At 39.6% G+C, this 144,179-nt stretch overlaps 4 protein-coding genes across 7 annotated transcripts in view; 2 read left to right on the plus strand and 2 right to left on the minus strand.

Moving 5' to 3' along the window:
* Nucleotides 1-3,921: 3,921 nt before the first annotated feature.
* LOC133576709 (E3 ubiquitin-protein ligase RNF38-like) lies at nucleotides 3,922-69,034 on the minus strand. Of its 2 annotated transcripts, none has more exons than XM_061930030.2 (12): nucleotides 66,665-69,034; nucleotides 29,662-29,714; nucleotides 29,373-29,554; nucleotides 17,746-18,154; nucleotides 17,542-17,682; nucleotides 17,270-17,458; nucleotides 9,835-9,996; nucleotides 9,658-9,761; nucleotides 9,501-9,582; nucleotides 7,085-7,206; nucleotides 6,912-7,011; nucleotides 3,922-4,568 (listed from the first exon to the last, which is right to left on the minus strand). In XM_061930030.2, exons 1-12 carry the CDS (start codon nucleotides 66,936-66,938, stop codon nucleotides 4,506-4,508), a joined length of 1,881 nt encoding a protein of 626 aa, XP_061786014.2. In that variant the 5' UTR covers nucleotides 66,939-69,034; the 3' UTR covers nucleotides 3,922-4,505. The 2 variants fall into 2 exon arrangements, with proteins under 2 accessions (XP_061786014.2, XP_061786015.2); XM_061930031.2 differs by having other exon boundaries at nucleotides 17,752-18,154; nucleotides 66,665-69,032.
* Nucleotides 69,035-76,250: 7,216 nt separating this feature from the next.
* On the plus strand, nucleotides 76,251-92,040 carry LOC133576710 (signal-transducing adaptor protein 1-like). Its single transcript, XM_061930032.2, has 9 exons — nucleotides 76,251-76,425; nucleotides 76,489-76,560; nucleotides 81,535-81,651; nucleotides 81,719-81,775; nucleotides 85,406-85,593; nucleotides 85,659-85,790; nucleotides 88,369-88,438; nucleotides 89,006-89,108; nucleotides 91,616-92,040. The coding sequence occupies exons 1-9, from the start codon at nucleotides 76,324-76,326 to the stop codon at nucleotides 91,786-91,788; spliced, it is 1,014 nt and encodes a 337-aa protein (XP_061786016.2). The 5' UTR covers nucleotides 76,251-76,323; the 3' UTR covers nucleotides 91,789-92,040.
* Nucleotides 92,041-95,148: 3,108 nt separating this feature from the next.
* On the minus strand, nucleotides 95,149-123,574 carry ankrd13d (ankyrin repeat domain 13 family, member D). 3 transcript variants are annotated; one of them, XM_061930029.2, is made up of 16 exons: nucleotides 123,022-123,574; nucleotides 112,181-112,316; nucleotides 111,986-112,110; nucleotides 111,877-111,922; nucleotides 107,710-107,853; nucleotides 107,456-107,645; nucleotides 105,677-105,743; nucleotides 105,517-105,598; nucleotides 101,197-101,258; nucleotides 100,798-100,928; nucleotides 100,573-100,730; nucleotides 98,169-98,282; nucleotides 97,908-98,080; nucleotides 97,443-97,522; nucleotides 96,999-97,220; nucleotides 95,149-95,572 (listed from the first exon to the last, which is right to left on the minus strand). In XM_061930029.2, exons 1-16 carry the CDS (start codon nucleotides 123,106-123,108, stop codon nucleotides 95,509-95,511), a joined length of 1,881 nt encoding a protein of 626 aa, XP_061786013.1. In that variant the 5' UTR covers nucleotides 123,109-123,574; the 3' UTR covers nucleotides 95,149-95,508. The 3 variants fall into 3 exon arrangements, with proteins under 3 accessions (XP_061786013.1, XP_061786012.1, XP_061786011.1); XM_061930028.2 differs by having other exon boundaries at nucleotides 112,181-112,319; XM_061930027.2 differs by having other exon boundaries at nucleotides 112,181-112,322.
* Nucleotides 123,575-136,125: 12,551 nt separating this feature from the next.
* The window catches only part of f9a (coagulation factor IXa), a 17,029-nt gene continuing 8,975 nt past the window's right edge, over nucleotides 136,126-144,179 (plus strand). The window contains exons 1-5 of the mRNA XM_061930503.2: nucleotides 136,126-136,268; nucleotides 136,338-136,513; nucleotides 136,591-136,615; nucleotides 136,691-136,810; nucleotides 144,158-144,179. The exon at nucleotides 144,158-144,179 is cut by the window's right edge and continues 110 nt beyond it. Coding sequence (XP_061786487.2) covers nucleotides 136,211-136,268; nucleotides 136,338-136,513; nucleotides 136,591-136,615; nucleotides 136,691-136,810; nucleotides 144,158-144,179 — 401 coding nt within the window. The 5' untranslated portion in view covers nucleotides 136,126-136,210. The remainder of the gene's footprint in view (nucleotides 136,269-136,337; nucleotides 136,514-136,590; nucleotides 136,616-136,690; nucleotides 136,811-144,157) is intronic.

Below are 144,179 nucleotides of genomic sequence, written 5' to 3' on the forward strand. Positions count from 1 at the left end.
AAATGTTTGTTATGCCCTAGTTATGAAAATATTTTATTCATAATTAATAATTCCTACTTTGCAGAAATTCATTTATAGCTGTCATGTCTTAAAACCAATTAACAGTAGTAAAATATGGATTGTACTGGTTTTCAATTTAAAATTTGGATATTTTTCCACCAGATGGCGCTACTTTCCCCCCCGTTCAAAGACTAAAGCAAAATGTCTGCGTTTTACTTGTATCTGTAGGAGTGCCTTGCAATACTAAATTGATAAGTACCATATCTTCTGGACCATAGGGCGCACTGCTGATGAGCGGCTCTATTTTCATACTTAAGGTGCATTAAAGGCGTAATTTTTCCATTTTTTTCCCCTAATATTTGAGTGGGTCCTTCCATAGTGGAAAGGTTGCACCCCGAGATCAAAAAGGTGAGTAACCCTGGCTTTAGACCACAAATAAGTGTAGTTTAAAATAATCCTAGGTCCCATTTAAAGGAATATTACCCTGGTGATGAATTGATAACAAGTGGGAAGATGCTGATGCTGTATAATCCGTCAACTGTAGAGTTGCTAGTACAGAAAAGCAACACCACCATCTAGTGGTGGCTTTAGGTTAATGCAGCACTTGTCATAATTACAATAGAAAACGTCACACAAATTTTTAAATCCTTTGGAATTCAAAGAATATTATTGGGTATTGGGTATTTAATCATATTTACAGGAAATATTCTTATAAGGGTCACATTCGATAAGTGATGAATAAACACATTTTTCATTATTTTTTTTTCTATGAAAATGATTTATTGGGATAGAGGCCTTACAAGAGTATTGTACTTACAATGTTGTTGACCCGTGACGTCTCTCAATGCTGCTCAAGCACAGTTTGTCAAATGTCCTGCAAAGAAAAAACATTTAGCATAATAGCTAGCTTGAAGCTACTGTATTTTTTGCACACTTGTTAATTACCATCAATTTAAAAGTTTGTCTACATCTATTGCCCCCCCCAATTCATGACGGATAAACGTCTTGTTTTGGTAAATACAAAAAATAGCTTTACTTCATACTTGCCAACCTTGAGAACTCCGATTTCGGGAGGTATATATATATATATATATATATATATATATATATATATATATATATATATATATGTGTGTGTGTGTGAAAAAAAAATCACAAGACTATTTCATCTCTACAGGCCTGTTTCATGAGGGGGGGGTTCCCTCAATCATCAGGAGATTTTAATGGGAGCATTCACATACCATGGTTTATATAGGGCACAGAGTGGGTGGGTACAGGCTGGCGTAGGGGCGTGGTGATTGGCTCATGTGTTACCTAGGAGGTGTTTCCGTCTGTGGCGGCATGCTGTTACAATTTCGCTGCGCTTGTTGAGGGATGACAGGTCTGGACGGTAAATAATAAACAGTTTCTCTTTCAAGCATAGGTTGCATCTTTTATTACCACTATTGTAAGGTGTGCTGGATGCAAGAATTTGCCATGTTATTGAATATTCAACATTATTGTCTTTGAGGTCCCAAATGTGTTTGCTGAGTTCTGTGGTATTCCGCAGGTTTTGGTTCTTGAAAGAAGCCTTGTGATTGTTCCATCTGGTTTTGAACTCTCCTTCGGTTAATCCTACATATGTGTCGGATGTGTTAATGTCCTTGCGTGTTACCTTAGATTGGTAGACAACTGATGTTTGTAAGCACCCCCCGTTGAGAGGGCAATCATTGAATTTGAAGAATTTGCCATGTTATTGAATATAACATGGCAAATTCTTGCATCCAGCACACCTTACAATAGTGGTAATAAAAGATGCAACCTATGCTTGAAAGAGAAACTGTTTATTATTTACCGTCCAGACCTGTCATCCCTCAACAAGCGCAGCGAAATTGTAACAGCATGCCGCCACAGACGGAAACACCTCCTAGGTAACACATGAGCCAATCACCACGCCAGCCTGTACCCACCCACTCTGTGCCCTATATAAACCATGGTATGTGAATGCTCCCATTAAAATCTCCTGATGATTGAGGGAACCCCCCCTCATGAAACAGGCCTGTAGAGATGAAATAGTCTTGTGATTTTTTTTCCCACACACACATATATTGCGCTCTACTACGGTATCGAGCACTATTCTTTGGATAACCTTATTAAGACATATATACATATATATATATATATATATATATATATATATAAATAAGAAATACTTGACTTTCAGTGAATTCTAGCTATATATATATATATATATATATATATATAAATAAAAGAAATACTTGAATTTCAGTGTTCATTTATTTACACATATACACACACATAACACTCATCTACTCATTGTTGAGTTAAGGGTTGAATTGTCCATCCTTGTTCTATTCTCTGTCACTATTTTTCTAACCATGCTGAACACCCTCTCTGATGATGCATTGATGTGTGGCACGCACAAAAGTGCTTTCATCGAATGCATTAGAGTCTGGAATCTTCCATCTCTCCCTAGCATGGCCCAAAACCGGTCAATCTTTGCTTCCCGAGGAAGATCTTCAGTGCCAAGCACTTGGTAGTCCACTACTTCTTCCCGGAGGCTATCCAGGTCCAATCGCAGCTGCGGCTTAGAACTTACAAGCTGTTATATGAGAGTAGCGTATGTGTGTGTGTGGCCCTTTAATAGGTGAGCATGTGAGATGAGTGATGTCAGTGAGTGTGTGGGCGAGAGAAGAGAGGAAGCGGTAGCGTGAGTGCTGGCGGGGACTAGTTTGTTTTGTGTTGGATTGGCTGTGTGCAAGCAATCAATAAAGCAAGATTTGCAACTAATCGCCGGACTCAGGCAGGAAAGGTGCAACAAAGCGTATTTCTTCATCTTACTCGTCGTCGGCGTCGCCACGGCTGTATCTTCCTCGTTCTTCTGCTTCGTCTCCTTGTTGTGTGCGCAGTTGTGCACTGCACTCTCTAAAAGCCGTATATGTTATTGATGTTATAGATGGCAGTATTGTCCTGTTTAAGAGTGTCACAACATTGCTGTTTACGGCAGACGAACTGCTTTACGGTAGACAAAAACATGACTGCTGTTGTTGTGTGTTGTTACCGCGCTGGGAGGACGTTAATGAAACTGCCTAACAATAAACCCACATAAGAAACCAAGGACTCGCCCTCCATCATTCTACAGTTATAACGTGATTGGGCAGGCACGCTGTTTATATCGTGGGAAAGCGGACTCAGGTCCTCATGGAGGGGGCGTGGCCTCCAGCTCCGCCTGAATTTCGGGAGATTTTAGGGAGAAAATTTGTCCCGGGAGTTTTTCGGGAGAGGCGCTGAATTTCGGGAGTCTCCCGGAAAATCCAGGAGGGTTGGCAAGTATGCTTTACTTACCTTAATTTTTTTTTAAAGTTCACCTGTGCGCTCTTCCGTTAATTACCCAAGCATGAACCACGGGCTGGGCTGCAAACACGTGACCTTACAGGCACTTCAGGTTTTTGCCGTGGGCGGGGCAGCCGTAAGACACGCCCACCATGCAGGGGCTCACATTGTTTACCTGTGGACCAGCTTTATTATTCATATTACGGACTGTAAAAAAAAAAATAGAGAAAATGGATGAATGGACAATAATTTTGTTATACTTTCTCTGGTAAATTCTGAACGCCTCCCTGGGTATGTGTTTCGGGCACGTCCGACCGGTAGGAGGCCACGGGGAAGACCCAGGACACGTTGGGAAGACTGGGTCTCCCGGCTGGCCTGGGAACGCCTCGGGATCCCCCCCGGGAGGAGCTGGACGAAGTGGCTGGGGAGAGGGAAGTCTGGGCTTCCCTGCTTAGGCTGCTGCCCCCGCGACCCCACCTCGGATAAGCGGAAGAAGATGGATGGATGGATGGAAAATTCTGTTCATTTTTTTAGACCTCAAAAGTATGACTGCGCTAAGGGGAATACAAAAAGTAAAAGTTTAAAAAGTTCATATCAAGCTTTTTATTTGGTATACAGATTCATACATTTATACAGTATATATATATATAGATATATTTATATATCATGTGCCACTGCAAAGTCACAAACTAAGAAAATAAAAGGGACCCAAATATATATATATATATGTGCTTAGTTTTGAATGAGTGCTGTGAAGTGCTAGTAACAAGTTAAGACAGGAATGAGGTAAATGCCAGGCAGGACTATCACACTCGCGGTATAAAAAGGAAAAAAGTTGCCCATTCATTATCAGCTTTATAGACAGAAACACACTGATTAGATAGGTTAACTGAGAAGAATAGTGGGGGGAGTGGACCCTTCATGTCAACGTAGAGGAAGAGGAGTTAATTTCATAACACACACTGAATACTGTATGTACATAAAGACAAATAGTGCATGAAAGAAGAATAGAATCACTCACTCATGAGAAGTTGTATGTGACACACACACACACACGCACAATGAGGAGGAGTATGCTCAGGAAGTGATGTGTGTCTGCAATGATGCTCATGTCAAAAGAGATGAGCCAGGCAGTGCTGAACATGTCTAAGACATTCTATATCGGAGTGTGATCATTCAGAGTCTCTCTGAACCTCTGAGGCGTCGGCTCGGCAGATGGGACACGTCCGATTGGCCTGTGGAAAGAGGAGGCGGGGCTTCAGTTCACGTCGCCAGGTTGGCAGCCCGCTAAATGCACAAGCAGCCGGTAGAGCGTCGACTGTGTTTTCTGGACCATAGGGCGCACCGGATTATAAGGCGTACTGCCGGATTATAAGGCGCATTAAAGGAGTCATATTATGATTTTTGGTCTACATAACATGTTATGGTGGTTCTTTGGTCAAAATGTTGCATAGATGTTTTACTAGGGGTGTAACGGTATTTGTATTGAACCGTTTCGGTACGGGGGTTTCGGTTCGGTTCGGAGGTGGCACAACACACGGCATGTTAGCAGCTAATGGGCGAGGATAGACTGACCATACGTCCTCTTTTCACCAGACATGTCCTCTTTTGCGGAGTTGTCAGGGCGGAGTTTCTTAAATGCCTCAAATGTCCGGCATTTTGAGTTAGGGTTAGGTGTATTTTCAATGTACGTTTAGGGTTAAGAAGGGGTTAAAAACAAAAATTGAGTGCTCAGCAGCATTGGTGAGGGAGGGGCAGAGACAGAGAGAGAGAGAGAGTTATGATAAACGCGCATGTGTCGCCAGGCTCTGCTTTTTATCCATAGATTTATCAGATTAAATTTTTTTATTATCTATAGCAGGGGTGTCAAAAGTGTGCCCCGGAGGCCATTTGCGGCCCACAGCTAATGTTTTAAAGGCCCACGGCACATTCTAAAAATACTATTAAAATAAACAAAAACATAACAAAGGTGAAATAAAAAAGCTTAAATATAATTTAGAAAAAGTTGCAATGTTGACTAATAAAACAAAGCTGTTTTTTTTTTTTTCTTTCAAACTGTCATTGCTCAAAACATAATATTGAATCAAAATCAATGTTATTATGAATTATTGACCTATCCAAGGTTCCCATTACTTCACACCAAATATTCCACTAAGAAAAATATTTTTGGTGGAAGATTTTGCAAATTTGGTAAATAAATAACCCAAAAATTTATATTTTGTTGTTTTCTTACTGTACCGAAAATGAACCGAACCGTGACCTCTAAACCGAAATTTTTGTGTACCGTTACACCCCTATGTTTTACAAATCATCTTCAAGTTGCTTTCTGACAGTCGCTTTTGTGGGCGGTCTTATTTACGTGTCTCCATTTCGACGTGAAAGAAGTGTCAAAAGATGACGCTAACTGTTTTAATGACATTCAGACTTTACTTCAATCAATAAAGGGAGCAGCATCTTCTCATCCGTGGCTCACTAGTGCAACAACAACAACAACGCCCGAAATGTGTCCCGTGAAAAACCGTCTCTCTAATAACTAAAGTTCCTTGGGTGAATAATGTAAACTCACTACACCGGTATGTTTTAGTGCTTTCATGGCGAGTTTACTGACAGATATAAGTAAGAACTTTACACTACTTTATATTAGAAATGGCAACAGCGGAGGATGAATGTCCCATAACAAGAAGATAGAGGAAAAAGAAGAAGCTTATCAACTACAGTGGGGGAAGTGCGCACATTTTCAGGACTTATGCAGATCCCAAATACACATCAGCAGGTACCAGAAGGTAAGAAAAGTTGGTTTTGCATAATATTGTGAAACAAAACACCAGATAATATGTCTGCTAATGGGTGCCATTTTGCGATCCTTATACACACCATAGTAATACTCGTATCTCTGACTAAGGTAGACGTAATGGGTCGACAATCCATCAAGCGGCCTTTTCTTTGAACTGTTTTGTAACCAAAGGCGATGGCTGTTTACGACCCCCCCTCCCTTAGAAACAGCTGTTGCCATGTAATCAGGGAAAGTCCAGGGAGGCGTACAATCTTTCGTCAGAGCGTGGTGGGAGACTGCGCTAGAGTACAGCCCAGACGTTTCTCCTCAATTGAGCCAAATTTCATTCTGTCTCTGTTCAATTCCTTGCTTCTTTGTCTGTTTAATAGATGTCATCAGTATTTGAACCTGACAGTCATACTAAAACAGTTTGACAAATTTTGGAGCGCCGTGTGTAATGTTCTTTATTTTCAATGGAACATTCAAAATGTTGGTGTTGTTTACTTGAGTTATATTGCAGTCTACATGTATCTCTTATGTATGACTGCCATCTACTGGTCACACTTATTACACCATGTACCAAATACAATACCTTCGAGGTCAGTAAGCACAACCAGAATTATTCCGTACCTTAGGCGCACCGGGTTATAAAGCACACTGTCGATTTTTGAGGATATGAAAGGATTTTAAGTGCGCCTTATAGTCCGAAAAATACGGTAAATTTCAAAATGTAATGCAACATGCAGGACTAAATTGCCTGCCAGTTAGGATTGGGATGGTGTATGTTGTATCACCCAGCACTTACCCTCAGCCACTTGTCCACACACTTGCCGTGGAACTCGTGGCTGCAGGGGAGAACTCGCAGCAGTTGTCGAGACTCAAAGTCACTCATACACACCACGCAGCTGGAAGACAAGCGGACACTTTCAAAAGAGCGTCTACTTATGGACATGTTACACGTGTGCCACGGTCACTTACAGTGTTTGTTCCGACTGGTGGTTATTTGGGTTGAAGCGATAAGATGGAAGCTGCTCGATGTCTCCCTTGGTCAGACCTCGCAGTTTGGCCTCACCGAGACGCTCAGCGAGATTGAGGAGAGCCTGCGGCAGAAGATGGATGGCATCCAGGTACAATTCAGTTCACTTAGGGACTAGGGATGGAGGACAACCTCAAATCTGTTGTGAGATATACAGTAACTTTTTTCCAGGAAAAGATTCATTTAATTAGTCACTGTTCCCATCGTTGCAACGCCGTTGGAAGAATGTGAAGAATGTGAAGAGGCTCGTTACTACCAGGCATGTGATTTGAACTTAATGAAGAAGACTGAAAATAAGCCAGGTGTCTGGGGGGCAAGGACAAGGGGGGACTACCCCCATCACTTAAAGTCCTGGTTTTTCAGCAATTGAACATGCAAAAACTAGCAAAGAAAAGCACATATTAAAGATGTTTTAGTCTTTAAAGAATTGAAAAATGATCAACAGAGTTGACAGATTCATCCAAATGAAACACTGTGTTTCAATAACTGTTATTTAGTCACTACACTAATTATGTTCCCATCCACAGGAACCACATGGGTTAGCCTACTCTATACAGTATTTACAACCTTACTAGTGTTCACACACTATTATGTTAGATCCACTATGGACTGGACTCTCACACTATTATGTTAGATCCACTATGGACTGGACTCTCACAATATTATGTTAGATCCACTATGGACTGGACTCTCTCACTATTATGTTAGATCCACTATGGACTGGACTCTCTCACTATTATGTTAGATCCACTATGGACTGGACTCTCACTATTATGTTAGATCCACTATGGACTGGACTCTCTCACTATTATGTTAGATCCACTATGGACTGGACTCTCACTATTATGTTAGATCCACTATGGACTGGACTCTCACTATTATGTTAGATCCACTATGGACTGGACTCTCACACTATTATGTTAGATCCACTATGGACTGGACTCTCACACTATTATGTTAGATCCACTATGGACTGGACTCTCACACTATTATGTTAGATCCACTATGGACTGGACTCTCACACTATTATGTTAGATCCACTATGGACTGGACTCTCACACTATTATGTTAGATCCACTATGGACTGGACACTCACACTATTATGTTAGATCCACTATGGACTGGACTCTCACACTATTATGTTAGATCCACTATGGACTGGACTCTCACACTATTATGTTAGATCCACTATGGACTGGACTCTCACACTATTATGTTAGATCCACTATGGACTGGACTCTCACACTATTATGTTAGATCCACTATGGACTGGACTCTAAAACATTACGTTAGATCCACTATGCACTGGACTCTCACAATATTATGTTAGACCCACTATGGACTGGACTCTAAAATATTTAATATGCTAGATCCACTATGGACTGGACTCTCACACTATTATGTTAGATTCACTATGGACTGGACTCTCACACTATTATGTTAGATCCACTATGGACTAGACTCTCACTATTATGTTAGATCCACTATGGACTGGACACTCACATTCTTATGTTAGATCCACTATGGACTGGACTCTCACACTATTATGTTAGATCCACTATGGACTGGACTCTCACTATTATGTTAGATCCACTATGGACTGGACTCTCACACTACTATGTTAGATCCACTATGGACTGGACTCTCACAATATTATGTTAGATCCACTATGGACTGGACTCTCACTATTATGTTAGATCCACTATGGACTGGACTCTCACACTATTATGTTAGATCCACTATGGACTGGACTCTCACACTATTATGTTCGATCCACTATGGACTGGACTCACACTATTATGTTAGATCCACTATGGACTGGACTCTCACTATTATGTTAGATCCACTATGGGCTGGGCTCTCACACTATTATGTTAGATCCACTATGGACTGGACTCTCTCACTATTATGTTAGATCCACTATGGACTGGACTCTCACAATTATGTTAGATCCACTATGGACTGGACTCTCACTATTATGTTAGATCCACTATGGACTGGACTCTTACACTATTATGTTAGATCCACTATGGACTGGACTCTCACACTATTATGTTAGATCCACTATGGACTGGACTCTCACACTATTACGTTGTGGCTTGTGCAGCCCTTTGAGACACTTGTGATTTAGGGCTATATAAATAAACATTGATTGATTGATATGTTTATTATCAGAATGTCATCCAGGAACATTTTTAAAAGGTTTACTTGAATGCATGTCATGTATTTGCCCAAAACTTAACACGTTTTTTTCAAGCTGTATTTTGGTAGACAGAGCATTGCACTACTTAAATGTTCCCTTGTGTCTTTTTACCCAAGTTTTGTACTTTCAATATTTAAGGTTTAACAAGCACTGACCTCATAATTTTCAACCTCTCCATCGTCCACATCCAACTCCAGGCTGATTGCAGGACCAGTGGGCTGGACTGGCAGCATGGATCTACCAAGAGAAAGGCACAAGGTTCTATGTCTAGATATGTTTCAATCAGACTGATCTTTCTGGTGATCCACTCACAGGAAGTAAGGCAGGAGGCTGGGGTGGTAAGGCGAAGGGGGTAGTGGCTGCTGCGAGCGGTACCGTCGCCCGGCCAGACGGCGAGAGATGAAGTTCGGGTAGGACTAGAAGACGCACAAGAGTTTGTTGACATTAGCTGGCTTTGAGCCGAGGTAAACAACTTGTTGTGGAACTCACCACTCCAAAGAACTCCTGAGGCAGGGGCTCATGGGAGAGGAAGTGGAGCTGAGTGGAGTGTGGGGTGAGGGCCGGGTGGGTGGCAGGGGGGTAGTGGAGCCCCGCGCCCAAAGACAGGTGTTCTCCCAGCAGCTCCACGTCGTTCTCTATCCTCTGTAATGGCTACAGGAGGCAAAGAATACATTGAACATCCATTCATGGAATCTAACACAATAGTGAGAGTCCAGTTTATAGTCGATCTAACATAATAGTGAGAGTCCAGTCCATAGTGGATCTAACATTATAGTGTGAGAGTCCTGTCCATAGTGGATCTAACATAATAGTGAGAGTCCAGTCCATAGTGGATCTAACATAATAGTGTGAGAGTCCAGTCCATAGTGGATCTGACATAATAGTGAGAGTCCAGTCCATAGTGGATCTAACATAATAGTGAGAGTCCAGTCCATAGTGGATCTAACATAATAGTGAGAGAGTCCAGTTTATAGTGGATCTAACATAATAGTGAGAGAGTCCTGTCCATAGTGGATCTAACATAATAGTGAGAGTCCAGTCCATAGTGGATCTAACATAATAGTGTGAGAGTCCAGTCCATAGTGGATCTGACATAATAGTGAGAGTCCAGTCCATAGTGGATCTAACATAATAGTGAGAGTCCAGTCCATAGTGGATCTAACATAATAGTGAGAGAGTCCAGTTTATAGTGGATCTAACATAATAGTGAGAGTCCAGTCCATAGTGGATCTAACATAATAGTGTGAGAGTCCAGTCCATAGTGGATCTGACATAATAGTGAGAGTCCAGTCCATAGTGGATCTAACATAATAGTGAGAGTCCAGTCCATAGTGGATCTAACATAATAGTGAGAGAGTCCAGTTTATAGTGGATCTAACATAATAGTGAGAGTCCAGTCCATAGTGGATCTAACATAATAGTGAGAGTCCAGTCCATAGTGGATCTAACATAATAGTGAGAGTCCAGTCCATAGTGGATCTAACATAATAGTGAGAGTCCAGTCCATAGTGGATCTAACATAATAGTGAGAGTCCAGTCCATAGTGGATCTAACATAATAGTGAGAGTCCAGTCCATAGTGGATCTAACATAATAGTGAGAGTCCAGTCCATAGTGGATCTAACATAATAGTGAGAGAGTCCAGTTTATAGTGGATCTAACATAATAGTGAGAGTCCAGTCCATAGTGGATCTAACATAATAGTGAGAGTCCAGTCCATAGTGGATCTAACATAATAGTGAGAGTCCAGTCCATAGTGGATCTAGCATAATAGTGTGAGAGTCCAGTCCATAGTGGATCTAACATAATAGTGAGAGTCCAGTCCATAGTGGATCTAGCATAAAATTGTGAGAGTCCAGTCCATAGTGGATCTAACATAATAGTGAGAGAATCCAGTTTATAGTGGATCTAACATAATAGTGAGAGTCCAGTCCATAGTGGATCTAACATAATAGTGAGAGTCCAGTCCATAGTGGATCTAACATAATAGTGAGAGTCCAGTCCATAGTGGATCTAACATAATAGTGAGAGTCCAGTCCATAGTGGATCTAACATAATAGTGAGAGTCCAGTCCATAGTGGATCTAACATAATAGTGAGAGTCCAGTCCATAGTGGATCTAACATACCGTAATAGTGAGAGAGTCCAGTCCATAGTGGATCTAACATAATAGTGAGAGAGTCCAGTCCATAGTGGATCTAACATAATAGTGAGAGTCCAGTGCATAGTGGATCTAACATAATAGTGAGAGTCCAGTCCATAGTGGATCTAACATAATAGTGAGAGTCCAGTCCATAGTGGGGCCAGCAGGAGATCATCTTGAGTGGAGACAGGTCTCAAGTGTGCTGATATGACAATGAAGTTCCTTGAATCCCAAGTGAAACTAGGTTTACATCTGAAATGTATTGTTCCTTATAAAAAAATATACAGGAATACATCGTCTCATACTTCATTTCAGACATATTTAGTCTCGTATATAAGTCCATTTGGTGGACAAATGGTGGTTTAGGCTTTTGTCACACAGTATGCTGTTTGTTGGAACATTAATGACAGTAAGAGTGCTTTAAAGTGCATAACAAGCCCAAAAGCACACTTGTTCTCACCACAGTTATATTTTGCTGCAATGTGGCTGTCTGGGAACATGTTGGCTGTAAAAAGACGGCTCGTGTCCTCAGATGACTTAAATAATAGCATGAATTCACACATTTCCGTGCCTGCAGTATCTCGGCTTTGAGGACTTTATTCTTGGCAGAGAAGTACAAAGTTGTCTGTTTCGTTGCTGTGGAAACCAAAGCAGTGCTGCTGGCATTTATGAACTCACCGAGTATTGCGCTGCGATCAACTGTGGCTACAGTTTCCTGCTTTTTTTCCCCCTTCAAGTGGCTACCGAGCTTTGCCTCAGCCATATTACGAATGTTTTACAGCACAGTTTGCATGTAGCACGACTTGGAGCAGTGTCTTTTGCCTGCCAAAATGTATATTTATCCTCAAAAAGCCATGTTTTATTGAAGCTGACCTTCGCTGGCATTTTTTCACCATCGTCACTTTGCAACTAGCGAGTGGGCGTTCCTGCAGATCCTTGCACTTGCACGTCACATGCTCACACGGACTAGACCCAATACATTTTTCACACCACCTCATCGTGACGGTCCGTAGCAAGTTACGTTTCCTGACAACACATCAACTTTGTTTAGATTAAGGAGACTCAAGACATAGAATGGAACCTCGATTTACAAACTTAATTGGTTCTTCAACATAGGTCGCCAACCAAAACGTTTGTATAATAAAGCTGAGTTCCCCGTACATAAACAATGTAAACATAATTGGTTCTAGCCTTGACAAAAGGCTCCATTTTAGTAAAAAACTGCATGCTTTGAAGACACTTAAGTGTTATATATATATATTTTTTTTTTTTTTCTTTTCCCCAGACCAACATAATGGGGTAATGGCTCAACAATCTACTTTCTTATCCAAACACAACAACATTATAGCAAGCTTACCGTATTTTTCGGACTATAAGTCGCAGTTTTTTTCATAGTTTGGCCGGGGGTGCGATTTATGTGTGAAATGATTAACACATTAGCGTAAAATATCAAATAATATTATTTATCTCATTCACGTAAGCGACTAGACCAGGGGTCGGCAACCCAAAATGTTGAAAGAGCCATATTGGACCAAAAGTACAAAAACAAATCTGTCTGGAGCCTCAAAAAATTAAAAGCCATATTACATACAGATAGTGTGTCATGAGATATACATTGAATTAAGATGACTTAAAGGAAACTAAATGAGCTCAAATATACCTACAAATGAGGCATAATGATGCAATATGTACATATAGCTAGCTTAACTAGCATGTTAGCATCGATTAGCTTGCAGTCTTGCAGTGACCAAATATGCCTGATTAGCACTCCACACAAGTCGATAACATCAACAAAACTCACCTTTGTGCATTCATGCACAACGTTAAAAGTTTGGTGGACAAAATGAGACAGAAAAAGAAGTGGCATAAAACACGTCCTAGAAAGTCGGAGAAAGTTATACATGTAAACAAACTACGGCGAGTTCAAGGACCGCCAAAATTAGTAGGACAAAACGGCGCTCGCCAAATACTGGAATCAGTGAAGCATGTTTAATATAAACAGTGTGCTTTATAACAATTAGGGATGTTTGTGTCATGTTTGTCCTCCTACAGAAACCATATTAACACAAAAAATATATTTTTTCCCCCTCATCTTTTTCCATTTTTCATACATTTTTGAAAAAGCTCCAAAGAGCCACTAGGGCGGCGCTAAAGCCGCGGGTTGCCGACCCCCGGACTAGACGTATAAGATTTCATGGGATTGAGCGATTAGGAGTGACAGATTGTTTGGTAAACGTATAGCATGTTCTATATGTTATAGTTATTTGAATGACTCTTACCATAATATGTTACGTTAACATAACAGTTGGTTATTTATGCCTCATATAACGTACACTTATTCAGCCTGTTGTTCACTATTCTTCATTTATTTTAAATTGCCTTTCAAATGTCTATTCTTGCTGTTGGATTTTATCAAATACACTTCCCCAAAAAATGCGATTTATATTCTAGTGCAGGGGTGCTCATTACGTCGATCGCGAGCTACCGGTCGATCATGGAGGGTGTGTCAGTCGATCACCAGCCAGGCATTAAAAAAATAGTCCTAAAAATGAGCGATCATAAATCTTCACTATGACGTCACTTTCGTCACTTGATTGACATTCACGACACCCGAGGGTCTTCTGAGATGAGCTTGTGCACAAGCTAGCAAGCTACGGAGTTTGCCGACAATGTATTTCTTGTAAAGTGTATACAAAGGAGTACGGAAGCTGGACAAATAAGATGCCAAAAACCAACCACTTTCATGTGGTATTGGACAGAAAGGAGGACTTTTTTTCTCCTGCATTAGAAAATGTGGACGTTATCCGCACCACTGTCTGATTCCAATCAATGCAAGTCATCAGAATCAGGTAATACACCAACTTATATTCTTGTCTTCATGAAAGAAAGGAATCTATATGTGTTAAACATGCTTGTATTATCTTTAAACACTTTTAACTTATTAACAATATTAATTATATGTGTTAAACATGCTTGTATTATCTTTAAACACCTTTAACTTATTAACAATATTAACTATATGTGTTAAACATGCTTGTATTATCATTAAACACCTTTGACTTGTTAACAATATTAACTATATGTGTTAAACATGATTGTATTATCTTTAAACACCTTTAACTTGTTAACAATATTAACTATGTGTTAAACATGCTTGTATTATCTTTAACCACCTTTAAGTTGTTATCAATATTAACTATATGTGTTAAACATTCTTGTATTATCATTAAACCCCTTTAATTTATTAACAATATTAACTATATGTGTTAAACATGCTTGCATTATCTTTAAACACCTTTAACTTGTTAACAATATTAACTGTGTTAAACATGCTTGCATTATCATTAAACACCTTTAACTTATTAACAATATTAACTATATGTGTTAAACATGCTTGCATTATCATTAAACACCTTTAACTTGTTAACAAAAACATATACCTCATAAATAATTAAATATAAATTATATATATGAATGAGGTAGATCCCCACGACTTGATCAATTGAAAAGTAGCTCGCCTGCAGAAAAAGTGTGAGCACCCCTGCTCTAGTGCGACTTATATATGTTTTTTTCCTTCTTTATTATGCATTTTCGGCCGGTGCGACTTATAGTCCGAAAAATACGGTATTTGTATTGAACCGTTTCGGTACGGGGGTTCCGGTTTGGTGGTGTACCGAACTAGTTTCCACACGGACATATCAAGTAGCGTAACGCACGTTGTGTAAACAATGCACACCGAGGCGCAACACACGGCATGCTAGCAGCTAACGGGCTACGATAGACTGACCATACGTCCTCTTTTGCGTAGCTGTCAGGGCGGAGTTTCTTAAATGCCTCAAATGTCCGGCATTTTGAGTTATTTATTTAATAAAACTACCTTAACATTTGACAACCAAACAATTACACAAGGCGAATCAGTAAAGAATCTGGGTATTATCTTCCACCCAACTCTCTCGTTTGAGTCACACCTTAATAGTGTTAATAAAACGGCTTTCTTTCATCTCCGTAATATCGCTAAAATTTGTTCTATTTTATCCACTAGCGACGCTGAGATCATTATTCATGCGTTCGTTATGTCTCGTCTCGACTACTGTAACGTATTATTTTCGGGTCTCCCTATATCTAGCATTAAAAGATTACAATTGGTACAAAATGCGGCTGCTAGACTTTTGACAAGAACAAGAAAGTTTGATCATATTACGCCTATACTGGCTCACCTGCACTGGCTTCCTGTGCACTTAAGATGTGACTTTAAGGTTTTACTACTTACGTATAAAATACTACACGGTCTAGCTCCGTCCTATCTTGTCGATTGCATTGTACCATATGTCCCGGCAAGAAATCTGCGTTCAAAGAACTCCGGCTTATTAGTGATTCCCAGAGTCCAAAAAAAGTCTGCGGGCTATAGAGCGTTTTCTATTCGGGCTCCAGTACTATGGAATGCCCTCCCGGTAACAATTAGAGATGCTACCTCAGTAGAAGCATTTAAGTCCCATCTTAAAACTCATTTGTATACTCTAGCCTTTAAATAGCCCCCCTTTTAGACCAGTTGATCTGCCGTTTCTTTTCTTTTCTCCTCTGCTCCCCTCTTCCTTGTGGAGGGGGGGGGGACACAGGTCCGGTGGCCATGGATGAAGTGCTGGCTGTCCAGAGTCGGGACCCGGGGTGGACCGCTCGCCTGTGCATCGGCTGGAAACATCTCTGCGCTGCTGACCCGTCTCCACTCGGGATGGTGTCCTGCTGGCCCCACTATGGACTGGACTCTTACTATTATGTTGGATCCACTATGGACTGGACTCTCACAATATTATGTCAGACCCACTCGACATCCATTGCATTCGGTCTCCCCTAGAGGGGGGCGGTTACCCACATATGCGGTCCTCTCCAAGGTTTCTCATAGTCATTCACATCGACGTCCCACTGGGGTGAGTTTTTCCTTGCCCTTATGTGGGCTCTGTACCGAGGGTGTCGCTGTGGCTTGTGCAGCCCTTTGAGACACTTGTGATTTAGGGCTATATAAATAAACATTGATTGATTGACATTGAGTTAGGGTTACGTGTATTTTCAATGTACGTTCAGGGTTAAGAAGGGGTTAAAAACAAAACAAATTGTGCGAGCAGCAGCATTGGTGAGGGAGGGGCAGAGACAGAGAGAGAGAGAGAGTTATGATAAACGCGCATGCGTCGCCAGGCTCTGCTTTTTATCCATAGATTTATCACATTTAATTTTTTATTATCTATAGCAGGGGTGTTAAAAGTGTGCCCCGGAGGCCATTTGCGGCCCACAGCTAATGTTTTAAAGGCCCACGGCACATTCTACAAATACTATTAAAATAAACAAAAACATAACAAAAGTGAAATAAAAAAGCTTAAAGGTTAAATGTAATTTAGAAAAAGTTTTTTTTTCTTTCAAACTGTTATTGCTCAAAACATAATATTTAATCAAAATCAATGTTATTATGAATTATTGACCTATTCAAGGTTCCCATTACTTCACACCAAATATTACACTAAGAAAAATATTTTTGGTGGAAGACTTTGCAAATTTGGTAAATAAATAACCCAAAAATATTTATTTTGTTGTTTTCTTACTGTACCGAAAATGAACCGAATCGTGACCTCTAAACCGAGGTACGTACCGAACCAAAATTTTTGTGTACCGTTACACCCCTAAGATAAAGACATAATAAAATAAGACTAAAAGAAACTTGAATAGGTTTGCTTCTCTAAATTGTGGGTGGTCACGTGGCTTCACACAAGGTGTCAACAATCCAAATCACTCACTGATCGGGCCTGCTGTGTCGTGTAGGGTCCAAACTGGCCAGGTTGCGGCAGGTGAGGTGCATGGTGGGAGAGGTGTGTGGGAGGATGAGGGAGGTGGGGAGGAGGCAGGAGGAAGGTGGGGTCACTGGACAGCAGAGAGGGGAAGGGGTAGGGAATAGGAAGGTGCTGCACGGAGCACGTCTGCAAGACCTAATGGACAGCAAAGAACAATTCAATAGGACATAAACATTGTGTACATTTAGCTGGAATACATTTCTTACACCCAAACTCACAGGAGGAGGGACGCTGCAGACGGGGTAATGCTGTCCACTGAACACTACAGAGCATGCTGGGATTTGTTGCGAGGCTGAACGGGGCGGCAGGCCAGGTGGAGCCCCCGAGAGAGACACGGGGTATGAAACCGGAGCTGAACCCTAATAAAGGAGAGTGAGCTTTGTCGGCCATTTTAAGCAGCTAAACAGGTCACCACGACTCACGTTCACCTGCTCTTGGAGTTCCAGCACCCCGCCGTTCTGCTGCTGCGACGGGTGGGGTTGCTGCGGATGCGCCGCGGGGTGCAGGAGACGTGGCGACAGGTTTGACGAGGGATGAAGAGGCCTGGGGGAGGGGTTCGGGGGATGGTAGCCTTGGCGCTCCTCCATCCCCGGCCCTCTGGGGCTCTGCTGGCCGTAGGGCTGGTAGCCCTGAGGCGGGGCTTGGTGGCGGTAGTTCTCATCCTGGTGGCCTACTGAAGGCAGGCCGCCATGGTGGGCGTGCAGGTGGTGATGGTGCTGGTGATGGTTGTTGTTGCTGTTGTAATGGTGGTGGGGGTGGTGGTGATGGCTGTGTGTGTGGTGGTGGCGCGTCAGGCGCTCTCTTCTGCCACGAGGGCGCCGCATTGGAGGGCTGAGGAAAAGGAGTTTGCACAATGAGCTGCTGTTGCTCTTCATATTGAAAATACTAAAGCTAACAAAATATCTTTTTATTTTATTTTTTTAATTTTTATTATTATTTTTTTTTTGTGTCCTGTCCAGCTTCTCAGGCAAATCATATAGTTGATGTAGATGCCCATGTCGGCTGTTCAGATTTACTTTACAAAAGAGAAGTGTAGGATACTTCTCTTGTTGCCTTATTTGTATTTGACTTTATTAAATGTATTTATATTATCATTTAGTGCAGCCGGGCCGGAGCAGGAGGGGATAGAAAGAGAAAAAAAAGAAGACAGAGGGGGGAATTGTGGGGACAAGAGGGGGATTAGACAGAGAGACAAAAACAACAACAGCAAACAACAACAACAACAACAACAACAACAACAACAATAGAGCAACATCAGCAAATACGACATGTACAAATATGATGGTAAAAGTAATAGCAAATAAGCAGTTAGCGAAAAATAAAAAATAATACAGAAATGACAATGAGCATTATTACACTACAAATGGATCAATACAAATACCAATAGAAATATCGCTATTGATAATGAACAATACCAATAATTTACCTTTATTATCAACAATACAGTTGTTTAAATGCAACAATACATATACGTAATGATAACTTGAGATACGAAAGAATGCAGAAAAATGGAGGGGGAGAAAGAGAAGCAACCTACATTAACCTTGTAGATTGTTATAGTTACAATAGGTTAAGCTTTGTCAGTGTGCTATGTGTTACACCCAGTTTACCCTAGGGCAACAACGTTAATATATGTTTGATGAAACGTGATTATGTGCATGAGTGTAAGTATGCATATGTACTTGTATATGTACAGAATGTGTATATGTGTTTGTACAATGAATGTATATGTACAGAATGTGTATATGTGTTTGTACAGTGAATGTATATGTACAGTATGTGTATGTGTATGTTTGTATATTGAATGTGCGTGTGGATGTACGAACATTAGGTAGGTAAATATGTACTGTATTTGTGTATGTATGTGGGAGCGTAGGTACCTATGTACGTATGTGAGCATATGTGAATTTGCATGTACAATACATTCGACTCCCAGAGTGCGTGGGAGCCAGAGCACGGCCCCATCACCCCCGAGAGCCCAACCCACAAACAGGAGGCGTGGTGCCCAGGGAACCAGGGACCACCGCCCCCACGCAGCCAAGCCGGCCAGCGACAGGAACCCCAGAGCCCGGCCCACCGTACCGCCCACAAGGGCCAGCAGCAGGCCGCAGACAGACGCACCCGGCAGAGGACAGGGCAAGAGAAAAGCAGGGGACAGCCAGACCCCAAGCCAGCGAGAGACCACACCCCACATGGGCAGAAAGGCGAGACGCCCCGCTAACAAAATATCTAACCAGAGAGTCAACTAAATATATTTTGATTGATTCCAAATATGACGATGAAAAACCCCTGACCCCAGGTGTCGCCAACCCGTCGATCGTGATCAACCAGTCGATCTTTGGAACTCTACAGGTCCATCCATCCATTTTCTTCCGCTTATCCGAGGTCAGGTCGCGGGGGAAGCAGCCTAAGCAGAGAAGCCCAGACTTCCCTCTCCCCAGCCACTTCGTCCAGCTCCTCCCGGGGGATCCCGAGGCGTTCCCAGGCCAGTCGGGAGACATAGTCTTCCCAACGTGACCTGGGTCTTCCACGTGGCCTCTTCCCGGTTGGACGTGCCCTAAACACCTCCCTAGGGAGGCGTTCGGGTGGCATCCTGACTAGATGCCAGAACTACCTCATCTGGCTTCTCTCCATGTGGAGGAACAGTGACTTTACTTTGAGTTCCTCCCGGATGACAGAGCTTCTCACCCTATCTCTAAGGGAGAGACCCGCCACCCGGCGGAGGAAACTCATTTCGGCCGCTTGTACCCGTGATCTTGTCCTTTCGGTCATAACCCAAAGCTCATGACCATAGGTGAGGATGGGAACGTAGATGGACCGGTAAATTGAGAGCTTTGCCTTCCGGCTCAGCTCCTTCTTCACCACATCAGATCGATACAGTGTCTGCATTACTGAAGACGCCGCACCGATCCGCCTGTCGATCTCATTATCCACTCTTCCCTCACTCGTGAACAAGACTCCGAGGTACTTGAACTCCTCCACTTGGGGCAGGGTCTCCTCCCCAACTTGGAGATGGCACTCCACCCTTCCCCGGGCGAGAATCATGGACTTGGAGGTGCTGATTCTCATCCCAGTCGCTTCACACTCGGCTGCGAACCGATCCAGTGAGAGCTGAAGATCTTGGCCAGATGAAGCCATCAGGACCAAATCATCTGCAAAAAGCAGAGACCTAATCCTGCAGCCACCAAACCAACGCCTTGACTGCGCCTAGAAATTCTGTCCATAAAAGTTATGAACAGAATCGGTGACAAAGGGCAGCCTTGGCGGAGTCCAACACTCAATGGAAACATAATATATTTGGAGAAAAATAAGGTAATATGACATCAGTGACACCCCACCCAGAGAGTGAATAACAGACCCGCTATTTTAACCCCTGAACACGCCTCTCTCTCTTCAGCCTCACAACCAGCCGCTATCGACACCGTGGCCCCACCCCCTGAGCATGGCGGGACACTTCACCGGATTGTCTCGCCAACGCGCGTTGCATGTTGTATGCAAAAATCATTGAGCTGCAACAATGCATTAAGGCTTCCTGCATGCCAAGACTTGCATTTGGGGGACGCATCATTAGAAAGGCGCCCACACTTTCTGGGTAGCAATTGTTGCGTTTGATGACCATTTGTTCCTCCCAGGGAATTCAAGTCACAAGTCGCTCCCAAGCTCTTTACAACACTTAAAGCTGAGTAGAAAAACCACCAGAGACAGAATAGGTATTTTGCAATATATTAGCAAAATTTTGCATATATACATTGAGACCAGTCCAGCATAGAACATTTAATCGCCCCGCTAAGATGGTCTGCCCCCCCAAAAAACCCTCTCCCCTCTTAAGTCCCTGGCAGTCATGTCTCTCTAGCCAAAACAAAGGCTTATTATCTCTCTCTCTAACATTCCTCACTTCAAGGTTAAGCACACAGTTTTGCAGACAACCAAAAGACCACATTTGGAAGAAAAACACTAGCTGTTTTGTAATAGGAAAATGAAATGAAAAGAAGTAACACTTAAATTCGGATATATGTAAATATCTGCCTCCGACACAATCTACCGGCTTCCACTCTAACAATACGGTGCTCTGCTGGAAGTTCTTGAAGATCACGTCTTTCAAAAACTGTAAAGTTCCGTAAAGGCGAGTCCTGACGTCGGTCACGGAGCCCACCGTCATCGTCATCATCATCATCATCGCTCGCCTGCAACAGGAAGCTAACAAGGCAAATACTAAAGTCTGTGAATATTGCTCCAAAATACTGATTCTGTGTTGATTTATATACCGTACAAAAGTAAACACTGACTTGTGCAAAGGCAATAATATTACTTGCAGATAAGATATTTTTTTCATCATTAAAAAGTTTACCCTAGACCAGACCTGGGCAAATGAAGGCCCGTTGAGCTTTTCAATCTGGCCCGCAGGACATTCCAAAACATTTTTTTAGATGTTTAAGATGTAAAGTGTAGCTGCCATTATGATGTGCAGTCATGTTTTATAATGACCGTAAGTCTTCAACTATACTAAGTCTTTACATGGTTGGAATCTGCACTTTGGGATGATATACTAGTTACTATGGTCATCTAATTAGTTACTATGGTAATCTAAGTAGTTACTATGGTCATCTAATTAGTTACTATGGTCATCTAATTAGTTACTATGGTAATCGACGTCACAGCAGCTCAGACGAGGCACCAAGCAGTGTGGGCGGGGAGCGTTTCCACAGACGCGGAAGGAGATTTTCACAACAAAGTTCTAAAGCTTAGTGATATATCAGATATATCAGATTGTCGGTGGGTTTATTTTGTAACCTTCGCGTTAATATTTCACTGTTTGTTGCGTTTCACTTGATTGTAAAATGTGTCGATCGAAAGGGGGTGTGACGTTCATATTTTGTCAATATTCAGTGTTTTATCGTTCCTAGAAACATTTTAAATTGCATTACGTTTTTAAGGCGCTCTGTCATAACGTTTTTAGCATTCAATCAGACATTGTGAGGTTTTGTATTAGTGTTCCTAAAAATAGATATACCGGCCCCTAGACACATTTTTTTCTCTAAATGTGGCCCCCGAGTCAAAATAATTGCCCACGCCTGCCCTAGACCAGGGGTCGGCAACCCAAAATGTTGGAAGAGCCATATTGGACCAAAAATACAAAAACCAAATCTGTCTCGAGCCGCAAAAAAATTAAAGCCTTCTATAAGTGATATAATGAAGTCAACACATGATATAAGTGTCTTTATTAGCTATATTAGCCTACTATCAAAATTATAGTTTAAGTTAAGGAAATAAATGAGCTCAATAATACCTACAAACGAGGCATAATGATGCAATATGTACATGCAGCTAGCCTAAATAGCATGTTAGCATCGATTAGCTTGCCAAATATGCCTGATTAGCACTCTCAACAAGTCAATAACATCAACAAAGTTCACCTTTGTGCATTAGTGCACAGCATAAAAAGTTTGGTGGACAAAATGAGACAAAGAATGAGTGGCATAAAATATGTCTTTCTGTGACATTGTTATACATGTAAACAAACTACGGTCAGTTCAAGGACGGCCAAAATTAGAAGGACAAAACGGCGCTCACCAAATACTCTCATCAAATAGTCATGTTTAGTATAAACAGTGGGATTTCTAACAAGTAGGGATGTTTGTCCTCCTACAGAAACCATATTAAAACAAAAATATATTTTTTCCCCTATCTTTTTTTATTTTCATACATTTTTGAAAAAGCTCCAGGGAGCCACTAGGGCGGCGCTAAAGAGCCGCAGGTTGCAGACCCCTGCCCTAGACAGATCATTATCACGTTTTTAATACCATGACTGGACAATAAGTTTCTTTAACTGAAATGTTTTATTAAAACACGCTTTTTTTTTTTTAAACAGCTCAACATAAAATGGACATCAACACGCTTTTAATGACAAAAAAATTATGTCTTGCCAGATTTTGTAGTAATACAGAAGTTGTATTCCTGCTGTAGGAGCACTTGCATTCAGTGGAGGAACTACACCGTGTTTATATACAATTTTCACGCATTAATAATGTGAATTGTTATGATCATGGTTTGATTGTCAAAGATTGTTTGGTAATGAATAAATGCTTCTGATATTCTGTACATTATGCATTGTATTTGTTTTGCTGCATGACGTCTTCACCTTCTCTATTGACAATAAAGTAATATACAGCCTATGAAACATTCTGTAATTGAGGACTATCAAACAGAGCATGTTATGAAATAGTAAACAACTTATTTCAATCTGCCATCTTATTTTCTTCAACTGATGTACAAGCATTTATTTAGGTAGAAATACTATAGATTACTTTACAAAACATCTTTGAGAATCAACGCGTGATTGTAAATTAAGACTTTTTTTTTCTTTCTCTACTTCGTGTAGCGCTGTTATTGTGAAGGCGGAAATGTGTGATTGGTTTTGAGAAGAGGTGGTTTGACATTTGACAAGAATAAAGATTAAAGACTTCCTGCCTCCGTCTTTCCTTTCTGCTGAGCCTTACCCCATCTTACTAAAACCAAGTAACAATCTACATCAGGGGTGCTCACACTTTTTCTGCAGGCGAGCTACTTTTCAATTGATCAAGTCGTGGGGATCTACCTCATTCATATATATCATTTATATTTACTTATTTATGAAACATATGTTTTTGTTAAGTTAAAGGTGTTTAATGATAATACAAGCATGTTTAACACATATAGTTAATATTGTTAATAAATGAAAGGTGTTTAATGAAAATACAAGTATGTTTAATACATATAGTTAATATTGTTAACAAGTTAAAGGTGTTTAATGATAATACAAGCATGTTTAACACATATAGTTAATATTGTTAATAAGTTAAAGGTGTTTAAAGATAATGCAAACATGTTTAACACATATAGTTAATATTGTTAACAAGTTAAAGATGTTTAGTGATAATGCAAGCATGTTTAACACATATAGTTAATATTGTTAATAAATTAAAGGTGTTTAATGATAATACAAGAATGTTTAACACAGTTAATATTGTTAACAAGTTAAAGGTGTTTAAAGATAATACAAGCATGTTTAACACATATAGTTAATATTGTTAACAAGTTAAAGGTGTTTAAAGATAATACAAGCATGTTTAACACATAGTTAATATTGTTAACAAGTTAAAGGTGTTTAAAGATAATGCAAGCATGTTTAACACATATAGTTAATATTGTTAACAAGTTAAAGGTGTTTAATGATAATGCAAGCATGTTTAACACATAGAGTTAATATTGTTAATAAGTTAAAGGTGTTTAAAGATAATACAAGCATGTTTAACACATATAGTTAATATTGTTAACAAGTTAAAGGTGTTTAATGATAATACAAGCATGTTTAACACATATAGTTAATATTGTTAATAAGTTAAAAGTGTTTAGAGATAATACAAGCATAATTAACACATATAGATTCCTTTCTTTCATGAAGACAAGAATATAAGTTGGTGTATTACCTGATTCTGATGACTTGCATTGATAGGAATCAGACAGTGGTGCTGATAAGGTCCGCATTTTCGAATGGAGGAGAAAAAAAGTCCTCCTTTCTGTCCAATACCACATGAAAGTGGTTGGTTTTTGGCATCTTATTTATCCAGCTTCCGTACTCCTTTGTATACACTTTACAAGAAATACATTGTTGGCAAACTCCGTAGCTTGCTAGCTTGTGCACGCCAGCTTTCTGAGACTCTTATTTTGGTAGCGCAGGCAGGATGAAGCAGCGCTTTTATTGTGCAACTGTGCAGTCGGTCTTTGGAGTTTTGACGACAGGTACGGCGCCAGAGTCTGTTGAAATAAAGTGTTTCTCGCCTTCCAGTCGGTAATTTTAATGAGCTGGCAGCAGCCAGCGTCATCTCAGAAGACCCTCGGGTGCCGTGAATGTCAATCAAGTGACGAAAGTGACGTCATAGTGAAGATTTATGATCGCTCATTTTTAGGACTATTTTTTTAATGGCTGGCTGGTGATCGACTGACATATCCTCCGAGATCGACCGGTCGCTCGCGATCGACGTAATGAGCACCCCTGATCTACATTTTATATTTTCAAAGCACTCAACTGTAGCTCCTCTTTGCTGCAAACAGCAAAGCGTGTTTCAGAACGCAATGATATAGTCTGGCGGCGAATGAAAATAAAATAGTCTTGTCAGGGTAACGACTTGTAATAGCTTTCTTTGGACATAGGCTTTCCATTATGTACCCTTTTCTTTGTGCATTTCTGCTAGCTATTTTCCCGCTTGTGGCTCAACAGCAAGTGAACGTCATTACATTTTTTCCACTCTGCGGAATGGACCGAGGGTCAAAAAGGACGCGTGCGCATTAATCGCTTGGGAAAAAAACAACATAGGAACTAATAGTTAACGCTAGGGGTGTAACGGTACGTGTATTTGTATTGAACCGTTTCGGTACGGGGGTTCCGGTTCGGTTCGGAGGTGTACCGAACGGGTTTCCACACGAACATATTAAGTAGCCACCTAAGCTAAAGTCTTAAACTGCTCCGCTTCTTCTGCCTCTGTCAGTCCTCTACACACACACCCACCATTGTCCCACCCACACAACCATCTGATTGGTTACACACAGAGCGGTAACAGCCAATCAGCAGTGCGTATTCAAAGCGCATGTAGTCAGTGCTTCTGCAATGGGGTTAGCAAATAGGTGTTTAGCAGGTAAGCATCAGGCAGCGGACTCTCCCCAAATTATAATAGTCAACTACTAGTAACATCACTATGAGCCCGTTGACGTTCTAGAAACAAACGGCAGCTCAGCTCACTCGCAAGCCTGGTTTGAGGTGAAGGATAATTAGCTTTTAGCGTAAACTTAGCTCATTTTACCGTGTGTGTGTTACGGACAGCAAAGCCCTGTCTGTCTGTTATTTCACTTTACCTTTTTCTGTGTTGATTGAGCTGTGTTGAAGCAGCAAAAAAGGACATTATGTTAAATGAAGAGTTTCTGTCTCTGATAGTTGATATAATAATGTAAGTGCATCATTAAGCCTACATGAACTCCATGGTGTTCAGAGATGAATAGTCTCTCCTATTGCTATTGTACTATTTTTTTCAGCTATAGTTTCATTAATCATTAGTAATGGAGCAGCCTAGTTTTGAATGGCAGGGTCCCTGCTATCACATGATAAAAATATAACATTCACATAATAAAAATCAACTACAGGCTTCCCAAATGCTGTAATAAATGAAGCATGATGAGTTGACTTGAAACTGTTTAATGTTGCACTTTTTATAAGTAGAAGAAAAGTTTTGTCATTTTATTTAATCTTAGCGATAATTTGAGGCAGTTTAATGTTGATTAACGTGGGCGGAATTATTAGTGTTCCCAATGTTAAAAGGATAAAGCCATTGTTTACAAATTTGGTAAATAAATAACCAAAAAATGTATATTTTGTTGTTTTCTTACTGTACCGAAAATGAACCGAACCATGACCTCTAAACCGAGGTACGTACCGAACCAAAATTTTTGTGTACCGTTACACCCCTAGTTAACGCGTTAACTTTGACAGCCCTCGCTCTGGATCATCAGCAGTCGACTGCCATGATTTGTAGTAGCCGTCGTTGATAGAAGTAGTGTTCATTGCTTTGCGCTCAGTGAAATCAATGCGGCGGGGAAATCTCCGGTAATGCTTAAAATGACCAATATACTGTAAATATTACATGCTATCATGAATGTGCTTGTTACTACAATATATACATACTCACAGCATGTATATAAATTGTAGTTGGAAGTTTTTGGAGGACTTTATAGGCGAAATAGAACAAATCCCATTACCTGCAGTGTTAGCCGCCTCTTACTAACAGTATTTCATCGTTTAAAACACACAAAAAAAGAGACGTGTTGTTGTCACACATAGGGATGATGTTCGAAACCGGTTGTTCGATAAGAAAAGAAACAATTCCATGGACTCGAATCCCTTTTTGAGAACCGGGTCCCGTTATCGAGGCCACTATAGTAAAGAAAAAGAGTTGGTTCTTTATCCGAATCCCTGGGAACTAATCTTTTTTTTTTACCAGGAAATGCCCTGTGGCACATCCCAGGAAATGACGTAGCTCAGTCATTAGGCGGCAGATACAGAAAGCAGCAACAACAATGGACCGGAAAAAACGCCTTCATTTTACAAAAAAATACGACGAGGAAACAATTATTGCCAGGCTTCGCTCTCATGTAAGGGGGGAAGTAAATAAAGCATGTTGAAACATTCAGGCTGCACATAACCTGAAGGTTAGAGAAAGGTGTCGTGGAGAAGCAGCGACGAAGCACGCCCCTCTTCAACCTGTAGCGCCAATTCCAGTGATAGTGCTGGTGAGTAACTAATGTTAACTGTTGCCGGTTAATTTCCATATCTGCTCACTCGTAGCCTTTAGGCTAAAATAACGTTACCTCGTATGTCAATCCAGAATTGCAGTAATGTTAGCTAAACTAACGTTACCTAAGCATAGTCAGTGGCTAACGGTAACGTTAACCTTTTGTATGTGTCTGATAACGTTAACGTTATCTTGTAGCCTACACCAATGGTCCACAACCCCCGGGCCGCGGAAGGGTTGTTTCTTTCTGTTATTAATATTTCTGGTTGCTACATTATATATCAATATAGATCAATACAGTCTGCAGGGATACAGTCCGTAAGCACACATGATTGTATTTTTTTATGACAAAAAAAAAAAAAAAATACCATACCATGGGTAACAACAGTCAATATTTATTTATTTTATTTTATTTTTTTAGGGGGGTAACAACAGTCAATATTTATTTTATTTTATTTTTTTAGGGGGGTTACAACAGTCAATATTTATTTTTATTTTATTTTATTTTTTTAGGGGGGTAACAACAGTCAATATTTATTTATTTTATTTTATTTTTTTAGGGGGGTAACAACAGTCAATATTTATATTTTTTTTTAATTTTTTTAGGGGGGTAACAACAGTCCATATTTATTTTATTTTTTAGGGTGGTAACAACAGTCAATATTTTTTATTTTTTATTTTTTTAGGGGGGTAACAACAGTCAATATTTATTTTTTATTTTTTTTTTAGGGGGGTAACAGTCAATATTTATTTTATTTTATTTTTTAGGGGGGTAACAGTCAATATTTATTTTATTTTATTTTTCTAGGGGAGTAACAACAGTCAATATTGATTTTTATTTTATTTTATTTTTTTAGGGGGGTAACAACAGTCAATATTTTTTTTATTTTTTTTTTAGGGGGGTAACAACAGTCAATATTTATTTTATTTTTTTATTTTTTTAGGGTGGTAACAACAGTCCATATTTATTTTATTTTTTAGGGGGGTAACAACAGTCAATATTTATTTATTTTATTTTTTTAGGGTGGTAACAACAGTCAATATTTATTTATTTTATTTTATTTTTTTAGGGTGGTAACAACAGTCAATATTTATTTTATTTTATTAGGGGGGTAACAACAGTCAATATTTATTTTATTTTATTTTTTTAGGGTGGTAACAACAGTCAATATTTATTTTATTTTATTTTTTTAGGGGGGTAACAACAGTCAATATTTATTTTTATTTTATTTTATTTTTTTAGGGGGGTAACAACAGTCAATATTTTTTTTTTTTTTTTTTTTTTTTTTAGGGGGGTAACAACAGTCAATATTTATTTTATTTTTTTATTTTTTTAGGGGGGTAACAACAGTCCATATTTATTTTATTTTATTTTTTAGAGGGGTAACAACAGTCAATATTTATTTATTTAATTTTATTTTTTAGGGGGGTAACAAAAGTCAATATTTATTTTATTTTATTTTTTTAGGGGGGTAACAACAGTCAATATTTATTTTTATTTTATTTTGTTTCTTATAAAATAAAAGTGAGCTTTTGTTAAACCAAATATTGTGGTTTTTTTCCATATACAACAACCTATCTGGATTCGATAAGAGAATCGATTCGATAAGAGGCACGAACTTGATAATTTCTTATCAAACATCATCCCTAGTCACACATAAGGACTGAATGATTTATGCAGTTGGAACTTTTGAGGACAAATTATTGGTGAAGTGTGTGCGTACGCTTACCTTCGTCGATTGCGCACAGGCGTGTGACATCTCTCCGGTGCGTAGTGGGTATGTGGTCTGCGACTGGGAGGAAGCTCCCAGGGGCGAATGGGAGAGGACGGGGTGGAAGGAGGGGCAGAGCTTAGCTCTAAAAAGGACTGCTGGGAAAGGCGCTGCCTTTTTGGGCTTGGGCTGTCTTCCATCTGCACAAAGTGGTGAAAAGGGGAAGGGAGGGGAAAGGGAAAATGACAAAATACTTTTCAAAGCAGAAGTAAACCAAGGCAGTGGTCAATCATGTTTCAGTGCCTACTTTGTCTCGATCCTCACTGAACACATTATCTGCATGGAAATGTAGCACTCCTCCTGCAGGCCAGCGAGAGAGAGAGGAAAAATAATCAGATGAAATGTGGCTGAGGAAAAACAACATCACAAGACACAAAGCAGCACACACACAGCAGCTGCTTGACTCAATGTGATTTTCCTGTCCAGAATCACAAAAGGATATGAAACAGTTAGTCCAAATACAAATGGCCGTCCGAAATCAATCAGCGTGGTGCTTCTTTGGTCTTCCAGGCTTTTCCAATAGAGGCTTGAAACAAAGCAGCAGAAGCTCTCTTTGGAAAAACGGGGATTATTCATGGCCTCTGATGTGCCAAGAAGACCATCCATCACTCTCTACCAGCATAAGCTTCTCATTTTTATTCTTCAGAGAGTTCTCGCAACTCATCGCTGGATGTCTGCATGCTCGCTCCGTGATTTGTCTCAGTTATCTTTTCTAAATTGTCAAAAGCAGTGTGACGCAACAAAGCCATGGTAAGTCCTAACTGTTACCAGAAGGCCAACTGAACTATTGGCACCCTGAAAAGACTGCTTGGTTAACTTGAGAAACAAACAAAAACATGTATATCCATGCATCATGGAGGTCCTTAATCGGAAGATTGCTATTTGTGGCCTGCTACAGAAGAGCACAGATTGACACCTAATTTGAATATTAACGTGGATACCAGACCTCCTGTGAATTATGTCAGTAAGATTCATGCATTATGCATAGTTAAATGATCCTGATGGAGCCGACAGACCCAGTTTTAGAGTCAACCACGTCAAAACAAACACCTTCCACCTTGTCCTCCAACAAGGAAGAGAGATGCTTGTTGCAACCTAGGTTAACCTAAGTCAAAAGATTAACACCTTTATCTGGTTTGACAATCAGTTTTTTTTGGAATGTAACAAGGCGCCACAGAAAACACTATTATCAAAAAGACTACAGCGTTACCTAGGGGTGTAACGGTACGTGTATTTGTATCGAACCGTTTCAGTTCGGGGGTTCCGGTCAGAGGTGGGTAGTAACGCGCTACATTTACTCTGTTACATCTACTTGAGTAACTTTTGGGATAAATTGTACTTCTAAGAGTAGTTTTAATGCAACATACTTTTACTTTTACTTGAGTATATTTATAGAGAAGAAACGCTACTTTTACTCCGCTACTTTTATCTACATTCAGCTCGCTACTAATTTTTATCGATCTGTTAATGCACACTTTGTTTGTTTTGGTCTGTCAGACAGACCTTCATAGTGCCTGCGTTTCAACAAATACAGTCACTGGTGACGTTAACTCCGTTCCACCAATCAGATGCAGTCACTGGTGACGTTGGACCAATCAAACAGAGCCAGGCGGTCACATGACCTGACTTAAACAAGTTGAAAAACTTATTGGAGTGTTACCATTTAGTGGTCAATTGTACGGAATATATACTGTACTGTGCAATCTACTAATAAAAGTTTCAATCAATCAATCAAAAGTGTGAAGGAAAAAAGACCCTTTTTTATTTCAACCGTACATCCCGTCAAAAGCCTAAAGACTGACTGCACAGTTCCTGTCTTCACAATAAAAGTGCCGCTCCATCGCGCCTGCGCTTTCAAAACAAGAGTCTCCAAAAGCCAGCGCAAACAAGCTAGCAAGCTACGGAGTTTGCCGCCAATGTATTTCTTGTAAAGTGTATAAAAACGAATATGGAAGCTGGACAAATAAGATGCCGACAACCAACCACTTTCATGTGGTATTAGACAGAAAGGAGGAACTTTTTTTCTCCTCCATTTGAAAACGTGGACGCTATCAGCACTACTGTCTGATTACAATCAATGCAAGTCATCAGAATCAGGTAATACACCAACTTATATTCTTGTCTTCATGAAAGAAAGGAATCTATATGTGTTAAACATGCATGTATATTCATTAAAACACCTTTAACATGTAAACAAAAACAGCAAAATAAATACATATAAATTATATACTGTATATATATATGTGTATATATATATATATAATGTATATATATAAATGTGTGTATATATATATGTGTGTGTATATATATATATATATATATATATATATATATATATATAAGTGTGTGTATATATATATATATATATATATACATATATATATATATATATATATATATATATATATATATATATACATATATGATATGTGTGTGTATGTTACTCATCAGTTACTCAGTACTTGAGTAGTTTTTTCACAACATACTTTTTACTTTTACTCAAGTAAATATTTGGGTGACTACTCCTTACTTTTACTTGAGTAATAAATCTCTAAAGTAACAGTACTCTTACTTGAGTACAATTTCTGGCTACTCTACCCACCTCTGGTTCCGGTTCGGTTCGGAGGTGTACCGAATGAGTTTCCACATGGACATATTAAGTAGCGTAACGCACGTTGTGTAAACAATGCACACCGAGGCACAACACACGGCATGCTAGCAGCTAACGGGCTAGGATAGACTGACCATACGTCCTCTTTTCACCGGACATGTCCTCTTTTGCGGAGCTGCCAGGGTTTCTTAAATGCCTCAAATGTCCGGCATTTTGAGTTAGGGTTGCGTGTATTTTCAATGTACGTTCAGGGTTAAGAAGGGGTTAAAAACAAAACAAACGGCAGCATTGGTGAGGGAGGGGCAGAGACAGAGAGAGAGAGAGAGAGAGAGAGAGAGTTATGATAAACGCGCATGCGTCGCCAGGCTCTGCTTTTTATCCATAGATTTATCACATTTAATTTTTTACCATCTATAGCAGGGGTGTCACAAGTGTGCCCCAGAGGCCATTTGCAGCTAATGTTTTAAAGGCCCACGGCACATTCTAAAAATAAGATTAAAATAAACAAAAAGTGAAATAAAAAAAGCTTAAAAGGTTAAATGTAATTTAGAAAAAGTTGCAATGTTGACTAATAAAACAAAGCTGTTTTTTTTTTCTTTCAAACTGTCATTGCTCAAAACATAATATTGAATCAAAATCAATGTGAATTATTGACCTATCCAAGGTTCCCATTACTTCACATCAAATATTCCACTAAGAAAAATATTTTTGGTGGAAGATTTTGCAAATTTGGTAAATAAATAACCCAAAAATGTATATTTTGTTGTTTTCTTACTGTACCGAAATGAACCGAACCGTGACCTCTAAACCGATGTATGTACCGAACCGAAATTTTTGTGTACCGTTACACCTCTAGCGTTACAGTTTAAGCCAGGCCTGGGCAATTATTTTGACTCGGGAGGCCAAATTTAGAGGGAAAAAATGTGTCTGGGAGCCGGTTTATCTACTTTTAGGAACAGTAATACAAAACCTCAACAAAAACGTTATGACAGACCGCCTTAAAACACTGAATGGAATTTTTATTTTTTTTACTGAATGAGACACCCAGAATGTACATGAAAATAAAGACTGTGAGATTTACAATATTAACTATGAAGGATAAAACACTGAATATTGACAACATATGAACGTCACACCCACTCTCCATCCACATGGGGTGGCATGGCGTGGTGGGTAGAGCAGCCGTGCCAGGAATTTGAGGGTTGCAGGTTCGCTCCCCGCCTCTTGCCATCCAAATCACTGCCGTCGTGCCCTTGGGCAGGACACTTCACCCTTGCCCGCAGGGCCGCTCACACTGGTGAATGAATGATGGGTGGTGGTCGGAGGGGCCGTAGGCGCCAAATGGCAGCTGTGGCTACAATGTAGCTTACCACCACCAAGTGTGAATGTGGAGTGAATGAATGATGGGTTCCCACTTCTCTGTGAAGCGCTTTGAGCGTCTCGAAAAGCGATATATAAATCTAATTCATTATTATTATTATTAGAGATGTCCGATAATATCGGTCGATAAATGCTTTAAAATGTAATATTGGAAATTATCGGTATCGGTTTCAACCTCCCGATATTTCCCGGGAGACTCCCGAATTTCAGTTCCCCTCCCGAAAATCTCCCGAGGCATCAATCCTCCCGATTTCCACCCGGACAACATTATTGGGGGAGTGCCTTAAAGGCACTGCCTTCAGCATCTTCTACAACCTGTCGTCACGTCCGCTTTTCCTCCATACAAACAGCATGCCGGCCCAATCACAAAGTATATGCAGCATTTACACACACATAGGTGAATGCAAAGCATACTTGGTCAACAGCCATACAGGTGGCCGTACAAACAATGTTAACACTGTTACAAATATGCGCCACACTGTGAACCCACACCAAACAAGAATGACAAACACATTTCGGGAAAACATCCGAACCGTAACACAACATAAACACAACAGAACAAATACCCAGAACCCCTTGCAGCACCTACTCTTTCGGGCGACAATATACACCCCCACGAAGGGTGAAAAAAAGAAAACCCCACCTACAATCAGATATATCACTAAGCTTTAGAACTTTTTTGTAAAAATCTCCTTCCGCGTCTGTCCCTGACACCCGCATTACAGGCTGGCCACTCAAGAAACACTCAGTGGAAACGCTCCCCACCCACACTGCTTGGTGCCTCGTCTGAGCTGCCGTGACTTTGATGACCATAGTAACTAATTAGATGACCACAGTAACTAATTAGATGACCATAGTAACTAGTATATCATGCAAAAGCGCAGATTCCAACTACTGAAATACTTTGTATAGTTGAAGACTTACGGTCATTAGAAAACATGACTGCACATCATAATAGCAGCTACACTTTAAATATTAATTAAAAACCTCCCTAAAAGGCTTAGTGGCCACATGTGTGGACAGCACCTTTTAGCTCTTATTTCCAAAATTGTGTACACTACTGAATTGGGGTCTTATGGCCACTTATGTGGACACTTATACTGCCATCTGGTGGTGTCAGAAGAGTATAACATACAATGGAATTTGGAAAAAAAAATAAAGTGTAAAAATAAGAATTAGCATGTCACTAAACATGAAGTACACGCTTGTGTACTTATGGACTAAGTACATCATATCAAAAGATGATTCTTAGTTTTTATTCTAATTAGGGTCCAATAAGCCCAAATAGCAAAGAGAAATAAAAAAAAACATGTAAACAAACAGCTTGGGCCTTAAGAGGTTAAAGATCTAAAACAGGGGTGTCAAACTCGTTTTCATCGAGGGCCACATCGCAGTTATGGTTGCCCTCAGAGGGCCGCCTTTAACAATGAGTAATATATGAATATACATGCATATATATAAAACATTAACAATATATTTTTTTTACATAAGCTGTAAAATTGTTTTTTTATTTTACTTTAAAGGGGAACATTATCACCAGACCTATGTAAGCGTCAATATATACCTTGATGTTGCAGAAAAAAGACTATATTTTTTTAACCGATTTCCGAACTCTAAATGGGTGAATTTTGCCGAATTAAACGCCTTTCTAATATTCGCTCTCGGAGCGATGACGTCACAACGTGGCGTCACATCGGGAAGCAATCCGCCATTTTCTAAAACACCGAGTCAAATCAGCTCTGTTATTTTCCGTTTTTTTCGACTGTTTTCCGTACCTTGGAGACATCATGCCTCGTCGGTGTGTTGTCGGAGGGTGTAACGACACGAACAGGGACGGATTCAAGTTGCACCAGTGGCCCAAAGATGCCAAAGTGGCAAGAAATTGGACGTTTGTTCCGCACACTTTACCGACGAAAGCTATGCTACGACAGAGATGGCAAGAATGTGTGGATATCCTGCGACACTCAAAGCAGATGCATTTCCAACCATAAAGTTAAAGAAATCTGCCGCCAGACCCCCATTGAATCTGCCGGAGTGTGTGAGCAATTCAGGGACAAAGGACCTCGCTAGCACGGCAAGCAATGGCGGCAGTTTGTTCCCGCAGATGAGCGAGCTAAACCCCCTATCGACCCTAGCTTCCCTGGCCTGCTGACATCAACTCCAAAACTGGACAGATCAGCTTTCAGGAAAAGAGCGCGGATGAGGGTATGTCTACAGAATATATTAATTGATGAAAATTGGGCTGTCTGCACTCTCAAAGTGCATGTTGTTGCCAAATGTATTTCATATGCTGTAAACCTAGTTCATAGTTGTTAGTTTCCTTTAATGCCAAACAAACACATACCAATCGTTGGTTAGAAGGCGATCGCCGAATTAGTCCTCGCTTTCTCTCGTGTCGCTGGCTGTCGTGTCGTTTTCGCTTGCATACGGTTCAAACCGATATGGCTCAATAGCTTCAGTTTCTTCTTCAATTTCGTTTTCGCTACCTGCCTCCACACTACAACCATCCGTTTCAATACATTCGTAATCTGTTGAATCGCTTTAAGCCGCTGAAATCCGAGTCTGAATCCGAGCTAATGTCGCTATAGCTTGCTGTTCTTTCCGCCATGTTTGTTTGTATTGGCATCACTATGTGACGTCACAGGAAAATGGACGGGTGGTTAAAATCAGGCACTTTGAAGCTTTTTTTTTTTTTTTAGGGATATTGCGTGATGGGTAAAATTTTGAAAAAAACTTCGAAAAATATAATAAGCCACTGGGAACTGATTTTTAATGGTTTTAACAATTCTGAAATTGTGATAATGTTCCCCTTTAAAAACTGGCAGTTCAGTCACCAGAATTTTACAGTAAAAGCAGTTGTTTTTTACAGCATATAAAAATGGAATAAATAGAATGGAGAAACAATACCACCGTTTTTAGCAGTAAAATTCAAGCAATAGAGTAGCCAGTTTTTTTTTTTTTACCGTAAAATCTTGTTGTTTTAATGTTTTTTTTTGTTAGTTTTTTAATGTTTTAGTGTCTTACTGTATATGGAAAAAAACAGTACCAAAGTTGATTTTACGGTAAAAAAAAAAAAAAACTACGCAAAATCTATTGTCAATTTTGCAGTCTACAATTTGATTGATAATTTGTTTTGAAATCATAAGTCAAGCAGATAATTAAGTACAGTATTTATCTTTATTTAAACAAAAAATATTTTTGGAATACTAGATGTCATATTTTGATAATATTGAATTTGATTGTAGCTGAGATAGGCTCCAGCACCCCCCGCGACCCCGAAGGGAATAAGCGGTAGAAAATGGATGGATGGATGGATGAATTTGAAAAGATATGCAATTGCTTGCAGTACATGATTTTTAATGTCAAAAGGGAAAGAAAACAAATATATTTAGTAGGAAAAGATTAAGCATTTTTTTAACGCATATTATTTCCAGGCTTTCGCGGGCCACATAAAATAATGTGGTGGGCCAGATTTGGCCCCCGGGCCTTGAGTTCGACACCTGTGATCTAAAACAATGATTTGGGAATGTCCGGCAGGTCAGATTGAAAAGCTTCATTTGCCCAGATCTGGTTTAAGATATGATTTTTTTTGGCTGTGCGTTCACATATCTTCCATTTTTACCAAATATTGTTTTCGTAGGAACTCTAACATCCTAAATGCTGCTCAAACAGTCTTTGAATTAGATTGTTTTTGTCAAAATCAGTTGCGTTTTTTTTTTTTTTTTGCTTAATTCTGCAAACCAAACAAATAGTGATGAAACTGGGGAAGAACAATGCTCAAGCAGCTGTTTATCTGACTCCACATGTGCAATCTGGACGCAGCACATGCACACATACTTTCATGCAGCATGAAAAGACGTCCTTCAGCTGACAAGACTTTCCCCTAAGCGGGGCCCAAGAAACCTTTCATCACAAAAAAAAAAAAGAAGAAAAGAAAAAAAATCTCTCCCTCTCCTCCTCACCCCCACACCCCACGTATGCCTCATCCAACAAGCCTACCCAGAAACAACAGATCTCCAGATCTGAAAGCAAACCCCACCCCTTTGTTGTCCTTTGCAGACCACTCCGGGGCCATGTGAAGTCCGCCGATAGTAGCGGCTCAAAGACGCCCCGCTAGCGGCTGTGAAGAACAGAGGGAGAGACGGCTGACACTGGAGGCTGCACACGGCCTGTTGCCTCTTCTTCCCTTTTAAACCCCCACTTGGGGTCATTGGCCTTGTGTGGAGAACCAGGTCTAGATATCCATCTTAGGGGGGCCCAAAGAGGGGACAGAGAGGCAGGCGTTTTTAAAGAATTTACAGTACAGATTAGGGTTGTACGGTATACCGGTACTAGTATAGTACCGCGATACTAATGAATCCTATCTAATTAATCATACTCGGTACTATACCGCCTCTAAAAAGTATCCTTGTCTCCATGGTGACAAATAAAGTAAGTTTCTTACAAGTAATCATCTCTATATATACAGTGGGGCAAAAAAGTATTTAGTCAGCCACCAATTGTGCAAGTTCTCCCACTTAAAATGATGACAGAGGTCTGTAATTTTCATCATAGGTACACTTCAACTGTGAGAGACAGAATGTGAAAAAAAAATCCAGGTATTCACATTGTAGGAATTTTAAAGAATTTATTTGTAAATTATTATGGAAAATAAGTATTTGGTCAATAAAAAAAATTCAACTCAATGCTTTGTATTATAACCTTTGTTGGCAATAACAGAGGTCAAACGATTACTATAGGTCTTTACCAGGTTTGCACACACAGTAGCTGGTATTTTGGCCCATTCCTCCATGCAGATCTTCTCGAGAGCAGTGATGTTTTGGGGCTGTTGCCGAGCAACACGGACTTTCAACTCCCTCCACAGATTTTCTATGGGGTTGAGGTCTGGAGACTCCAGGACTTTCAAATGCTTCTTACGGAGCCACTCCTTCGTTGCACGGGCGGTGTGTTTGGGATCATTGTCATGCTGGAAGACCCAGCCACGTTTCATCTTCAAAGCTCTCACTGATGGAAGGAGGTTTTGGCTCAAAATTTCACGATACATGGCCCCATTCATTCTTTCCTTAACACGGATCAGTCGGCCTGTCCCCTTAGCAGAAAAACAGCCCCAAAGCATGATGTTTCCACCCCCATGCTTCACAGTAGATATGGTGTTCTTGGGATGCAACTCAGTATTCTTCTTCCTCCAAACACGACGAGTTGAGTTTATACCAAAAAGTTCTATTTTGGTTTCATCTGACCACATGACATTCTCCCAATCCTCTGCTGTATCATCCATGTGCTCTCTGGCAAACTTCAGACGGGCCTGGACATGCACTGGCTTAAGCAGGGGGACACGTCTGGCACTGCAGGATTTGATTCCCTGTCGACGTAGTGTGTTACTGATGGTAACCTTTGTTACTTTGGTCCCAGCTCTCTGCAGGTCATTCACCAGGTCTCCCCGCGTGGTTCTGGGATTTTTGCTCACCGTTCTCATAATCATTTTGACCCCACGGGATGAGATCTTGCGTGGAGCCCCAGATCGAGGGAGATTATCAGTGGTCTTGCATGTCTTCCATTTTCTGATAATTGCTCCCACAGTTGATTTTTTCACACCAAGCTTCTTGCCTATTGTAGATTCACTCTTCACAGTCTGGTGCAGGTCTACAATTCTTTTCCTGGTGTCCTTCGACAGCTCTTTGGTCTTGGCCATAGTGGAGTTTGGAGTCTGACTGTTTGAGGCTGTGGACAGGTGTCTTTTATACAGATAACGAGTTCAAACAGGTGCCATTAATACAGGCAACGAGTGGAGGACAGAAGAGCTTCTTAAAGAAGAAGTTTCAGGTCTGTGAGAGCCAGAGATCTTCCTTGTTTGAAGTGACCAAATACTTATTTTCCACCATAATTTACGAATAAATTCTTTAAAATTCCTACAATGTGAATTCCTGGATTTTCTTTCACATTCTGTCTCTCACAGTTGAAGTGTATCTATGATGAAAATTACAGACCTCTGTCATCATTTTAAGTGGGAGAACTTGCACAATCGGTGGCTGACTAAATACTTTTTTGCCCCACTGTAAACATGCTTCACTACACACCGTAGGACAGGAGTCGGCAACCTTTACCAGTCAAAGAACCATTTTGACCCGTTTCCACAAATTAAAGAAAACAATGGGAGCCACAAAACTCTTGAAATTTAAAATGAAATAGCACAAAGAGTGCTATGTATAAACCAGGGGTCTCAGACACGCGGCCCGCACCTTAATATGGAAATGTAATGTTAGTGCGGCCCGCGAGTTTTATATGAATGCCGCTTGACAGCGTCACACTTGCCAACCCTCCTGATTTTTCCGGTAGACTCCCGAATTTCAGGGAAACTATTCTCTCGAATGTATGCTGATTTTCACCCAAACAACAATAATAAGGGCATGCCGTGATGTCACTACCTTTAGCGCCCTCTACGGCTTGAACAAACAGCTTGCCAGCCCAGTTACGTGTTATATGAGGCTTCTGCAGACACACATAAGTGAATGCAATCCATACTTGGTTAACAGCCATACAGATCACACTGAGGGTGGCGATATAAACAACTTTAACACCGTAACACAACAGAACAAATACCCAGAATCCCATGCATCCCTAACTCTTCCGGGCTACTTTATACACCCCCGCTACCACCAAAGCCCGCCACCCCAACCCTGCCCCCTCACACATCAACAACACCCCCCCACCCCCTGTGCGTAGATTGAGGTGGGCGGGGTTTGGTGGTAGACAAATGCCATGGGTGGATCTACACCTGACATCCACTGTAATGATACCAAGTACAGGAGTGTATCCAGTCGATGCTATGATTACATCGATTTTTTTTAGCATCACAAAATCTTTTTTCGTTTTTTTTACTGTATATTATGTTTATAAAATTAAGAAATACGTCCATGGACACATGAGGACCTAAAAAATTATGACCAATGTCCTCTTACATCTCTAGAGGATCTGTATAACACTCTTACTAATATGCGCCACACTGTGAACCCACACCAAACAAGAATGACAAACACATTTCGGGAGAACATCCGCACCGTAACACAACAGAACAAATACCCGGAATCCCATGCATCCCTAACTCTTCCGGGCTACTTTATACACCCCCGCTACCACCAAAGCCCGCTACCCCAACCCTGCCCCCCCACACATCAACAACACCCCCCCCACCCCCTGTGCGTAGATTGAGGTGGGCGGGGTTTGGTGGTAGCAGGGTGTGTAATGTAGCCCGGAAGAGTTAGGGATGCATGGGATTCTGGGTATTTGTTCTGTTGTGTTTATGTTGTGTTACGGTGTGGATGTTCTCCCGAAACGTGTTTGTCATTCTTGTTTTGTGTGGGTTCACAGTGTGGCGCATATTAGTAAGAGTGTTATAGTTGTTTATACGGCCACCGTCAGTGTGATCTGTATGGCTGTTGAACAAGTATGCCTTGCTGTCACTTAGTGTGTGAGCAGACGCCGCATACAAAATGTGACTGGGCCGGCACGCTGTTTCTTAGGTGAAAAAGCGGACGCGACGACAGGTTGTAGAGGACGCAAAATGCAGTGCCGTCACGGCACGCCCTCAATTTTGTTGTCCGGGTGAAAATCTGAGAATGTTTGTCCTGGGAGAGGCAGTGAAATCCGGAAGTCTCCCGGAAAAATCGGGAGGGTTGGCAAGAATGGAGCTGAGCCGCATCACAGTGGTCAAAGAGTCGCATGCGGCTCCGGAGCCGCGGGTTGCCGACCTCTGCCATAGGAGGATACAATAGCTCACCTGCGTCACAATGTAAACAAATGCCATGGGTGGATCTACACCTGACATTCACTGTAATGATACCAAGTACAGGAGCGTATCCAGTCGATGCTATGATTACATCGATTTTTTTTTAGCATCACAAAATCTTTTTTAGTTTTTTTTACTGTATATTATGTTTATAAAATCAGGAAATACATCCATGGACACATGAGGACCTAAATTATGACCAATGTCCTCTTACATCTCTAGAGGATCTGTATAAGAGACACTGCAACAGGAGTGCAAACAGCATCCTCAGGGACTCATCCCACCCAGGTCACCACTGGCTTGAACTCTTGCCCTCAGGGAGGCGCTATAAGACCACCAAAGCAAGGACAAATAGACTGAAAAACAGTTTCTATTGCCCTAAACACCGCACGTACCTGAACACTCACCACTTTATTAACTTGCTTACCTCTGATAGAGATCTACTGTGCAATATGTTTTTAACATTTTATTATGTTTTTTAATTTTTAATTGTTTTATTATTGTTTGTTGTCTTAAGAATATTTTATGTAGGTTGTTATAAAAGCACTGAGTTGGATTGCTGTCCAATTTTGTTGTTTCCATACAATGACAATAAATGTATTGTGATGACCCTGTAACTACTTGGTATCGGACTGATACCCAAATGTGTGGTATTATCCAAAACTAATGTGAAGTATCAAACAAAAGAATAAGTGATTATTACATTTTAACAGATGTGTAGATAGAACATGTTGAAAGAGAAAGTAAGCAGATATTAACAGTAAATGAACAAGTAGATTAATAATTCATTTTCTACCACTTGTCCTTAATAATAGGTGTATAAATGACAATATGTTACTGCATACGTCAGCAGCTAAATTAGGAGCCTTTGTTTGTTTACTTACTAATAAAAGAGAAGTTGTCTCTTATATTCACTATTTTATTTAAGGACAACATTACAATAATAAACATGTTTAATGTACCGTAAGATTTTTTTTGTTAAAATAAAGCCAATAATGCCATTTTTTGCGGTCCCCTTTATTTAGAAAAGTATCAAAATACATTTTGGTCCCGGTACCAAAATATTGGTATCGAGACAACCCTAGTACAGATATAACATACATTTTAATAACTCCAAAAAATGGCAGCTTTACTTCTACTTTTTCTACTCCTTTTCAGAAATGTTGAATTTCGGGTTGTGCGATAGACAAAATAAATTACATAAATATGGTCGAAGATAGAGCTATTAATACTATCGTCATATCATGATAACGCACTTTCTAGCTGTGTCCCAAAAATTAGACCGCAACAAGCGAACGATCGTGACCTCAAAGCAATGTAGCTAGTAGAGATGCGCGGATTGCGGGCACAACCGCGGAGTCCGCGGATTATCCGCGGATCGGGCGGATGAAATTTAAAAAAATTAGATTTTATCCGCGGGTCGGGTCGGGTCGGGCGGTTGAAATAAAAAAAAAATTAGATTTTAAATAGATTCAGGCGGGTGGCAGTTAAACCAATTCGGAAATATATATACATAGTTAAATGTTGTTACCCACATACGAAAAACGAGCAGGCACCTGCTGCATATGCCACAACAGAAGAAAAAAAAAAAAAAAGAGATGGACACTTTTATGGAGCAGAGAAGGGACGCCTCGCCGGGGTCCGGGACCGAGGCCCCTTCCCCTGAGAGGGCCCCACCGGGATCCGTAGCTGAGGCGATCCGCGAGACGGGCCCGACGCACGTCCAGGGTCACCACCGCGCCCACCGCACCGACACCCCGCCTCGTCCGCCTTCGCCGCGGCCGGCGTCACGCGCAGCAGGTAAGCAGCTTACCTGCCCGCCACCCCCGTGGCCGGGGGCTCGTAACAGGGGTCACTCCGCGCGCGCAGCTTACCTGCCCGCCACCCCTGTTGCCGGGGGCGCGTAACAGGGGTCACTCCGCGCGCAGTGCGCTCACGAAAGGGGTGGGGCTCACCCTGGTTGATATAGACAGCAGGACGGTGGCCATGGAAGTCGGAACCCGCTAAGGAGTGTGTAACAACCCACCTGCCGAATCAACTAGCCCTGAAAATGGATGGCGCTGGAGCGTCGGGCCCATACCCGGCCGTCGCCGGCAGCAAGACGCGCTTGGAGGTGCGCTCAGCGCGGCTCCCATATGATTGCGCACTGGTGTGCGTCTGGGTCATGACAGCGTGGCACGCGAATGTCTGTGCTGCATTGGATCAGTCTCCTTTCTTTAACAGGCAAAAGCTTTATAACCTCACTAATGCCTTGCATCTTCTATATTAGATATATAACAACGGGCGGGTGCGGTTCTGATCAAATGTTACATCGGGTGGATGGCGGATGGTTGACGACTTTCTGATGCGGTTGCGGATGAAATAATTGCCTATCCGCGCATCTCTAGTAGCTAGCATCTAATGGCCCTCAACAGTACGAAGCTGCTTCTAAGTCACTAATCCAAATAAAATGTTTCTTATAAGCGACACTACACACTGTAGGACGATACGAATAGCCATGGTGACCACTAAGCTAGAGCTCTTGAATGTAAACAGGCGTGGACACAAATATGGAATGATACCAAGTATAGTAGATGGTCAATAATAAAGTGATTAGATCAATATGCTTTATTATCACAACAGGCTTCTGCAGAATGATTGGATAATATGTCTGAGGAAAAATCAGCGGTCTAGAATTATAAACTACCGTTTTTTTCATAGTTTGGCCGGGGGTGCGACTTATACTAAGGAGCGACGTATGTGTGAAATGATGAACACATTAGCGTAAAATATCAAATAATATTATTGATCTCATTCACGTAAGAGACTAGACGTATAAGATTTCATGGGATTTAGCGAATAGGAGTGACAGATTGTTTGGTAAACGTATAGCATGTTCTATATGTTATAGTTATTTGAATGACTCTTACCATAATATGTTACGTTAACATACCAGTTGGTTATTTATGCCTCATATAACGTACACTTATTCAGCCTGTTGTTCACTATTCTTGATTTATTTTAAATTGCCTTTCAAATGTCTATTCATGGTGTTGGCTTTTATCAAATAAATTTCCCCAAAAATGCGACTTATACTCCAGTGCGACTTATATATGTTTTTTTCCTTCTTTATTATGCAAAATACGGTACTGCCAGAACATTTTTCAACTTTCATTCTGTTCAATGTTGGTAAGGAGAATTTTGAAACCCTGTAAGTGACATTTTCTTTGTCAAAACTAGAATCTTTGTATCTTTTTTCTGTTATTGAAGGATGTACTAATGTTTAGAAAATAGGTCAAAATGGTCTTCACCGACTTGAAAGACCAACAGCCATCACTGGTATACGGCCTGTGAAACATTGTATAATAAATACAGAAATAGAGCAAAACAATATAAGACCAAATAAATGTTGTTAATACCATCCATCCATCCATCTTCTTCCGCTTATCCGAGGTCGGGTCGCGGGGGCAGCAGCTTAAGCAGGGAAGCCCAGACTTCCCTCTCCCCAGCCACTTCGTCCAGCTCTTCCTGTGGGACCCCGAGGCGTTCCCAGGCCAGCCGGGAGACATAGTCTTCCCAGCGTGTCCTGGGTCTTCCCCGTGGCCTCCTACCGGTCGGACGTGCCCGAAACACCTTCCTAGGGAGGCGTTCGGGTGGCATCCTGACCAGATGCCCGAACCACCTCATCTGGCTCCTCTCGATGTGGAGGAGCAGCGGCTTTACTTTGAGCTCCCCCCGAATGACAGAGCTCTTCACCCTATCTCTAAGGGAGAGCCCCGCCACTCGGCGGAGGAAACTCATTTCGGCCGCTTGTACCCGTGATCTTGTCCTTTCGGTCATGACCCAAAGCTCATGATCATAGGTGAGGATGGGAACGTAGATCGACCGGTAAATCGAGAGCTTTGCCTTCCGGCTCAGCTCCTTCTTCACCACAACGGATCGATACAGCGTCCGCATTACTGAAGACGCCGCACCGATCCGCCTGTCGATCTCACCATCCACTCTTCCCCCACTCGTGAACAAGACTCCGAGGTACTTGAACTCCTCCACTTGGGGCAAGATCTCCTCCCCAACCCCGGAGATGGCACTCCACCCTTTTCCGGGAGAGAACCATGGACTCGGACTTGGAGGTGTTGATTCCCATCCCAGTCGCTTCACACTCGGCTGCGAACCGATCCAGTGAGAGCTGAAGATCTTGGCCGGAGGAAGCCATCAGGACCACATCATCTGCAAATAGCAGAGACCTAATCCTGCAGCCACCAAACCAGATCCCCTCAACGCCCTGACTGCGCCTAGAAATTCTGTCCATATAAGTTATGAACAGAATGAACAGAATGGTGACAAAGGGCAGCCTTGGCGGAGTCCAACCCTCACTGGAAACGTGTCCGACTTACTGCCGGCAATGCGGACCAAGCTCTGACACTGATCATACAGGGAGCGGACTGCCACAATAAGACAGTCCGTTACCCCATACTCTCTGAGCACTCCCCACAGGACTTCCCGAGGGACACGGTCGAATGCCTTCTCCAAGTCCACAAAGCACATGTAGACTGGTTGGGCAAACTCCCATGCACCCTCAAGGACCCTGCCGAGAGTATAGAGCTGGTCCACAGTTCCACGACCAGGACGAAAACCACACTGTTCCTCCTGAATCCGAGGTTCGACTATCCGGCGTAGTCTCCTCTCCAGTACACCTGAATAGACCTTACCGGGAAGGCTGAGGAGTGTGATCCCACGATAGTTGGAACACACCCTCCGGTTCCCCTTCTTAAAGAGAGGAACCACCACCCCGGTCTGCCAATCCAGAGGTACCGCCCCCGATGTCCACGCGATGTTGCAGAGTCTTGTCAACCAAGACAGCCCCAATTACTAAAAACATAAATTCTTTTTTTAAATGTACGCACATTTTTTTGGTATTGTTTACAAACTCAGGAAATAAGTCTTAAAGGGCAAAAAACAAAACAATTTAAATTAGAGTATTTTTGCTTATGTTTAGTTAATTTGCACTATTGACATTATTTTGCTCAAAATATAATTAAATGCAGAGAAAGGAATAAGGAAATAATTTGAATATTTAGATGATATTGTTACACCGCCATCCTGTGTTTTTGCCTGATTAGAATTTAAATAAAAAATGTAGTCGTTCAATGATATTAAAAATGTGATACATCAGCATTGGTATGTCTAATACTGCCCCTGTAACTACCGTACATGACATTGGATTGATACCCATATTTGTAGTATTGGCCAAAACTGAAGTATTGTGATACAAAAGAAGAATAAGTGCTTTGTACATTTTAACAGAAGTGTAGCTAGAACAAAGTTACAACAATATGTAACCAGTTATTAACTGATTAACAATAGCTATATGTTAACGCATACATTAGTAACCAAATTAGGAGGCTTTCGAAGGCGCTTTAAAATAGTTCGATAGTCACATACAGTACAGGCCTAAAGTTTGGACACCTTCTCATTCAATGGGTTTTCTATTTACATTGTAGATTGGCACTGAAGGCATCAAAACTATGAATGAAAACATGTTTTATATTCTAGTTTCTTCAAAATAGCCACGCTTTGCTCTGATTACTGCTCTGCACACTCTTGGCATTCTCTCCATGAGCTTCAAGAGGTGGTTTTCACTCCACAGGTGTGCTTGAAGCTAAGTACATAACTCCACATGTGTTCATTCATAGTTTTGATGTGACAATCTACAATGTAAATAGTCATGAAAATAAACATTGAATGAGAAGGTGTGTCCAAACTCTACTGTATATGCCAAAAAATATATAATGATACATATGGTTATCACAGGACGCTGCAATGTACATCACAAAACAGATTTGAGGAAATATCGCTGAGTTGTGAAATTGCAAACATGTAATGCACTACAATGTAACCTTGTATGCATCTTCAAAAAGACACAAACATGTTATGACCAGGGGTTGTGTTTGTGTTCAACAGGTGCAATTACATTTCCTGTGGACGTCTTTACCACCGCACACACTGGAAATAACATCTGTAATGTTCATGTGAAGCGGCTGCTCTATAAAGCTGGAAGCATTCCGGAGCAAAAGTTGCGAATCATTACAACAATAAGCTGAAATTGATGAAAAAAAAATTGAGTGGGGTTGTGAGGGGGGACGATACAACAATATGTGGTTAGCTGACAAGAAAACACCACTCACAGGGAAAAAGGAGTTGGATATGACTGGAAAAAGTTGAATCGAAGCAACTGGATTTGTTCTACTAGAACACAGGTGTCCAACTGTAGGCCCGGGGGCCATTTCTGGCCTGCCACATTGTTTTATGCGGCCCGCAAAAGCCTGGAAGTAAAGTAGAATACCGTATTTTTCGGACTATAAGTTGCTCTGGAGTATAAGTCGCAACCGGTCGAAAATGCATAATAAAGAAGGGAAAAAACATATAAGTCACACTGGAGTATAAGACGCATTTTTTGGGGAAATATATTTGATAAAAGCCAACAGCAACAATAGACATTTGAAAGGCAATTTAAAATAAATAAAGAATAGTCAATCAATCAATGTTTATTTATATAGCCCTAAATCACAAGTGTCAAGTGAACAACAGGCTGAATAAGTGTACGTTATATGAGGCATAAATAACCAACTGAGAACGTGCCTGGTATGTTAACGTAACATATTATAAATAACCAGTGACGTGCAGTCACTAGAGGCAGGTGAGGCCCCGCCTCACCTGCCATCATGGAAAGAAAAAAAATGTAAAAAGAAAAAAAAAAATTAAATTGTTATATGTATCCAGTGATTATACTATAAAGTTATTTTCCATTTAACTTCACCAGTTTTAGATTATTTTTATTCAAAATCGCTGAATTTTCACATTTGCTGTTCAAATACTGAGAAGAGACGGTGCGGTGAACAGCAGCCAGTTGAGGCACGTCACTCAGTGCCTCAACATGGATTGCGCAATGACTCGGCTAACTGCTGGCCTGCTGTGCAGTGAGACTGTATTGCTATATGAACTATATTATACATTTCCATAGTTTAGTTAGCTGAGGTATATAATGTACAGTGTATTTTGTCAACAACTGTATGTGTGTAAAGTATTTCATAAAACGGCTACAAAAGACGCACTGGCTGAGGCTCGCCTCCTGCACCCCCGCCGTAGAATTGTTATATCAACTAAAGCCCACACTTAAACTTTCCACGTGCAAGATTGAATCTATTTTTAAAAATGATTTCATAAGAAGCCAAAAAGTGCAAAAACAATAATGTTGGTGTTGGAGGAGTTGTGAATGACTGCAGGGACACAACATTAGGTACACCTGCAGACTGCAGGTGTATCTAATTCAAAACTCCTCCAACACGAACATTATTGTTTTTGCACTTTTTGGCTTCTTATTAAATAACTTTTGTAACCTATTTTCATGGGCTTTCCTCTTTGTGATGTTAAGTTCCTGTTATGCGCTGTTATACAGTATATGCCTTGAGCTCTTATTTTGAAGGCGCTAAGAGCGGAAGGGATGTCACGTTGCGGAGGTTTTTGAAAGAAGGTAAATAAAGTGGTCCTCGTGTAAACTGGAGCCTCCGTGTTTGTTATTTTGTAGTTTCATACAGTATAGGCGACATTTATAAACCCTCGGTTACACTTTTTTAAATAGATTCAGTCTTGCACGTGGAAAGTTTAAGTGAGGGCTTTAGTTGCGACGCATGGACTTCATTTATAAGTAAAGGTAAGACCATAATAAAGTTTTTTTTATTAAATGTGCTTTTTTGTGTGCTACAGTTTGTATGTGTAAAGTTAAAGTTAAGTTAAAGTAGCAATGATTGTCACACACACACTAGGCGTAATGAAATTTGTCCTCTGCATTTGACCCATCCTCTTGTTCACCCCCTGGTAGGTGAGGGGAGCAGTGGGCAGCAGCGGCGCCACGCCTGGGAATCATTTTTGGTGATTTAACCCCCAATTCCAAGCCTTGATGCTGAGTGCCAAGCAGGGAAGAATGCTGGTATGAGCTTTTAAACATAACCCGTTAACTGCTGCCAATCAAATGGTGAATAAGATACTCTTTAGGGTTCATATGTTTGTAAATCTGACTGTGATGAAGTCAGTGCCTCACCAGCCATCAACCTCACCGCACGTCACTGTAAATAACTATAACATATAGAACATGCTATACAATCTGTCACTCCTAATCGCTAAATCCCATGAAATCTTATACGTCTAGTCTCTTACGTGAATGAGATCAATAATATTATTTGATATTTTACGCTAATGTGTTCATCATTTCACACATAAGTCGCTCCGGAGTACAAGTCGCACTCCCGGCCAAACTATGAAAAGAACTGCGACTTATAGTCCGAAAAATACGGTATTAACGGACCTCATCTTTTCTTACTAAATGTATTCGTTCTTTCAATTTTGACAGAAAAATTGCATGCGATGCATGTCTTCTAAACTTGAGAACTATCTGAACATGCAAACAAATATTGCATAACCACGGGGGTGTCCGAAGGCATATTGTTGGATAAAACAATAATAGTAAAATAGTAGACAAAAAAAAAAGCAAAAATGTGTAATGTAATGTGAAAAACTCTTAAGACTGAATTCAACTCAGGTGTGTCCAAACATCTTCCACTAAGGGTTGCATACTGAAAAGTCAAAGTATGTAGGAGCACTTTAAATGGTTTATTTTGTAAACAAAACACACAAAAAAGGACTCTAATTATACTTTATTAAAAGACTAAATTGTTTTAAGTGATGTTTTAAGTGAAAGTAGATTATTCGTTTATTTTGCCTGTTTGTATCTACCTGTGTAATAATGAATAGTACACATTGTCACCTATAACACAAAGCTGACACTAAGTGTTGTCCTTAAATGTATGTATGCTTAGCAATTTTTTTTTACAAAATCACAATATATCAACATACTTTGACTTTTTATTATGCGGCCATTGTTGGAAAAACTTGCGACGCTTCTGTATTATTAACATATTTTCCTAACATTTTTGCATGCTTGTCTCCCTCACTTATGACTTCAAAAGCAAGTACATTATCCATCAATTTGTATGTAAACATTGGCGATCCATAGGGAATTGTGTAACAACATAATGAGGTGATTTTTTATTTAGTGAAAAAAACACACAAAAAAGGACATTAAAGGGGAACATTATCACAATTTCAGAATGGTTAAAATCATTAAAAATCAGTTCCCAGTGGCTTATTATATTTTTCGAAGTTTTTTTCAAAATTTTACCCATCACGCAATATCCCTAAAAAAAGCTTCAAAGTGCCTGATTTTAACCATCGTTATAAACACCCGTCCATTTTCCTGTGACGTCACATAGTGAAGCCAACACAAACAAACATGGCGCATAGAACAGCAAGCTATAGCGACATTAGCTCGGATTCAGACTCGGATTTCAGCGGCTTAAGCGATTCAACAGATTACGCATGTATTGAAACGGATGGTTGTAGTGTGGAGGCAGGTAGCGAAAACCAAATTGGAGAAGAAACTGAAGCTATTGAGCCATATCGGTTTGAACCGTACGCAAGCGAAACCGACGAAAACGACACGACAGCCAGCGACACGGGAGAAAGCGAGGACGAATTCGGCGATTAACCAACGATTGGTATGTGTTTGTTTGGCATTAAAGGAAACTAACAACTATGAACTAGGTTTACAGCATATGAAATACATTTGGCAACAACATGCACTTTGAGAGTGCAGACAGCCCAATTTTCATCAATTAATATATTCTGTAGACATACCCTCATCCGCTCTCTTTTCCTGAAAGCTGATCTGTCCAGTTCAGTTGGAAACGCATCTGCTTTGAGTGTCGCAGGATATCCACACATTCTTGCCATCTCTGTCGTAGCATAGCTTTCGTCGGTAAAGTGTGAGGAACAAACGTCCAATTTCTTGCCACTTTCGCATCTTTGGGCCACTGGTGCAACTTGAATCCGTCCCTGTTGGTGTTGTTACACCCTCCGACAACACACCGACGAGGCATGATGTATCCAAGGTACGGAAAACAGTCGAAAAAACGGAAAATAACAGAGCTGATTTGACTCGGTGTTTGAGAAAATGGCGGATTGCTTCCCGATGTGACGTCACGTTGTGACGCCATCGCTCCGAGAGCGAATATTAGAAAGGCGTTTAATTCGCCAAAATTCACCCATTTAGAGTTCGGAAACCGGTTAAAAAAATATATGGTCTTTTTTCCTGCAACATCAAGGTATATATTGACGCTTACATAGGTCTGGTGATAATGTTCCCCTTTAATAATAAGATACCATTTAGTGTCAGCTTTGTGTTTTAAGTGAAAGTAGATTATTAGTTATTAGTATCAAAATGTCAGCTTGTTCCCATAACTTTGTCTTTTTGCTCCTATTTATTTTGCCTGTTTGTATTTACCTGTGTAATAATGAATAGTACCGTATTTTCCGCACTATTAGCCGCACCTAAAAACCACAAATTTACTCAAAAGCTGACAGTGCGGCTTATAACCCGGTGCGCTTTATATATGGATTAATATTAGTATTAATTTTCATAAAGTTTAGGTCTCGCAACTACGGTAAACAGCCGCCATCTTTTTTCCCCGTAGAACAGGAAGCGCTTCTTCTTCTACGCAAGCAACCGCCAAGGTAAGCACCCGCCCCCATAGAAGAGGAAGCGCTTCTTCTTCTACTGTAAGCAACCACCCGCCCCCGTAGAAGAAGAAGAAGCGCGCGGATATTACGTTTCATTTCCTTTGTGTGTTTACATCTGTAAAGACCACAAAATGGCTCCTACTAAGCGACAGGTTTCCGGTTCATGAAAAGACGCAATCTCTCCATCCGCACACGGACTACTATTTCACAGCAACTGCCTAAAGACTTTCAAGAAAAGCTGGCTACTTTCCGTGCATATTGTAAAAACAAGATAGCTGAAAAAAAGATCCGGCCAGAGAACATTATCAACATGGACGAGGTTCCACTGACTTTTGATATTCCTGTGAACCGCACTGTGGATACAACGGGAGCACGTACGGTGAATATTCGCACGACAGGGAATGAGAAGTCATCCTTCACTGTGGTTCTAGCTTGCCATGCTAATGGCCAGAAACTTCCACCCATGGTGATATTCAAAAGGAAGACCTTGCCAAAAGAGACCTTTCCAGCCGGCGTCATCATAAAAGCTAACTCGAAGGGATGGATGAATGAAGAAAAGATGAGCGAGTGGTTAAGGGAAGTTTACGCGAAGAGGCCGGGTGGCTTTTTTCACGCAGCTCCGTCCATGTTGATATACGACTCCATGCGCGCCCACATCACGCTGGTTTTTAATATATTATTAAAGTTTGACTGACCTATCTGACTGTTTTTTTGACATTCCCTTTAGCGCAGTTAGATGCGGCTTATAACACGGGGCGGCTTATAGGTGGACAAAGTTTTGAAATATGCCGTTCATTGAAGGCGCGGCTTATAACCCAGGGCGGCTTATGGTGCGGAAAATACGGTACACATTGTCACCTATAACACAAAGCTGACACTAAGTGTTGTCCTTAAATGTATGTATGCTTAGCATTTTTTTTTTTTACAAAATCACAATATATCAACATACTTTGACTTTTTATTATGCAGCCTCTGTATTATTAACATATTTTCCTAACATTTTTGCATGCTTGTCTCCCTCACTTATGACTTCAAAAGCAAGTACGTTATCCATCAATTTGTATGTAAACATTGGAGATCCATAGGGAATTGTGTACTAACATAATGAGGTGATTACATAATATAATTCATACATATTCACTGGAACAAGTGACCCTCTGAGAACTGCAATGTGGCCCTCAGTGAAAACCAGAATGACACTCCTGCCTGTCCTAGAATATAAATCGTAATCGTAATTTTTTTTTAAAGAGAAAAAGACAGTGGCCACTTTACAGGGTATAACATAACATTTACATTTAAAGAAGACAAATATCAGACAATATTAATATGCTAAAAATCTGTCATTGATAAAACAGGTCAGTTGTGAATGAGTGGCTGTGGAGGGTTGCTGGTTTGATTCCCCTAATATACCAAATGTCATCTTAATCTTGAGTGTTATCTGCTTACAACAGCTCTTCCACATCCTATCACTACCTTACCGAGCAGTGTGCCACAAAATAGGAAGAGAGAACAGGACAGAGTTCAGGCTGCAGTGGCAAACGTCTCTGTAATTGGGGACGGCCAGAACGGTGGGCCAGTTTTGAGCGAGACGCCGGCGCCATTAAGTGACATGTCACGTCTGTGACTGTGGAACATTGGCACACTATCTAAAATGACACACTAGGGGGTGAGCATTAGAAGCACTTGGTTTGGGTCAATGGAGCCATCAGACAGCATCATGCTGGTGGGTATTTTTAAGGCCGTATTGTGGTAACTGCTTCACTCACAGAGGCTGGACAAATAAATGACACTATATTATACAGTACAGGCCAAAAGTTAGGACACCTTCTCATTCAATGCATTTTCATTAGAGATGTCCGATATATTATCGGCCAATAAATGCTTTAAAATGTAATATCGGAAATGATCGGTATCAAAATTATTGGTATCGGTTTCAAAAAGTAAAATTTATGACTTTTTAAAACGCCGCTAAACCTTAAAGGCACTGCCTTTGCGTGCCGGCCTAGTCACATAATATCTACGGCTTTTCTCGCACGCACGCACGCACACACAAAGTGAATGCAAGGCATACTTGGTCACCAGCCATACAGGTCACACTGAGGGTGGCCGTATAAACAACTTTAACACTGTTACAAATATGCGCCACACTGTGAACCCACACCAAACAAGAATGACAAACATATTTCGGGAGAACATCCGCACCGTAACACAACAGAACAAATACCCAGAACCCCTTGCAGCACTAACTAACATCGACGTCCCACTGGGGTGAGTTTTTCCTTGCCCTTATGTGGGCTTTGTACCGAGGATGTCGTTGTGGCTTGTGCAGCCCTTGGAGACACTTGTGATTTAGGGCTATATAAATCAATCAATCAATCAATCAATCTTTATTTATATAGCCCTAAATCACAAGTGTCTCAAAGGGCTGCACAAGCCACAACGACATCCTCGGTACAAAGCCCACATAAGGGCAAGGAAAAACTCACCCCAGTGGGACGTCGATGTGAATGACTATGAGAAACATGAAACAACAATAAACATTGATTGATTGATTGATTGATTGACTGATAACTCTTCCGGGACGCTACAATATACACCCCCCCACTACCCCACCCACCTCAACCTCCTCATGCTTTCATGTCCCAAATTCCAAGCTGCTGTTTTGAGGCATGTTAAAAAAAAATAATGCACTTTGTGACTTCAATAATAAATATGGCAGTGCCATGATGGCATTTTTTTCCATAACTTGAGTTGATTTCACAACAAAATTAGGCATAATAATGTGTTAATTCCACGACTGCATGTATCAGTATCGGTTGATATCGGAATCGGTAATTAAGAGTTGGACAATATCGGCAAAAAAGCCATTATCGGACATCTCTATTTTCAACACATTCAAACCATTCCAACATCAACACATTTCACTCACCCTGGACGTTCAAACTAACACTTTCCCAAGTTCCAAACCAAATTCCGGTTTGCCTGGAAATTCAAACTCTTCAGCATTCAAACCATTCCAACATTCAGACTAGGGCTGGGCGATATATGGAATATACTCGACATATCGCGGGTTTGTCTCTGTGCGATATAGAAAATGACTATATGGTGATATTGGAGTATACGTTCTCACGCAGTTGCTTTTAGCTGCGGGCATTACACTACAGGCTTTTCTCACTCTTTCTTGTCTCTCCTTCTCAGAGACGTAAACAAGCGCACCTTCTTACATACGTCACATACTGCAACGTCATACGCCCTCGCCGAGCAGACAGGTAGCGGCATGGGTAACATTAGCTGTGGTGCGAGTGGTAATACGAGAAAGAGAAGGTGCCAATCCGGTGACAAATGAAGGAAAAATTAATTCCCAAGAAAAACAGCAGGGGGTCCATCGTCTGGCGGTGGTTTGGCTTCAAGCGGGAAGATGTCGAACAATTATGCGACAAAAGCGTTGCTACAAAAAGTAGCAGCACTGCTATTTGATTTCCTATTATGCAGCTCATTTTTATTTGACACTTATTGAAATATCTTGTGTGACATCATACACAAAAGTGCACTTTATTTGTTTTAAATTATTGTAGTGGCGTTCTGTACAAAAAGTGCACTTTAATTTAGTGTTGTTTTGATATGTCATCTTAGTGACATCATGCACAAAAGTGCACTAATAGCTTGTTTTAAAATGTCTCTGACAATCTTGCACTTTGTTTTGGAAATAACATGAATATTTGTGCCACTGCTTAATAACTCTTTAATAAATACACTTTTAGATGTGATTTCCCTCTCTGCATGAAAGTTTAAAAGTAGCATATATTAATGCAGTATGAAGAAGAATGTTTTAATGTAGACTAGGGATGTCCCGATCCGATATTTGGATCGGATTGGCTGCCGATATTTGCCAAAAAATGCGTATCGGCAAGGCATGGGAAAATGCCGATCCAGATCCAGCTTAAAAAAAAACTCCGGTCCGTGTTTCCCAACGCACCGATTTAAATAATACATTCCACTTTTCTGCTGCTCCCTAATTTCCGTTCCGCATTTTCCAGCACACCTTCAACACATCCACATGTCTGTGGATTCTCACGCTGTTGCTTTTAGCTGCTGGCATTACACGACAGGCTCTTCTCACTCTTTCCTGTGTCTCCCTCTCACAGACAGCAAGCGCACCTTCTTACACACGTCACATACTGTCACGTCATACGTCACATACTGTCACGTCATACGTCACCTACTGTCACGTCATACGTCACATACTGTCACGTCATACGTCACAAACGTATACGCCCTCCCCGAGCAGAGAGGTAGCAGCATGGCTAACGTTAGCTGTGATGCTAGCGCAGCCGTGCGAGCAACGCTCCCTCTAAGGTGCTCGCCTGTGCAATTGCGCACTGTTTAAGCGTCCTCTGCGCATAGCAAATCTATGCCACGCACAAAATCAAATAAAAAAATAAGCGCATAACACTTTTCGACACACGGACACGACAGATAAAACAGTTTTCGTCATCATTGTTCAAATATTGTGACGTCTGTCGAGACGCTTATCTCCATTCGGTGCCACACGTCCACACCATCAAAATGCAGAGGCAAAAATTTCCACATCAACACCGTATGAAAAAATTAGTGATTTTTTTTAGTTGTGATTTCCTTCTCTGCATGAAAGTTTAAAAGTAGCATATATTAATGCAGTATGAAGAAGAATGTTTTAATGTAGACATGCAAGCCTTGAAAGAAAATTTTGAAAATCAAGACTACATTTCCTGCAAATGGGTGCATTTCTACCCTATATTTTAACTTTAGATTTATTCTCATATCAAACTCTTTTGGCTGTCTTTTTGACACTTACATCCGGCGCCCCCCTCCACACCCTGGATTATAAATAATGTAAATAATTCAATGTGATTATCTTGTGTGATGACTGTATTATGATGATAGTATATATCTGATAGTATATATCTGTATCATGAATCAATTTAAGTGGACCCCGACTTAAACAAGTTGAAAAACTTATTGGGGTGTTACCATTTAGTGGTCAATTGTACGGAATATGTACTTCACTGTGCAACCTACTAATAAAAGTCTCAATCAATCAATCAAAACACATAGAATCATCATACTGCTGTGATTATATGCATCAAGTGTTCATTCAAGGCTAAGGCAAAATATCGAGATATATATTGTGTTGGAATAATTGTAAGTTATCACAAAAGAAACCTTGTATTATGAATGCTGTCTTTCGAGGCCTAACAAGAGGAAGAAGGCTCGTGAAACGCCATTGTGATTTCAACACGGACAGATGGCAGGATCTGCTCAACTTCCAGAGGAACTCTCTTTGAAGTGTTAAACGAACACTCTCTGAAGTATTTCACAAACTCTCTTCCAACTATTTGGTAACCGAGGTCAACGCTATTTACGACCCGCTGCCCTCTTGAAGTTGCTGTGGTCAGGAGACGGGAGGGGTTATCCATTGTCCTCCAACACCTGCCCCAGCTGGATCCAGGAAGAGCCCACGCCCGAGAAATCCTCTTCTTGGACTTCAATGAGACCGAAAACAATGACTGTTTTACATACTTCCCATTCCTGCTGTGACATGTGTTGGTGCGTGAACATTGAACATCTGAATAAATGAGGAGACGAAAACCTTCTTCGTCAGAGCGTGGTGCAGGACTGTACAGAGAGTGCAGTGGCCATGTCTCTCCTCAATATTGAGTCCAAATTGAATTCTGTCTCTGTTTGATTCCTTGCCTTTTGTCTTGTTTAATAGATGTCCTCAGTGTTTGAACGTGACATATTGTGTATCGCAATATGGCCTTAAAATATTGCAATATTAAAAAAAGGCCATATCGCCCAGCCCTAGTTCAATGATGCCATTTCTGTTTGTCATGTATAATTTTGTCTATTTTGTGTTTATCCTTGAATAAACAGGTCAGTTTCTTGTTACCAACCATTGTGTATTATTCAAACTCCCCTAATTCAGCTGGCTAGTTGTTATCAAGAGTACTAAAACCCTTTTCAACATGATTCTGACAACTAAGTACGCTAAATAACTTTAAACTTTAATACATGCTCGGATAGGCCAGTATCGGTATCGATCAGTATCGGTATCGGATCGGAAATGCAAAAACCTGGATTGGGACATCCCTAATGTAGACACATAGAATCATCATACTGCTGTGATTATATGCATCAAGTGTTCATTCAAGGCTAAGGCAAAATATCCACATATATATGGTGTATCGTGACATGGACTAAAAATATCTAGATATTAATAAAAGGCCATATCGCCCAGCCCTAATTCAAACTATTCTTACATTCATACTCCATTCTGTCAGCATTTCACTTCAACATTGGAGCATTCATACGCAATTCCTTCGGGAATTGCATCATCTAGACCAGTGGTTTTCAACCTTTTTTCAGTGATGTACCCCCCCCCCCCGTGAACATTTTTTCAATTCAAGTACCCCCTAATCAGAGCAAAGCATTGTTGGTTGAAAAAAAGAGATAAAGAAGTAAAATACAGCACTATATCATCAGTTCCTGATTTATTAAATTGTATAACAGTGCAAAATATTGCTCATTTGTAGTGGTCTTTCTTGAACTATTTGGAAAAAAAGATATAAAAATAACTAAAAACTTGTTGAAAAATAAACAAGTGATTCAATTATAAATAAAGATTTCTACACATAGAAGTAATCATCAACTTAAAGTGCCCTCTTTGGGGATTGTATTAGAGATCCATCTGGGTTCATGAACTTAATTCTAAACATTTCTTCACAAAAAAAGAAATCTTTAACATCAATATTTATGGAACATGTCCACAAAAAAATCTAGCTGTCAACACTGAATATTGCATTGTTGCATTGTAATGAATGGAATAGCATACTTGATTTGATGTTCAGTTTATGAACTTACATTCATATTTTGTTGAAGTATTATTCAATAAATATATTTATAAAGGATTTTTGAATTGTTGCTATTTTTAGAATATTTTGAAAAAAATCTCACGTACCCCTTGGCATACCTTCAAGTACCCCCAGGGGTACGCGTACCCCCATTTGAGAACCACTGATCTAGTGTGTATATTAATACACACTTTAATTTTTAAAGTTAAAGTTAAAGTAGCAATGATTGTCACACACACACTAGGTGTGGCGAAATTATTCTCTGCATTTGACCCATCACCCTTGATCACCCCCTGGGAGGTGAGGGGAGCGGTGAGCAGCAACGGTGGCTGCGCCCGGGAATCATTTTTGGTGATTTAATCCCCAATTCCAAGCCTTGATGCTGAGTGCCAAGCAGGGAGGTAATGGCTCCCATTTTTATAGTCTTTGGTATGACTCGGCCGGGGTTTGAACTCACAACCTACCCATCTCAGGGCGGACACTCTAACCACTAGGCCACTGAGTAGGTTTACAATAACAATGTTGGAGACTATTAGTAAACAACACCAGGTTGGAAGATTTTCATCTCAAATTAAAACAAACATTTACCTGTATGCCAAACTAACAATATTCCAACATTTAGGGAGGGCAAATCATTTGTGCAAATAAACCAGGACTGTACAAAGTGTTACAATAATCAGCAAAAATTAAAAAATACAGCAAAATGATACAATTAACAAAAAAAAGGTATGTTGATACCATACTTGCCAACCTTGAGACCTTCGATTTCGGGAGGTGGGGGGTTGGGGGCATGGTCGGGGGTGGGGCGGGGCATGGTTGGGGGCGTGGTTAAGAGGGGAGAAGTATATTGACAGCTAGAATTCACCAAGTCAAGTATTTCATACACACACAGACATATATATATATATATATATATACATACACACACATACATATATATATATATATATATATATATATATATATATACACATACATACATACACACACACACACACACACACACACACACACACACACACACACCGGTACATACATACATACATACATACATACATATATATATATATAATATATATATATATATATATATAATATATATATTATATACACATACATATATATATATATATATATATACACACATACATACATACATATACATATACATATATATATACATATATATATATATATATATACACACATACATACATACATATACATATATATATATACACACATATATATATATATATATATATATATATACATATACATATATATATACATATATATATATATATGTATATATATATACATACATACATACATACATACATATACATATATATATATATATATATATATATATATATATATCCTGAAAATATGCAAACAAAACTGTGGATAATTGATACTTCAAACTTGCATAAATAAATATTAAGGAATATAACATAACTTGGCTTCTGAGAGTTTCAAAATGTAATTAATAAAATGCCAAAGTTGTTGATAAACAAGCAATTATTTTAATAATTAAATATGGTCATTTTAAATGAATTATTAAGATAATTTAAAATCAATTATTTCAAATATGTTTATTTTAATGTACAATTCTATGGCTGCATGTAATAAGGAGTCAGGAAAAAATACAAAGAAAAATACAATTAATTTTGATGTTTTTAGCAAAATATAGTAAAAATGTATTTTTTTTTTTTTTAATTAATAAATATATTTTTTTTTTAGGTAAGATAAACATAATAATACAATGTATCTCTAGTCTGGATGATTTAGTTCTTGTCACCCTGTTGTCCTCCAGTCATGAAAAAAGGCTGTCCTCACTCAGGTCCGCATGGAGCTGGAGGGGGCGTGGCTTCCAGCTCCGGCTGAAAATCGGGAGATTTTCGGGAGAATATTTGTCCCGGGAGGTTTTCGGGAGTCTCCCGGAAAATTCGGGAGGGTTGGCAAGTATGGTTGATACTAATGACAGATTTGTCTTTAAATATATGTATACCGTCTTTTTCTGGAAAAAACATTTTAAATGCATGTGTCATAGCCAATTATGCAAATGATATGATATATTAAATGGTGGCCATGCCCCCACAGCCACAAATAAATCGCTAACACGTAGGAAACACCGCATATCTGTAAGGTTGGTTGACAAAACATGAACACCTTCAAGAGGCACGGGTTAGACTTTGCAAATAATTGTCCAAAAGTCCATTTCTTTAGTGATTATATAACTGTGTGAGAAAACGGGTTACAAAGGCTCCAAATATTGTGTCATTTCTGATAGTGGTATTTTGTCAAAAATATGAGGACAAATGGTAGAAAATGGATGGATTATTACTCTACTTGTTCATTTACTGTTAAAATCAGATTATTTTCTGTTGGAACATGTTCTATCTACACTTCTGTTAAAATGTAATAATCACTTATTCTTCTCTTCTTTGATACTTTACATTAGTTTTGGGTGATACTACAAATGTGGGTATCGTTCCATAACAGGGTCATACATTGGTCAAAATTAAAGTTCAAACAATAAATAAATGAAAAAAGTGTTATATGTTATGAATACCGTATTTTCCTGACTATTAGCCGTTCATTTTTTCCTACGCTTCGAACCCTGCAGCTTATAACTAACTAATCTATGGATTTTTTATTCGCTAACGGCCTTTATGTTTTTATTCAACAAAAAGTTTTTATAAAGCACCCACAGAGACACTGAAAAGTTGTTATTGTTTGTGCTATGGTGCCATTTTTTGGATGAGTTTTCTCACTGCGAGTTGAACGTCTACACTACAATATTTCCTTTTGTTTAGTGCCTTGAACCGGAAGTACAAGTGTCGTTCCATCTACGAGTCGTCGTTTCTTCATTTATCACTCTAAGCAACGTTTGCCAGTTTTACAATATAACTAAAACAATTCATACCTGCTAAACAGTCACATGTTTGATAGTAGTGTTTTCATGCATATTTTAACGTGCTATTGTAATGTAATTAAGCTAGTGTTGTTATCATTAATTAATATGATAACACGTTTACAAGTGTCGGTCGTTTCACAACGTATTCAGGACTGTCTCAGAAAATTAGAATATTGTGATAAAGCTCTTTATTTTCTGTAATGCAATTAAAAAAACAAAAATGTCATACATTCTAGATTCATTACACATCAACTGAAATATTGCAAGCCTTTTATTATTTTAATATTGCTGATTATGGCATACAGCTTAAGAAAACTCCAAGTAAAAAAAAAAAGATTTATAACAGCAAAACAAAATCAAACATTTGAAAATGTTAATTAATGCACTCAGTACTTGGTTGGGAATCCTTTTGCACGGATTACTGCATCAATGCGGCATGGCATGGAGGCAATCAGCATTGCTGAGGTGTTATGGATGCCCAGGATGCTTCAATAGCGGCCATTAGCTCATTTGCATTATTGGGTCTGGTGTCTTTCAGCTTCTTCTTCACAATACCCCACAAATTCTCTCTGGGTTTCAGGTCAGGGGAGTTGGCAGGCCAATCGAGGACAGTAATGCCATGGTCAGTACACCAGTTACTGGTGGTTTTGGCACTGTGGGCAGGTGCCAGATCATGCTGGAAAATGAAATCATCATCTCCATACAGCTTTTCAACAGATGGAAGCATGCAGTGCTCTAAAATCTCTTGGTACACAGCTGCATTGACTCTGGACTTGATGAAACACAGTGGACCAACACCAGCAGCTGACATGGCTCCCCAAACCATTGCTGACTGTGGGAACTTCACACTGGATTTCAAGCAACTTGGATTTTAGTATAGACTATATACGGCTCTTGTACTTGGCATCGTTACAGTCCATATTTGTAAAGATCCACCCTTTTTTTTTTTTTTTTTAACTAAACATGCTTCACTACACACAAGAGGATGCAATAGCTAATCGCCAACAGCAAGCTGGCGCACCTGAATGTTATTCCTTGTCCTGCAGGGATGACACTTGTAAGAAACGTAGTTTGTCGCCATGGAGGCGAGGATTAGGGATTTAAAAGTAGCTAAAACACTACGGAGAGACCTTCAAAACATAGCTAGCTAATGGTTAAGCACTGCTTGCAGAGCGGCGCTTCAGTGTTTATAGAACCATGTACTTTATCTTTTGTTTTTAAGACAAAATACGCCCATTCTCCCTATTCTGTCTTCACATTGTTTCTGCTTGCAAGTGCTGTGTGTGTGTGTGTGCATATGTTGACCAACATGCGCCGCGGCTTGTATACCAGCAACGATATTTTTCAAAGGCAGTATAGTGCCTTTTTTTAATTCATTAGTACCACGGTACTTTATTAGTATCGAGGTACCAGACAATCCTAGTTCAAAGTGTACAAACTTAATAAAAGTATGGACTTGAACCCATTATTCATATTTACATTGTTTATGTGGAACTCTGCTCCACTATATGAACTTTTTGATTCACGAACCACGGTCAAGAGCCAATAAGTTTGAAAATCGAGGTACCGTATTTTCCGCACTAGTAGCCGCACCTAAAAACCACAAATTTACTCAAAAGCTGACAGTGCGGCTTATAACCCGGTGCGCTTTATATATGGATTAATATTAAGATTCATTTCCATAAAGTTTCGGTCTCGCAACTACGGTAAACAGCCGCCATCTTTTTTCCCCGTAGAAGAGGAAGTGCTTCTTCTTCTACGCAAGCAACCGCCAAGGTAAGCACCCGCCCCCATAGAAGAGGAAGCGCTTCTTCTTCTACTGTAAGCAACCACCCGCCCCCATAGAAGAAGAAGAAGCGCGCGGATATTACGTTTCATTTCCTTTGTGTGTTTACATCTGTAAAGACCACAAAATGGCTCCTACTAAGCGACAGGTTTCCGGTTCATGAAAAGACGCAATCTCTCCATCCGCACACGGACTACTATTTCACAGCAACTGCCTAAAGACTTTCAAGAAAAGCTGGCAACTTTCCGTGCATATTGTAAAAACAAGATAGCTGAAAAAAAGATCCGGTCAGAGAACATTATCAACATGGACGAGGTTCCACTGACTTTTGATATTCCTGTGAACCGCACTGTGGATACAACGGGAGCACGTACGGTGAATATTCGCACCACAGGGAATGAGAAGTCATCCTTCACTGTGGTTCTAGCTTGCCATGCTAATGGCCAGAAACTTCCACCCATGGTGATATTCAAAAGGAAGACCTTGCCAAAAGAGACCTTTCCAGCCGGCGTCATCATAAAAACTAACTCGAAAGGATGGATGGATGAAGAAAAGATGAGCGAGTGGTTAAGGTAAGTTTACGCGAAGAGGCCGGGTGGCTTTTTTCACGCAGCTCCGTCCATGTTGATATACGACTCCATGCGCGCCCACATCACGCTGGTTTTTAATATATTATTAAAGTTTGACTGACCTATCTGACTGTTTTTTTGACATTCCTTTAGCGCAGTTAGATGCGGCTTATAACACGGGGCGGCTTATGGTGCGGAAAATACGGTACTTTATCTTTTGTTTTTAAGACAAAATACGCCCATTCTCCCTATTCTGTCTTCACATTGTTTCTGCTTGCAAGTGCTGCGTGTGTGTGTGCATATGTTGACCAACATGCGCCGCGGCTTGTATACCAGCAACGATATTTTTCAAAGGCAGTCTAGTGCCTTTTTTTAATTCATTAGTACCACTGTACTTTATTAGTATCGAGGTACCAGACAATCCTAGTTCAAAGTGTACAAACTTAATAAAAGTATGGACTTGAACCCATTATTCATATTTACATTGTTTATGTGGAACTCTGCTCCACTATATGAACTTTTTGATTCACCAACCACGGTCATGAGCCAATTAAGTTTGTAAATCGAGGTACCGTATTTTTCGGATTATAAATCGCTCCGGAGTATAAATCGCACCGGCCGAAAATGCATAATAAAGAAGGAAAAATCATATAAGTCGCACTTGAGTATAAGTCGCAGTTTTTGGGGAAATGTATTTGATAAAATCCAACACCAAGAATAGACATTTGAAAGGCAATTTAAAATAAATAAAGAATAGTGAACAACAGGCTGAATAAGTGTACGTTATATGAGGCATAAATAACCAACTGGTATGTCAACGTAACATATTATGGTAAGAGTCATTCAAATAACTATAACATATAGAACATGCTATACGTTTACCAAACAATCTGTCACTCCTAATCGCTAAATCCCATGAAATCTTATACGTCTAGTCTCTTACGTGAATGAGCTAAATCAGGGGTGCTCACACTTTTTCTGCAGGCGAGCTACTTTTCAATTGATCAAGTCGTGGGGATCTACCTCATTCATATATATAAAATTTATATTTACTTATTTATGAAATATATGTTTTTGTTAACAAGTTAAAGGTGTTTCATGATAATACAAGCATGTTTAACACATATAGTTAATATTGTTAATAAGTTAAAGGTGTTTAAAGATAATGCAAGCATGTTTAACACAAATAGTTAATATTGTTAATAAATTAAAGGGGTTTAATGATAATACAAGAATGTTTAACACATATAGTTAATATTGATAACAACTTAAAGGTGTTTAAAGATAATACAAGCATGTTTAACACATACGGTAGTTAATATTGTTAACAAGTTAAAGGTGTTTAAAGATAATAAATCATGTTTAACACATATAGTTAATATTGTTAACATGTCAAAGGTGTTTAATGATAATACAAGCATATTTAACACATAGTTAATATTGTTAACATGTCAAAGGTGTTTAATGATAATAAAATCATGTTTAACACATATAGTTAATATTGTTAACATGTCAAAGGTGGTTAAAGATAATACAAGCATGTTTAACACATATAGTTAATATTGTTAATAAGTTAAAGGTGTTTAAAGATAATACAAGCATGTTTAACACATATAGATTCCTTTCTTTCATGAAGACAAGAATATAAGTTGGTGTATTACCTGATTCTGATGACTTGCATTGATTGGAATCAGACAGTGGTGCGGATAACGTCCACATTTTCGAATGGAGGAGAAAAAAAGTCCTCCTTTCTGTCCAATACCACATGAAAGTGGTTGGTTTTTGGCATCTTATTTATCCAGCTTCCGTACTCTTTTGTATACACTTTACAAGAAATACATTGTCGGCAAACTCTGTAGCTTGCTAGCTTGTGCACAAGCTCATCTGAGAAGACCCTCAGGTGCCGTGAATGTCAATCAAGTGACGTCATAGTGAAGATTTATGATCGCTCATTTTTAGGACTATTTTTTTAATGCCTGGCTGGTGATCGACTGACACACCCTCCATGATCGACCGGTAGCTCGCGATCGATGTAATGAGCACCCCTGAGCTAAATAATATTATTTTATATTTTACGGTAACGTGTTAATAATTTCACACATAAGTCGCTCCTGAGTATAAGTCGCACCCCCGGCCAAACTATGAAAAAAACTGCGACTTATAGTCCGAAAAATACGGTATATCGAATCCCAATTACCTCCATTATTAGCTGACTCTTGCTAACGTTTATTTACGGGTTAGAATGCATAAAAAAACTAAAAACAAATGTGTGCTTGTCTCACATAAACAGGGCATGTATTCATACTACTTGATACTGTATGTCCTGTTTGTTTTGATTGATTGAGACTTTTATTAGTAGATTGCACAGTACAGTACATATTCCGCACAATTGACCACTAAATGGTAACACCCCAATAAGTTTTTCACGTTAATCAATTCATGGTACAAATATATACTCATAATACAGTCATCACACAAGTTAATCATCAGAGTATATACATTGAATTATTCTCTGATGATTAAATTGTATTATTGTGGTTGTAGTTTGCACTGCAACATATTAAGACTGAAACAAAAACATGACCATCTTTTTATAATTCTATAATCAATACGAATCTGTCAGTACCAGTCAAAAATATGCATTCTATTTTTAGGGGAGAATTGGACTCATGCATTCGTGCAGGCCCTACTTACCAGTTCCAGGGTGCCGGTGAGCGACAAGCCGCTGTGGCCCGGAGGACAGGTAGCTCACGGGCTGCTGCTGCGGGTTCTCCGGGTAGCCTCGGCCGCTGTGGTGCGGTGGCCAGCCCGCGGTGCTCTGCTGCGGGTAGCTCATCGCCCCTCCACCGGCGGCGTTCACCAAGCTCCCGTTACCGAGCGTGTTGCCGCCGTTGTTGCTTCCAGGGGTGTTCATCGGGAAATGGTAGTAGCCTGACCGAGAGCGAGATCTTGTCCTCGGGGGGTCCATGACTGGCTGGCAGGGGAAAGGCGGAGGGTGGTGGAGGTGGAGGAAAAGTAGCCCAAAGACTCAAAAACAGGACAGGATCCTCCCTTTTAGACCACTTCCCTCTGAGTCTTATTTATTCCTGTTTTGGTGAATTTAAGCTGTTTTAACGCGAGTGCCTGCAACCAATGATGCGTTCAGGGGCAATTACTAATTATCCATCAACGATTCTTTTTTTTTGACACTTTTAAACCGTCGACACGAGCTGTCAAGTTTCAGATTGGCTATTTTATTTGTAAGATAGGAAGCAGTGATAACTATTTACGTTGGGAATTTAAACACACACTTCCCTATGAGTCTTATTTATTCGTGTTTTGGTGAATTTAAGCTGTTTTAACGCAACCAATGGTGCGTTCAGGGGCAATTACTAATTATCCATCAACGATTCTTTTTTTGACACTTTTAAACCGTCGACACGAGCTGTCAAGTTTCAGGTTGACTATTTTATTTTTAGACAGGAAGCACTGATAACTATTTACGTTGGGAATTTAACCACACTTCCATCTGCGTCTTATTTTTTCGTGTTTTGGTGAATTTAAGCTGTTTTAACGCGAGTGCCTAGATGCAACCAATGGTGCGTTCAGAGGCAATTCGTAATTATCAATCAACGGTTCTTTTTTCTTTTTGACACTTTTAAACCGTCGACACGAGCTGTCAGGTTGGCTATTTTATTTGTAAGATAGGAAGCACTGATAACTATTTACGTTGGGAATTTAAACACACACTTCCCTCTGCGTCTTATTTATTCGTGTTTTGGTGTATTTACGCTGTTTTAACGCGAGTGCCTGCTCAGGGGCAATTACTAATTATCCATCAACGATTCTTTTTTTGACACTTTTAAACCGTCGACACAAGCTGTCAAGTTTTAGGTTGCCTATTTTACTTGTAGATAGGAAGCACTGATAACTATTTACGTTGGGAATTTAACCACACTTCCATCTGCGTCTTATTTTTTTCGTGTTTTGGTGAATTTAAGCTGTTTTAACGCGAGTGCCTGCAACCAATGGTGCGTTCAGGGGCAATTCGTAATTATCAATCAACGGTTCTTTTTTCTTTTTGACACTTTTAAACCGTCGACACGAGCTGTCAGGTTGGCTATTTTATTTGTAAGATAGGAAGCACTGATAACTATTTACGTTGGGAATTTAAACACACACTTCCCTTTGCGTCTTATTTATTCGTGTTTTGGTGTATTTAAGCTGTTTTAACGCGAGTGCCTGCAACTCAATTCAGGGGCAATTACTAATTATCCATCAACGATTCTTTTTTTGACACTTTTAAACCGTCGACTCGAGCTGTCAAGTTTCAGGTCGCCTATTTTATTTGTAGATAGGAAGCACTGATAACTATTTACGTTGGGAATTTAACCACACTTCCCTCTGCGTCTTATTTTTTTCGTGTTTTGGTGAATTTAAGCTGTTTTAACGCGAGTGCCTGCAACCAATGGTGCGTTCAGGGGCAATTAGTAATTATCAATCAACGGTTCTTTTTTTTGACACTTTTAAACCGTCGACACGGGCTGTCAGGTTGGCTATTTTATTTGTAAGATAGGAAGCACTGATAACTATTTTACGTTCGTAATATAAACTTCTTTCTCCGACGTATTGCTGCTTATGTGTCAATGGCGAGTTAAATCCCCCACAGTAGCAACATGGCTAAGCTACCGTGCGCGGGTATAAAAATAAAGCGTTCTAAACAAACTATTATTCGCACAAACCTTGCGAGGATATGTTAAATGTCACCCGCGTTGCATTAGCAGCCCTTTGGCGACGCGAACAAACTAAACTAGCACCTCCGTTAGCATCGTGCTAGCACAAAGCTAACCGGAAGCCAGGGAGAAAACATCCAACAGTGGCGACGTCCGAGCAGGGGAAAAAACGTCGTGTTCCGTCGACGGACGCTCGGTAAATGGTGCTAAAGTCTGCTAGCGTCCCCCCAGCCGCAAAATGTGAACGTTATTCGCGTCATTTAAACCCCCACTCGGAATGTTTTCTCTCGGTCAGCAGGGAGTGTAGTGGAGATCAATCAATGGGAGGTGCACAGGCACTACTAATCGATCGCAGATAAAACAAACAACGAAGGCCGAGCTTGTTTGTTAAGATATCACATACAAATAATGTCCAGTGTCAACTAACATATATTCATTGTATAAAAAACCGAAACTGCAACAACATAGCGCTAGAGTTGTTGTGTTTGTTTTGCGGTTTTGATTGCTAATGTCTGTCAGAGCGCAGCTCATTAATAATTCAGTAGCTTCGCACAGAAATACTACAAGCGAACCCAAAAGGGACAAGCGGTAGGAAATGGATGGATGGATGGAACCTTTAAACACAATATCTAAACATAGATTTACTAATTACAGACCAGTGTAACTGCTGTCACGATTTTCAAAAATAATTGAAAAAATATTTGTAAAAAAAAAAAGAGATCAATAACAATAGTATTATTGATACTAATAAAATAGTGATTCAAACCATTAAACAACACACAATTGAACACAATGACAGATACAATATGTATCATTATTATTTCTTATCATTTCCATCCCCATTAATAACAACAACAGTCACGGAGGTTTAACTTGCATTGCATCTCATCAGAAAAAGACACTCTGTAGCTATTTTACCACCACCAGGAAGAAAAATCCTATTTTAAGTTAATTTAATACGGACCTGGGCAAAATACGGCTTGCGGGCAAAATGTGGCCCATGAAGATTTTCAATTCGGCCTCTCGGCCATTCTACATAATTTTTTAGACCTTTAACATCAAAACTGTTGCCGCCATTATGATGTGCAGTGCACAGTTTTGTTTTCAGATCAGCCCGCCGCAAACACATGTGTCAGAAACACATGCGGAAGCAGATTTTTACAACAAATCATAATGTAGGTGTTTATTACCTTTTGCATTCATATTTGGCTGTTTGTTACATTTTTGTTTTGCTTGATTGTAAAAGATACACAACTATGGAGGAGCTGGTCTGAGAAGTAAAATGTGTTCATATGTTGTTAATATTCAGTGTTTTATTGTTCATAATTAATATTGCATATCCCCCTTTCTTTATTTCCATGTACATTTTGGGTGTCCCATTCTGTAAAAAAACTGTAAAATTCCAATGAGGGGTATTTTATTTGAACTAAGCAAAATTATCTGCCAATTGAACAAGAAAATTTGGCTTGTCAAGTCAAATTAGCTAACTTCAATGAACCCCGAAATACCTTAAAATAAGTATATTCTCACTAATAACAAGTGCACTTTTCTTGGTAGAATTTTTTTTTGACCCTTTTGCTCAATATGTTGAAAAATGTTCTTAAATGAAGTAAATGCTAGTGCCATTATCTTGACATAATGATATGCGCTCCGCATTACATTTCTTGAAACCAGCAAACTTATATTAAAAACTAATTTATTGTTCTTAATGGAAAGGCAACAAGGCAAGCGCTTGTTACTCTCGGGGTCTCCTAGCCGCTCAGGCAAATCATATTGTCTAAAAATGCATTTTTCCATGGATAACATGACATCATCGCGCCAAGTGCGTGCTCTTTCAGTCAATTAGTGCGCATATATACAGCCCGGCCCCCGGACACATTTTTTTTATTGTAATTTTGAAGAATTCATCTGAATGTGCATGAACTATTTCTGTTCAAAATTGTTTGAAATGTCACATGTCAAATGTTTAAATATTAACTGTCAGTTTACTGTACTGTGCCAACTGTACTACTATATGAGTACCTATTTTCTATTGTTTCATTGAAAATAAAACAGCAAAGTCCATTTGGCTGTCATCTGTTTTAATTATGAGACACAATTGTGTCAAAGTCATGATTTTTTATTTCATGCTTGAAATAAGACGTTTTTATTTTGAAAAAGCAGTTTTATACTTGTGAGTGTTGATGACACAGCTTTGCAACACTTGATATTCTAGTTTCAAGCATGTTTTACTCAATATAGATCATCAAATCTCAGCAACAAGCTGTAATATCTTACTGACATCATTTAGGACCAAAACACTTAAAACAAGTAAAACACTCAACATAAAATCTGCTTAGTGAGAAGAATTATCTTATCAGACAGAAAATAATCGAATATCACCCTTATTTGAGATATGTCATCTTACTTAGATTTCACTTTTTGCAGTGTAGTGTTCCTGGAAAAAAAGGGAGCCAAACACACATCCTGTACAGTTAAATGTGTAAATATCATTTATACACACATACACATTCGCCCCCCACCCCAGACACGTTTTTTCACTCAATGTGGCCCCCGAGTCAAAATATTTGCCCAGCTCTGATTTAAGAGTTGAAACCAAGTCATATATTATTAAGGAAATGACAATTAATACAAATACAAATTGGGTGGGAATCTCTGGTTCATTTGACAATATATATAATATATACATATATAGGCTAAAATTGCTAACTGTGTCTCAGACCAAATGACCTGTGGGGTTCCTCAGGGGTCAATCTTGGGACCCCTATTGTTCAACTTGAACGTGCTGCCAGCTAACACAGCGTGTCGGAGCACAACTACGCAGGTGACACAATGGGTGTATATATATATATATATATATATATATATATATATATATATAAAAATATATATACATATATATATATATACATACATATATATATATATATATACATATATATATATATACATACATATATATATATACATATATATATACACATACATATATATATATATACATATATATATATACATATATATATACATAGATATATACATATATATATATATATACATATATATATACATACATATATATATATATATATATACATATACACACGTATATATACATATATATATACATATACACACGTATATATATATATATATATATATATATATATATATATATATATATATAAATATACATACATACATATATACATATATATATATATATATATATATATATATATATATATATATATATATATATATATATATATATATATATATATATATATATATATATATATATATATATATATATATATATATATATATATATATATATATATATATATATATATAAATCATACTTGCCAACACTCCCGAATTTTCCGGGAGACTCCCGAAATTCAGCGCCTCTCCCGAAAACCTCCCGGGACAAATATTCTCCCGAAAATCTCCCGATTTTCAGCCGGAGCTGGAGGCCACGCCCCCTCCAGCTCCATGCGGACCTGAGTGAGGACAGCCTTTTTTCATGACGGGAGAACAGGGTGACAAGAACTAAATCATCCGGACTAGAGATAAATTGTATTATTATGTTAATCTTACCTAAAAATAAATATATTTATTAATTTAAAAAAAACAAAAAAACATTTTTACTATACTTTGCTAAAAACATCAAAATTAATTGTATTTTTATTTTTTCTTCTCCTTATTACATCCAGCCATAGAATTATACATTAAAATAAACATATTTGAAATAATTGATTTTGAATTATCATAATAATTCATTTAAAATGACCATATTTCATTATTAAAATAATTGCTTGTTTATCAACAACTTTAGCATTTTATTCATTACATTTTGAAACTCTCAGAAGCCAAGTTATGTTATATTCCTTAAGATTTATTTATGCAAGTTTGAAGTATCAATTATCTAAACACAGTTTTGTTTGCATAATTTCAGGATGTAGATATCTATATATATATATATATATATATATATATATATATATATATATGAAATACTTGACTTGGTGAATTCTAGCTGTCAATATACTCCTCCCCTCTTAACCACGCCCCCAACCACACCCCGCCCCGCCCCCGACCACGCCCCCACCCCCCACCTCCCGAAATCAGAGGTCTCAAGGTTGGCAAGTATGATATAAATACCTTGACTTACTGCATGGAACTAATCAGCAAAACACTTTTCTTCAGTCAAACTCATGCAAAAGTGAAATTGTAAGCAAAGATGAAGTATTAATAATTACCTTGAGATGCTCTCTCTGTAAAGTAATCATCTGCTTAGTGGGAATAATGGACTCAGACTGGAGATTCAGTTTCATGCCTGTAAAATCTGGAAGAGTCTTCCAGAAGATGCAAGCCAGACCTCAACTTTGGCAAAGTTCAAAACCAAGCTGAAAATATTTATTGTTATATGTGCAAATATTTTTTTTTTACACGCTTTGATTTTAATTCATTCCTGATTCATTTTATGATGATTCCATTTATAATTCTATTCACCTTCTTGTAATCGAACACATCTGTGAAGCACTTGAAGTGTCTTCTTAAGACTTGTGCTCTATGAAGAAACTTGCCTAATATAGCATGTAAGACTTGTGCTCTATGAAGAAACTTGCCTAATATAGCATGTAAGACTTGTGCTCTATGAAGAAACTTGCCTAATATAGCATGTAAGACTTGTGCTCTATGAAGAAACTTGCCTAATATACCATGTAAGTGTATGTTGTAAAATGTACCTATTATTTTATATATTTACAGTAATATGTTGTAAAATGTACCTATTTTTTTTATATATATTTACAGTAATACATACCTGCCAACTTTTGAAATCAGAAAAACCTAGTAGCCAGGGTCCAGGGGCCGCAGGCCCCGGTAAGTCCAGGACAAAGTCCTGCTGGGGGGTTCAGGCTTCGCCCCCCGACGCAAAATGATTATTAGCATTCAGACAGGTTAAAATGTTGCTAAAACCATCACTTTTCTATCAGTCACAGTGACTTTTCAAAACAAAAATATTAAAGCAAAAATCATATGGGTTGATTGACATGTTTATTCTGTAAGCTAACTTCAATAGTTTGAAATTATTTTGACAGTTAATGCCAGTTATCCTGTCAACCTTTCACAAGACTTCAATTTGTTAATTGAAAGTATAAACAGTATAAACACTTTTTACAGTAAACAAATGGTAAAACAGTACTAAACAATTCCATTAAAAAAAAAATTGGTGTCATTATTAACTTTCTGTCCAAGCTTGTATAATCTACTGCCTTGTTCAATTGTAAAAAATATTCTGTGCCTAAAATTCACATTTCTATCACAATTATCATACTGTAAACATGGTAAGCTAACTTCATTAAAATTAATAGTCCTGTCAATAGCATGGAATTACAATTCAAATGTAGTTTTTTTGTAAGCCTTTCAAAAGAATTCAAAATATGAAAAATTCATGAAAATTAATTTAAGCCATCAGACACTTGAAAAGTGGCACATCACATCTCTAATGTAATCATTTGAACTTTTCAACAGAAATAGCACTGCAAAAATATTAAGGACATACTTCTGTATTTTGGTAGTTATGCTGTCAACATTTAACAAGATTTCTTCAACTTGGACTTGAAAGCATAAATAGTATAAACACTTTTAACAGTATAACAGTACTAAACAATTCCAATAGATAACATTGGTGTCATTACCTTTTTGTGGCTAAAATCCAAATTTAGCAACGGCATTAGACTTGTGTTTTTTGTCCCAACGTGGTCTTTTACATCGCTAATTCCTCCGTGTCCGATCGAAAAATCTTGTCTGCACAAGGTGCAATTCGCGTAGTTTTCACCCTTTTTGGAACGGATAATTATTCCCGGATAGGCTTTTGAATATTCTTCACGGAATGACTGCAGTTTTCTTTTCGGTTTAAGACTCGTTTGCGATTTTTCTCCGGCTGATTCCATGATCGTTCGCTCGTTTGGAAACAATGGCAACAGGTGCCTCGTGCTTGGCAGCCGTGCTATAAATAGCCTCGCGCATGGCATTCGGAATGGCTCGATAGGAAGTTACGGGAAGCAGGGTCGATTGTCAAACTTAAAAAAAAATTTTTTTTTTTAATTAATGAAAAACCATATTTTTTATCACTGCAACCGTAACCCGGAATAGGTTGATGAAAACCGTACTAATTACGGGAAAACCGGAGTAGTTGGCAGGTATGGTAATATGTTGTAAAATGTACTTATTATTTTAGATATTGACAGTCGTATGCTGTAAAATTTACTTATTTTATATATTTACAGTAATATGTTGTAAAATGTACCTATTTTTTAAATATATTTACAGTAATATGCTGTAAAATGTACCCATTTTTTGATATATTTACAGTAATATGTTGTAAAATGTACCTATGATTTTTTACATTTACAGTAATATGTTGTAAAATTGACATGTTTTTTATATATTTACAGTAATATGTTGTAAAATGTACTTATTATTTTAGATATTTACAGTAATATGCTGTAAAATTTACTTATTTTATATATTTACAGTAATATGTTGTAAAATGTACCTATTTTTTAAATATATTTACAGTAATATGTTGTAAAATGTACCCATTTATTATTTATTTACAGTAATATGCTGTAAAATGTACCCATTTTTTGATATATTTACAGTAATATGTTGTAAAATGTACCTATGATTTTTTACATTTACAGTAATATGTTGTAAAATTGACCTGTTTTCTTTTTATATATTTACAGTAATTTGTTGTAAAATGTACTTATTATTTTAGATATTTACAGTAATATACTGTAAAATGTACCCATTTTTTGATATATTTACAATATGTTGTAAAATGTACCTATGATTTTTTACATTTACAGTAATATGTTGTAAAATTGAACTGTTTTTTAAAAATATTTTTTCAGTAATATGTTGTAAAATGTACTTATTACTTTAGATATTTACAGTAATATGCTGTAAAATTTACTTATTTTATATATTTACAGTAATATGTTGTAAAATCAACAATGGTACATTTCATGGTAAAAAAACAAAAAAACTTGGGGCAAAAATATTAATATTAAATTTTTTACAGCAGTTTTTTGGAAAGGCTTTTTTTGTCGTGAGGACCTCAAGTGTAACTTTTTGTTCTATCTCAGACACACAAAAAAAAAGCACTTTTTTTTTTTTTTTTTACTAACAATGACCTACACCCATATTAGGGTTTGACAAATAAAATAATAATAATAGTAAAAAGAAGAAATACATATAAATCACTAAAATAATAAGCAAATACTCTTTGAAAAGTATTTTTTAAATGATTATAGTTTTTTTTGTATAAAAAAAAAAGTTAAAAGAGTGAGAAATGTAGGTGGTTTATGTTCTGTATTGCAGTTAGTGTTAATAACTCTAGTTTCCAACGCAGTTGATATTAAAATGCGTCACATATCAACCTTAAAGCAAACAATAATGACTGATTAATAAGACTTGCCATGGGAGTCTACTTCCTTATTTATACATCACTAAAGTGTTTCCTCATTCTCTCCCTCCCACCGGTGAGTCCATGGCTATTTTCAGGACCAGCACCAGGAAACAAGCACCAGTAAAAAACAAAAGAAAGAAGGAGTACCTGGGAGCATGTCTGTGCCGGCCAGGGTGGTCCACATGAGGCGGGCTACCATCACGGCTCTGCCGCTCTACTACTCAGGACCCCTGCTGAAGAAACTGTGCAGTGAGACGGTGAGTCTGCAGGAGGAGACTCTAGTCCAGGTGAGATGTTCCAACCGTGTCTATCGTTTGCAGGACTACAAGAAGTTCTACGCAGAACTGCGCGGGGACGCTCTGTTTCTGTACAAAGATGAAACGCAGGACACAGTAAGACCATTCTTCAACCTTTGCTATTCAGCCACTATTGTCATTTCAACAAAAACATCCTTAACCAACCTTGACCTTTCACCTCTTTCACCTGAAATATCCTTTAAAGCACAGGTGTCAAACTCAAGGCCCGCCGTATCCTTTTATGTGGCCCGTGAAAGCCTAGTAACAACATGAACTGCATGTATTTTAAACTTTTTTTTTTGTTCTGTCCAGCTTCTCAGGCAAATCATATTTTTGATGTAGAGGGTAGATGCCCATATCGGCTGTTCAGATTGACTTTACAAAAGAGAAGTGTAGGATACTTCTCTTGTTGCCTTATTTGTATTTGACTTTATTAAATGTATTTATATTATCATTTGGTGATCAAATTGAGCAACACTTTTCTCCTCAATCCGCTTGACTTCTGATTTCAAAATGACCCATCAAATTGTACGCTGTAAAAAAACAACAACCAGCAGCTCAGTCGCCAGAATATTTCCGTAAAAAAACATGTGGTACCATTTTTCCATTTGAAGTATTATGCTGTAAAAAACACCTCAAATTTTAAGGTCAAAATTCTGGCAACTGACATGCCAGGTTTTTTTTTTACTGTAAAATATGTTTTTTTTTTTTACAGTTTACATTAGAAAACATAATGTAATGCATAGGCAATTGTGAAAAAATATAAGACAAATTGTTATACATTTATATTCCAGACATGGGGCACATAATAATATAAAAATGTAATGTTATTTTATTAACACTTTTCTACTGAAACTTTAAATACTTTTTCTGAATATTAGAGAATCATAATATTCTATTTTTTAACATTTGGCTTTTCATATCTTTTTCAGATAATTTACTAAAATTTTTTAACGTAAAATTTTTGTTATATCATTACGTTTTATTACATTTTTTTTCCTACATTATTTTACAGCAAGAATCTTCAAGGAGATCAAATTGAGCAACACTTTTCTTCTCAATCCGCTTGACTTCTGATTTCAAAATGACCCATCAAATTGTACGCTGTAAAAAAAACAACAACCGGCAGCTCAGTCGCCAGAATTTTTCCGTAAAAAAAAAACCGTGGTTACCGTTTTTCTATTTTAAGTGTTATGCTGTAAAAAACACAGTAAATTTTAAGGTTAAAAAATTCTGGCAACTGACATGCCAGTTTTTTTTGTTTTTTTTACTGTAAAATATGTATTTTTTTTTTTACAGTTTACATTAGAAAACAGAATAATGTAATGCATAGGCAATTGTGAAATAATATAAGACAAATTGTTATACAATTATATTCCAGAAATTAAGCACATAATATTATAAAAATGTAATGTTATTTTATTAACACTTTTCTACTGAAACTTTAAATATTTTTTTCTGAATGAATATTAGAAAAATTATGATATTATATTTTTTTACATTTTCTTTTCATATCATTGTATGTGGCCCTGGGAAAAATGTGTGTTAATAAAATACTTTTTTATTTTATTTATTTTTTTACTAAAGGCAAATAATTATTTCCATTTTGACAGGAAAAAATGCGTATCTTCTAAACCTTATTATCTAATCATGCCAAATATGACATCATTATATAGTGTAATACAAAAAAATGTTAGTAAAGATAACATTAGTTTGTACATGAACACATCTAATAATAGAGTGCATATTTAATAATATGAGGTGATTACTGCTACACATTTATATCAATGCTGTCAAATGATACTTATTTTTTTTAAATTGCATCAATTAGAATTTTAATTAATCACAGGTAATAGCATCATTTAAAAAAAAGTGGCCCTCTGAAGGCAGCCATGACTGCGATGTTGCCCTCAATGAAAACAAGTTTGACACTGCTGCTTTAAACCGACAACAGGAAGCGGGTCGAGTGAAACCTCCGAGTAGGTCAAGCCTGAGATGAAAGGGAGGTAAGACAAACTCCGGCTCAGTTACCATGGTAACCTAACAGCTTTTCTCGAACAGACTCTGAGTCTCCTCTGCTCTGATAAACATTAAGCCAGCTGTGTGTTACTTTGTAACCAGTCAATGTTCAAATGTATTCATGACTGAAAAATGATGAAGATATGCCATCATTATATAAAAAATATCTTGTTAAGTTTGAAAAATATTTTAGATTTTTTTTTTGGATACATTTTTTTTTAATTAAAAAAAAAAAGTCCATTACTGTAAATATTTACAATTTTACATTTAATGTATATTAAATAACCCTAACCCTAACCCATACAGTAACATACATACATTATCAATTTTGGTGAGGTAGAAAAGTTACAATCAAATCAAATTATCTTCATGGCATGGCCTTTTAACTTCAAAATAATAATAATAATAGATTGTATTTGTAAAAGCACTTTACATTGAACAAACTACCTCAAAGTGCTACAGAGCATTTAGAAAACAACAACACTAGAACCACAAATAGCTGCCCCCAACGAGTAAAATAAATAGTAAAATAAAATAAAAACTAGAACAGCCTAATAGCTACAACTAGCACACATATATCTAACAAAAGTCTTTTTTTCTTTCTTTTTTTTTTAAAGCAGGGTTTTTAAGCCTTTTTTAAAAGCATCCGCAGTCTGTGGTACCCCCAGGTGGTCAGGGAGAGTGTTCCACAGACTGGGAGCGATTCACTTCACGTGAGTGATTATGATTGACGACACCTGTTGACTTCTCTGAGCCCATTCAAATAGGGCTCATGTGATGCAGTCATTAGACTCGGTTACAAACGCGACAATGGGAAAGTCAAAAGGAACTCAGCACAGATCTGAGGAAATGAGTCATTGACTTGAACAAGTCAGGAAAGTCACTTGGAGCCATTTCAAAGCAGCTTAAGGTCCCAAGAGCCACTGTGCAGACAAATGTTCGTAAGTATAAAGTGCATGGCACAGTTTTGTCACTGCCACGATCAGGAAGAAAACGCAAGCTACTACCAAAAAATGTAACGTTAAAAAATGTTAGTAAATTATCTGAAAAAGATATGAAAAGTAAATGTTAAAAAATAGAATATTATGATTCTCTAATATTAATTCAGAAAAAGTATTTCAAGTTTCAGTAGAAAAGTGTTAAATAACATTACATTTTTATATTATTATGTGCCCCATTTATGGAATATAAATGTATAACAATTTGTCTTATATTATTTCACAATTGCCTATGCATTAGATTATTCTGTTTTCTAATGTAAACTGTAAAAAAATACACATTTTACAGTAAAAAAAAATAAATAAACTGGCATGTCAGTTGCCAGAATTTTAATCCTAAAATTTGCGGTGTTTTTTTTACAGCATAACACTTAAAATGGAAAATTGATACAATTAAAAAATATATATATATATATCATTTGACAGCATTGATATAAATGTGTAGCAGTAATCACCTATTATTACATATGCACGCCATCATTAGATGTGTTCATCTACAAACTAATGTTATTTTTACTAACATTTTTTTGCAATACACTATATAATAATGTCATATTTGGCATGATTAGATAATAACGTTTAGAAAATATGCATTTTTTCCTGTCAAAATGGAAATAATTATTTGCCTTTAGTAAAAAAAATTAAAAAAAAAAAAAGAAGTATTTTGTTAACACACATTTTTTCCAGGGCCATGAAAAGAAAATGTAAAAAAACATGTAATATAATTTTTTAATATTCTCTCAGAAAAAATATTTAAAGTTTTAGTAGAAAAGTGTTACCGGTAATAAAATAACATAAAATTTGTATATTGTTATGTGCCCAATTTCTGGAATATAAATGTATAACAATTTGTCTTATATTATTTCACAATTGCCTATGCATTAGATTATTCTGTTTTCTAATGTAAACTGTAAAAAAAACAAAAAACATTTTACAGTAAAAAAAACAAAAAACTGGCATGTCAGTTGCCAGAATTTTAACCTTAAAATTAGCGGTGTTTTTTACAGCATAACACTTGAAATGGAAAAACGATACAATTTTAAAAAATAAATATAATTTGACAGCATTGATATAAATGTGTAGCAGTAATCACCTCATAATATTACATATGCACTCCATTATTAGATGTGTTCATCTACAAACTAATGTTATCTTTACTAACATTTTTTTGTAATACACTGTATAATAATGTCATATTTGGCATGATTAGATAATAACGTTTAGAAGATACGCATTTTTTTCCTGTCAAAATGGAAATAATTATTTGCCTTTAGTAAAAAAAAAATAAAAAAAAAAGGATTTTATTAACACACATTTTTTTCCAGGGCCAAGAAAATAAAATGTAAGAAAAAAATCTAATATGATTTTCTAATATTCTTTCAGAAAAAATATTTAAAGTTTTAGTAGAAAAGTGTTAATAAAATAACATAACATTTTTATATTATTATGTGCCCCATTTCTGGAATATAAATGTACAACAATTTGTCTTATATTATTTCACAATTGCCTATGCATTAGATTATTCTGTTTTCTAATGTAAACTGTATTTTGCAATTAAAAAAGAAAATAAACTGGCATGTCAGTTGCCAGAATTTTAACCTTAAAATTTGCTGGTTTTTTTTACGGCATAACACTTAAATTGGAAAAACGGTACCACCTTTTTTTAAGGAAAAATTCTGGCGATTTAGCTGCCGGTTGTTTTGTTTTTTTACAGCGTACAATTTGATGTGTCATTTTGAAATCAGAAGTCAAGCGAATATTTAAGTATTTATCTTTATTTTTTAACAAAAATGTTTGGATTATATGATGTTATATATAACATTTGTTGCATTAATTTAAAGATTTCAAATACATGTATTTATTTCTGTCCAAATTGAAAGAACAAATAGACTTAGTAAGACAGACAAAATGTTGTTTCTAGACTTTCACGGGCCACATAAAAGGATGTGGTGGGTCAGATCTGGCCCTCGGGCCTTGAGTTTGACACCTGTGCTATATAGTGATGTTTTGTCAAGCAGCACATTAAAATGATGTGAGATGTTTTCCCTGCAAGTACACGGAGAAGCTAAACCTGCAGGAGATGAAGTCCATGCACTTAGAGTCTCCGTACGAGAGGAAGACGCCCACCGTCTTCACCCTCACTTTGGCCACACAGAAGGTCCACTTAAAGGTATTTTCTCCCTCTTTTCCTGTACTTACTAAAGCTCTGATGCTAATACTTTGTGACGATGGTGCAGATGGACAACCCTGACACAGGAGAGGAGTGGAGGGTTTACATCCAGACCATGGTTCAAGTGAGCAAACACACTTTTTACACTTCACACAGAAACATGTCTAAACTCAGGGGGACCACTTTGATACTTTTTTGTGTAATCTAGATTCCAAATATCTGTTAAGCTATGTGAACAAAACAAAGCAAAATAGTGTCATATCAAATAATATATCACATTAATAAGGAATTCTTTTTAATTTGACAAAACGCCAAAGGCCAATACAAAAGAAACGAGCATTGGGCCACACTTTGAACAGCCGTTTTAACGCATATGACCATCATAAAGTCACTTTTTAAAATGCCTAAGTGTCATGCAGCTATTAAGACAATTTAATTGCTTTATCATCTAAGTCAACTTCTGCAGGAAGGAGTTTGCAGAGCAATACGGTCATCTAGTGGCGCTTTACAGGTAGTGCTGGTGTTGTGTAGTCTACATTAGAGATGCGCGGATAGGCAATTATTTCATCCGCAACCGCATCAGAAAGTCGTCAACCATCCGCCATCCACCCGATGTAACATTTGATCAGAACCGCACCCGCCCGTTGTTATATATCTAATATAGACGATGCAAGGCATTAGTGAGGTTATAAAGCTTTTGCCTGTTAAAGAAAGGAAACTGATCCAATGCAGCACAGACATTCGCGTGCCACGCTGTCACGACCCAGACGCACACCAGTGCGCAATCATATGGGAGCCGCGCTGAGCGCACCTCCAAGCGCGTCTCGCTGCCGGCGACGGCCGGGTATGGGCCCGACGCTCCAGCGCCATCCATTTTCAGGGCTAGTTGATTCGGCAGGTGGGTTGTTACACACTCCTTAGCGGGTTCCGACTTCCATGGCCACCGTCCTGCTGTCTATATCAACCAGGGTGAGCCCCACCCCTTTCGTGAGCGCACTGCGCGCGGAGTGACCCCTGTTACGCGCCCCCGGCAACAGGGGTGGCGGGCAGGTAAGCTGCGCGGGCGGAGCGCGCGGAGTGACCCCTGTTACGAGCCCCCGGCCACGGGGGTGGCGGGCAGGTAAGCTGCTTACCTGCTGCGCGTGACGCCGGCCGCGGCGAAGGCGGACGAGGCGGGGTGTCGGTGCGGTGGGCGCGGTGGTGACCCTGGACGTGCGTCGGGCCCTTCTCGCGGATCGCCTAAGCTACGGCTCCCGGTGGGGCCCTCTCGGGGGAAGGGGCCTCGGTCCCGGACCCCGGCGAGGCGTCCCTTCTCCACTCCGTAAAAGTGTCCATCTCTTTTTTTTTTTTTCTTCTGTTGTGGCATATGCAGCAGGTGCCTGCTCGTTTTTCGTATGTGGGTAACAACATTTAACTATGTATATATATTTCCGAATTGGATTGAATTAACTGCCACCCGCCTGATTCTATTTAAAATCTAATTTTTTTTTATTTTAACCGCCCGACCCGACCCGACCCGCGGATAAAATCTAATTTTTTTTAATTTCATCCGCCCGATCCGCGGATAATCCGCGGACTCCGCGGTTGTGCCCGCAAACCGCGCATCTCTAGTCTACATACAATTACGCAGTGGCGGGTCGTGCGAATCCCACCTCGGCCTTCAGTGATGTCCCACATCAATGGTGACCTCTCGAAATACCATCACTGATGTCACCACATGGCCATGGCTGGAGAAATACTATACAGGAACACATTTACTGGGCATTGAAACACATCAACAGTGTAGAAAACAATTTAAAAGCCAATAAACCCGCATCAGCAATTAAAACATATCTTATGTGGTACTGTCAAAATTAAGATTGCAAAAAACATATTAAACATGAAAAACATTTGAACTCACAATTTGGACGCCGTATAAGCCAGTGGTGCCGCTCGTAGTCGCTTGATCCCAGTGGAAGTTGCGAGCATGGTCTCACAAGATGTAGTTTCTCCTGAAATATCCTTCTTGAAAATGGCCTTGCAAATATATATCTGACACCTAATCAACGTTTTGTTCTCCTGGTTTGTGGGTCAACACTTTCTGCTAAGTTGCAACTTGTGATTGGATACTCACTTTGGAGTGACAAGTGAGTATCCAATCACAGTCTCGATAACATCAGGCTACCTAGATAGGCTACTGTCAACAACTTGTGATCTGATTGGCTATCGCAACTGTCTATCAACTGTATGTGTTCTCAAATCCATCCGCTAACGGTCCCGGTGAGTATCCAATCACAGGAAGCCCCTCGCGTGACTCCAGGGCGCCATGTTTGCTACCATTTTTTTATATTATTAATCAGTCCAACAAAATAATACAATTCCAATTCCAAAACCCAGCCCAGCAACATTCAGAATAGCAACCAACAGAGTAATTGAGAGGACACACAAACATGACACAAAACAATCCAAAAGTAGTCAAACAAAAATGAATAATATCAACAACAATATCAATATTATTAAGAATTACAACTAAGCAGTGATTAGAAATCCCTTATTTATCATCACAGCCATTTATAAAAAATAAAAACATTTAAAAATGTTACACTTGCATCACATCTCATAAACTTGACAACACATTGTGTCCAATATTTTACACAAAGATAAAAGAAGTCATATTTTAGCTTCTTTTAATAGTTCAATTGAAATCATGGATCCCGTTACCAACGTTGAAACTAGTGATGTCCGATAATATCGAACTATTGGCCGATAAATGCTTTAAAATGTAATATCGGAAATTATCGGTATCTGTTTCAAAAAGTAAAATGTATGACTTTTTAAAAGGCCGCTGTGTACACGGACGTAGGGAGAAGTACCCAGCGCCAATAAACCTTAAAGGCACTGCCCAATCACATAATATCTACGGCTTTTCACACACACACAAGTGAATGCAAGGCATACTTGGTCAACAGCCATACAGGTCACACTGAGGGTGGCCGTATAAACAACTTTAACACTGTTACACATATGCGCCACACTGTGAACCCACACCAAACAAGAATGACAAACACATTTCGGGAGAACATCCGCACCGTAACACAACATAAACACAACAGAACAAATACCCAGAAACCCTTGCAGCACTAACTCTTCCAGGACGCTACAATACACCCCCCCCCGCTACCCAAACCCAGACCACCTCATGCTGTCTCAGGGAGAGCATGTCCCAAATTCCAAGCTGCTGTTTTGAGGCATGTTACAAAAAATAATGCACATTGTGACTTCAATAATAAATATGGCAGTGCCATGTTGGCATTTTTTTTTTCCATAACTTGAGTTGATTTATTTTGGAAAACCTTGTTACATTGTTTAATGCATCACAACAAAATTAGGCATAATAATGTGTTCATTCCAGCACTGTATATATCGGTAGATATCGGTATCAGTAATTAAGAGTTGGACAATATCAGAATATTGGCAGAAAAGCCACTATCGGACATCTCTAGTTGAAACCATGCTGGCAACACATTGTGTCCAAGAAAGATACGTTATATAAATAAAAATGGTTGTCCAAAATAAAAGGTTTATTGTTCCTATTACGGCCCGCCCTGAAGTGACATACTTCTCATATCCTTGATCTTATCCTATGTTAGTGACTCCGTGGTTATAATCACAGTTTTGCGAGATAAATGGAAGAATGATCATGAACATGTGCAGCAAGACCAGGAAGCATCTAGTTAGGACATAATTGAGTTAAGCAGGATGTTGTTTCCTGTAGAAAGAGATCCCCAGCCAGCTGCAGCTGCTGCCTGGTCAGAAGATGCTGCTGGAGGACGCTCTATCTCAGGAGCAGAGGAGGAAGGCCCTGGCAGACACACCCCCTGCACTACCGCCTCGACCCGCCTACCTCCGAGGACCCTCCTCATCCCCGCCTCCACCACACCACAGCAGCCCCGAGCAGCTCCCGTACGTACTAATGTACCAACGCCATGGCAGATGTTTTAAACACACGTGTCCTCCGCTTCCTCTAGGTGTTTCTTCAAAGTGACGCGACAGGAAGCGGAGCAGATGTTGGAACAGAACGCGGAATATGGAAGCATCATCCTGCGCCCGTCCACCTTGGCCAACAACTACGCCCTCACGCTGAGACAAGACACAGCCAGGTAGTCACATATAGAAACCCCAAAAGCAGTGAAGTTGTCACGTTGTGTAAATGGTAAATAAAAAGAGAATACAACAAATCCTTTTTAACTTATATTCAATTGAATAGACTGCAAAGACTAGATATTTCATGTTCACACTGAGAAACTTTCTTATTTTTTTGGAATTAACCATGAACTTAGGATTTAATGGCAGCAACACATTGCAAAAAAGGGACTTTTTACCAGTGTGTTACATGGCCTTTCCTTTTAACAACACTCAGTAAAGGTTTGGGAACTGAGGAGACACATTTTTGAAGTGGAATTCTTTCCCATTCTTGCTTGATGTACAGCTTAAGTTGTTCAACAGTCTCCCTTCTCATATTTTAGCCTTCATATTTTCAATGGGAGACAGGTCTGGACTACAGGCAGGCCAGTCTAGTACCCGCACTCTTTTACTACGAAGCCACGCTGTTGTAACACGTGGCTTGGCATTGTCTTGCTGAAATAAGCAGGGGCGTCCATGATAACGTTGCTTGGATGGCAACATATGTTGCTCCAAAAGCTGTATGTACCTTTCAGCATTAATGGTGCCTTCACAGATGTGTAAGTTACCCATGTCTTGGGCACTAATACACCCCCAAACCATCACACATGCTGCCTTTTACACTTTGCGCCTAGAACAGTCCGGATGGTTCTATTCCTCTTTAGTCCAAAGGACACGACGTAAACAGTTTCCAAAAACAATTTGAAATGTGGACACGTCAAGACCACAGAACACTTTTCCACTTTGCATCAGTCCATCTTAGATGAGCTCGGGCCCACAGAGCCGGCGGCGTTTCTGGGTGTTGTTGATAAATGGCTTTGGCTTTGCGTAGTAGAGTTTTAACTTGCACTTACAGATGTAGCGACCGACTGTAGTTACTGACAGTGGTTTTCTAAAGTGTTCCTGAGCCCATGTGGTGATATCCTTTACACACTGATGTCGCTTTTCGATGCAGTACCGCCTGAGGGATCGAAGGTGCGCAATATCATGGCTTACGTGCAGTGATTTCTCCAGATTCTCTGAACCCTTTGATGATATTACGGAGCGTAGATGGTGAAATCCCTAAATTCCTTGCAATAGCTGGTTGAGACAGGTTTTTCTTAAACTGTTCAACAATTTGCTCACGCATTTGTTGACAAAGTGGTGACCCTCGCCCCATCCTTGTTTGTGAATGACTGAGCATTTCATGGAATCTACTTTTATACCCAATCATGGCACCCACCTGTTCCCAATTTACCTGTTCACCTGTGGGATGTTCCAAATAAGTCTTTGATGAGCATTCCTCAACTTTATCAGTATTTATTGCCACCTTTCCCAACTTCTTTGTCACGTGTTGCTGGCATCAAATTCTAAAGTTAATGATTATTTGCAAAAAAAAAAAATGTTAATCAGTTTGAACATCAAATATGTTGTCTTTGTAGCATATTCAACTGAATATGGGTTGAAAATGATTTGCAAATCACTGTATTCCGTTTATATTTACATCCAACACAATTTTCCAACTCATATGGAAACGGGGTTTGTATTTTGGAAATGTTGATTTCCCTAGAACATGGCCAGCGACACTCCCGCTTGCTTACAGGAAGTTGCTCTTTGTGTTGCCCATCATGTTTGTTCGGCTGTAATGTTTGCGTCTACATTGTTTTAAGTAAGGTTCAATTTGATATGGTTCTGTTATTTAACAGTTTGATAACTAAATATTTACTCGTAATTGTTCCAAAACGGGTCAGTAGTAAAAGCACATAAATGATCCTCGTACTGTTCATTTTTTCATCAAAACTCTGCATGCATTAACTTTACTGCAGCTTTTCTTTTTATACATTGTCCATTTTCAAGCGACTAACATTGATAGTAGAATATTTAAGGGTTTAAAAAATATGTTGAGTTAGTGTGTTGTTATTAATAATAATTGTCATGTCTGTGTAATCATGTTTTGTTTTAAGTCATGTTTTGTTTAGTTTCTGGCTTTTCACTCCCTTGTCTTGTTTGCATGATTACCCATTAGTTTCACCTGTTCCACGTTTGGACTCATTGTGCACTCTTGTTTGTCACCATAGCAACCATTAGTTTTCACCTGTCACGTCACGCACCTGTTTCACGTTTTGAGTCACGCACCTGTTTTCGTTAATCATGTCTGTTATTTAAGCTTTTCATTTTCTGTTGTTTCGTCCTGACGACCTCTCCACATTTATGCTTCTGTACACTCTTCATCTCCACATTTATGCTTCTGTACACTCTTCATCCTCTAAGATCCTGCTTCATGTCCCTTGTCATAGTAAGTTTTTTGTTCCATGTTTATAGTCTTTTTGTTTTTCATAGTTTGTTCTCCGCCACTGTGCGTGCTTTTCATTTGTACTTTTTTGCTATAGTCTTTTGGTTTCATAGTTTATTCTCCGCCTCTGTGCGCGCTTTTTGTTTGATCCTTTTTTTTTGTATTTATAGTCTTTAAATAAAAAATGTACTTACATTCCCGTCTCGCCCGAGCCAACTTTCCGTTGCATCCCGGAAAAGCAAACACCCAAGATCTAGTCATGACAATAATGACTTGTGTTTTAGGGGGCCCGTCATGAAGAACTACCGGCTGACCTGCACTAAAGCAGGATTCATCATTCAACTGGAAACATCAGTATGTTGTTACATAATCACTTCAAAACAGTTAAAAGTAAATGTTCACAAACACTTACAGGTTACTTTATGTGGGCAAAATGTGTTTTCTCCATACATATAGTAGTAGTATCATACAGTAATATGTTTCACATCATAAAATGTTTATACTATTTATGTTGAATTATATTATATTTACATACTTTTTATAATCATTTTATTTAGTTTGGTATTTTTTATTATATTTGTACATTATTTGCATAATTATTATTTATATTATAAATATTCATATATTTTTTATTAATTGTTTTCAATCATTTAAAAAAATTATATATACCATGTATCTGAAATTAACAACATTCAGTAGAGTTCTTTAATGACAATACATACTGTATCATTTATGTAATTTCCTGCTAATTAGTGTGCAAGTAAAGAAGAGTATCTATATATTTAATTTGCTGGGACTTTTGAGAACATTTTACACATACTTTTAATCCCCCAAAGTTATGGAAATGTGCAACATTGTAAATGATCCTGAATAATTATGATGATCTGACACAGTTACTGTTATTCGTCCTTTCCCATCGAGGTGACGGTCTCTTCCCTGAGTGACGTATTGGAATATTTCCTTGAGAAGACAGAATATCGCCTTCATCCTTACACGCCGTGTGAAACCTACAACACTTTTATTGGTGAGCAGCCCTCTAACACACATTCTTGTATTTCTTACTTTCTTGAGACCTCCGAAAAAGGCCTACCTCTTCAGGACCACCCTTTCTAGATATAGAAAAAATTGTATTTATAACAATAATAATAATATATACAAACTATGCAAATATAAAAAAGGTAAGCTTTTAGTAAATCTTATTTTTTGTTGTTTGTAATTGTTTTTTAATAGTCATTATTTACTTCAAGTTATTACAGTATGACTCTATATACAAATTTTTTATTTTTTTAAATTAAATTTGGTCAAAGGGGACACCCTTAAATTTCTTACACACACTTGTTATTACATATGTTGGCCAGAGGGGGAGCACTTAAAATTTTTACACACACTTATTTCATATGTTGACCAGAGGGGGAGCACTTTTAAAAGCGACAGAGTCAATTTGAAAAATGCCTCCTTTTTGGGACCACCCTCATTTTTGATAGATGTCAAAATGAGACATTGTCTATTAGATATAATGTTATTGGGACCATAATTTATGTCATCACTTGTTCACACCTCCTCATATGGAAGATACTTTTCCTTCTTCATGTCTCAAGAAGGGTAGGAATACAAGAACACACACACACACACACACATTATTGTATTTGTTACCTTCTCGGGACCTCTGTAAAATGCCTACCTCTAATATTATAATAAAAGTTGTAATTTCACTCAACGCAAGTCAAAATTTGACAAGAAAAACTGAACATTTGTGCAATATTGTGAGAAAATTTGGAATTTTACCCAATAACAGTCGCAATTTTACAACCAAAGCCTAAATGTTGGCAATTTTATGAAAATAGTCGTAATTTTACTGGACAAAAGTCACAATTTTATAAGAAAACTTTCAAATGTTGGCAATATTATAATAATAATTGGAATTTTACTTGGCAAAATTATGACAAAAGTCATAATTTTACAAGAACAAAATAATTGGCAATATTGTGACAGAAGTCAGAATTTTATATGACAAATGTCGCCGTTTTACATTAAAAAGTCATCATTTTACATAAAGTAATAATTTTACGGGAAAATATTGCAACATTACAGAAACAGAAAGAATATGAGATTGTTCCTAATTTTATAAGAAAAAAGTCGACATTGTGAGAAAAAAGACTGCTTTGAGTTCATTTATTTATTTTTTGAATTTTTTCTTTGTAATTGGTTTTTAATCTTCAATATTTACTTCAAGTTATTACAGTATGTCTCTGTATATATATTAAATTGTTTTTATTTTTAATTATATTTGGCCAAAGGGGGCGCATTTCAATTTCTTACACACACTTGTTATAACATATGTTGGCCAGAGGGGGAGCACTTAAAATTTTTACACACACACTTATTTCATATGTTGACCAGAGGGGGGCACTTTTAAAAGCGACACACAGTCAATTTGAAAAATGCCTCCTTTTTGGGACCACCCTCATTTTGATAGATGTCAAAATGAGACAATGTCTATTAGATGCAATGTTATTGGGACTATGATTTATGTCATCACTTGTTCACACCTCCTCATATGGAAGATACTTTTCCTGCTTCATGTCTCAAGAAGGGTAGGAATACAAGAACAAACTCACACACACACACATTCTTGTATTTGTTACCTTCTCGAGACCTCCGTAAAATGCTTACCTCAAATATTATAATAAAAGTCGTAATTTCACTCATTGCAAGTCAACATTTGACAAGAAAAACTGAACATTTGTTCAATATTATGAAAAAAGTTGGAATTTTACCCAATAACAGTCACAATTTTACAACAAAAGCCTAAAATGTTGGCAATTTTATAATAATAATCGGAATTTTACTTGGCAAAATTATGACAAAAGTCATAATTTTACTCCAGAAATGTCACTATTTTACAAGAACAACAAAATAATTGGCAATATTGTGATACAAGTCAGAATTTTATACGACAAATGTCACCATTTTGCATTAAAAAGTAACGTCTGTCTATCTGTGTTGGCCCTGTGATGAGGTGGCGACTTGTCCAGGGTGTACCCGGCCTTCCGCCCGATTGTAGCTGAGATAGGCTCCAGCGCCTCCGCGACCCCAAAGGGAATAAGCGGTAGAAAATGGATGGATGTGAGAAAAAGACTGCTTCTAGTTAATCTTTTTTTTTTTTTTTTTAATCTTCATTATTTACTTCAAGTTATTACAGTATGTCTCTATATACATATTTATTTGTTTATTTTAAAATTATTTTGGCCAAAGGGGGCGCACTTCAAATTTTTTTACACACTCTTGTTATTTCATATGTTGACCAGAGGGGGAGCACTTTTAAAAGCGACACATTTGAAAAAAATTTGTCACCACAAATGAGACATTGTCTATTAGATGCAATGTTATTGGGACCATGATTTATGTCATCACTTATTCACAAAATAAATTTCCTTCTTCATGTCTCAAGAAGGGTAGAAATACAAGAACACACACACACATTCATCCTAACAAACTGCGTGTGTGTGTGTGTGTGTGTGTTTTCAACAGAGATGACACCCCCGCCCGAGTGCATCAGCATCCCTCCCCGAGCAGCTAAAAGAGTACCCAAAGCTCAAGTGGGGCCCATGGTGTGTTCAGGGACCAGGCCGGGGGAAGACGAATATGTGGTTCCTGAAGAACACCAATTGAATGAAAAAAAAGGTGTGAATGAGAGAATATGAGAAACAGCACAGTAAATGTTTTGGAGCGATCAATAATTTTTAGCCTCAGATGCGATTTGATACTTTGACAACAGATACTAGATGTGAAAGTGTTTGATAGCAAGTAACTGAAGTAAACACAATAGCACATATTTGATCTTATTGAATGCAGAACTTGCTAGTATTGTTGTAAATCAGATAACGTAATACATTTGTGGTATTGAATGCTACATTTTTTTTTTTTTAACAAAATAAAGTGACTAGTGAACAATTTCCCTTGTGGATCAATAACGTGTGTTTGTCTAAGTCTAATAATTAAACAAAAACAACTATTGGCTCACATTTAAATCATTTGGGGTTTGGCCTCAAAGCCTTCCTGTATCCAAAGACTTACTCCCTGACTTTGGAAACAACAACAAAAAACACAAAAAAATTATTTGGTAACAATAAGAAGAAAAATATTGATTTAATGACTTAAGTATTGTTTATGCACTGATACAATACAATGCATGAACACTACCCACATCTGTATCTTTACATGGAAACTTTAGCTTCTTGTGTCGTTCTTGTGTGTAGCATGCTCTGCCATTCCCTTGTCTCTGGTCCTCCAGTGATAATAATACTTGGGTGTTCATTTTCTGTGGTTAGGATGACTATCTTAGAAACGGTTTTGCACTGTTCGATGCAACTTGCTATCAAATTTGAGCCGGTGTTCTGGAAAGACACGCACTCTCTTAGAATTCATGCAACTCCTGCACGTGTGTAACAAGGAATATAAAAATGTGAAGTGAATCGCGACTTCTCCGTGGGTGTACCCCGCCTTCCGCCCGTGTGCAGCTGGGATAGGCTCCAGCACCCCCCGCAACCCCGTAAGGGACAAGCGGTAGAAAATGGATGGATGGATATTTAAATTGTAGATTGTCACATCAAAACTATGAATGAACTCATGTGGAGTTATGTACTTAACAAAAAAAAGGTGAAATAACTGAAAACATGTTTTATATTCTAATTTCTTCAAAAAATCCACCCTTGGCTCTGATTACTGCTTTGCACACTCTTGGCATTCTCTCCATGAGCTTCAAGAGATAGTCACCTGAAATGTTTTTCACTTCACAGGTGTGCTTGGAGAGAACACAAAGAGTGTGCAAAACAGTAATCAGAGCAAAGGGTGGCTATTTTGAAGAAACTAGAATATAAAACATGTTTTCAGTTATTTCACCTTTTTTTGTTAAGTACATAACTCCACGTGTTTAATTTAATCAGCCTTTTCATATAAAGCCATAAAGGAATGGAACGATGACTCTTCATTCACAATTGAAGTTAAAAAGTGGCTATGGAGCAATCAAAGCCGCTCACACGGTCACTAAGGTGGACACTATGTTTGACATGTCAATTTAATGTGTATTATATTTATCCATGAGAGCATTTTTGTTGTAAATTGTGAGGTGTGTCTGTTAAAATCATGGTTGTTTTTACAAATGATGACAGATGTGAACAAGAGCATGTATTGTCTTTGTGTGATGATGTAAATGAGGTGTGGTTGTATTGTATATTAAGTATGTGCATACCTGCCAACTTTTGAAATCAGAAAAACCTAGTAGCCAGGGTCCAGGGGCCGCAGGCCCCGGTAGGTCCAGGACAAAGTCCTGGTGGGGGTTTCAGGCTTCGCCCCCCGACGCAAAATGATTGATTGCATTCAGACAGGTTAAAATGTTGCTAAAACCATCACTTTTCTATCAGTCACAGTGACTTTTCAAAACAAAAATATTACAGCAAAAATCATATGGGTTGATTGACATGTTTATTCTGTAAGCTAACTTCAATAGTTTGAAATTATTTTGACAGTTAATGCCAGTTATCCTGTCAACCTTTCACAAGACTTCAATTTGTTAATTGAAAGTATAAACAGTATAAACACTTTTTACAGTAAACAAATGGTAAAACAGTAATAAACAATTCCATTAAAAAAAAAATTGGTGTCATTAACTTTCTGTCCAAGCTTGTATAATCTACTGCCTTGTTCAATTGTAAAAAATATTCTGTGCCTAAAATTCACATTTCTATCACAATTATCATACTGTAAACATGGTAAGCTAACTTCATTAAAATGAATAGTCCTGTAAATAGCATGGAATTACAATTCAAATGTAGTTTTTTTGTAAGCCTTTCAAAAGAATTCAAAATATGAAAAATTAATGAAAATTAATTTAAGCCATCAGACACTTGAAAAGTGGCACATCACATCTCTAATGTAATCATTTTAACTTTTCAACAGAAATAGCACTGCAAAAATATTAAGGACATACTTCTGTATTTTGGTAGTTATGCTGTCAACATTTAACAAGATTTCTTCAACTTGGACTTGAAAGCATAAATAGTATAAACACTTTTAACAGTATAACAGTACTAAACAATTCCAATAGATAACATTGGTGTCATTACCTTTTTGTGGCTAAAATCCAAATTTAGCAACGGCATTAGACTTGTGTTTTTTTTGTCCCAACGTGGTCTTTTACATCGCTAATTCCTCCGTGTCCGATCGAAAAATCTTGTCTGCACAAGGTGCAATTCGCGTAGTTTTCACCCTTTTTGGAACGGATAATTATTCCCGGATAGGCTTTTGAATATTCTTCACGGAATGACTGCAGTTTTCTTTTCGGTTTAAGACTCGTTTGCGATTTTTCTCCGGCTGATTCCATGATCGTTCGCTCGTTTGGAAACAATGGGCAACAGGTGCCTCGTGCTTGGCAGCGGTGCTATAAATAGCCTCGCGCATGGCATTCGGAATGGCTCGATAGGAAGTTACGGGAAGCAGTGTCGATTGTGATTGTTGTTACGCGATTTCGTGAATAAAACTTAAAAAAATAAATAAATTTTTAATTAATGAAAAACCGTATTTTTTATCACTGCAACCGTAACCCGGAATAGGTTGATGAAAACCGTACTAATTACGGGAAAACCGGAGTAGTTGGCAGGTATGTGTCCATGAAAGGGCATTTTATGACTTTTTTCTTAATACTTGTGCATGATTTTATTGTCATAATTTTATTGCATGATTTTTGTATCCCTTTAATTTAGGTAACCAGGGACTGCAGATGGAAATGAGCTATTGAGCTATAATCTGGTACAGAACATATCTGTCTTTGAGCTTACCGTAATGTTTCTGTGCATAGTCCCTTCAAATAAAGACTAAACTAAACTAAACTAATTCATAGCTTTGATGTGACAAACTGCAATGTAAAGTCATGAAAATAAAGAAAACACATTGAATTAGGAGAAGTTGTGTCCAAACTTTTAGCCTGCACTTTATATTATTATGTTGGCTTATAGACTTGTTAAAAAGTTGCTACAGTAAAACTCTATAGAAAACATTCCCAGGAGGATAATGTATTCTTTATTTTTCCACACATAAACATGAGCAAGTCAACATAACATTATTTTGTATATGTACCATATATGTGGTCTCGTTAAGGTTTTCTTCATCAGTACCGTGGATGGTGTCATAATTTTAAAGGGCCACTCTTTAAAAGACAGCAAAAAAAAAAGTGTAATAAAAGACAAAACAAAGACTCCCTTTTTTCTCGCCCTCCTTCATTTGTTTATGTCACTCACTCGTGTCCTTCACACTTTATAAATAAAACATCTGTAATAACTTAATATATCTCTGGGTTTAAAAAATAAAAATAAAAACCAGAATAAATGATCACGCCCCTCCCCGATGAAGACGCACCTCATGTGACATCACTTCTCGGTGAGCGACAGCTGCAGGATCCTCTCCAGCTCGTCGTCCTCCTCCTTGCGCTGCCTGCAGGTATCACCAGAATAGGCGAGTCATATGAATGACATTAATATTGCTTCTGTACACTGAGCATGAATGCCGGCGTATTCTTCCCTCTGTAGTGTACACTCTTGGGCAGCAGGGGGCAGTGCTACAAAAACCTAGACAAATGTCACTTAAGACCTTCAGTATATCAGTACTAAATGACAATGGATTAAGCAAAGAAATCAAACAATGTACTAATATGATCCACTTCAAGAAACTCTTCAAACTTAAAAGTGTTTACAAAGTACTAAGAAGAAGATAAACATCCATCCATTTTCTACCGCTTGTCCCTTATTCTCAATTTATTTAATAATAATAGATTTTATTTGTAAAAAACACTTTACATTGAGTAAACAACCTCAAAGTGCTACAGTGTATTAAAAAAATTAAATAAAAAATAAATAAAAATAAAAACTAGAACAGCCAAATAGCTAAAACTAGTATGCATATATCTAAAAAAAAAAAAAAAAGAGGCTTTTTTAAAAAGAAGGGTTATTACACCTTTTTTAAAAGCATCCACAGTCTGTGGTGCCCTCAGGTGGTCAGGGAGAGCGTTCCACAGATTTAATCCATCCATTAATTTTCTGGATAATTTTACTTATCTCACAATATGAAATATAACTTACGTCACTCATTATTATTTATGTTTAATGTTATCACTTATGGAGTATATTGTGAACACATTGAGAACAGGAAGTGAACAAAAGTTTTAGCAACTGCTATGTAAAGGAAAAAAGGGGTAGGGTTAAATTAGCTCTGCTTCTTTCTACCGGTACTCCTTTTCCAACATGTTGAATAGAGTAACTGGCAATTGTGATGCATCATGTTGTATGCATGCATGTTCCGAATACCGTATTTTTATAAGTCGCTCCGGAGTATAAGTCGCACCGGCCGAAAATCCATAATAAAGAAGGAAAAAAACATATATAAGTCTCACTGGAGTATAAGTTGCATTTTTGGGGGAAACTTATTTGATAAAAGCCAACAGCAAGAATAGACATTTGAAAGGCAATTTAAAATAAATAAAGAATAGTGAACAACAGACTGAATAAGTGTATGTTATATGAGGCATAAATAACCAACTGGTATGTTAACGTAACATATTATTATTCAAATAACTATAACATATAGAACATGCTATACAATCTGTCACTCCTAATCGCTAAATCCCATGAAATCTTAGACGTCTAGTCTCTTACGTGAATGAGATAAATAATATTATTTGATATTTTACGCTAATGTGTTAATAATGTCACACATAAGTCGCTCCTGAGTATAAGTCGCACCCCCGGCCAAACTATGACAAAAACTGCGACTTATAGTCCGAAAAATACGGTAAACACAAACTCAACTCAACTCAAAACCTGACCGAAATGACTCCCACACAGTCGATGAATGCCGACCTCACCTGTCCATCTCCTCGTGCTCGCGGCATGACAGCGCCATGGCGATGCGCAGCTGCTCGTCGAAGCTGCTCGCCACGCCCAATTGGGCGGGCAAAGGCGGCTCTGGCGCTGTGTTGTTGGAGACGGGGTCCGGCGGGGAGTCTGCTGGGGGCTGGCTGGGGTTCTGGGTTTGGTCTGTTCCTACACTGCTGGCCAGCGAGATGGACAGGGACTCCTGGATGGCTCTGTTGCAGCGCCCATTAAGAAGAGCACATGGAAAAGAAAAAAAAGACTTGTGGGCCTGAGTAGGACACTGGGAGTAGCTGCTCCCACGAGTAGGTTGAAAGGAAGCACTAATCACAGACTTTTCTATTCACAGATGCTTAATTACACATGCCAGGCTTTCCTAGATTCAAATGGACCATAATGGAGTCTCCATTTTAAGCAGAGCCTTTCTTTTTGCTCACCTCTCCAGCTGGGTGTCTTCCTCATAGAGGGGCGACTGGGGCCCAGGACGACTGTTGGTCAGGGCCTCCCAAATAGTCACCTTCAAACACCAAACATTCATATAGAAAAATATATATGTTGTTACAAACAAATATGATACACCTTGCCAACAAATAAACAGAATATCGTGCAATAATCCTTTCATGTCAACTTCAAATGTGAAACTAATATGTGGTGTAAAATCATTACATGCAAAGTTAGATATGTCAAGCCTTTATTTCATGTCATTTAATGATTATGGCTTACAGTTTTTGAAAACCCCACATTTTTTTGAGATTTTCTATTTGAGGTTTTCATAAGCTGCAAGCTATAAATAATTTAAATTACTGTATTTTCCGGACCATAGGGCGCACCGGATTAAAAGGCGCATTAACGAGGCCATATTCCATCCATCCATTTCCTGACTGACGAGGATGTGCTCTGACCTGGTCGCTCTCCGTGCCAGCGTCCAGAAGGCTCTGCTGAATGGCAAACTGCAGCAGATTGTCGTCCTCGTCTCTCATGGGCTCGCTGCGCCCCGGGCCGAGGGTGGTGTAGTCTGCCGGGGGCTCAAACACGGAGGGGTCTACCTCGCAGTGGACAGGAAGGACCGACTGACCTGGGAAGACAGTGTCCAAAAAAATCATAAGTGCCTACTATGCTGCTGCTATAGGACCTTTTGGATTTTTGGGTGTGACTTGACTTACCCGCTTCTTCGGAGCCCTCTGGTTTATAAACCGTCACTGAGCTGACTGGCTCATCACAGCCGCACAGATTACTGAAGGTCACTCTGGCATTCAGTACGTGAAACAGCGGAATCTCTGAAGAGCACACGGGAAGTTTAATAAAAGCGTCTCTTTTAGGACACAGGTGTCAACCTCAAGGCCCGGGAGCCGTATCTCGCCCGTCACGTCATTTTATATGGCCCGTGAAATGTTGCTGACTACGCTGCCTTTTTTTTTTTACTATAAAATCTTCGGTTGTTGTTACTGTAAATGGAAAAATTGTTATTTTACGGTAACAAACTGGCAACTCAGTTGGCAGAATTAAAAAATAACAGTGGTACTGTCTTTCTATATAGCAGCCTCTCTTCTGGAATAGTTCCAGTAGAGTTTAAACATGCAGTGGTACGACCTCTACTTACAAAACCAAGCCTCGACCCCTCTCTTCTCTCTAACCTCAGACCTATCTCTAATCTTCCATACATTTCCAAAATATTAGAGAAGGTTGTCTACAGTCAGTTGTTGCCCTTCTTAGAGGATAATGGTATCACTGAGCTGTTTCAGTCCGGTTTTAAAGCCCTCCACAGCACAGAGTCAGCGCTTCTAAAAGTTTTTAACGATATCCTCCTGTCCACTGATTCTGGTAAAAATGTTGTCCTGGTGCTTTTAGATCTGTCTGCTGCGTTCGACACCGTCGACCACGCCACCTTAATCACTCGTCTTGAGAACTGTGTGGGCATTAAGGGCGCCGCCCTCAAATGGTTCCGGTCGTACCTAACTGACAGGAGTTTTTGTGTAAAAGTAGACAGTTTTATGTCTTCCACAACTCCTTTACCACATGGGGTCCCCCAGGTCTCAATCCTTGCCCCAATTTTATTTGCGCTTTACCTTCTCCCCCTTGGTTCTATTTTTAGGAAGTACAGTATTGCATTTCATTTTTACGCCGATGATTGACAGATTTATTTTCCTATGGCACAAAATAACACGGTTCAACGTCTTATTGACTGCCTGCACGACATCAAATTCTGGCTTTCAGCTAACTTCCTGAGCCTAAATGAAGATAAAACAGAAGTTATGTTGTTCGGTCCAAGTCGCTCTCCCTCCCCCAACGTTGACCTCGGCACTCTGACCCCGTATCTCAGCGACTGTGTCACAAACCTGGGGGTAAAGTTCCACTCAGATTTTAAATTCGAAAAACAAATCAGCAGCGTCGTACAAAAAAGCTTTTATCAATCACGCCAAATAGCGAAAGTGAAACCGCTTCTATCAGGACATGATCTTGAGAAATTAATCCACGCCTTTATCTCGACTCGTCTTGACTACTGTAATGCCCTGTATGTTGGCATTAGCCAGGCCTCCCTCGCCCGCCTGCAGCTCGTGCAGAACTCTGCTGCTCGTCTGCTAACACAGACCCGCAGACGTGAGCACATCACCCCTATTTTAGCGTCCCTTCACTGGCTCCCTGTGCGTTATCGAATCAATTTTAAACTCCTTTTATTTGTTTTTAAATGTCTAAACAACCTCGCGCCAACCTATCTCTCCGACCTCCTTCAGCCTTACTGCCCCACCCGATCCTTAAGATCAGCCGATCAGCTGCTGTTGACGGTCCCTGACACAAGGCTGAAGCTTAGAGGTGACAGAGCTTTCGCCGTTGCTGCTCCCAAGCTCTGGAACGACCTACCTCTGAGTGTTAGACAAGCCTCCTCTCTTCCTGTTTTTAAATCTCTCTTAAAAACATACTTTTATTCCATGGCTTTTAACACTGAGTGATATCCATCCTGCAATGGCGCCCCATAATACACCTGCTGTGAACCTGTTTTTATGTTTTTATTTATTCTATTTTATTTATTTATTTTTTATCGTGTTCTGTTTGTGTTGTGTTGTGTTTGCTCGGTACTCGTTTTATCTTTTAACCTGCCCATTGTACAGCACTTTGGCTACCCCTGTGGTAAATTTTAAATGTGCTTTATAAATAAAGTTGATTTGATTTGATTTATATACAGTAATATGTTGAACAAACTACCTTAAATTTTACAGTAAGTTTCTGGCAACTAAGCTGCCAGTATTTGACCATAAAATAACTGTAGTACCATTTTAAAATGGTAAATAAACAGTGTGTACTGTTTTCCATCTACTGTAATATAATCTGTAGATTTTGCATTAAAAAATGGTGACCAGAATTTTAATGTGAAATATACAGTTGTTGTTTTTTTTAAATTGTATGTAAAAAAAAATGTATTTAATAATAAAATACATAGGCAAATTCATACATTATTCACTGTTAAAATCGGCCCTCTGATGGCAGCCATATCTGCGATGTGGCCCTCAATGAAAACGAGTTTGACACCCCCGTTTTAGGACATGCATCAGAAAGAAACATTAGTCTCACCTATCTTGACTGGGAAACCAGGAGGCAGGCGTAAAGTGATGAAGTCCCGCAGCTTGGCAAAGTGAGCGTTGGAGATAGCCATCAGGTCGATGATGGGCGTCACCTGTTCAGCCAGCGACAGAGGGTGAGTCTCACTCAACCACAAGTTGGCCTTGAACCTGGAGATGTCCCAAACAGAATAGACATAGCAAGTTGGGTCCTGCAAGGCCCGTGTCTCAGTCCTACCTCTGAACTTTGCTGGTGAGCTCCATGGGCCGCCCGATGTCCCGACCGTTGAGGTTGAACTCTGGATCGAAGTATTCCTCCGCGGTGATGGCCGTAGGGTTGTGTGGACTGGCACACTGGGACACATTGCTCTATGCAGCCGCAGCAGAAAAGACAATATGAATATTTTTTACGTTTTATTACAGACACATACAAGCATGCAAGCCTATTTCAACAGCGAAGGGAGCCTAATAAGGGAAGTCCATTTTTTCTACACAACAGGAAAATGAAGGCTTTTTTTCTTTAAATGCTCCTTTGTATAATGTGGTTTGTTTGGCCCGTTCATATTATTTTCCAGGTGAAAGTCTTGCCATAACTTCAACACAATAAAGTGTAATAATGTGATTCAGAGGTGCTTACCCCATTGTGAGCGGTGTGTTGTTCAGCTATTCCCAGGAAGGACTGCAGAGGAGTTTTAGAGCCTGAATGGGGGTCCATTAAAGAAAAACTGATGTTTTCTCTGCAGTTTTATTAAGGTCTTTATAAAAATGCACGGTATCTCACAAAAACGAGTACACCCCTCACATTTCAACAACCCTTTTTTTTTTTTTACAGTACATCTTCTCAAGGGACATGTCTATGAAAGTTCTCATTCAATCGATCGCTACTGGACAGTTGCGATCGATTGGGGAGGGGGGGGTCAAATTTAGAGAAAAAAGTGGGTCTGGGGGCCAGTATATCTATTTTTAGAAACACTAATAAAAGACCTCACAATAACGTCTGATTGAATGCTAAAAACGTTATGACAGACCGCCTTAAAAAACGGGATGGAATTTTAGATTTCTTTTACTGAATGAGACACCCAGAATGTACATGAAAATAAAGAATGGGATTTACAATATTAACTATGAACGATAAAACACTGAATATTAACATATGAACGTCACACCCCCACTCCATCCACATATTTTTACAATCAAGCAAAACGAAACATCTGATATATCACTAAGCTTTAGAACTTAGTTGTAAAAATCTCCTTCCGCGTCTGTCCCTGACACCCACATTTCAGGCTGGCCGCTCTGGAAGCACTCTGTGGAAACGCTTCCCACCCACACTGCTTGGTGCCTCATTTGGGCTGCTGTGACTTAGATTACCATAGTAACTAATTAGATTACCATAGCACCGTTACTTAATTAGATTACCATAGTAACTAGTATATCATGCAAAAGCACAGATTCCAACCATTGAAATACTTTGTATAGTCATTAGAAAACATGACTGCATATCATAATGGCAGCTACACTTCCCATTTTAAAGATCTAAAAAAAAATTATTTGGGAATGTTCGGAGGGCCAGATTGAAAAGCTTAACGGGTCACATGTGGCCCCCGGGCCTTAAGTTGCCCAGGTCTGACCTATATGATACCTGTTGTACTCCATGGATTGGAATGTGTTGACTGGACCTTGAAATCCTTGCCAAAACTAGTCGTTTTCATAAATCACGTGATTAGAGTCATGACAAACAAAAGCCTGTCGGATCATATGCCAATTGTACAACAAAGCTCATTCCCATCACATTCACAAATAAATCCACAGTCTTGAAGCTCTACAGTCTACTCAAGATGTAAAGAAAACATGTCTCGAAGAAATGACAAAAGGAAGAAGCAAAGGAAAACAATCACACTGCTGGCCAGACAACATCTGCCACTGGACTGGATTTAGGATCTCACAATATGAACATTTCTTATCACGGTTATAGTGACCAAAATGATCAGTGCTCAAAATGTTCAAAAAGTACTTATACTGAAATGTTTTACCAAGTCATATTACAAAAACCCACAATTAAATAAATTAATTTGTAGAAGATAAATATTGTAGATAAGAAATTTAATGTGCATAATATGAAAGCAACACAAGTATTAAGTAATATGGCAGAAACAAAATAACAAATAAATAAAAATAAATGTGAAAATTGTGAAAGATAGCACCTTTTGGACATAAGCGATAAACAAATAAAAACAAATGTAAGATTTTTTCAAGATGGCACCTGATGGCAGTACAGTAACTGCACTTTTTGTCCATATAGATAAAAATAGTGTTTGTATGTGAGATTGAGTCCAACACATAGAGCTGCACGATTATGGCCAAAAGTACTTTGATCAATATTGAAATCACAATTATTAATCCTGATTATTTATTATGTTAAGTAAAACAGTGTTGGGGTAGGGCGTGACCCTGATGCCATTATGTAATTTGTAATGTCTAATACAGTGTTTTTCAACCACTGTGCCGCGCTAGTGTGCCGTGAGATATTGTCTGGTGTGCCGTGGGAAATTATGCAACTTCATTTTTGCAAATCAATAATTATAATAATGTGCCGTTGTCTAGTTTTTCAACCTTTTTTGGTGTGTAAAAGGTATGTAACGCTTAAACCAAAAATGAACAAAAGGCAAGTCCCGCGAGGAAAAGGCACTGAAGCATAGGGATGGCTTTGCAAAACAAAAGTAAAACTGAACTGGCTACAAAGTAAACAAAAACAGAATGCTGGACGACAGCAAAAACTTACAGCTTGTGGAGCGGAGACGGCGTCCACAAAGTACATCCGTACATGACACGACAATCAACAGTGTCCCCACAAAGAAGGATAGCGTACACACAACTTAAATGGTCTTGATTGCGAAAACAAAGCAGGTGCGGGCAATAGCACTCAAAGGAAGGCGTGACGCTGCTACAGGAGAACACCAACAAAACAGGAAGGGTCACCAAATTAACAGCGCAAGACAGAAACTAAAGCACTACACACAGGAAACAACAACAAACTCAAAATAAGGCACGACAACCTGGTGGAGTTTCATGTTTTAACCCTTTCTGCTGGTGGTGTGCCTCCATATTTTTTTAATGAAAAATATGTGCCTTGTAGAGATGTGCGGATAGGCAATTATTTCATCCGCAACCGCATCACAAAAGTCGTCAACCATCCGCATCCACCCGAATTAACATTTAATCAACACCGCACCCGCCCGTTGTTATATATCTAATATAGACGATGCAAGGCATTAGTGAGGTTATAAAGCTTTTGCCTGTTAAAGAAAGGAGACTGATCCAATGCAGCAATCATCTGGGAGCCGCGCTGAGCGCACCTCCAAGCGCGTGGAGGTGCGATGTCCCTCGCACCCGCGGCGGCTCCACCCGGGCTCGCGCCCGAGGCTTCAGCGCGCACCGCGGCGGCCATCCTACTCGTCGCGGCCTAGCCCTCGCGGCTCTCGCTGCCGGCGACGGCCGGGTATGGGCCCGACGCTCCAGCGCCATCCATTTTCAGGGCTAGTTGATTCGGCAGGTGGGTTGTTACACACTCCTTAGCGGGTTCAGACTTCCATGGCCACCGTCCTGCTGTCTATATCAACCAACACCTTTTCTGGGGTCTGATGAGCGTCGGCATCGGGCGCCTTAACCCGGCGTTCGGTTCATCCCGCAGCGCCAGTTCTGCTTGCCCCACCCCTTTCGTGAGCGCACTGCGCGCGGAGTGACCCCTGTTACGCGCCCCCCGGCAACGGGGGTGGCGGGCAGGTAAGCTGCGCGGGCGGAGCGCGCGGAGTGACCCCTGTTACGAGCCCCCGGCCACGGGGGTGGCAGGCAGGTAAGCTGCTTGCCTGCTGCGCGTGACGCCGGCCGCGGCGAAGGCGGACGAGGCGGGGTGTCGTGCGGTGGGCGCGGTGGTGACCCTGGACGTGCGTCGGGCCCTTCTCGCGGATCACCTCAGCTACGGCTCCCGGTGGGGCCCTCTCGGGGGAAGGGGCCTCGGTCCCGGACCCCGGCGAGGCGTCCCTTCCCCGCTCCGTAAAAGTGTCCATCTCTTTTTTTCTTCTTCTTCTGTTGTGGCATATGCTGCAGGTGCCTGCTCGTTTTTCGTATGTGGGTAACAACATTTAACTATGTATATATTTTCCGAATTGGTTTAACTGCCACCCGCCTGAATCTATTTAAAATAAAAACATTTTTTATTTCAACCGCCCGACCCGACCCGCGGATAAAATCTTTTTTTTTTTTTTAATTCAACCGCCCGAACCGCGGACAATCCGCGGTTGTGTCCGCAAACCGCGCATCTCTAGTGCCTTGGCTCAAAAAAGGTTGAAAAACACTGGTCTAATAAAAAGGCTGTAGATAAACGTTATACATATATTTAAAGACAAATGTTTGTGTTTTTGTTCATTAACAGTATCAAGGTGTCCGCTTTTTCTCATTACATGATGCCTCTATCTCTAATTGTATATTTTGGATTTAAGTTATGTACATTTTGTGTACATTTGTATATACATGGACATGCTGTATCGGGACAGATCCATTAAGAGTTCGAGCAGGAATATGTCGTATAGGAATTAACTATACAACATAAAACATTACCAAAATGCTTTGTTACATAATTGGCTTTTAGAGTAATAACTTTGTGAGATGGAAAATACCCCACAAGTAATGTAAAAAACATGGTGTTTACGTTTTGATATCAATAGAAGACACAAAGAGGGTTGGCCAATAAAGATGCAACCTAATAAACAAGCTTTGTTCTTCTCCAACAACACCATGTGGTTCAGTGCAAGAGTTGGAGTGATACCTATCACATCTGTGCCTCACTGACAACTCAGTGTGTTGACACTTCGCATTGGTTGCTTTAATGTAATGATTGTACCCACCTCTGTGAGATACTGTACTCTGAGGTTTGTTCCTGCGTGGAACACAAGCTCACCTTTGCTCCGTGATTTATCCTGGTCTGATAGATGCTCCGTCCTGGACCGAGTCACCAGCTCCACGTTGGTGGCACTGTAAACCTGAGAGACGAGCACACTCACCTGGTTACATCTGTGCACACTGCCAACAGTTGTCTTTCATCAAAGGTCAAGTCTTACCTTGGCTTCATACCCACTGACCATCTCACTCTTCTCAGAACGCCAACCCCAGATTCCAGACTTGTTCCTAAACAACAAAAAGGTAATTATCAAAACAGCTTTCATGCTTTTGAACTCAAAAGTGCTGCTGTATATTTGCACAAATAAAACCGCTTGTTTCCCTGAATAGCATTCTATCCTATGTTAACTTACACCGCACAAATACAGGGATTGATTTTAACCGCGGGAACAGCCGCGATCGCCTTCGTCATTCGCCGTAATGCCCTAAAAAATTGACTAACATCTGCGGCAAGAACATGCCGTGACCGCCCTTGACTTTTTACTTGTTAATGTACTAGGGATTTAAGGGTCAACAGTTTAATGATGATTTGCGATAAAATTCCAGATAGTTAGTCTATTTTTTAAACCCATTATTTATTAAAGCATTGTAGGCAACACGAAGTCTGGCGCATGCGCACTCGCGTCATTTGGCTTGATAATCATGGCGTACCAACTACACGGACTTTGCTCCGGAGATTTCCCCTCGGAGTAAACGCAGCCAAGCGTTTGGTTTAACATCATTTTCCCTCGCTTCCCGTCGTGCATTTAATAGCGCAATGTTGCGTTTAGATGGTGACAGGTGTGGACAATATTGGAGAAACCTGTCCCCACACTAAAAGTAGACAGTGAAGGAGAAAACTATTTGATGTTGCTTTTATTTTAAAAATACAGCGTCCATCAGCTGCTGTGACTGAGAGTTAATGAGGTGAGGAAACATGCAGCAGGTCATGTGTCGTGAACGCTGTCACAACTTGTTTATAAAGTCTTTACTTTGTTTACTGAGATGTTCACTCCTCCTTTATTTAACTGCAAACTGTATCAGTGTTCAAATAACATCAATACTAGCGAAAATGTTTTGTCATTACACCGAACTGAATGCAGGTTGTGAAGATTGTGTATTTGATGTGCGATGTATCACTCCTCTTTATTTTTGTTGGCCAAACTGTTGCACCAAGGAGGCGTTGGAGAAGAACAAAGCTTGTTTATTAGACATAAATCTTTTATTTTGATATCAAAAAGTAAACGCCATGGTTTGTTTTTTTTACATTACTTGTGTTTTTTTCATGTCACAAAGGTGTTATTTCAAAAATCATTCATGTGACAGCATTTTGTTAATGTTTTATTGTGCAGAGTTAATTCCTATACGACATATTTCCGCTCAAACTCTTAATGGATCTGTGTCGGTACATTATCTACATATGAATGTACATAACTAAAATAAATTAAAAAAAATATTTAAAAAAAACTCCCTCTATCAAAATGTAAAAATAGAGATAAAGGCATCATGTAATGACAAAAAGTTGACAAGTTGATAATAATGAATTAAAAAAAACAACTAATATTTGTCTTTAGATATATGGATAACATTTATCCATAGTCTTTTTATTAGACATTACAAATGACATTACGTTCACACGCCAACACTGCTTTACCTAACAATCAGTAATCATGATTTCAATATTGATAACAATAATCTTAATTATTACTTTGGCCATAATTGGCAGCCATAGATCTCATAACTGAACTCTATTTTTATCTACCGTATATGGACAGGTGCCATCTTTCAACATTCTTATATATATATAAAAAATAAAATAATGTTTGCCTTGATGCCCTTCTAACTTGCTTTGGTGCCCTAAAATATGAGCCCTCCTTTAAGACAATGGTTGCCTTGACTTTAAAAAGTAAAAATTCGAGGCCTGCAAATATATCCAAAGAGGTAGATTGATGTATTTTTACCGCTCAAAGGCAATGTTGCGCGTGTTGAGGTGCGTAGAGACGATGGGAGATGTAAGTCTCTGCGCCGTGTTCTCCTGCGAAGGCTGCATGGCCGCCAAAAGGGAGGGCGCGTCCCGCGGAGACAAGACAAGCGGCTCTGTGTACACCACCTGCTTCTCGTGGTCCACCTCCATTACCACCGCCCCGTCGTCTATGGAGGGACCAGGTGACATTAGCAGCTGTGGGTAAGGAGTCCATGGACACTAAACACGCACCTCCGCCTTTAAAGATGTAGCTGCGGCGTCCTTTCAGCCAGGTCATGTGTTCAAAGCCCAGGAGGGTGGTGTCCACGCGTAGACATGAGCCACTCTTCCACACCCGGTACACATCACTGGGGCACACCTTGGACACTAGCGGCACTGAAGGGTAGAACGTATTTCAACAAATCCATCCATTTTCTCCTTATTGCCCCTCTCGGGGTCGCTGGAGCCTATCCCAGCTGCATTCGGGAGGAAGGTGGGGTACACCCTGGACTATATGCATGCTGTAAGTATGCATGTCATGTAAACTCATTCATTAGAACATGTAATATTTATGTATTTTGCTCATTTTAAACATTACAGGGGCGTATTGATTTCACAACATTCGCTATTTCTTTAATAATGGGGAAAAAAAATATTCAACAATTTATATTTTAGAGCAAAATAATACATTTAGGATAATAAAAACATCCATCCATCCATCCATTTTCTACCGCTTGTCCCGTTCGGGGTCGCGAAGGTGCTGGAGCCTATCTCAGCTGCATTCGGCGGAAGGCAGGGTACACCCTGGACAAGTCGCCAGCTCATCACAGGGCCAACACAGATAGACAACATTCGCACTCACATTCACACACTAGGGCCAATTTACCGTATTTTCCGCACTATAAGGCGCACCGGATTATTAGCCGCACCTTCAATGAATGGCATATTTCATAACTTTGTCCACCAATAAGCCGCCCTGGACTATAAGCCGCGCCTACGCTGCGCTAAAGGGAATGTCAAAAAAACAGTCAGATAGGTCAGTCAAACTTTAATAATATATTAAAAACCAGCGTTCTAACAACTCTGTTCACTCCCAAAATGTACGCAAATGTGCAATCACAAACATAGTAAAATTCAAAATAGTGCAGAGCAATAGCAACATAATGTTGCTCGAACGTTAATGTCACAACACACAAAATAAACATAGCGCTCACTTTCTGAAGTTATTCTTCATTCGTAAATCCTTCGTCTTCGGTGTCCGAAGTGAAAAGTTGGGCAAATTTACGATCCACTGGCAGATGTTGGCGTCGTCTGGCGCTGCCTCCTCGTCTTAGTGAAGGTGTGTTCGCCTTCTGTCCTCCATTGTTCCCACGCAGTTAGCAGTCTAGCTTCGAATGCCCTGTTGACACCAATATCTAGCGGCTGGAGGTCTTTTGTCAATCCACCCGGAATGACGGCGAGTATTGAATTAAGCGCGTAAGCGTGTCTCTCAATGTGCTGTTATGAGCTAGCAAATATAACAACTACACTACCCAGCATGCAACGATAGTTACGAGCATGCGCGGTAGCCCTGAGAAGCGTTGTATGCTGGGAGTTAGAATGTGGTTATGAGCACGCTGTAAGTAAACGTTGAGAACTCAGTTAACACGCCTCGTCTGCATTATTTATAATTAGACAGACAACACACTTAATAGGAGCCATTTTGGGGTCTTTACATAAACACACAAATGGAAATGAAACGTCACATATCCCAGCATGCACCGCGCACTTCTTCGTCCTCCACTGTTCCCACGCAGTTAGCAGTCTAGCTTCGAATGCCCTGTTGACACCAATATCTAGCGGCTGGAGGTCTTTTGTCAATCCACCCGGAATGACGGCGAGTATTGAATTAAGCGCGTAAGCGTGTCTCTCAATGTGCTGTTATGAGCTAGCAAATATAACAACTACACTACCCAGCATGCAACGATAGTTACGAGCATGCGCGGTAGCCCTGAGAAGCGTTGTTGTATGCTGGGAGTTAGAATGTGGTTATGAGCACGCTGTGAGTAAACGTTGAGAACTCAGTTAACACGCCTCGTCTGCATTATTTATAATTAGACAGACAACACACTTAATAGGAGCCATTTTGGGGTCTTTACATAAACACACAAATGGAAATGAAACGTCACATATCCCAGCATGCACCGCGCGCTTCTTCTACGGGGAAAAAAGATGGCGGCTGTTTACCGTAGTTGCGAGACCTAAACTTTATGAAAATGAATCTTAATATTTATCCATATATAAAGCGCACCGGGTTATAAGGCGCACTGTCAGCTTTTGAGAAAATTTGTGGTTTTTAGGTGCGCCTTATAGTGCGGAAAATACGGTAGTGTTGCCAATTAACCTATCCCCAGGTGCATGTCTTTGGAGGTGGGAGGAAGCCGGAGTACATACATTTATAAAACCTTCCTGAAACGACTCCGACCTGGTACTGCACAAAGTTCGACAGGCCTTGCAAGACCAGCACTAATGCTGGAAGAAAACTCCATGGCAACATTGCTGTTACTTTCACTCATTGAGAAATGTTTCTTTGCTTGCATCAAGCCTGGTCGATGTCCCGCCCCCGAGAGCCATATACTCCAACGTGATTGGTCGGTTCGTTGAGCGCCGCACACAACACTGTAAAGTGCCATTCATCTAACATTAAACTTTCATATTAAGGAGGGGGTCGCAAAAATCGTCTAAGAGGCCGTAATTGTCCCACAAGCCGCGAGTTTGAGACCCATGATCTTCATGATATAAGTATATATGTAATGTAGTAACAGGCACATTCATAATAACATTTGATATTTACGTATTTTGATCATTTTAAGCTTACACAGTGCATTAGTTTCAGAAATGGATCACAACTTTTGCTTTTTTCCAAAATCACTGATTTCTACTCACTGCAGACTTTATTAGAGCCAAGAAATATAATAAAACATCACTTACTGTACAAGGTCTGCTATGATTAGGATGCCGACTGCAAGGATGTTCATATATTCTCATTTAGGTGAAGAATGACTCGCAATCCTCGCAAAGAAAAGAGGGTGGAATCAAGCGTCTGTTCATGTCCTTCACGCCATATTTGGGTCTAAATTTTCTGTATAGGTGTACAACTTGTCGGAATACATCCTCGTCCTTCTACTACCCAGGTGAGAGGCATGATTTATGATCGACGATAAAGTTTGACGCGTAAGGAAGCAGCTAATCAGTTGATCATTTTAACATTGGCACACAAGCTTGTGCTATAAATAGTTTGTCTGCTTTCGATAGATAGATAGTACTTTGATTCCTTCAGGAAAATGTTAATTCCAGCAGCAGTGTACAGAGTTGGGCTATCATTTGAAAAGTAAAAAGTAAATAATAAATAATGGGTAAAGATGTCCTATAATATCGGACTGCCGATATTATCGGCCGATAAATGCTTTAAAATGTAATATCGGAAATTATCTGTATCGGTTTCAAAAAGTAAAATTTATGCCTTTTTAAAACGCCGCTGTGTACACGGACGTAGGGAGAAGTACAGAGCGCCAATAAACCTTAAAGGCACTGCCTTTGCGTGCCGGCCCAATCACACAATATCTACGGCTTTTCACACACACAAGTGAATGCCAGGCATACTTGGTCAACAACCATACAGGTCACACTGAGGGTGGCCGTATAAACAACTTTAACACTGTTACAAATATGCGCCACACTGTGAACCCACACCAAACAAGAATGACAAACAAATTTCAGGAGAACATCCGCACCGTAACACAACATAAACACAACAGAACAAATACCCAGAACCCCTTGCAGCACTAACTCTTTCGGGATGCTACAATAACTTGAGTTGATTTATTTTGGAAAGCCTTGTTACCAGCGGGGCATCACAACAAAATTAGGCGTTAATTCCACAACTGTATATATTGGTATCGGTTGATATCGGAATCAGTAATTAAGAGTTGGACAATATCGGATTATCGGATATCGGCAAAAAAGCCATTATCGGACATCACTAATAATGGGGGTACATGTTATTGTTTTGCATCCCCTGTCATTCCAGTGGATTTAGTGCTTATAATCACAATATCACTAATACTTGGGAAATACTCAAGTCATGAAATGTAAACGTAGTATTGCTGGCACTTTTTGGATGTTTTTTAATTACGGTAGGTTTAATGGGCGGACTTTTATTTAAGTTTATTTACGAGTTAAAATGCATTTAAAAAAAATCTGTCCATGTCTTTCATAATGATTGTGAACGATAGGCAAAATTCCAAAAATAAGTGCAATTCCCCTTTAGGTATAAGGATTTGTTTTGATGTACACAGGGGCTAACTTCTTTTTACACTTTTGTGAGCTGTCCAGTTGCTTCGGTTCTGAAAAAAATGACTTAGGAAAACCCAAACTCACCCCAACTGGTGAACTCCCACTTCATCTCCACATAGAAGTCCCGTGCCTTGAACAGATAAACGTCGTGTAATGTTGGACAGTTCTTTAGTGAGTGTTGATTTTGCGTTACCTGTCTTAGTTTGCCGAGCAGCTCAGGGATCCCCGCCAGCCTCTCCGTAGCCCGCTTGAAGTCTCTGTACTGAAGCACCAGTTGAACCAGTTCAGGGTCCCCCGTGCTCACCGCCTCCTGCAAAACTGCAACACAGTCCTCTTCATCAGTCAGGTACTTGTTTTGAGTCCCCAAGGCGGCGAACAGAGCACCCACTCGTCCATCCCTGCGCGTTGCATTGCGTCGGGTCTGCGGAGTATCTGAGCAGCACTTTGGTGGACTCCAGGTGACCCAGGCACACGGCGAGCTCCAGCGGGGTGCGCCCCCTCGGATCCAGCCTCTCCGAGTCCTGCTGCTGATGATCAGAATCAGAAATACTTTATTAATCCCTGAGGGGGAATTAACATTTTCAGCACAATACCATTCAAGATCAGACAAACATTACAGGGAGACAGAACAGGTCTGCCAACTGCGGGCTATAGAGCGTTTTCTATTGGGGCTCCAGTACTCTGGAACGCCCTCCCGGTAACAGTTAGAGATGCTACCCCAGTAGAAGCATTTAAGTCCCATCTTAAAACTCATTTGTATACTCTAGCCTTTAAATAGACCCCCCTTTTAGACCAGTTGATCTGCCGTTTCTTTTCTGCTTTGCCCCCCTCTTCTTCGTAGAAGGTGGGGGCACAGATTCGGTGAAGCGCTAGCTGTCCAAAGTCGGGACCCAGGGTGGACCACCCATCTGTGCATCAGTTGGGGACGTCTCTGCGCTGCTGACCTGTCTTCACTCCAGATGATCTCCTGCTGGCCCCACTATGGACTGGACTCTCACTATTATGTTAGATCCACTATGGACTGGACTCTCACACTATTATGTTAGATCCACTATGGACTGGACTCTCACTATTATGTTAGATCCACTATGGACTGGACTCTCACTATTATGTTAGGTCCACTATGGACTGGACTCTCACACTATTATGTTAGATCCACTATGGACTGGACTCTCACACTTTTATGTTAGATACACTATGGACTGGACTCTCACTATTCTGTTAGATCCACTATGGACTGGACTCTCACTATTATGTTAGATCCACTATAGACTGGACTCTCACTATTATGTTAGATCCACTATGGACTGGACTCTCTCACTATTATGTTAGATCCACTATGGACTGAACTCTCACTATTACGTTAGATTCACTATGGACTGGACTCTCACTATTATGTTAGATCCACTATGGGCTGGACTCTCACACTATTATGTTAGATCCACTATGGACTGGACTCTCACTATTATGTTAGATCCACTATGGACTGGACTCTCACACTATTACATACCTGCCAACTTTTGAAATCAGAAAAACCTAGTAGCCAGGGTCCAGGGGCCGCAGGCCCCGGTAGGTCCAGGACAAAGTCCTGGTGGGGGGTTCAGGCTTCGCCCCCCGACGCAAAATGATTATTAGCATTCAGACAGGTTAAAATGTTGCTAAAACCATCACTTTTCTATCAGTCACAGTGACTTTTCAAAACAAAAATATTACAGCAAAAATTATATGGGTTGATTGACATGTAAGCTAACTTCAATAGTTTGAAATTATTTTGACAGTTAATGCCAGTTATCCTGTCAACCTTTCACAAGACTTCAATTTGTTAATTGAAAGTATAAACAGTATAAACACTTTTTACAGTAAACAAATGGTAAAACAGTACTAAACAATTCCATTAAAAAAAAAAATTGGTGTCATTATTAACTTTCTGTCCAAGCTTGTATAATCTACTGCCTTGTTCAATTGTAAAAAATATTCTGTGCCTAAAATTCACATTTCTATCACAATTATCATACTGTAAACATGGTAAGCTAACTTCATTAAAATTAATAGTCCTGTCAATAGCATGGAGTTACAATTCAAATGTAGTTTTTTTGGAAGCCTTTCAAAAGAATTCAAAATAAGACAAATTAATGAAAATTAATTTAAGCCATCAGACACTTGAAAAGTGGCACATCACATCTCTAATGTAATCATTTTAACTTTTCAACAGAAATAGCACTGCAAAAATATTAAGGACATACTTCTGTATTTTGGTAGTTATGCTGTCAACATTTAACAAGATTTCTTCAACTTGGACTTGAAAGCATAAATAGTATAAACACTTTTAACAGTATAACAGTACTAAACAATTCCAATAGATAACATTGGTGTCATTACCTTTTTGTGGCTAAAATCCGAAAAACGTTGAAAGTTTTCCACTTGTATCGCTAGCAACGGCATTAGACTTGTGTTTTTTTGTCCCAACGTGGTCTTTTACATCGCTAATTCCTCCGTGTCCGATCGAAAAATCTTGTCTGCACAAGGTGCAATTCGCGTAGTTTTCACCCTTTTTGGAACGGATAATTATTCCTGGATAGGCTTTTGAATATTCTTCACGGAATGACTGCAGTTTTCTTTTCGGTTTAAGACTCGTATGCGATTTTTCTCCGGCTGATTCCATGATCGTTCGCTCGTTTGGAAACAATGACAACAGGTGCCTCGTGCTTGGCAGCGGTGCTATAAATAGCCTCGCGGAATGGCTCGATAGGAAGTTACGGGAAGCAGGTCGAATGTCATTGTTGTTACGCGATTTCGTGAATAAAACTTTAAAAAAATATATTTTTTTAAATTAATGAAAAACCATATTTTTTATCACTGCAACCGTAACCCGGAATAGATTGATGAAAACCGTACTAATTACGGGAAAACCGGAGTAGTTGGCAGGTATGCTATTATGTTAGATCCACTATGGACTGGACTCTCACACTTTTATGTTAGATACACTATGGACTGGACTCTCACTATTATGTTAGATCCACTATGGACTGGACTCTCACTATTATGTTAGACCCACTATGGACTGGACTCTCACTATTATGTTAGATCCACTATGGACTGGACTCTGACACTATTATGTTAGATCCACTATGGACTGGACTCTCACACTTTTATGTTAGATCCACTATGGACTGGACTCTCACTATTATGTTAGATCCACTATGGACTGGACTCTCACTATTACGTTAGATTCACTATGGACTGGACTCTCACTATTATGTTAGATCCACTATGGACTGGACTCTCACTATTATGTTAGATCCACTATGGACTGGACTCTCACACTATTATGTTAGATCCACTATAGACAGGACTTAGGGCTGGGCGATATATCAAATACACTCGATATATCGCGGGTTTGTCTCTGTGCGATAAAGAAAATGACTATATTGTGATATTGGAGTATACGTTCTCACACAGTTGCTTTTAGCTGCGGGCATTACACTACAGGCTTTTCTCACTCTTTCTTGTCTCTCCTTCTCACAGAGACATAAAACAAGCGCACCTTCTTACATACGTCACATACTGCAACGTCATACGCCCAAATGCGAGTGGTAATATGAGAGAGAGAAGGTGCGAACCTGGTAACAAATGAAGGAAGAATTAATTCCAAAGAAAAACAGCAGGGGGTCCATCGTCTGGCGGTGGTTTGGCTTCAAGCGGGAAGATGTCGAACAGACAACCGTAATATGTCTGTATGCAGCAAAAGCGTTGCTACAAAAAGTAGCAGCACTGCTAATATGTAGCATCATTTGAAAAGTCACCTGCTAAAGAATGAAGAGTGCTTGAAACTCCACATGTCAACATCTCGGCCGGTGCTACACCAACAAAACGCCCAAGCAACCATTTCCAGATCAACACCGTATGAAAAAAATAGTCAACAGAAGGAGATAAAGTCCGCAGGAACCTACCACATAGTGAAGGACATACACTATTTGATTTCCTATTATGCAGCTCATTTTTATTTGACTGTTATTGAAATATCTTGTGTGACATCATGCACAAAAGTGCACTTTATTTGTTTTAAACTATTGTAGTGGCGTTCTGTACAAAAAGCGCACTTTAATTGAGTGTTGTTTTGATATGTCATCTTAGTGACATCATGCACAAAAGTGCACTCATAGCTTGTTTTAAAATGTCTCTGACAATCTTGCACTTTGTTTTGGAAATAACATGAATATTTGTGCCACTGCTTAATAACTGTTTAATAAATACACTTTTGCTAAATTTACTTAGTTGTGATTTCCCTCTCTGCATGAAAGTTTAAAAATAGCATATATTAATGTAGTATGAAGAAGAATGTTTTAATGTAGACACATAGAATCATCATACTGCTGTGATTATATGCATCAAGTGTTCATTCAAGGCTAAGGCAAAATATATATGGTGTATCGTGACATGGCCTATAAATATCGAGATATTAAAAAAAGGCCATATTGCCCAGCCCTAATATATATGTATATACCGTATTTTTCGGACTATAAATCGCTCCGGAGTATAAGTCGCACCGGCCAAAAATGCATCATAAAGAAGGAAAAAAACATATAAGTCGCACTGGTATATACCGTATTTTCCGCACTATTAGCCGCACCTAAAAACCACAAATTTACTCAAAAGCTGACAGTGCGGCTTTTAACCCGGTGCGCTTTATATATGGATTAATATTAAGATTCATTTTCATAAAGTTCGGTCTCGCAACTACGGTAAACAGCCGCCATCTTTTTTCCCCGTAGAAGAGGAAGTGCTTCTTCTTCTACGCAAGCAACCGCCAAGGTAAGCACCCGCCCCCATAGAACAGGAAGCGCTTCTTCTTCTACTGTAAGCAACCACCCGCCCGCGTAGAAGAAGAAAAAGCGCGCGGATATTACCGTACGTTTAATTTCCTTTGTGTGTTTACATCTGTAAAGACCACAAAATGGCTCCTACTAAGCGACAGGGATCCGGTTCATGAAAAGACGCAATCTCTCCATCCGCACACGGATTACTATTTCACAGCAACTGCCTAAATACTTTCAAGAAAAGCTGGCTACTTTCCGTGCATATTGTAAAAACAAGATAGCTGAAAAAAAGATCCGGCCAGAGAACATTATCAACATGGACGAGGTTCCACTGACTTTTGATATTCCTGTGAACCGCACTGTGGATACAACGGGAGCACGTACGGTGAATATTCGCACCACAGGGAATGAGAAGTCATCCTTCACTGTGGTTCTAGCTTGCCATGCTAATGGCCAGAAACTTCCACCTATGGTGATATTCAAAAGGAAGACCTTGCCAAAAGAGACCTTTCCAGCCGGCGTCATCATAAAAGCTAACTCGAAGGGATGGATGAAGAAAAGATGAGCGAGTGGTTAAGGTAAGTTTAAGTTAACGCGAAGAGGCCGGGTGGCTTTTTTCACGCAGCTCCGTCCATGTTGATATACGATTCCATGCGCGCCCACATCACGCTGGTTTTAATATATTATTAAAGTTTGACTGACCTATTTGACTGTTTTTTTGACATTCCTTTAGCGCAGTTAGATGCGGCTTACAACACGGGGCGGCTTATAGGTGGACAAAGTTTTGAAATATGCCGTTCATTGAAGGCGCGGCTTATAACCCAGGGCGCCTTATGGTGCGGAAAATACGGTAAGTCAAATTTTTTGGGGAAATGTATTTGATAAAAGCCAACAGCAAGAATAGACATTTGAAAGGCAATTTAAAATAAATCAAGAATAGTGAACAACAGGCTGAATAAGTGTACGTTATATGAGGCATAAATAACCAACTGGTATGTTAACGTAACATATTATGGTAAGAGTCATTCAAATAACTATAACATATAGAACATGCTATACGTTTACCAAACAATCTGTCACTCCTAATCGCTAAATCCCATGCAATCTTATACGTCTAGTCTCTTACGTGAATGAGATAAATAATGTTATTTGATATTTTACGCTAATGTGTTAATAATTTCACACATAAGTCGCTCCTGAGTATAAGTCGCACCCCCGGCCAAACTATGAAAAAAAATGTGACATATATACAGTATATATATATATATATATATATATATATACAGTATATATATATATATATAAATATAAATACAGAGGCACTATAGAGAGCCTGCTGACCAACAGCATCTCTGTCTGGACTGGAGCCTGCAATGCCTCAGACTGGAAGTCTCTCCAGAGTGGTGAGGACCAATGTTCCCTCTAATTGTTCATGTGTGTGAGCAAACACAAAAACTCCCTGAGCATTCAGTGGAGCACATGTGAGAAACATCACACGTGGCAATACCAGCAGCACACCTGTCTCAAACCAATCTTTTATTATAACACTCAAATGAGAGGAGTCATTTTCACGAGATTATTTTGTAATATTAGTGATTTGGCCCACTTGTAATGAAAATAAAAGAAATCTTGTTTTTCATAAGCTATGGATTAGTATTGTACAATATGTCTGGGTGGGGGTCCTGCTTTGGAAATCATTTGTACCCCTTTCAGAGATCACATTTAGTTGCCCTTAAACATCCTCATGTTGCACAATGAAATGTAAGCATAGGATGAAGTGTGCATTCCTGTAACTTTCTCTAGTAACAGCATTCCATGATTAATATCAATAAATTAACATTAATAATAAATGACAGTAGAATAAGCACACATAGTGTAACTTTGTGTGGTGTTTGAGTTGTCCGACTTTTTGTGTGGCCATAAATGCACCAGTGGCTTAGTGGTATGCGTGTTGGTGACAGATGACAAGTTGCTTTTGGCCTGCTTTGTACGGCAGAAAATGACTAGTTTTTCGAGAGAGAAGTTTTTTACTCATGTTTTTGGTGTGGTTATGGCCGAATATAAACAGTTTGAGCTCAATAAAGTGATCGATATAATTCCTGTCCTCGAAGCATCTCGATAGACGTTACAATAATTGAACGGTGTTGACGAACACCGTTAGGGCCGCTTGTTGTCACTGTCACTCAGAGTTGCATTGCAAAATTACACACAATAAATGTGTTTATTTTGTTTACAATTCAAATGGGATTTGATTTGGTGCGCGGCATATATTTGCTGTGCGCAGAGGACGCTTGAGCAGTGCGCAATTGCGCAGGCGCGCACCTTAGAGGGAACGTTGGTGAGGACGGCGGAAAAGATCAACAGGACTCCTCTTCCTCCTATCCAGGAGATCGCAAAAAGCCGCTGCATGACCAGGGCTCAGAAAATCTGCAAAGACTCCCCCCACCCCCACCAAGGACTGTTTTCACTGCTGGACTCTGAAAAGAGGTTCCGCAGCCTCCGTGGCAGAACCTCCAGGTTCTGTAACAGCTTCTTCCCTCAAGCCGTAAGACTCTTGAACGCATCACAATTATCCCCTCAACTCCCCCCAAAATGGATTGACTCGCTGGAATAAAAAAGACAATATAACATACATCCATAAATGTGGATGCATGTGAAAAAGTGCAATATATTTATCTGTACAGTAACCTATTTATTTATTTGTATATGCACCTTATTGCTTTTTTATCCTGCACTACCATGAGCTTATGTAACAAAATTTTGTTCTTATCTGTACTGTAAAGTGCAAATTTGAATGACAATAAAAAGGAAGTTTAAGTCTAAATATATATACACCCCACCCCCAGCGGGCCTTTAGAACAGGGGTGCTCATTACGTCGATCGCGAGCTACCGGTCGATCGTGGAGGGTGTGTCAGTCGATCACCAGCCAGGCATTAAAAAAATAGTCCTAAAAATGAGAGATCATATATCTTCACTATGACGTCACTTTCGTCACTTGATTGACATTCACGGCACCCGAGGGTCTTCTGAGATGACGCTGGCTGCTGCCAGCTCATTAAAATTACCGACAGGAAGGCGAGAAACACTTTATTTCAACAGACTCTGGCGCCGTACCTGTCGTCAAAACTCCAAAGACCGACTGCACAGTTGCGCTAACAAAATAAGAGTCTCAGAAAGCTGGCGTGCACAAGCTAGCAAGCTACGGAGTTTGCCGACAATGTATTTCTTGTAAAGTGTATACAAAGGAGTACGGAAGCTGGACAAATAAGATGCCAAAAACCAACCACTTTCATGTGGTATTAGACAGAAAGGAGGACTTTTTTTTCCTCCATTCGAAAATGCGGACGTTATCAGCACCACTGTCTGATTCCAATCAATGCAAAAGTCATCAGAATCAGGTAATACACCAACTTATATTCTTGTCTTCATGAAAGAAATGATAAATGATAAATGGGTTGTACTTGTATACCGCTTTTCTACCTTCAAGGTACCGTATTTTCCGCACTATAAGGCGCACCTAAAAACCACAAATTTTCTCAAAAGCTAACAGTGCGCCTTATAACCCGGTGCGCTTTATTACGATTAATTTTCATAAAGTTTCGATCTCGCAACTTCGGTAAACAGCCGCCATCTTTTTTCCCGGTAGAACAGGAAGCGCTTCTTCTTCTACGCAAGCAACCGCCAAGGAAAGCACCCGCCCCCATAGAACAGGAAGCGCTTCACCCGCCCCCATAGAACAGGAAGCGCTTCACCCGCCCCCATAGAACAGGAAGCGCTTCACCCGCCCCCATAGAACAGGAAGCGCTTCTTCTTCTACCCGCCCCCGGAAGAAGAAGAAAAAACGCGCGGATATCACCGTACGTTTCATTTCCTGTTTACATCTGTAAAGACCACAAAATGGCTCCTACTAAGCGATCCGGTTCATAAAAAGACGCAATCTCTCCATCCGCACACGGATTACTACCGTATTTCACAGCTGATATTCCTGTGAACCGCACTGTGGAACGGGAGCACGTACGGTGAATATTCGCACCACAGGGAATGAAGTCATCCTTCACTGTGGTTCTAGCTTGCCATGCTAACTTCCACTCATGGTGATATTCAAAAGGAAGACCTTGCCAAAAGAGACCTTTCCAGCCGGCGTCATCATAAAAGCTAACTCGAAGGGATGGATGGATGAAGAAAAGATGAGCGAGTGGTTAAGGGAAGTTTACGCGAAGAGGCCGGTTGGCTTTTTTCACACAGCTCCGAAGGCGAACACACCTTCACTAAGACGGGCAGACAGCCTCGGACGACATACGCCAACATTTGCCAGTGGATCGTAAATGCTTGGGCAGATATTTCGGTCACAACTGTGGTCCGAGCTTTCCGGAAGGCAGGATTCACAGAACAACAGCGACACTGACTCCCGATGACTTCTACGAGACGGAACCGGCCATTTTGGATACCACGCTTGCGCAACTTTTCAATTCGGACACCGAAGACGAAGAATTCGAAGGATTTACGAATGAAGAATAACTTCAGAAGGTGAGCGCTATGTTTATTTTGTGTGTTGTGGCATTAACATTCGAGCAACATTATGTTACTATTGCTCTACACCATTTTGAATTTTACTATGTTTGTGATTGCACATTTGCGTACATTTTGGGACAGAGTTGTTAGAACGCTGGTTTTCAATATATTATTAAAGTTTGACTGAACTATCTGACTGTTTTTTTGACATTAACTTTAGCGCAGCGTTTTTTTGACATTCACTTTAGCGCAGCGTAGGCGCGGCTTATAGTCCGGGGCGGCTTATTGGTGGACAAAATTATGAAATATGTAATTCATAGAAGGTGCGGCTAATAATCCGGTGCGCCTTATAGTGCGGAAAATACGGTACTCAAAGCGCTTTGACACTACTTCCACATTTTACCCATTCACACACACATTCACACACTGATGGAGGGAGCTGCCATGCAAGGCGCTAACCAGCACCCATCAGGAGCAAGGGTGAAGTGTCTTGCTCAGGACACAACGGACATGACGAGGTTGGTACTAGGTGGGGGGATTGAACCAGGGATCCTCGGGTTGCGCACGGCCACTCTTCCACTGCGCCACGCCGTCCCAAAGAAAGGAATCTATGTGTTAAACATGCTTGTATTATCTTTAAACACCTTTAACTTGTTAACAATATTAACTATATGTGTTAAACATGCTTGTATTATCTTTAAACACCTTTAACTTGTTAACAATATTAACTATATGTGTTAAACATGCTTGTATTATCTTTAAACACCTTTAACTTATTAACAATAATAACTATATGTGTTAAACATGCTTGCATTATCCTTAAACACCTTTAACTTGTTAACAATATTAACTATATGTGTTAAAAATGCTTGTATTATCATTAAACACCTTTAACTTGTTAACAATATTAACTATATGTGTTAAACATGCTTGCATTATCTTTAAACATCTTTAACTTGTTAACAATATTAACTATATGTATTAAACATACTTGTATTATCATTAAACACCTTTAATTTATTAACAATATTAACTATATGTATTACACAATCTTGTATTATCATTAAACACCTTTAATTTATTAACAATATTAACTATGTGTTAAACATGCTTGCATTATTATTAAACACCTTTAATTTATTAACAATATTAACTATATGTGTTAAACATGCTTGCATTATCATTAAAAACCTTTAACTTGTTAACAAAAACATATATTTAATAAATAAGTAAATATAAATTATATATATGAATGGACGGCGTGGCGAAGTTGGTAGAGTGGCCGTGCCAGCAATCGGAGGGTTGCTGGTTACTGGGGTTCAACCCCCACCTTCTACCATCCTAGTCACGTCCGTTGTGTCCTTGGGCAAGACACTTCACCCCTTGCTCCTGATGGCTGCTGGTTAGCGCCTTGCATGGCAGCACCCGCCATCAGTGTGTGAATGTGTGTGTGAATGGGTGAATGTGGAAATACTGTCAAAGCGCTTTGAGTACCTTGAAGGTAGAAAAGCGCTATACAAGTATAACCCATTTATCATTATTTATTATGAATGAGGTAGATCCCCACGACTTGATCAATTGAAAAGTAGCTCGCCTGCAGAAAAAGTGTGAGCACCCCTGCTTTACAATATCTCCCTAATTCTGAGGCCTCAAGGTTGGCAATTATGTTGATTGATTGAACTTCCGGCGCCCCCTACAAAAACACACAGGTAAACAATGGGGGGGCATCGGTCTATGCCTGGGCCCCTGGAGAGGGGGTCCAGACTGAGGCCAAGGGAGAAAACAACTCCTAGTCACAGCACATGTAAGAGGGATGTGGAGAAACAACATGCCGCTTCACACCATCCATCCATTTTATACCGCTTGTCCCTGTACACATCGGCGCCTAATAAAACCTACCTCGTTCTTTTGCATCTCCCTGTCCAGCTCTTGGTAGCGATTGTCCCACACCAGCAAGTGCAGCGGGAAGGCGTCTTGAAAGGCCATCTTTGATCTTTGATGTTTGTGGCGCCAAAGCTAATAACGCTAGCTGTCGAGCTAACAGGCTAACTCGAATAAAGAGACGAAAGACGGGAAGAAAAGGGGAGTTTTTCGCCGGAAAACAAATATATCCCAGTTGCTTCCGTAAGGAAGTTAACCAGCCTGAATGTTAAATTAGTGGGCTGAGTTAGTTTAGAGAACTCAGCCCACTAATTTGACTGCTAACTAACTATTAGCTGGCTAAGCTAATGTGGCTAACAACAACTGCTCCTCTGGACTCCACTTTTCCATTTTTGTGGGGAGACAAAACACTTTTCATCCGAGCGCCTTTAAGTGTTCCTTTAAGAGGGTGACGTGGTAGCGTGTCATACATCCCCAGTTGGCGCACACGGCCTTTACATCCTGCGCTCTCTTTCATCCATGTTGGCCGAGCTTCACTTCCTGCTTGGGGAGGGTGGAGCTGACCAATCAGCGGTCCGTGTTGGCGTCGCTTCACTTCCTGGTTGCGAGGGAGGAGCTGACCAATCAGCTGACAGCCGGTCAGTCAAGTGATTTTTTTTAATTTTTAATTTTAAATTTTATAAACCTTTATTTATAAATTTCACAATTTACAAACAGTTGAGAAATAATAATCAAAGTAAATAAAAAAAACAGCGCCAGGGGGTTGTAAATTCAAAGTAAGGATAGGATAGGTCACAGGCATACTTGCCAACCCTCCCGGATTTTCCGAGAGACTCCCGAAATTCAGCGCCTCTCCCGAAAACCTCCCGGGACAAATTTTCTCCCGAAAATCTCCCGAAATTCATGCAGACCTGACGTGTCGACAGCCTGTTTTCACGTCCGCTTTCCCACAATATAAACAGCGTGGCTGCCCAATCACGTTATAACTGTAGAATGATCGAGGGTGAGTTCTTGGTTTCTTATGTGGGTTTATTGTTAGGCAGTTTCATTAACGTCCTCCTAGCGCGGCAACAACACACAACAACAGCAGTCACGTTTTCGTCTACCGTAAAGCAGTTCGTCTGCCGTAAACAGCAATGTTGTGACGTTCTTAAACAGGACAATACTGCCATCTACTGTACATGCATGTGTGACAATAACATCTACGGCTTTTAGAGAGTGCAGTGCACAACTGCGCACACAACAAGGAGACGAAGCAGAATGCATCATCAGAGAGGGTGTTCAGCATGGTTAGAAAAATAGTGACAGAGAATAGAACAAGGATGGGCAATTCAACCCTTAACTCAACAATGAGTAGATGAGTGTTATGTGTGTGTATATATGTGTAAATAAATGAACACTGAAATTTAATCAAGTATTTCTCTATATATATATATATATATCATAAAAAATAAATATATATATATATATAGCTAGAATTCACTGAAAGTCAAGTATTTCTTATATATATATATATGAAATACTTGACTAGGTGAATTCTAGCTGTAAATATACTCCTCCCCTCTTAACCACGCCCCCACCACCACCCTACCCCACCACTCCCACCTCCCGAAATCGGAGGTCTCAAGGTTGGCAAGTATGTACAGGGGTCGGCAACCAAAAATGTTGAAAGAGCAACATTGGACCAAAAATACAAAAAACTAATCGGTCTGGAGCCGCAAAAAATGAAAAGCCATATAAAAGTATTATACTGAATGCAACACATGACAAGATTCAAGATTCAAGATTCAAGATGCTTTATTATTGTCCATTCTTTAACATGTACAAGACACATAAGAACTGAAATTTCATTTTGGGCACAGTCCCACTAAGAGCAGACATACGTTACAGGGAGACAAGACGGGACCGCCAACGGATAAGCCACTTCTGGCGCTCCTTAAAAAAGGTGGGAAAAAGGTGATATTGGGAAAAGGGGGAAGAGTAAAAAAGATCAGTCTAAGGCTGGACCCTCGGGAGAGGGTCCAGACTGAGTCCAAGGGAAAAAACCTCATTTAGCATAGCACACATAAACATGTTACATATAATCACAACAACTCGCAACAGAGGGGGGGATTTGGGGTCATGGAGGCCGGCCTGCTGCTATAAAGCGCCACTAGCTGTCCATAACCCCGAAGAAGAATAAAGCAGTGGTAGTGAGGGGCGTTGTGTGGGGGTGGGGGACTGTGTTTGTATATATGCCCATTGTCTTTGGGTGAAGTGTAAATGTTCATAAGCCCAGAGTCGTTCTGCATGCAATGCAAGCAAAGTTCAATTCCCAGGTGTCGTTGAGGAGGGGAGGAGGGAGGGAGGTCAAAAAGCGTCCATCTTTGAAATTCCTCAGGGGATGATTACAGAACAGCCTGTTCTTGTCTCAAGGTCATCCGGGGGAGTCAAATCGATAAGGATTTTTGTTTTTTCTCGAACAGGCATTAACAATGACTTGTCTGTTCTATTCGTCCATGCTGGCTCTCATGTCCAAACCTTCCTTTTCAGCAAGCTTTTCCATGATGTGATCCATCTTGCGATTCAGTTCAGAAATCGCCACAGACTGTGTTCCCACAGCCCGGCCCAATCCGTCCACTGCGACGAACAGCCGTTGGGCTCCTTGAGTGGCTGCCATCGTCTTACGAATTTTACGATACACCAGAGCAATGCCCAGCCCAATCAGCAGGTGCCCCGCGATCATGGTTCCAAATAGGTAGATGTCTTCCATGTCCTCGATGGAAAGGACTGAGAGGCACATGATTCTCCATTTGTCCCAGGAATCTCTCTCGTACCCCGCAGCATTGGTTCCATCAGGGCAGCCAGGCTCCCCAGAACCTCTTTTCCTCATCGAAAAGATTGTGTCAAGAGAGTCGAGAGTCCAGCTAATCAATTCCATGTCTGATGATTAGATTTGGAGGACAGCGCAAAGAAAGAGGCTTCCAAAAAAAAGTTTAGACAAGACAAGACAAAAAAGAGAGAGAAAAAATGAAAAAGCCATATATAAGTGTTATAATGAAGGCAACACATGACGTTAGTGTCTGTATTAGCTATAATAGCGTACTATCAAAAGGACTTTAAAAGTCTTATATAAGTCTTATAATGAAGGCACCGCATGACGTAATGTCTATATTAGCTATAACGGCCTACTATCAAAATGTCTATGTGTTGCAGGCTGAAGAAAATCTTTGTTGACAGAAATGTTGAAATTTAATATTCATTCTAAACATTTTTACAACATTAGAAACCATTCTTGTAAAATATTCATTACAATCTTTGGCAAGCTAGGTAACGTTTGCTGTAGTCTGGAACAACATGGCACAAAAACAACCATCTGAAATGCAGCCATTATTACACACAGATAATGTGTCATGAGACATGCAAAACTAAATTATACACAAAGAGGATAAAAGTAAAGGATTTAAAATGTGCTCAAATATACCTACAAATGATGCAAGCATTGATTAGCTAGCAGTCATGCAGTGACCAAATATGTCTGATTAGCACGCCAACAAGTCAATAACATCAACAAAGCGCACCTTTGTGCATTCACGCACAGTATAAAACTTTTGGTGGACAAAATGAGACAAAGAAGCAGTGGAAGATTTTACATGTACCGTAAACAAACTGTTGCGTCACCGTCCACACTACGGTGAGTTCAAGAACTGCCGAAATTAGTGGGACAAAACGATGTTCACCAAATAATCTCATCTACACACAAACATATTAAACAGTGGGATTTTAACAACTGGGTAGGTTTGTGTCATGTTTGTCTTCAAACAAAAAAATATACTAAAACAAAACAAAAATATTTTTTCCATTTTTAATCCTTTTTTAAAAATGGGCACTAGGGCGGCACTAAAGAGCCGCATGTGGCTCTAGAGCCGCGGGTTGCTGACCCCCGGGATAGGACCACTGGTTATGGGCAACATCTCATTAAAATGCGAAAAAAATAGTTTTTTGGGCGGTTTTTTTTACCAAGCATATTCACCCATTTCAGGTTCCGCTGTAATCAATCAGTTGTAAAAAAAAAAAAAAAAAAAATTAAAAAAAAGGCTTGAAGACAAACAGCACTCCGGTTGGAAAAACAAAAAACACTACTGATACATGATAGAATACCTGCAGTGAGTCAACTTTTTCATTAGATGGCGACATTGCACAAACAATAAAACCCTTTCTCTGTGTATTTTGTTTTAAACAATTTTTTATAATGGCTGTTATAGGAGAAAAATCCATAGATTAGCCGCCCTGTTTTATACGCCGCAAGGTTTCTATATTCTTTAAATTCATTCATTAAAGGTAAAAAAAACAATCAACATAACATTAAAATAAATAATTAATTACCCCGCCTTCCGCCCGAATGCAGCTGAGATAGGCTCCAGCACTCCCCGCGACCCCAAAAAGGGACAAGCGGTAGAAAAAAGGATGGATGGATGGCATTAAAAACACGTATGAAAAAGAGCAGAAAGTAAAAATTATCATTATTATTACTTATAATATCTGCCCCATATTCACACATTTATAACAGTTGTTGTTCAACTCAGAAGACCATTTAGACATTTGTATGTATTCATGACATACATATTTCATAACAAACAACAACATAATTAAAATTGGAAATAAAAAAATACTCTAAATCATATTTTTCATCATCACGGTTCTTCGTTTTTTGAAATGCAGTAGGGGATTTATATTGTTAAGATACTGTCAAGATTGTTCCATAAACTTAAACCTTTGATTGAAATACATCTTTCCGATGTCCCTCTTCTATATCTCGATTTATTCAACAGCTCAGTTCCGTTTGATGTCTTTTTTTAAATTTATTTTTATTGGTATTTATTTATTTTTGTTTTTTTAATTTTATAAACCTTTATTTATAAATTGCAACATTTACAAACAATTGAGAAATAATAATCAAAATAAGTACAAAAACAGTACAAAACAGCACCAGGGGGTTGTAAACTCAATAAAGTAACTAAAATAGAATGCAAAAAAATAAATAAAAATCTCTCTCTCTCTCTCTCTCTCTCTCTCTCTCTCTCTCTCTCTCTCTCTCTCTCTCTCTCTCTCTCTCTCTCTCTCTCTCTCTCTCTCTCTCTCTCTCTCTCTCTCTCTCTATATATATATATATATATATATATATATGCAACAAAGTGCAAAGCCATAGGCTCACACAAGCTCAGTAAATAATTTAAATTTGGAACACAGCATCATCGTTTTCACAGCGTTTTGGTTGTTAGAGTTAGAGAGTGTTTTAACGTAGAGTTCTAATTCTTTTTTAAAGGCACAAAAAAACAGGTCGGGTATTGAGAAACTTACATTTATGAATATAAAACTTAGCCAATAGTATAATGAGGTTGCAAAGGTAAATTCCTTTTCAAATTTGTCTTCATACAGTGTAAATCCAAATAGCACATCAATGTCCTTCTTGTATCTAACCATCACAGTCTTTACAGGGTAATAACCATGAATGATTTTAAAAGATATCTCTTTGACTTTGTTGGTAAGTAAATAGCTGTTAGGGAGAGACCACGTCTTGACCCAGCAGATGTCATTCACAACATTATTCCAGAGCGCAATTACATAGGAGACAGACACACAATCATTTTGGAATAAGCTGCAGATTATCCTGTTATTTTTCTGATCAAAGCCAAGTTTCCCCACAGGAGTGTCAAGTGGATCATTCACCATTTTTACAGCAGAAAGAGGAGATGAGTAAGCCCTGCACAACATAGCAACACCTGTTGGAATGGCATCAAATACAATAGCAAATTGTTTGGGGGTCACAGGGACCTTAAAATGGTTGAGAAATTATTGGTAATTAAAAACTTGACCTTTATTGAAAAGTTGACTCAGTAAAATAAAATCATTCTTGAACCACTTGTTGAGGAAAAGAGATTTCCCTTGGTAACATATGTCTTTATTGTTCCAAATGAAGTATTTGGTAGTGTTATGTTCAGTTTGGTTTTTGGACTCTCTCAGTTCCCGTTTTTGTGCACCCCTGGGTTTGTTTTCTGTTTCCATTGGTGCTTATTGTTTCCACCTGTCTCTGATTGGTGTTCGGGAAGCTCACCTGTTCCCCGAGCACTAATCAGTAGCACTATTTAATACTGCCTTTTTCGGTCAGTCAGTCTGGCTTCCTAATTTGCTACACGCAACAGTTGACGACTTTTGATTCCTGCTACCTGTAGACTAGCGAAGTCCGTCTGCATCCTGGGAGAACAAACCCCGCATCACCATCCGACCCGGTCGTCACAGGTAGGTGAGAAATTGTGCTTGTATATAAGAGAGCATGCCAGAAGGGCTTGTTTGTGGAAGTTTGAAAGAGCAACAGGAATCTTATCAATGTTATAGTTACACAATAGCAACCATTTTAGGCCTCCAGGTATAGAAAATACACGATGAGAAATGAAGTTCCAAATTGAGGAAGGGTCTTTCAAATAATGTCTTATCCTATTAATCTTGAAGGTGTTCTTTAGTGTAGTGAAATCCAGAAAGTTTAGACCACCCTGATTGTAATTGTCCATTGTAACAGACTTCTTAATATAATGAATTTCCATCCATCCATCCATCCATCTTCTTCCGCTTATCCGAGGTCGGGTCGCTGGGGCAGCAGCCTAAGCAGGGAAGCCCAGACTTTCCTCTCCCCAGCCACTTCGTCCAGCTCCTCCCGGGGGATCCCGAGGCGTTCCCAGGCCAGCCGGGAGACATAGTCTTCCCAACGTGTCCTGGGTCTTCCCCGTGGCCTCTTACCGGTTGGACGTGCTCTAAACACCTCCCTAGGGAGGCGTTCGGGTGGCATCCTGACCAGATGCCCGAACCACCTCATCTGGCTCCTCTCCATGTGGAGGAGCAGCGGCTTTACTTTGAGCTCCCCCCGGATGACAGAGCTTCTCACCCTATCTCTAAGGGAGAGCCCCGCCACCCGGCGGAGGAAAGTCATTTCGGCCGCTTGTACCCGTGATCTTGTCCTTTCGGTCATAACCCAAAGCTCATGACCATAGGTGAGGATGGGAACGTAGATCGACCGGTAAATTGAGAGCTTTGCCTTCCGGCTCAGCTCCTTCTTCACCACAACGGATCGATACAGCGTCCGCATTACTGAAGATGCCGCACCGATCCGCCTGTCGATCTCATGATCCACTCTTTCCCCCACTCGTGAACAAGACTCCTAGGTACTTGAACTCCTCCACTTGGGGCAAGATCTCCTCCCCAACCCGGAGATGGCACTCCACCCTTTTCCGGGCGAGAACCATGGACTTGGACTTGGAGGTGCTGATTCTCATCCCAGTCGCTTCACACTCGGCTGCGAACCGATCCAGCGAGAGCTGAAGATCCTGGCCAGATGAAGCCATCAGGACCACATCATCTGCAAAAAGCAGAGACCTAATCCTGCAGCCACCAAACCAGATCCCCTCAACGCCTTGACTGCGCCTAGAAATTCTGTCCATAAAAGTTATGAACAGAATCGGTGAATGAATTTTGTTTTTCCAAATAAAGTCAACAAATATTTTGTCAACAGTCTTACATATTTTTTGGTTAACATCTAAAGAAATAGCCGCATACGTAAAACTGGAGATACCTTCTGCTTTGGAAAGCAAGGTTTTGCTTTTTTAAGGATGAATCTCTCTGAAGCCATTGGTTAAATCTTTTCTTAGTTTTTTGGAGTAAAGTTCAAGACCGATCTAGAACTCTGATTTTTAGTAATAAGTATTCCTAAGTAATTAATACTATTTTACATATAGACATCATTTCACATCTCTTCACAGCCATTAGTTCACACTTACTCACATTCAAACAGAGACCAGAAGCCAAAGAGAATACATGAATCACATCCAAGGCAAGAAGAATTTGAGAAGAGTCCTTCAAAAAGAATGTTGTGTCCTCAGCCAGTTGGCTGATAGTTATTTCTCTGTCTAATATAGAGATCCCCTTTAAGTTTTTATATGAACCGATAACAATTGGATGGCTAACAAAAATAAATATGGAGAAATGGGACATACTTGCCGTATCCCACGTTTTAATTCCAACCTTGGAGATGTACCAGATGTTAGCTTTATCGAGCTATTACCATTGCAGTACAAAGTCTTGATTGTTTTGCGGAAAAAATTGCCCAAGCCAAATTTGTCAAGTGTCTTGAAGATAAATTCATGTTCGATGGAGTCAAAAGCTTTGTAGAAATCCAAGAAAAGAAGGAAGCCTTCTGTTGTGGTTTGGACAGAGAGGAGGTGACGGCAACTGACACCAGGGGACAGTAATGTCCCAAGTTTTATTATATATATAGACCATATATATAATAATAAAACATGAATAATATAAACTAAGGAAATGGAGTGTGAACTAGACCAAAGAGTGTGTATGGTGAAAGACTATGTGTAGTATTTAACTGGAGGGTTTTACCATAAATGTTGTTGGTGCGTGTTTCGAGGAGCGTTGCTGTCCGACAAGGGCAAGGCAGGCAAGGTTGTCCTGGGGCGGAAGTGGGATCGAGAGGCAGGAGCGAGTCGTCGTAGTCCTGGGGCAAGCGAGGAGTCGAGAACCAGGAAGCACGAGGGAGGCAGGGAAGATCCAGGAGCACAAGGCGCACAGCTTGACTCGGCAATGCACACAGGGAACTGCGGGGTGAGGGAGGACACGACAATAAACGCAAGGAAAGCACAGAGATCAGGACAGAGAGAGAGAGAGCGCATAAAGCTTGTGTCTGCTTACGGTACAGAAGACTATACTCCGGCGCCGCATGGCACGTTGTGCGAGCTTATGAAGGCAGCTCGTTCATGTGTGGCCCGCGGTGCTCTCACTGGAGCGCACAGACAGATGAGCGGCGTTGGCAGGGGTCTGAGCCGTAACACCTTCAGCATTAATGACCTCTGGGTAATCCAGTATGTCATTTCCTCAATGCCTTTCCGCGCAGCTTTGATTTCGATGACGCTACTTCCGGTTTGCTGTCTCCCCTTCCGGTTAACGAACGACGGGTACTTTACGACGACAAAGAATAAAGTCACCTTGCAAAAACGACATTCTACTATCAATACCACACACATGCTGATTTAATCCGATTACATGTGACATTACATCTTAAATTTAAAGGTGAAACCGCTTAGACGGGCACCAACCACCTTGCGGCCACAGCTCCAATCAGCCACCTCGACAATAGAGGTGCGGAACATGGTCTAGGTGGGAATTGAAACTCTCTCTGACAGGAGACTCTGCTAGACGTTCCCAACAGACCCTCACAATAAAGTTGTGGTGAAGAAGGAGCTGAGCCGGAAGGCAAAGCTCTCAATTTACCGGTCGATACGTTCCCATCCTCACCTATGGTCATGAGCTTTGGGTTATGACCATAAGGACAAGATCACGGGTACAAGCGGCCCAAATGAGTTTCCTCCGCCGGGTGGTGGGTCTCACCCTTAGAGATAGGGTGAGAAGCTCTGTCATCCGGGGGGAGCTCAAAGTAAAGCCGCTGCTCCTCCACATGGAGAGGAGCCAGATGAGGTGGTTCGGGCATCTGGTCAGGATGCCACCCGAACGCCTCCCTAGGGAGATGTTTAGGGCACGTCCGACCGGTAGGAAGCCACGGGGAAGACCCAGGCCCCGTTGGGAAGACTATGTCTCCCGGCTAGCCTGGGAACGCCTCGGGATCCCCCGGAAAGAGCTGGACCAAGTGGCTGGGAAGAGGGAAGTCTGGGCTTCCCTGCTTAGGCTGCTGACCCGACCTCAGATAAGCGGAAGTAGATGGATGGATGGAACCGCTTACCCACACCTCCCTTTGAGGCATGATGAAGACTCGTGTAGCACTTTCACAGCTATGCTAATGTTACAAGGTAAGTGTAGTTTTCGGTGTTATGGTCAACATCTCATTAAAATGCGAATAAAAAATAAATGTAAGCGTTTTTTTACCAAGCATTTTCAGGTTCTCTTGCAATCCATCAGTTGTAAAAAAGACAGAATAACTATGTAGGTTACGTGCGCTCTCGTTAGTATGTTGCTTCTGCATTCCCAGGCCCAGCATGTGGTCTTTAATGGCCTGGCTCATCCTCCACTCCCGCTTCCCTGCCTTCCTGCTGAAATGAGCACATCACAGGGCGGCTGTAAGATGTTGGGGAAATGAGCTTTCGGCTGGAAGAATAACAGGCTGATGAGCGGAGTCTACTGGGACATGTTATCTTAGTGATCGCTGCAGTACTGTATAGTAGTCAGTACATGCGTCGTATACTTTAAAGACTCTTTCATCTCACACTGTGTATCCCCAGGGAAGATGCATCCAGTTAAACCTTCATGGCTCTTAAAGGGGACCTGCATTGTTTTTTTTAATTCATCCATCCATACATCTTCTTTCGACCAGATGCAAGAACCACGTCATCTGGCTCCTCTCCATGTGGAGGAGCAGTGGCTTTACTCTGAGTTGACAGAGCTTCTCACCCTATCTCTAAGGGAGAACCTCGCCACCTGATGGCGGAAACTAATGTTGGCCGCTTGTACCCGTGATCTTGTCCTTTCGGTCATAACCCAAAGCTCATGATCATAGGTGAGGATGGGAACATAGATACGACCGGTAAATTGAGAGCTTTGCCTTCCGGCTCAGCTCCTTCTTCACCACAACGGATCGATATAGCGTCCGTATTACTGAAGACGCCGCACCGATCTGCCTGTCGATCTCACCATCCACTCTTCCCTCACTCGTGAACAAGACTCCTAGGTACTTGAACTCCTCCACTTGGGGCAAGATCTCCTCCCCAACCCGGAGATGGCACTCCACCCTTTTCCGGGCGAGAACCATGGACTCGGACTTGGAGGTGCTGATTCTCATCCCAGTCGCTTCACACTCAGCTGCGAACCGATCCAGTGAGAGCTGAAGATCCTGGCCAGATGAAGCCATCAGGACCACATCATCTGCAAAAAGCAGAGACCTAATTCTGCAGCCACCAAATCGGATCCCCTCAACGCCCTGACTAGGCCTAGAAGAAGCAGAAGAAGCTTATCGACTACTTATGCGCACAGACAGTCACCACACGATCCTTGACAGAATCGGGTCAGGGTCCAGTGGCATGGAGTCCAAGACGACTGGGGACCCTTTTCTGCTGCAGCCTTCTTCCGCCATCGCAGCCGTTGTGGTAGTTCTTAAATCTACCGTCTTCCGCCTGGTCCGCCGTTGAGGTCTTCACTGTATCCCTGGCCAGGGGGCAGTCAGGTCTAAGCCTTATCTTATTTAGTTTTTATTTGCGTGGCGAAGTTGGTAGAGTGGCCGTGCCAGCAATCGGAGGGTTGCCGGTTACTGGGGTTCAATCCCCACCTTCTACCATCCTAGTCACGTCCGTTGTGTCCTTGAGCAAGACACTTCACCCCTTGCTCCTGATGGCTGCTGGTTAGCGCCTTGCATGGCAGCTCCCGCCATCAGTGTATGAATGTGTTTGTGAATGGGTGAATGTGGAAATACTGTCAAAGCGCTTCGAGTACCTTGAAGGTAGAAAAGCGCTATACAAGTATAACCCAGAATATATGTTGACCACATGAACCCTGGCAATGGACCCTGTGTGTATATGTATGCTATGCCATTGTTTACACATTTGGTAAATAAATGACCAAAACATTTATATTTTGTTGTTTTCTTACTGTACCGAAAATGAACCGAACCGAAATTGTTGTGTACGTTACACCCCTAATATATATATATATATATATATATATATATATATATATATATATATATATATATATATATATATATATATATATATCAGTGACGTGCGGTGAGGTTGATGGCTGGTGAGGCACTGACTTCATCACAGTCAGATTTACAAACATGTGAACCCTAAAGAGTATCTTATTCACCATTTGATTGGCAGCAGTTAACGGGTTATGTTTAAAAGCTCATACCAGCATTTTTCCCTGCTTCGAACTCAGCATCAAGGTTTGGAATTGGGGGTTAAATGACCAAAAATGATTCCCGGGCGTGGCGCCGCTGCTGCCCACTGCTCCCCTCACATACCCAGGGGGTGAGCAAGGGGATGGGTCAAATGCAGAGGGCAAATTTCACCACACCTAGTGTGTGTGTGACAATCATTGCTACTTTAACTTAACTTTAACTTTACACATACAAACTGTAGCACACAAAAAAGCACATTTAATAAAAAAAACGTTATTATGGTCTTACCTTTACTTATAAGTGCGGGAACAGTGGTGTTCGTGTTGGAGGAGTTGTGAATGAATGAAATATGAAATCTGTGCTGCAGTCTGCAGGTGTACCTAATGTTGTGTCCCTGCAGTCGTTCACGGCTCCTCCGGCGCGAGCAATGTTGTTTTTGCACTTTTTGGCTTCTTGTTAAGTGACTTTTTTTGGGTGAATTCGGTCTTGCACGTGGAGGGTTTGGGTGTGGGCTTTGGTTGGTGTGGCGCTCCCGCCGGGGGGTGCAGTCTGCGCGGAGGTGCAATAACCAGGAGGCGGGGTTACGCGAGCCTCACACAGTGCGTCTTTGCAGCAGTTTTATGATTGCTCAGCACAAGAAATACGTTACACACATACAGTTGTTGACAAAATACACTGTACATTATATACCTCAGCTAACTAAACTATGGAAATGTATAATATAGTTCATATAGCAATACGGTCTCACTGCACAGCAGGCCAGCAGTTAGCCGAGCCCGGAATCCATGTTGAGGCACTGAGTGATGTGCCTCAACTGGCTGCTGTTCACCGCACCGTCTCTTCTCAGTATTTGAATGGCAAATGTGAAAATTCAGCGATTTACAGTATCAGTGTGGTGTCACTACCGCTAGTGAGTGTGCCATACACTCAATGAGGCATTGTTTACCCATCACTACCATTAAACAATATTTACCCTTTTCCGCCCCATTCGAAAATGGCTACCTGGCTCATGTTAAAAGCAGGAGGTGAAGAAATGACCAGTAACTGCTGAGACATGGAGAAGAGGTAGCATTAAATAAGCTGTGCTTCTTCCCACTCCTTTTTGGACATGTTGAAAGTCACTCACAACACGTGCGCCTCTGACTCAAAGTACATATAACTTTGTGTTGTGTAAGTGTTAATTATATATACACTATACTGTCAACACTTTATGGGCACACATTGGGTTCCTCCAAAGTGAGTCAGGTGACCCAGGCTGAGTGTATTTCAAGCGTGTGTAAACACATTTGCGCACTTTGGAGCGTGTGTCACAGCAGCTTTGCCATGGCGAATATCTTACTCCTTTGCGTGCTGCTGTCACACATTCCGTGGATCCATGGAGGTACGATAAGACCAATGATGTGTGTTCTTCTCTTTTTCATGCATACTGTAACTCACCTCCACCACTCAGCTGCAGGCCCGGCGTTCTTGTCCGGCGAGGCGGCGCACGGCGTCCTGTCGAGGCACGCACGCGCCAACAATGGCGTGTTAGAGGAGCTGTGGGAGGGCAACTTGGAGCGAGAATGCATGGAGGAAGTGTGTGACGCTGAGGAGGCCCGGGAGATCTTTGAGGACCAGGGAAAGACAGTGCGTATTTATTTATTTATTTGCTGCTCCTCCATCTTGGTGGTTGTCGCTTCAAAAGGTCACTTGTCACTTCACAGACGGAGTTCTGGAGTTCGTACATCTGTGAGTCTGTTCGAAACAAATCAGTGTTGACGTAAGACGATGTAACTCATACATGTGGTCTTGCAAACCCTTCAGCTGGTAAACACTGCAGGCACATGCCCTGTAAGAACGAGGGCACGTGCCAAGAAAGCAGCGACTCCTCCTTCTACTCGTGTTCCTGTCGAAATGGCTTCGCTGGCACCAACTGTGAGATTGGTGAGAAGAACCTTTTTTTATTTACACAGCTTGTATAAGCCGGCATTGTTCTTCCAGTTCTGCATAGCAATGGGTACCCAATTCGGTACTTTTTTATGTACCGACTACACTCTTAGAAATAAAAGTGCTAAGTAGAACCATATAAGGTTCTTCGGCTCGTCCTCATAGGAGAACCCTTTTTGGCTCCAGGTAGAACCTTTTTATAAAGGTTCCACCTGGAACCCTTTTGGAGGGTTCTACCTAGAACTGTGTGTGTAAGGTTCCACCCAGAACCCCCCATGAGAGGTTCTACAAAGAACCCACGCAGGGAGTTCCACTAAGAACCCTTTCATGTTTCAAGGGTTTCATCTAGAACCCACACAGGGAGTTCCACTAAGAACCCTTTCGTATTTCAAGGGTTTCATCTAGAACCCACACAGGGAGTTCCACTAAGAACCCTTTTGTATTTCAAGACTTTCAACTAGAACCCACGCAGGGAGTTCCACTAAGAACCCTTTCGTATTTCAAGGGTTTCATCTAGAACCCACACAGGGAGTTCCACTAAGAACCCTTTCGTTTGTCAAGGGTTTCATCTAGAACCCATGCAGGGAGTTCCACTAAGAACCCTTTCAGGTTTCAAGGGTTTCATCTAGAACCCACACAGGGAGTTCCACAAAGAACTCTTTCATGTTTCAAGGGTTTCATCTAGACCTGACACAGGGGGTTCTAAAAACATCCCTTTTCAAAGGTTTTCACCGATAACCGTCTTGTCTTCTGAGGGTTCTATAAAGAACCATATTGTATTCTACAGATCAGTTTAGTTCATATTATATTGTGGTCATTTATCATGTTGACATTGAACAAACATTCAAAACATTTTAATGAGAAAAACATTTATTTAAAGATAGGCACCATTATTGGCAAATGTTATCAGGAAGTATGTCCCTGGTGACACAGGATCTTACCCATGCTTTCAACAATCCCTGAAGAACACTTTCTTCCAAAAACGGTTCTCTGGATCAAAATAGTTCTTACTGGAACCCTTAGTGTTAGTGAGAACCCTTTTAAAACCAATTATTCAGAAAAGGGGTTTTAAAGGGTTCTCTGGATCAAAATGGTTCTTACTGGAACCATTAGCGTTACCAAGAACCCTTAAAAAACCCTTTCTTTGGGAAAGGGTTTTTCAGAAGCAAATGGTTCCAGTTAGAACCTCAGCCCTTGTAGAAGAACCCTTTTAGAACCCTTATTTCTAAGAGTGTAGGGATGTCCCGATCCGATATTTGGATCGGATTGGCTGCCGATATTTGCCAAAAAATGCGTTGCGGCAAGGCATGGGAAAATGCCGATCCAGATCCAGTTTTAAAAAAAAATCCGGTCCGTGTTTTCCAATGCACTTATTTAAATAATACATTCCACTTTTCTGCTGCTCCGTAATTTCCGTTCCGCATTTTCCAGCACACCTTCAACACATCCACAGGTCTGTGGATTCTCACGCAGTTGCTTTTAGCTGCTGGCATTACACGACAGGCTCTTCTCACTCTTTCCTGTGTCTCCCTCTCACAGACAGCAAGCGCACCTTCTTACACACGTCACATACTGTCACGTCATACGTCACATACTGTCACGTCACACGTCACATACTGTCACGTCATACGTCACATACTGTCACGTCATACGTCACACACGTATACGTCCTCCCCGAGCAGAGAGGTAGCAGCATGGCTAACGTTAGCTGTGATGCTAGCGCAGCCGTGCGAGCAACGCTCCCTCTAAGGTGCTCGCCTGTGCAATTGCGCACTGTTTAAGCGTCCTCTGCGCGTAGCAAATCTATGCCACGTACAAAATCTAATAAAAAAATGAGCGCATAACAATTTTCGACACACGGACACGACAGAGAAAACAGTTTTCGTCATCATTGTTCAAATACTGTGACGTCGGTCGAGACGCTTATCTCCATTCGGTGCCACACGCCCACACCATCAAAATGCTGAGGCAAAAATTTCCACATCAACACCGTATGAAAAAATTAGTGATTTTTTTAGTTGTGATTTCCTTCTCCGCATGAAAGTTTAAAAGTAGCATATATTAATGCAGTATGAAGAAGAATGTTTTAATGTAGACATGCAAGCCTTGAAAGAAAATTTTGAAAATCAAGACTACATTTCCTGCAAATGGGTGCATTTCTAGCCTATATTTTAACTTTAGATTTATTCTCATATCAAACTCTGACACTTACATCCGGCGCCCCCCTCCACATCCTGGATTATAAATAATGTAAATAATTCAATGTGATTATCTTGTGTGATGACTGTATTATGATGATAGTATATATCTGATAGTATATATCTGTATCATGAATCAATTTAAGTGGACCCCGACTTAAACAAGTTGAAAAAGTTATTGGGGTGTTACCATTTAGTGGTCAATTGTACGGAATATGTACTTCACTGTGCAACCTACTAATAAAAGTCTCAATCAATCAATCAAAACACATAGAATCATCATACTGCTGTGATTATATGCATCAAGTGTTCATTCAAGGCTAAGGCAACATATCGAGATATATATCGTGTATCGCAATATGGCCTTAAAATATCGCAATATTAAAAAAAGGCCATATAGCCCAGCCCTAGTTCAATGATGCCATTTCTGTTTGTCATGTATAATTTTGTCTATTTTGTGTTTATCCTTGAATAACCAGGTCAGTTTCTTGTTACCAACCATTGTGTATTATTCAAACTCCCCTAATTCAGCTGGCTAGTTGTTATCAAGAGTACTAAAACCCTTTTCAACATGATTCTGACAACTAAGTAGGCTAAATAACTTTAAACTTTAATACATGCTCGGATAGGCCAGTATCGGTATCGGTCAGTATCGGTATCGGATCGAAAATGCAAAAACAATATCGGTATCGGATCGGAAGTGCAAAAACCTGGATCGGGACATCCCTAGTACCGACCCAGGTTGTCCCGATACCAGTATTTTGGTACCGGTACCAAAATGTATTTCGATACTTTTCTAAATAAAGGGGACCACAAAAAATGTCATTATTGGCTTTATTAGAACAAAACATCTTAGGGTACATGAAACATATGTTTATTATTGTAATTTAGTCCTTAAATAAAATGTTGAACATACTAGACAACTTGTCTTTTAGTAGTAAGTAAACAAACAAAGACTCCTAATTAGTCTATGCAGTAACATATTGTGTCATTTATACACCTATTATTTTGTACACATTATGAAGAACAAGCTGTAAAAAATTATTATTAATCCACTTAATTATTTACTGTTTATATCTGCTTATTTTCTGTTTCAACATGTTCTATCTACACTTCTGTTAAAATGTAATAATCACTTATTCTTCTCTTCTTTGATACTTTACATTAATTTTGGATGATACCACACATTTAGGTATCGATGCGATACCAAGTAGTTACAGGATCATACATTGGTCATATTCAAAGTCCTCATGTGTCCAGGGACGTATTTACTGAGTTTATAAACAATAATATTGTTTACAGATATAAACCTTGTGTTCGTGCTGAAAGATCAATTTATGATTGTTTCTCAAAATGTAACTATAGATACAAACATTGTGTTTGTGCTGAAAAATTCATTTATGATTGTTTCTCAAAATGTAACTATAGATATAAACATTGTGTTCGTGCTGAAAAATTCATTTATGATTGTGTCTCAAAATATAACTATAGATATAAACATTGTGTTCGTGCTGAAAGATTCATTTATGATTGTTTAGTTACATTTTGATATAGATGTCAACATTGTGTATGTGCTGAAAGCTTTGTTTATGATTGTTTATCAAAATGTAATTACAGATATAAACATTGTGTTCGTGCTGAAAGATTCCTTTAGGATTGTTTATCAAAATATAACTAAAAATACAAACATTGTGTTCGTGCTGAAAGATTCATTTATGATTGTTTATCAAAATATAACTATAGATGTCAACATTGTGTTCGTGCTGAAAAATTAATTTATGATTGTTTATCAAAATGTAATTATATATATATATATACACATTGTGTTCGTGCTGACAAATTCATTTATGATTGTTTATCAAAATGTAACTATAGATACAAACATTGTGTTCATGCTGAAAGATTAATTTATGATTGTTTATCAAAATGTAACTCTAGATATAAACATTGTGTTTGTGCTGAAAAATTCATTAATGATTGTTTCTCAAAATGTAACTATAGATACAAACATTGTGTTTGTTCTGAAAGATTAATTTATGATTGTTTATCAAAACGTAACTATAGATATAAACATTGTGTTTGTGCTGAAAGATTAATGTATGATTGTTTATCAAAATGTAACTATAGATATAAACATTGTGTTCGTGCTGAAAAATTCATTTATGATTGTTTATCAAAATGTAACTATATATGTCAACATTGTGTATGTGCTGAAAGCTTTGTTTATGATTGTTTATCAAAATGTAATTACAGATATAAACATGATGTTCGTGCTGAAATATTCCTTTAGGATTGTATATCAAAATATAACTAAAAATACAAAGATTGTTTTCGTGCTGAAAGATTCATTTATGATTGTTTATCAAAATGTAACTATAGATGTCAACATTGTGTTCGTGCTGAAAAATTTATTTATGATTGTTTATCAAAATGTAATTATATATATATATATATATATACACATTGTGTTCGTCCTGAAAGATTAATTTGTGATTGTTTATCAAAATGTAACTATAGATGTCAACATTGTGTTCGTGCTGAAAGATTAATTTGTGATTGTTTATCAAAATGTAACTATAGATGTCAACATTGTGTTCATGGTGAAAAATTCATTTATGATTGTTTATCAAAATGTAACTATAGATGTCAACATTGTGTATGTGCTGAAAGCTTTGTTTATGATTGTTTATCAAAATGTAAATACAGATATAAACATTATGTTCGTGCTGAAATATTCCTTTAGGATTGTATATCAAAATATAACTAAAAATACAAAAGATTGTTTTCGTGCTGAAAGATTCATTTATGATTGTTTATCAAAATGTAACTATAGATGTCAACATTGTGTTCGTGCTGAAAAATTTATTTATGATTGTTTATCAAAATGTAATTATATATATATATACACATTGTGTTCGTGCTGAAAGATTAATTTGTGATTGTTTATCAAAATGTAACTATAGATGTCAACATTGTGTTCGTGGTGAAAAATTCATTTATGATTGTTTATCAAAATGTAACTATAGATATGAACATTGTGTTTGTGCTGAAAGATTCATTTAGGAATGTTGTCTTTGGTAAAAACTGAACTCTTTTAGGTTTTGCTCACATTTGCTTTCTTTTATTTAGATTCGCCGAGTTGGTGCTTTTCAAACACTCGTAACAAACATGTGTTTTAAGAACTCCGACACAAGGTAAACCACAAATAATACTTGAATGGGAAATACTAAACGTTAAAAGTAAATCCAACCAACCTTTAACGAAGTGCCCTTGGACTGGAGCGCGTTCCACTTTTTCTAATGGTTTTTCGTAAAATCTTGCACTCCTCCGCCCTTCTTGATTACCTCTGGAGAAAATCTGAAGAAATATATTGAACCTTTTTTTGCGTTTTGAGCGATTCCAACAGCCTAAAACAACACAAGCATAGGACATTTTTCTTCGAGACAGACAAAATGCCGCCTGTAGCTCTTAGACAACAGACCTTCGCTGGCCCACCACTTTGAGCCTGACATATTTAATCACCTGGACGGGACGTCAGGTGAATACAAAGAATAGAACCTGCAAAGGTGGAAATTGCTGGGTTGACCTTGTTTTCCATTTCCGTGCAATTTACGCAGAGAAGCACCACTGATTACAGGCAGGACCATACCTGCCAACTACTCCGGTTTTCCCGTAATTAGTACGGTTTTCATCAACCTATTCCGGGTTACGGTTGCAGTGATAAAAAAATATGTTTTTTCATTCATTAAAAAAAATTTTTTTTAAAAAGTTTTATTCACGAAATCGCGTAACAACAATGACAATCGACACTGCTTCCCGTAACTTCCTATCGAGCCATTCCGAATGCCACGCGCGAGGCTATTTATAGCACCGCTGCCAAGCACGAGGCACCAGTTGCCATTGTTTCCAAACGAGTGAACGATCATGGAATCAGCCGGAGAAAAATCGCAAACGAGTCTTAAACCGAAAAGAAAACTGCAGTCATTCCGTGAAGAATATTCAAAAGCCTATCCGGGAATAATTATCCGTTCCAAAAAGGGTGAAAACTACGCGAATTGCACCTTGTGCAGACAAGATTTTTCGATCGGACACGGAGGAATTAGCGATGTAAATGACCACGTTGGGACAAAAAAACACAAGTCTAATGCCGTTGCTAGCGATACAAGTGGAAAACTTTCAACGTTTTTCGGATTTTAGCCACAAAAAGGTAATGACACCAATGTTATCTATTGGAATTGTTTAGTACTGTTATACTGTTAAAAGTGTTTATACTATTTATGCTTTCAAGTCCAAGTTGAAGAAATCTTGTTAAATGTTGACAGCATAACTACCAAAATACAGAAGTATGTCCTTAATATTTTTGCAGTGCTATTTCTGTTGAAAAGTTAAAATGATTACATTAGAGATGTGATGAGCCACTTTTCAAGTGTCTGATGGCTTAAATTAATTTTCATTAATTTTTCATATTTTTGAATTCTTTTGAAAGGCTTACAAAAAAACTACATTTGAATTGTAATTCCGTGCTATTGACAGGACTATTAATTTTAATGAAGTTAGCTTACCATGTTTACAGTATGATAATTGTGATAGAAATGTGAATTTTAGGCACAGAATATTTTTTTACAATTGAACAAGGCAGTAGATTATACAAGCTTGGACAGAAAGTTAATAATGACACCAATTTTTTTTTAAATGGAATTGTTTAGTACTGTTTTACCATTTGTTTACTGTAAAAAGTGTTTATACTGTTTATACTTTCAATTAACAAATTGAAGTCTTGTGAAAGGTTGACAGGATAACTGGCATTAACTGTCAAAATAATTTCAAACTATTGAAGTTAGCTTACAGAATAAACATGTCAATCAACCCATATGATTTTTGCTGTAATATTTTTGTTTTGAAAAGTCACTGTGACTGATAGAAAAGTGATGGTTTTAGCAACATTTTAACCTGTCTGAATGCTAATAATCATTTTGCGTCGGGGGGCGAAGCCTGAACCCCTCACCAGGACTTTGTCCTGGACCTACCGGGGCCTTCGGCCCCTGGACCCTGGCTACTAGGTTTTTCTGATTTCAAAAGTTGGCAGGTATGCAGAACAAGCTTTTGCAGGATGTCTTGGTAAACAAAGGTATTCCGCTGCCCTCAGCTTTATTAAGAAGGTGCGACTT

The sequence above is a fragment of the Nerophis lumbriciformis genome, linkage group LG36, assembly GCF_033978685.3.
Source record: "Nerophis lumbriciformis linkage group LG36, RoL_Nlum_v2.1, whole genome shotgun sequence".
Taxonomy (NCBI): domain Eukaryota; kingdom Metazoa; phylum Chordata; class Actinopteri; order Syngnathiformes; family Syngnathidae; genus Nerophis; species Nerophis lumbriciformis.

Bases quoted from the DNA above. Each gene is read 5' to 3' on its own strand.
- LOC133576709 (XM_061930030.2), bottom strand. From the start codon at position 66,938: ATGGACCCCCCGAGGACAAGATCTCGCTCTCGGTCAGGCTACTACCAT. The intron at 17,683-17,745 runs GTGAGTCGTGGT...CTCCTTTATTAG, and splicing joins AACTCCAAGAGCAGGTGAAC to GGTTCAGCTCCGGTTTCATA. The intron at 4,569-6,911 runs GTAAGTGCTGGG...CTCTTTCCACAG, and splicing joins GTGTGGACAAGTGGCTGAGG to GCCAATCGGACGTGTCCCAT.
- LOC133576710 (XM_061930032.2), top strand. From the start codon at position 76,324: ATGTCTGTGCCGGCCAGGGTGGTCCACATGAGGCGGGCTACCATCACG. The intron at 76,426-76,488 runs GTGAGTCTGCAG...TATCGTTTGCAG, and splicing joins AGAAACTGTGCAGTGAGACG to GACTACAAGAAGTTCTACGC. The intron at 89,109-91,615 runs GTGAGCAGCCCT...TGTTTTCAACAG, and splicing joins AACCTACAACACTTTTATTG to AGATGACACCCCCGCCCGAG.
- ankrd13d (XM_061930027.2), bottom strand. From the start codon at position 123,108: ATGGCCTTTCAAGACGCCTTCCCGCTGCACTTGCTGGTGTGGGACAAT. The intron at 100,929-101,196 runs GTAAGCACCTCT...GCGGCTGCATAG, and splicing joins AACACACCGCTCACAATGGG to AGCAATGTGTCCCAGTGTGC. The intron at 98,081-98,168 runs GTAAGTCAAGTC...CTGTCTTCCCAG, and splicing joins AGAGGGCTCCGAAGAAGCGG to GTCAGTCGGTCCTTCCTGTC.